Source organism: Diabrotica virgifera, chromosome 2, assembly GCF_917563875.1.
Source record: "Diabrotica virgifera virgifera chromosome 2, PGI_DIABVI_V3a".
Classification (NCBI taxonomy): domain Eukaryota; kingdom Metazoa; phylum Arthropoda; class Insecta; order Coleoptera; family Chrysomelidae; genus Diabrotica; species Diabrotica virgifera.
The window spans coordinates 185,820,474-185,964,652 of NC_065444.1; the positions used below are offsets into that span (position 1 = coordinate 185,820,474).

Below are 144,179 nucleotides of genomic sequence, written 5' to 3' on the forward strand. Positions count from 1 at the left end.
CCATATTTTTCAAGATTTAATACACCAGAATTATCTTCATAAATATCGATCGACTTTTCTTCTAATTTCATATCAAACACTTTTAATAACTCTTTTATAAATATTAATTCACTTACTGCTTCTTACAATGGTAGGTACTCTGCAAATGTCGGAACCTTTGTTACTCTTTTGTTTTCCCAACTTCCAATAAACTACATTACAAAATAACCTTATTACATAACCAGTTGTAGATTTCCTATCTAAATGATCAACTGCCCAATCGGCATGCACATAACAATCAATTATGTTTACATCTTCATTTTTCTTATAAAACAATCTTATATCTTTAATTACAATACAAATATTTCAAATTTCGTAAAGCATATTTGACATTATGAGATGCAAGGTGGCCTAACCTACAAAGTACCCCGCACAAACTTTATGGAAATTAGGTCCCAGTGGATTTCGTTCATACTTTCAAAAAATACTCTTTGAAGCATCCTGATAAAAAGTTCTCATGGGCACAACTTAATCGTATGAAGGATTTTCAAGATATAGAGGCAAAACTCGGAAAATTGTAAGATTTGCTGGGTATTCCAATTCCCTGAGTTACTGGTTATCTGGCAACATGTAGAAGTTTGGATCAAGGAAAAGTACTAGTAGTCTAGAATTCTTTCCTGGCTATCCAATGGCGACCTTTACTTTGACCTTGACCTTCAACGGACGTCATCTTCTAGAGTTTCGTGGGTTTTCGGCATTAAATTGATATAAACAGATTACTTATGGGTTTTTGGGATCGCTAAACACGAATGTGCCATCAGAATTTACCTCCGGAAAACGTGGTGGCCAGTGCCACTGCAAGGAACGTCATCTTCTAGAGTTTCGATGGTTTTCAGCATTTAATAAATGCAAATGAATTACTGGAGGGTTTTTTGAGGTCTCTAAACACGAATATGCCACCAGAACCGACCCCCGGAGCACCTGGTTTCCAAAGGCGCTCGAGGGTCTTTCTTTGGTACTACATTAATGCAAACGGATTAGTTATAGGTTTTTGGGGTTGCTGAACACGAATACGTGATCAGCACAGACACAGGAGCACCTGGTGCCTGAGATAGGTTATCTTCTGGAGTTTCTGAGTAATGAAATTGATTACTCTTAGGTTTTTAACTCCATAATATAACCTGTCTTAGGCACCAGATGCTCCTGTGTCTGTGCTGATCACGTATTCGTGTTCAGCAACCCCAAAAACCTAGAACTAATCCATTTGCATTAATGTAGTACCAAAGACTCTCGAAACTCCAGGAGCCCCTTTCATTGACATTGGAAACCAGGTGCTCCGTGAATCGATACTGGTGGCATATTTGTGTTTAGCGACCTCAAAAAACCCTTCAGTAATTCATTTGCATCAATTAAATGCCGAAAACCATCGAAAATCTAGATGACGTCCGTTGAAGGTCAAGGTCAAAGTAAAGGTCTCCATTGGATAGCCAGGCCAGGAAAAAATCCTAGACTTCTAGTACTTTTCCTTGATCCAAACTTCTACATGTTGTCAGATAACCAGTAAGTCAGGGAATTGAAATACCCAGTAAATCTTATAATTTTCCCAGTTTGTGCCTCTATATCTTGAAAATCCTTCATACGATTGAGTTGTACCCATGAGAACTTTTTATCAGGATGCTTCAAGAGTATTTTACCAAAGTATGAACGAAATCCAATAGGACCTAATTTCCATAAGGTTTGTGCGGGGTACTTTACCGAAACGAGTTTACAAGTTTACAACGAAATACAAGTTATCCCTTTTTGTAAAAAAATGTAAGATTTTCCATATTATAATTAACTCCTCAAAAAAATTAGAATACAACCTCTAACATTAACAGTGTTATTCAACTTTGAAAACTGTTTTTCTCATTTGTTTCATTTTGGGCTTAGGCCACTTTACATCCACTCATGTAGAATCCGTTCCATTAAAACAATTTTGAAATCTACCGGGAGATATTAAAAAAACTGATTACAAAGCGCCATCTTCAAAGAGGTCTAACTCCTCTCCGGAATCTTAGGTCTCCGTTTGTCAGAAAAGCTTCTGGAAACCCTGTATACATAATAATCATCAAATTTCTTTGGGAGGATTTTTTGCTCTTTGAGATCTTCGTAACTCACGATTCATTTTGAGATTCATTTTCATTTATAACGGTTGCAACTCGTCGACGAGAGAATAGTTGAGTACCCAATATAATAGTCTAAGAGTTAGTGAACGCTCCGACTAACGGTCGTCCTGTGAGGCTAGAAATTTGTCTAGTGATAATTCATAGCCCACCAAAGCTAAAAACCATGACCTGGCAGGCATTAGCCGTGCACGTGTATCTACCAGGTGAATCGAAAAGTGCAAATTTAGGGGGTAAAATAAACTTTCTCCTGTAAAGTTTAAATTTATGTATGTGTTTGAGTAAGTCATTTAGAAGAAATGTGTACAATGACAGGCGATTCTGAAGAGCATAAGACCTTGCCAGGTGAGGGAAAAGATTATGGGTTTTTCCTAAAATTATTTTTTTGCATCGAACAAAGTTTTTTTTTAAGTTTTTGGAATCATTCCAAACAGAAAAGGTCTTTGGTGATTTTTCTCTTAGGTTAATAGTTTTTGTTATATAAGCGATTAAAAATTGCGAAATCGGCCATTTTTAACCCTAAATCGGACATTTAACTAAAAATTTCAATGTTGCCAAGGTAGGTAGATATTCTTTAAACATTGATTGATGAAATCCCGAAGAGTTTTTGCAATACAATTACGAAAACCCCTTTGTTTTTTAATTGCTAATCAAGCGGGCGCGACACTGTAGTATAAGTGAGGACGTTTGAGTTTGTATAAATTCATTATCTCGAGAAAGGGCAAATTTAAAGAGAAATCCTCAGACAGGTCGATTTTTATTCTTAAATTAGGACTTTTTGGCATATATATAATACTAGTGACGTCATCCGTCTGGGCGTGATGACGTAATCGATGACTTTTTTAAATGAGAGTAGGAGTTGTGTGATATTCAGTAATATAGACCTTAACATAATTATTTATACAGGGTGTACAAAAAATTTTTTTGATTAAATTAATTTAGACAAAAAGGAAAAAAATTGTTTGTACACCCTGTATAAATAATTATCTTAAGGTTTATATTACTGAATAGAGAATTAAATAACCTTTCAAATGAGCAATCACACAACCCCTACCTACTCCCATTTAAAAAAATCATCGATTACGTCATCACGCCCAGACGAATGACGTCACTAGTATTATACATATGCCTAAAAGTCCTAATTTAAAAATAAAAATCGACTTGTCTGAGGATTTCTCTTCAAATTTGCCCATTCTCGAGATAATGAATTTATGCAAACTCAAACGTCCTCATTTATACTACAGTGTCGCGCCCGCTTGATTAACAATTAAAAAACAAAGGGGTTTTCGATATTGTATTACAAAAAACTCTTCGGGATTTCATCAATCAATGTTTAAAGAATATCTACCTACCTTGGCAACATTGAAATTTTTAGTTAAATGTCCGATTTAGGGTTAAAAATGACCGATTTCGCAATTTTCAAAATTTTTAATCGCTTATATAACAAAAACTATTTACCTAAAAGAAAAGTTACTAAAGACCTTTTTTGTTTGGAATGACTCAAAAAATCTAAAAAAAACATTGTTCGATGCAAAAAAGATAATTTTAGGAAAAACCCCTAATCTTTCCCCTCGCCTGGCAAGGTCTTATGCTCTTCAGAATCGCCTGTCATTGTACACATTTCTTCTAAAAGACTTACTCAAACACGTACTTAAATTTAAACTTTACAGGAGAAAGTTTATTTTACCCCCTAAATTTGCACTTTTCGATTCACCTGGTAGATACACGTGCACGGCTGATGTCTGCCAGGTCATGGTTTTTAGCCTTGGTGTGCTATGAATTATCACTAGACAAATTTCTAGCCTTACAGGACGACCTTTAGTCGGGGGGGTTCACTTGCTCTTAGACTATAATGCATTCATGAATCACTACACCTTGTTTTTAAACTAGGAGTATACAATTTCAATTTTTAGTCGCACCGCAATGCTAGTTTGTAATTGGTCCAACCGCAGGCAAGTTTACTTCACTAAATTACGAAATTTTGACGCTACTAACATTGACATGAAATTTTGACACTATTGACTTTTAAATTTCTTGGGTTTATTAATTATATCGACGATTTTTGTGTTTTCTGGGTTATTTCTTTAATTTTTAGATTTTTGTCCCGCTATTTTTCTATAGCATTATTTGGTATGAATCTGTCTTCTGAGTTTATTCCTCCTAGTTTAAAAACAGGGTATAGTTGAAGCAGAATGCATTGATATATTTATGTTTCAGATTCATAGAACTCCAACCCCTAGGTATACTAAGCTTTGTTTTTAAACCAAGAGGAGTAAACTAAAAAGACCGATTTACACCCAAGAAAGTCACTAGAAATATCATCAAATACATCTTCTTTTTTGGTTGATTATATCGGCCTTTGACGGTAATCCATAAATATTATATTATACTAATACGTCACTAAAGAGTTCTAAAAACATCTGGTTTTATTTAAAAACAGACTAAAAATCAAAAAATTAAAGGAGTAACGTAGAAAATACAAAAAATCGCTGATATAACTTAATTAACCAATGAAATGCCAATAGTGTCAAAATTTTATAAATGTCATTAGTGTTAAAATTTGATAACAGCGGAGTAAACTTGCCTGAGGTTGGACTAGCGATGTAAAATTCCCGGGAATTTATTCTCAAGGGAATATTCCCAAAATTCATATTTTCCCGGGAATTTTTGGGAATTTATAATTTACACCGAAACTGATTTAAAAATAGTTATTTGTTACATTAAATGGAAACTTATTGTTGGATTCATATTCTAATATGATGAAAATTATTCAAAAACTAATTCAACAACTTCTCAAGTCTAAAAATACAAATGTAATTAGTGAAAAAAACTTATACATGAATAAAAATTACTGATAAAAAACGAATAGGCCTATAAGTAGTGACATAAAAAATATCAGATTTTATTCACTCTCACTGTCATTTACATGGATTTGATATCCATCGCCGTCGTCATCATCTTCCTCTTCTTTTTCTTCGTCACAATCCTCGTCCTCATCCTCATGGCTTTCATCTAGCTCAACCTCGTCGTCGACCTTCTCTTCGTCAGGTCCATCCTTATTAAGCCTACCATCGGTTGACGTCGTTCGGCTTAAAGAACCTTCCTTTGGAGTGCTGTTCATTAGTTTCCAATTGTAAGCAAGGTAGGTAAGCTTGGCTGCTCGCTCTGATGATAAACGATTTCTCTTGTTAGAGTGCAACCAGCAGGATCCTTATTGCCAGATCGGCTAAACCGCAGCTCTGAGTCTCCTCCACCACAAAAGAGGCCTAATAGTTGCCTCCACTTCAGATATAGTCCTCCTAATAGTTCAGATGCCATTACTTTAAACATAATGTACATTTAAGGAAAATTTATAAAGACTCGGACTCGAGACTTGCTTTAAAAACAAACCTAATAACCATTGACAATGCTGTAGTACATCCCTGTCATTATTTTCTGATAAAAAAGTACAACTTTGTTGAAACAGATCACACTGAGACACATACATCCTAAACACAGCAAATTTTAAAGATAAGCAGGATTTTTAATAAATTTCCACTTTTTGGAAAGATATAATGACCCAGGAAATATTCCCATTTTTAAATTCCTTCCCACTGGGAATATTCCCAGTCCACATCAATAGGTTGGACCAATTACTCCTCTTGGTTTAAAAACAGACATTAGTACCACCAAATATACACCCTTATATGGATTTATATTCGTTGGTAGTACTCTTGTGGTTTACTTACCACTTGGATTGGTTTCTTTTTCTTTAAACGACGAAAGTTTATGTTCCTCTTGTTCTATTTCCTCATGCGGTTCCTCCTTAATTATAATTTGACAAATATCCACAGGACCATCATCAACAGCATTATATATAGGTTTTTCTCCACTCTTATGAGGTTTTTCTCTAGTGTGTGTTCTCAAATGACTTTTCACAAAATCTGTTCGAGCAAACTGTTTAAAACAAATTTCACACTTGTATGGTTTTTCTCCAGTATGCACTCTCAAATGTACTTTCAAAGCACCTGCTTGGCTAAACTGTTTTGAACAAATTTTACATTTGTGAGGTTTCTCTCCAGTGTGCAGTTTCAAATGTGTTTTTAAAGTGCTTGCTTTGCTAAACTGCTTAAAACAAATTTCACACTTGTACGGTGTTTCTCCAGTGTGAACGTATGCGTGTGTTTTTAAAGAATCATTTCGAGCAAACTGTTTAAAACAAACTTCGCACTTATAAGGCATTTCTCCATTGTGCAATCTCAAATGATCTTTCAAACCTGATCTTTGACTAAAGTGCTTAAAACAAATTTCACACTGGTAAGGTTTTTCTCCAGAGTGGACTCTAAAATGAAGTTTTAAATTACTTTTTGCTGCGAATTGCTTAAAACAAATTTCACACTTGTAAGGTTTTTCCCCACTGTGCACTCTTAAATGTGTTTTCAAAGAACCTGCTTGGCTAAACTCTTTAAAACAAATTTCACACTTGTGAAGTTTTTCCTTAGTGTGCACTACTAAATGTGTTTTCAAATTACTTGGTGTAGAAAACTGCTTTAAACAAATTTCACAATTGTAAGATCCGTGTGTGGTCTGAACTTCTACAGTTTCATTTACAGTTTTTCCTTCGGTATGTAGACTCATGCAGGGTTCTTTATAGGATGAATGTTCAAAAAATGTCTCAATACTTTTCATTTGGTTCTCGTTTAGCGTGAAACCTAAAATAAAAACAATTTTTTACTAGAGAAAATTGAATGTATATAAAAAGTTAAGCATAATACATAAAACTATTTTACAAACAGAACAAGTCTACCCAAAAATATACTAAATATGTTTTAGGTACCTGTGCTGTCTTGTAGATGTGTAAGTTGCACCTTTTTTTAAGCAAGCCGTTGAAAATAGTAAAATACCAATCACAGCTATCAAATGACACGATAATATACCATCTTTACCATTAATCATCACATCACCATAATTGTTGCTACAGTAGAAGTTGTAAGTGGACATTTTTAAGCTTATTCCTCTATTCCATCCTATTGCTTATAGCGTGATAACAACAGGTAAAACATTATTTATAGCATTCTCATTATCAGATTTCATTAATAGAGGTACAATTTAAATAAATCTAACCAAATATTGTTATGACTTAGTTATGACAAAGTCAAAACTACCAGACTAACAAGGAAATTATGTGAATACCAACCATATGAACAGGCAGTTTTTAGAAAAGGCTATTCAACTTCCGATTACCTGTTAACCACAAAAATATTAATAGAAAAATGTAACAAATACAAGTTTCCAGTTTTTATAGCATTTGTAGACTACGAAAAAGCTTTCGACACCATAGAACACACGTCCATAATAAACGCAATGCAAAATTGTAGAATAGACATCAGATATATTAACTTAATAAATAAAAGAAACTATTAACCAAGCTACATCTACATACTACCTAAATGAAAATGAATACACGAACCTTGAACCATTAAACAGGGGAGTCAAACAGGAAGACACTCTATCACCCAAGCTGTTCACCTTAGTTTTGGAGGACGTTTTTAAAAATCTAAATTGGAAATATAAGGGAATAAACATCAACGGCCGCTACCTAAGTAATCTACGATTTGCTGATGACATAATCCTGATAGCTACTGACCTACAAGAACTGCAAAACATGCTTTCAGAACTACACACCGAATCTTCTAAAATAGGACTCAAGATGAATTTAAACAAAACAAAAGTCATGCACTTCGAAGAAACCGTGACAATAATAATAAACGACAATGTTATAGAAAAAGTTGAAGAATTACCTAGGACAAAAAATAATACTAAACAGGGAAATTCAAACGGAAGAAATAAAAAGAAGAAGATAGTTGTTAGCATGGTCAGCATTCGGCAAACTGAACTATATACTCAGAAATCAGCAAATTCAACTACCTCTTACATTTAAAGTTTTTGATGCATGCATTATTCCTATATTAACATATGGGGCACAAACATGGACAATCACAAAAAGAATATGAACATACTCAGAGTCACTCAACACGCGATAGAAAGAGCAATGCTAGGCATATCACTTAAGGACAGGAAAACAAACACATGGATAAGACAGAAAACCAAAGTCACTGATGTAGTACAAAAATCATTAAAATTGAAATGGGAATACGCTGGACATGTAGCTAGGAGCGATCTAAACAAATGGCACAGAACAATTCTAACCTGGAGACCATACCAGCATAAAAGACCCAGAGGGAGACCTCCTATGAGATGGACAGATGATCTGAAACGGACTGCCGGCAAAAATTGGTTACAAGTAGCGTACAATAAAAAACAATGGAAAGGAAGACTTGAAGAGGCTTATGTTCAGATGTGGACGTGAATGGCTAGACGAAGAAGAATACGAACCAAATATTAGCATATCTGATAAAAGAATAGTAAAGCCAGATTTATCTTAGGACGGGGCGAGTAATACACGTGTTTTAACGAGGATGTTATCGCTTACTCTGGTTGATCATTAAGGGCAAAATCGAAGGAAAACGCTGGGTAGGAAGAAAACAACTGTCCTGGCTACGTAACATTAGACAATAGACAGATCAAACGGTAGAGGAATTGTTTCATATAGTTGCCGACTGAGAAACATTTCATCAGCCTGTTAATACGACTACAGCCAACGCTTGAAAACAAGCATGGCACACAAAGAAGAAGAAGACGCTCTTTTTCAACTGAATATCTGGGGAAAGTTAACAAAAAAGACATACCATATCGCGCGTATCGAAATTTTTAGTGCGTTATAAAGAAAATGTAGTTAATAATAAAAGAGTAATAGAGAAATAAAGTTAGAAAATAAATAAAAATAATACGGTTTTTTATTAACCACTTTTCTTATTCATTTCAATATTCATTTTCATTATACATGAAAACATTCCACAGACGACTGACATTCTTGAAAATATTTGCTTTTTAAAATGAGACTTTCTACATTAAAAAATGTTTATAAATAAAAAAGTTATATGAAATATATAACTGAATATTAAAATACACAATAAAAATATTTAAAGCATGTTTCACAATGTGAGTTTTTATGTATCTAGGTATTAAATGTACAAAAGATGGGGCCGATCGGTTTAGAAGGTTTTAAACAATTCTATTTGTTTATTCCATTTTAGAGAAAAGAGGTCATTTTCAAAGGGCCTTAAATTTGAAATTTTCAAGATTTTAAACAACTACATTAATTTTTAATAAACGTTGTGTACATAGCCATTCAAGGATAAATTTTTGACAATGAGGAGAAAAACAAGTTCCAAGACCTTTTTAGACATCCGCTTATTTAAGTGTGTTTAATTACGTAAATATTCTTTTTTATTCTAGAAAAAGTTGTTTTCATTGTAAACCCTTCAAATCATTCTGTAACAATCTTTTTGGTATGATATACACTAAAATTCAGACTTGTTACTCTTTGGAACTGGTGTATCGAAGTGATCGTGAAAATCAAATTCCTTAACAATGGCCCAGTTATTGTAATGCTCTCCGATCTTTTCAATGATTTCAATGCGGATATGTTTTTGAAAGAATCAGACTAAGATATACAATTTTGTAGATTCATCTTGTATTTATTGATACGCATATTGTTTGCTCATGGGGAGGCCTTTGTCCAGGAGTGGATGCAAACAGGCTGAAGAAGAAGAAGATATTGTTTGCTTACCAGCTTCATAGATTCCTGATATTTGATGCGACACATTCACCCTTTTCACTTCTATTTAAATTCGTTATCTTTTGTTCAATCGTTAAAATAATTCTTTTTAATAATATAGCCGAGTAACATCTTCAGCGTCAGCAGCAAATGATTTCCTCGAGCACTGTTGCTATCGATATTGCATTAGCGTCTCTGTCCCAGTGTATAGTTTCGATTGAGTGACTTACAATGACACTATTTCTCTAAAACCTCAAAAATGCAATTTGAATAATGGAAAATAATAGCACAGATAATCCACAGCATGTTTAATCTACTCACAGATAATCCGGGTTCTGCTGTATTTGAAAAGTTAAAGTTCAGACGTTTGTCAAGGCTATACAGGGTGTCCCAGACTAATTTATCCAGGCTATATCTCTTAAACAAATAGAGATTTTCGAATGGGACAAAAACTGATCTATTCCATTTTTGGAAAAGCACCTGTACTGCCATTTGAAAATGGCATTTTTTCTCTAAAATAGGATAAACACTTAGAATAGTTTAAAAATTACTCAACAGATCGGAGTCATCGTTGCACATTTGGTAACTGCATAAAAACTCATAGAATGAGATCAAAAATACCCTTGCAAGTTTTGAAAAAGCACCGTATGGCAATTTGAAAATGACATTTTTTTCTTTAAAATAGGATAAATACCTAGAATTGTTTAAAAACTACTTGACCGATCAGGGTCATCTTTTGTACATTTTGGTAACTACATAAAAACTCACATTGTGTAATGTACTTTAAATATTTTTATTGTTTATTTTAATTATTATAAAGAATTTAAAAATGCTTATTTTCGGGTTTAATTTGCAATAACTTTTTTGTTTATAAACATTTTTTAATTTAGAAAGTCTCATTTTAACACATTGCGTGACACGCTTAATCAGGATATAGCCCAGTCGGGATACCATTTGACCTTGCATTAGAAGCTGCCCCAAATTTTATTTTTCTAATCTTAAGGGGGGTTCAATATTAGTATAAATTTAAAACCTCGACTGAATTCCACTGTTGCGTTAGCCGCCATCTTGATATTAAACGTGAACCGTTTTTGGACAATATCTCCGCCATTTTCAACTTTTCGAAAAAAATTGTAGAAACTGAAATTGTTGTAAATGCGATTTTCTATAATTTCGTTAATTACAATTTTTTCGTGCGGTCGATATTTTCAGAGTTATGGGGTGAAAAAAGTGACAGTTAGAGCATAATTATTGAATTATCTCGTTTATTGTCAGTTTTACAACAAATATGTACCCATACAAAAATGAGAAGAATTAAACTTTGTACAATTTTGATATCTTTCATTTTTTTCATAAAATCAATAATTAAGGTAGCAGGTAGGCGGTAAAAGAGCGAGCGTAAGACCTGATTGATTTGATAGCAATTGTTTTTATTCAATATCTCCGCCATTTTCAACTTTTCGATAAAAAGTGTAAGGATTGAAATTGTTGCAATTACGATTTACTACAAGTTTTCGAGAGAACCAGTGGCGGGTCTAAGAGGGGGGATGGGGAAATTTCCCTCAATAGAGTCCAAAATTAAAAAAAAAAATGTTGAAATATTAAAATATATTAGCTGACATGAAGCTTAAAATATAGACAGACAAATTCAACCAATAAAACCCGCTAGTTAATAAAATTAAGTGAACTTAATGCATATAAGTTATTATTTATGCCTTTTATGTACATACTTAGTTTGGTTGGTGTTTCATTAAAAGTTTCAAAAATTGTATAAAATTTAATTTTCTTTATGTACAATTATGTCGAAAAGTTAATAATAAATGAGACAATTCAATAATTATGCTTCCCCTCCGCTTCCACTATTTTCCCCCTTAATTCGGAGAATATTGATCGCATTTAAAAATTATGCAAAAGAAATTGTAGGAAATTGTATTTCCAACAATTTTAGTTCCAACCGTTTTGTCGAAAAGTTGAAAATGGCGGAGATATTAAGCAACAACGGTTCTCCTTTAAAATCAATATGGCGGCTAATGCAACCGGGAATTCAGTCGAGATTTTAAATTTACACTACTATTGATCTCCCCTAAAGGATATAATTATAAAATTTGAGGCAGCTCGGAAATAAAATTCAATTCAATAATTATGCTCCCCCCACCACTTTTTACTATTTTCCCACTTAACTTGGAAAATATCAACTGCATGAAAAAAATTGTTAAAAAGAGATTGTAGGAAATAATATTTGGAACAATTTTAGTTGAAAATGGCGTAGATATTGAACAAAAACAATTGCTATAAAATAAATCAGGTCTTACGCTCGGACCATTTCCACATACATACTACCTTAAATATTAATTTTAGCAAAAAAATGAAAGGGATCAAAATTGTGTAGAATTTAATTCTCTCTATTTTTGTACAGAAACATTTTTGTCGTAAAACTAATAATAAACGAGAATAAAATTATAGAAAATCACATTTCCAACAATTTTGCTTCTTATACTTTTTGTCGAAAAGTTGAAAATTACGGAGATATTGAGCAAAAACGGTTCTCGTTTAAAATCAAGATGACGGCTAACGCAACGGCGGAATTCGGTCGAGATTTTAAATTTACACTACTATTGACCCCCCCCCTAAAGACTAGAAAAATAAAATTTGGGGCAGCTCCTAATGCAAGGTTAGGCCTGTTATTCGGCTACCCGACTGGACTAATACTACTCTCAGGGGCCACTGATATCCATGGCCACGAAAGTTAGGCCTCTGGCAAAACATCTGTGTCTCTCATATATGAGCGACGTGGCACGCAATGTGTTAAAAAGTAAGTATTTTCAAGAAAGTTGTTAATTAAAGTAAGAAAATAAAACTAATTTCATCAGGGATAGAGTTACAAAATGGGACATAATTTTAACGTCAGTTAGTATTTAATTTTGAAATTGTTCAAGAATTCTCCCTACGAAGCATGGTAAAAATCAACAATACAATATTGGAAGGGATAAACCATAGGATAACACTTGCAAATAGAAGTAACTTTGGACTAATCAAACACTTTAGATGCCACTATCTAACACAACAAAGATCATGATATATAGAACCTTAATACTTCCAGTTCTAATGTACAGTTGTGAGGCATGGGTGAACTATAAAGTGTAAAATACCACTATAAAATGTGGGCAATAACTTTTATAATACCTGTCTGTGCGAAGACAGCACAAACACCACATGGCACGAAATTCATGGGCTGGGTAGGCTTAGCGCACATTGTCACAAAATTAACACAGTAGATGTGCTGTTTACGTTTACGCTCATGGAGAATTTATTGTTAGATTTATTTAAGTTAAAGGTAAAAGGCTGACGGAGAAACGTTGGCAAATCTCGTTAAGATGGTGTTGATCCCTCTTGACTTGAACATTAAGAACTTACGTGCTCAATGTTACGATAAAGCCTCAAATATGAGAGGTCCTTACAAGGGAGTTGCCGCTAGAATTCTCGAAGAGAGTCCAACAGTAATGTACATTCATTGTAACGCTCATATATTCAATTTGTGCATAATCAGCTGTTGTTCAATCATAACCTCCATAAGGAACACATTTTTTGTACTTCAAAGTATTTACAACTTTATTGGAAGATCAACAAAACGTCACGCTATTTTCGAAAAAATTCAAGCCAGCGCAAAAGGTTTTGCTGGAGGGACAATGACTTTAAAGTGGTTAAGTGACACGAGATGGGCCTGCTGAGTCGAAGCTGTACGTTCATTGCTGGACTACTTCGAAGCTACAATTTCGACTCTACAAGAAATCGAAAACACTTTCCCAGACACTGGTGGTCAAGCCAGCGCTTTGCTAAAAAGCATGGAAGACTTCAACTTCGTCTTCAATCTTCTTCTCTTGAAACAGGGCCCGGATTACGTACACTCGATACGCATCGTATCCGCCATGTTTACCGTAGGGAGTGATTACAAAACCTCTTTCCCTACGTTGTCGATGCGAGTCAACTCGAAGGCACTGCTCGATACCTACGACCCTGTCGAGTTGCCAACTCGAACTATCTATCTCTCTCTGATAGATCGCTGATCTCCTATAACGCTTTCTCTCTTGCCGGTCCAAGTATAAAAATTAAGAAAAGTGAATACATAATGACATAACCTACTTACTTCATACTTTGATTTTTTCAATTTAGAAATAATGTAAATCGTTAATCAAACGATATTTAGATTATACGGTTTTGATGATAATTCTCATGTTTTGAACATTAAAAAAAATATATTGTTTAAATCTCCCAGTGAGGTGTTATTACACTCATTACACGGACAGAAGTTCTCTAATACTTATTCCTACTTTAAAAATATGTGAAGGAAAGCTCTGAGACATAATTCGATGAAGTGAATAGGTAGTTAGCAGTGACCATTACGACCTTTAGTAATATTTTATATAACGTATCCCATCTTTCCCTGGCCATTTAATCTTTAATAACGGTAAAAAATCATAATTAATCTCAAATTCTACTCAAGTTCGAAAATCATATATTTTTATATCTAGGTACACGTTATCACTGTACCATCCTTAGAATATAAAATAAACGTTTATAACAATTAAATATGTAATAAAAACTTTATTTTATATTCTATTGTAATAATTATTGAGGTTAATGAGAGAAATTCCTTGGCATATAACGTGCACATCATTCCATTTGTTCGAAATATTATCCCGTAGGTTCAAAAATACGAAAATTGCCGATGATTTTCTGACAGTCTACTCGAACCCAGTTCGTAATCACTTTTTGGCTTCGATGCGTATTCGCATCGAGTTTGCCTACGGTTCGTTTTGCGATCTCGCATCGAGTGTTCGTAATCCCGCTGCAGGTCTTATCACAATGTGACATACTGTCAAAAACACTATCATCAGTCAGCCTGACCTTTGACGTTCTGAAATCAGTCAAGAACAGCACAATTGAGATACTACAAAGTTTTAGGACAGGCCAATACTTCGACAAGCTGTTTGATTACTGTTCTAAAATTACGGAAAAATTTGGGTTTCGTCCGGCGCAGCTCACCAGGAGAGAAAAAATCCCAGCTAAACTTGGCGGAGGCTCTAAAGCTTCATTTGAAAGGGTTAAAGAGCACCTAAAAGCTACCGTTTCTTCCCACTCCTTGACACTTTGGAACAGGAAATTGAAAATAGGCTGCAGGAAAACAACTTGGATGTACTTAACCACCTGGGCCAATTGTTGGGAAGACATTGTTTATGCAGGTATTAAAACAATTAAATGCTGTATCTGGTTTTACTTGTACAGTTATAGTAGTTGGTGGCTACAATTATTTTTACTAGCCTTTCTTCTTCATGTATTGCTTCAAATATTTCTTCACCTATATTACATTCTATCTAATAATATGAGCTTATTAAATAAAATACGTCTCAAATTAAATTTTTTGATGCACTGCGTTATGTCACTATCCTGAGAAAATATCTGTGGCTTGGTTCTAAAAGGGCCAATGTCAAAATCTTTACATCAAATTTTACTTTTAATTTACGTCAAATTTGAGACAACTGCAATTGAAGTTTTTGTCAAAAATACTTTTATTTATAGTTTCATTGTAACGCAGACTGTACTTACCAAATTTTGCCCAGAGGATAATATACAGTGCGTCCATAAAGTAACGCATAAATTAATTATTTCGTAAACCAACGACTTTAACAAAAAATCCCGAAACAGGTCGATTTTTATTTTTAAATTACATTTTTTTGGCATATATGTCACACTAGTGACGTCATTCATCTGGGCTTGATGACGTAATGGGTGATTTTTTTAAATGAGAATAGGGGTCATGTGATAGCTCATTTGAAAGGGTATTCAATTCTCTATTTAATAATATAAACATTAACATAATTATTTATACAGGGTGTTCAAAAAAAATTTTAATTAAATTAATTGAGACAAAAAGGAGTAAATGTATGTAATTCATTTAATTAAAAATACATTTTACTGTTGTCAGAAAACAGGAAAAACGTGTTTATTCGACAAATAAATAATACTTTTCGCTTAAATTCAATATTAAAGATGACAGCCATTTGCCTCTTGGAAATTTGAACATTTCGTTTAAGCGAAAATCAATGCTTATTTTTTAAATAAAACATTTTTATGTTTTCAGACAAATTATATACATTCATCTTTTTGTCAATTAATTACATTTAAAAAACATTTTTTTGGACACCCTCTATAAATAATTATATTGATGTTGATATTACTGAAGAGAGAATTAAAAACCCTTTAAAATGAGCTATTACATGACCCCTATTCTTATTTAAAAAAATCATCGATTACGTCATCACGTCCAGATGGATGACGTCACTAGTATGGTATATATGCCAAAAAATCGTAATTTAAAAATAAAAATCGACCTGTTTCGGTATTTTTCGTTAAAGTCGCCGGTTTACGAAATAATGAATTTATGCGTTACTTTTTGGACGCACTGTATTTGAACAGAATAAGGCTGTTTTTATTTTTTTTCTGGATTGAAAAATTTCGAAAAGAAAGACGACATTGGCCCTTATTGTCTAAAATTTTTTCTTTGTATTTATTTTCTTTTGCGACATTGGCCATTATAACTAGAACAATAGTAAACATAGTGGCTTTATACTAATAGTTTATTATGCAACAACATAGTTAATTGTAGACAAAAATTACAGATATACAAATTAATAATAGGAAGACGCAAGTGGTAGTAAGAGAGACATAAAAATAAAATTATTATTATTAAATTAATGGGACAAACTGTTTTAAGAAACTTTCCTTATTCTGAAAAATCATTTTTTTCCTATGGAGCTTCATCTGGAAATTATTCCAGTATATTATTAATTGCAATTATTTGCTGGTCTGCTTTAGTTTCCTTCATTATGTCTCAACCGTTGAAACTTCCTTTCCTGTTCTTCTTTAGAATTTGCTATCAACTGTTTTTGTCCAGAACTAGATGACTGATAAAACTCTGTAAAAAGTTTTTTCGCTTCTCTTGAGTACCTAAATTTTTGAAAGCACTTGTTCCAACATGTGCAAGGTACCTTTAGTTGCTTAGCTGATATTGTTTTTCTCAAAACCGATTTATACCTTCTGATTTTAGTTATTTTCTCACGTTCCGTGTCCAATTGGGAGGATTGCGCTTTCATTTTCTTGTAATTTCTTCTTTGTCCTGTTTTCTTCTTCCTCTGTTACTATCTACTAAAGTTGTAGTGCCAATACCTTCAAACTGCTCGACTACATACTGGTCGTCTGTTGGTACATAATATTCATCACCACTATCTTCAAACGGTTGTGGATCGCTAGAATCTGTATTTTCTGTGAGTCCATTATTTCTGACTGATGCTGATTCTGTATGTCTTACCATTACTGTAACCTACCTAATACCTAATCTTTCTTGTCCTTAAATTAATATCTATTTTACTAATTCCAAAATTTACTAACGATGCCGATACTGCTGATGTCACAGGTGTAGATATGTGTCAATTGATGCTAAATAAAAGCACCAATGTATACATTGGTCCACTGAATATTCCACTAAATAATAAAGTCAGTCATTGGTAAAAGGGCCAAGGTATATAGGGTGAGGCAGATAACTGGCCTATTAGAAATATTTAGAGAACTAAAGGCAACATAATCATGAAAATTGGAATGAAGGGGTTTTGAAGGGTGATCTATTTAATGAAAATATTTTCATCAATTTGCCACTTCCGGTTGTACCGGAAGTTGCTTAAAACTTCGTTTTTTTAAATGGGACACCCTGTATATTTTTACATTTTTGGATTCTCCTCGATGTCTTCTTTCTTAAAATATGCGGTTTTGTAATTTTATACAGGGTAGTTTAAAAGCTAATTACGTTTTTTTATTAATTTCGTAGCAACTTTCACACCCTGTAGAATTGTAGTAGTTGGATATCAAAAACTCTATTTATGTTAAAATGATTTTTAATATAGTCTACTATTATTAAAAATTATTAATATAGCAAAATATTAAATTTTAGTATACAGGGTTGGTCGAAACTCAGAATGGGGATTTTCTGAATTTTCTTAAATGGAACACCCTGTATTTTAGTATTGCAGTGAAAAGACATTTTATGGTACTTTTTTATTTCTTAAGCATTCCCTATACCTAAATGCTTTAATTTGTGCTTAATTGTTAATCGCGCCAAGAATGTTAACTACGTAGGAATTTTGATAGCTCAACCATTATTGGCAATTTTAAAGATCAGTCTAGATTAATATGTATTTATTTCCGAAAAATTATTTGTGATTGAATATTTTCACGGCCAACCTAATAAAATTTCACGTATTTTTTGTTGAAATTAATGTTTAGCTTGAATCACCAATAACTCACAAATTAAAGTAGTTAGGTATAGGGAATGCTTAAGAAATAAAAAAGTAGCATAAAATATCATTTCATTACAATAATAAAATATAGGGTGTTCCATTTAAGAAAATTCAGAAAATCCCCATTCCGAGTTTCGACCAACCCTGTATACTAAAATTTAATATTTTGCTATATTAATAATTTTTAATAATAGTAGACTATATTAAAAATCATTTTAACATAAATATAGTTTTTAATATCCAACTACTACAATTCTACAGGGTGTGAAAGTTGCTACGAAATTAATAAAAAAACGTAATTAGCTTTTAAACTACCCTGTATAAAATTACAAAACCGCATATTTTAAGAAAGAAGACATCCAGGAGAATCCAAAAATGTAAAAATATACAGGGTGTCCCATTTAAGAAAACGAAGTTATAAGCCACTTCCGGTATAACCGGAAGTAGCAAATCGATGAAAAATATTTTCATTAAAGAGATCACTCTTCAAAACCCTTTCATTCCAATTTTCATGATTCTGTTTCCTTTAGTTCACGAGATATTTCTAATAGGACTTTTATCTGCCTCACCCTGTATATTTGGCCCACTGAATATTCCGCTAAATAACAATATCACTAATCAATAAAAGGGCCAATGTCAAGTTTGGCCCTTTTAACCGAAACTGATGTGAATTATTTCATTACGACATTCCATTACACTAATATTACGGCTTTCTGGTTGAATTTGACATAGGCCGTTTTAGCATATGAAAGTATGTATCAAACGATGTTTAATGCACTGGTTTACTAAAACAGCAAAAAATTGACATTGGCCCTTTTAGCTCCAAGCCACAGATATATGGGTGAACAATTTAATTTTATACAAGGGCCTTACTTTTTGGATTTTTGACTCATCAGCTATAATAAAGGTGTGCAGTGTGGTAGTAGGAAGATAGTTTGGATATTCCTATTGCTCATTCTAAGTTCTTGTTCATTTGGATGGTGTTAATCAATGTCAAATACAAGTAAACCTTTTATAGGATAGGCAAGTTGGCTCCTTTTATAAACATGTTCAGGTTCAGAAATTTTTCGTTTATTATAAATTAATAAATGAAACTAGTTTCTGTTCTTATGGGATAGGTACTCACCGGAGGGACCGTAGACGTTCGGATACAATTAGCATCTCTTTGCAAAGACAATGACGTCGACTTTGCAAAGTAACAAGACACTTACTCAACACACACACTACACATGACACTAGGTACCTAACTGCAAAAATTTACCGTACCTACCATGCCCAGGGCTGTGCCGTGCTATGATGCAGCGAGGCAGTCGCATCAGGCGGCATCACAAGGGGGGCGGCATAATCAGTAAAATAAAAAAAAAATTGTCAGATTATGTAAAAATGTTGTCAAAAACTGTAGAAAAAATGAAAAATTACAGACAATATGGCTAATGACCGAATGAAAATTTAATGAAATTGCAGAAAATTTTGATATAAGTTCCGAATTTCCAGCTGAAAATGAAATTCGAGCCAGGAGAAAAAAGCGTTTATTTGACTACGAAAAATCTGTGGATGAGTCTGAACAGATGCATCTAAATTTAAAATAAATTTGTTCATCTATATTTTAGACATTGCCGTTAATTCTTTGATTGATCGATTGATCTACTAGAAACTCATTCATATTAAAAATTTAAAATTTTTATATATTTTTAAATTGAGGGAAATATATGATGAAACACTAGAAAAATATTGTATGAATCCTCATTCAATACTTTCAATAGAAAAAGAAAAAAATCTGATGATATAATGATCTAGAACAGTGGTTCCCAACCTTTTATGTCTGGCGACCCACCTTATGATGTTTTTTCATATTCGCGACCCATCCCTCACCCATGATGATATATATGTACGTTATTCAGCTACTGTAAGAGCCACGTCGCGACCCACCTGAAGTCTGCCCGCGACCCACTAGTGGGTCGCGACCCACCGGTTGGGAAACGCTGATCTAGAAGAATTGCGTGATATGTATATTTCAAATGATACCATACTCCATGAAACCTTTATAGGTTTTGAACTAATTGTGCCAAAATAACCTAATTTCTTTATACCCAAATGTAGTTGTAAACTAAGAATTTTATTAAAACTCCCTGACTCGGTAGCTAGTGGGGAAAGAAGTTTTTGAAAATTAAAAACTATTTACAAAGCTCCTTAAGACGAACAAATCTAAAAAATTTATCACTTATTTCAATAGAGTTCTAACTAATAGTTGTTACACATATCTATCCCCACTAGACTACATCAATCTGATTGACGAGCTTGCCAAAATTAAAGTCAGAAGGGTAAAGTTATAATTTCTGTAAATGTTAACTTAAGATCATAGGCGCAAAATTTGCTTGCAATTCTTTTTAAATGCATTCACTTTTTTTCGAATCCTGAAAAACTAATAAATATTTTTGAAAAATTTAAACGCAGGCCGAAAGATTACATTATTACCGAGGGCCGAAAGTCCCTTAGAATAAACAAAAAGTTTCTTTTGAATAAAATATTTGATATTAAAAAGTAGACTCAATTTTTTCTTTTTTTTTTCACCCTGTAACTTTTTTGAATAAACATTATAGAGATAATCTTTTATTCTACATTTAAATTTTTCAAAAATACTAATTAGTTTTCTCAGGATTCGAAAAAAAAAATTAATGCATTTAAAAAGCCTTGTAGCAAATTTCGCGCCTACCCATTTAGTGTAGTGTTAATACATATTTTTTCATTTAATTTAAAATATGTTTTGTTTTTAAAATAAAAGTTTTCGTTCATTTTGTATAGTTTCTTTTAATAAAAATAAAAGTTAAGTTTCAATAATATTTAACAAACCAGACGGACCACACTGCAGCGCTACTCTGTGGATTCACAGAGTGGCTGAAACAGGTGATTTTCTAGCGCCGGCAACTACGCTGCAAAGTGGATCGTTTGGAAGGGTGAGGCGTTTAATGTAATGAGTGAGAAAAAAAAGTAAGCTTGTTCAAATGATTAAAAACTTGGCAGCTAATATTTTTTTAAAAAAGTGTGTTCGTCAAAATCAGTGTTTGTAATGTCCATAGTTTTAAATATTTTATAAAATTTCATACTTAAATAACTTTAATTATCTACATAAATGGAATTAAAAAGAACCAGACAAAAACAACTATATCACAGAAAGAAGCACATAAAAAATCAACCAGTACATCTGGTATTGTACAGGCGTAAAATAGTTTGATACAACCTGACAACCGAGTGAAAGTGAAAAACATGTTAGCTTGCAACCCCCTTTTGATTGATATATTATCGTTTTGTTTTCAACAACAAACAATAAAACCTTTTTTGACCTAGAATGGGACCCTACTATTTAACATAAATAAACAAACAATATTGTGAATACCTATTTGTTTTGTTCAGTTCAAATGCATCCAATGTATAATAAAATGTAGGTAAATATAAATAATAGAGAAAACGTTGCTTATGGGATTTATTATTTTCGATAGGACCTTCTTTAAAATCAGAAACAAATAATTCAAAGATGACATCCCACGGTTTTCCTTTTAATGACCTATAAATATGCACTCGGGTTCTTGTATCACATATATCCAGTCTGTTTTGCACATCAATCAAAAACCGTTCCGAATCAAAATTCATTTTAGGTGCTCACCCTATAACCTCTCGTAAACATCTGAAGCAGCTACAAAAGTGGTCTGTCTGAATTGGGTTTGCCACTAGTGGACGCCACTAGCAGTGACGCTCGGTGACTGTGGCCGGCTACACTCTCTCGTGTGGGGTGCGACAGCCACTCTACATAAGAACCCGCAGTAATTCATTGTCAGCCACTCTGTGGATCCACAGAGTTGCGCTGCAGGGTGGTCCGTTTGGTTTGGCTCTTAAGGGGTGGTATTTCGAAGATTTGCATCATATTAAACAGATGCACCTCACAGCTCTGACCATGCCAATGCCCATTAGTTGCCGAGGCATTAGCTAAATAAAAAAAAGTCTTTGTGGAACCATTCACTAAATACCTTTTTTGTGACCAAACTTTCAAATTGTTTCTTGTAGCAGACTGAGAGAAAAATGTTTTTAAAAGAACTGGGATTTTTAGCTTTCCCAATCACTAAACAATCCAATTTGTGTGTTCCAGTACCATTCAAACACAGTATAAAATGGTGATTCTATCTTTACTGAATTTACGAACTTGGTGCACTCGCTTCTTTACAGGATACAAATGTTTTGTTGGAAAACAGTTAAGTGTAACAAAAAAACAGTGATTTTCGGCTGAAATATTTCCCTACTATTTACTTACCTACGTGTTCTGTGGTATTTTGTTTTTCTTCAAAACAGGTAACTTCATTTCCATCTTGTTCTATTTCAGCCTTTATTGGAAATTCCTTCAAAGCTAAACATTCCAAAGCATAATCTGTACTTTCTGAATTGGATTCTTCCTTAATTTTATATTTTAAGCTATCCAAAACAGCATCATCCACTCCATTATTATCTATTTCTACCCTATGCGTCTCTTCACTGATTTCTTGTTTTATTACTTCCATTTCGTGTATGTAATTTTATAACAATTTTACTAATAACACATCCTAAATTCCCAATACCAAACCAAGCTAGCTAAAGCAAAGAGCAAAGCTACTGAACATGAAAACTGAATCTCCAATCCAACCTCCTTAAAGCTTGAAGCTGAGTTAACCTAAAAAATCAGACTGCTAGTCCTATGTCAAAATATGTCAATAGGGCAGTTCAACATGCTGTCAAAATTAAATCAATATGGCAGCCGGGAGGCAAACATAATTGGCTGCATTCAGCAGAAAACTGCGATGACTAATCGATTACTTAGCGATGTGTAATCGCTAACGATTCTTCTGAATGGTATACTTTCATGTACATACGAAAAAGGTTATGACAACTGTCACATTTTTCAAAATGATTTGCAAATACGTGAAAGACACCCCAAGAACAGAAATGAGAATTATTATGAAATGGTAATTTATAAATAACCCCATTGAATTCATACATAGTTTTCAAATTCTTGAATTTCTTGCGACATAGGTAAACCTAATAGGTACATACGAATAATCCAACAAAGCAGTTCAGATATTTATCAGTGTGATTTATATGCCTTTCGGCCTTCCTTGCCTTCAATTCATGTTTTTTTAAGAAACATAACTTAAAATATACGTGTTAAAAGGCGGCGCCAGATATGCGGTATTTGGCAAATACTGAACAAGTGCTTGCTAAATATCAAATATTTGAGTGCTCATGAAGTGTTCGTTAAACGGCAAGCACCTTGCACCACATATTCGAGATTTTTCGTATATCGAGCCACTGTGGGAACAGCAAATATATTCTAAACGAACAAAAAAAGGTACAGAATGGATAGTGATACAGAGCTTCTTATAAATTCAGCTGCTTTTGTCATTATGTCTGGTGGAAGTTTATTATTAAATAGCAGAAAAAATCAATTTGCATTCCATATTATAGGTTCATTTTCATATGCATCCAAAAATTGTAAAATACGTTCATTGGTCCACTCCATATTTATTATTTTCAATATTTTCTACACTCTGTGACAATAACTAAACTACTTTAATATACGTTATAAACTTTAACCTAACCTAAAAAACTTGCTTGTGCTTGCAAAAATATGTGGATGACACTAAAAATATTCAAACGGCGAATATTTGTTTACTTTGAAGTGTTGAAAAGACCGACAACGTACGGGAACACGACAAATATTCGACAAGCACTAAAATTGGTCAATGCCAAATAGCAAGCAACCCATCCACACTAATAGGCAAATAGCAAGCATTTGCTCGGTATTTGCCAAATACCGCATATCTGGCGCCGCCTTAGACACACGTCATACGTCAATCTTATTTTGATTTGCTAAGTAATCATATTTCAAAACCGATGTTTAAAATGGCGACCGATAAGTCATCGAATGATGACAATTTATGTGGCAATTTATCGACTAATCGACAATTTATGTGGCATTCAGCAGAAAATCACTAAGCGATTAGTCATCGATTGAGTCTGCTGAATGCACCCAATGTTATTCTATGTTCTTAATGTGTTTTAGATAATGTGTTTTAGTTGCGTTTCTTTGTAATTTTGTTTGGTACAAGGATTCATTTAACATTTTCACTAGACAAATTAATTAAAAAAAAACATGCTTCTCTGTTGTGTTTTGAAGTGTGCAATGCGAAGTATTCATTATAAAGTTCAGTTTTTTTTATCGGTTACCATCAGTGCTACATTTCAAGCATAAAACAACTAAAAATAAGTTATCATCTGAGACACAAAAACATAAAACATCTATGTAAATAAGTTATTATCTGAGAGACAAAAACAATGGTTAAATGCTAGAAAACTTCCTATAAAAATGCTAAATAACTATGTTTATGTTACATACGCTTGGAAAACTGTCTAATGCTATTTAAATGGGATTCATTTTTTTCGAATCCTGAGAAAACTAATAATAAATATTTTTGAAAAATTTAAACGCAGAATGAAAGATTATGTTATTACCGAGGACCGAAAGTCCCTGAAAACTTCTATAATCTTTATTTTAATAAGTTACAGGGGTGAAAAACTAAGAGAAAATTAAGTGTGATTTTTAATTTCAAATATCTCATTCAAAAGAAACTTTTTATTCATTCTAAGGGACTTTCCTCCCTCGGTAATAAAGTAATCTTTCATTCTGCGTTTAAAATTTTCAAAAATACTTATATTTCTCAGTTATCTCAGATTGGAAATAATTATTAAGTACCAAGGGTATGAAGGATAATAACGCTTGAGGTCAATGGTGTATATACCGAGGGCCGTTGGCCCGAGGGATATACGTTGACCGAAAGCGTTATTATCTATAATACCCGTGGTGCCTTCAACGTTTAATGTCCGACTAAATTATTCTTTATATGCAAAAAATTTGAATGAATTTTGAATTAATTAGTTTTCAAATAAGTACCGGGTGTCCCAATAAGAATGGCTCTCGGCCATATCTCAGGAACCGTTAATAGTAGAGCTTTGAAATAAAAAAATTTATAACAAAAGTTGCCTCAGGAAAAGCCTGGAAATTATTTTCATAATTGTGGGTCCACCGCTAGAGGGCGTAATTGAATATCAAAAATAAAAAAATCTAAATTTTACAAAATTTTCCTAATGAAGGGGCACTGGAATTCCGATTATTGTATTCTTCATAAAATTCTGCGCATATTTGATTTAACCAGTTTAACTCTACCTTTGCAAATAAGAGGTGGGGGTAAGTGGGAACCTTGTTATGAAAAAATGGCTGTAAGTCCGGTTCTGCTAAATCAAATTTTGAAAACTGGGTCTTGTTGAAGACAGATCTTTTTCTTCAATGTAAGCGTGGTAATTTTGAACCATCCTAATAAGTGATAAGCCAGCTGGGAGGCGTTATTTAATTTTTTTCAGAAATCTAGTTTTCTTTGGAAAATATTAAATACAAGTATGCATTTTTAATCATACTTTATAAAATTAGATTAAATTATCAATAGAATATAGCGAAAACCGCATGTAGATACCTTTTTTATATCTCAAGATATCTCGAGAAACGTGTAAATTTTATACATAACTGTTACTATCACCGGTAAACTAAGTTAATGAAAAGTAGTGTGCTGTGGAAAAAAAACAAAATAACATTTTCCAGATGTCAACGTATAAAAACATAATTAATTAAAACAACAATATAAAGAGAAACAATACTATTAAAATTAAATATAACACAGAACAAAAAGAACTACTTAGTGACGACTTAGTGACCTAAATATTCAAATTGTTGCCCATCATACACTACTCTAGAATACATTATCCAGAGAATACTAAACGCCATTCAAAGCATATCGAGAGCAGAAATTGAGACTGCTGTTCAATCTACTCTTGAAAGAGTAAATGTTTGCAACGAAAATGATGGGCAAAAATTTGAACGTTTATGTCATCACTAAATAATTGTTTTTATTTCTTTGTAATAGGGCTTTTCAACGCTTCTCATTTGTTTCGAGCCTCTGTCATATGCCGTATAATCCGTGTATAATATTAATATACGAGATATGAACGAGGCTCGAAACAAATGAGAAGCGTTGAAAAGACCTAATATACGTTGACAGCTGGAAAATGTTCCTTTGTTGTTTCCATAGCACACTACTTTTAATGAATTTCGTTTACCGGTGACAGTAACAGTTATGTTTTTAAATTTACACGTTTTGTAAGATATCTCGAGATAGAAAAAAGGTATTAACATGCGGTTTTTGCTATTCTGTTGCTAATTTTGTCTAATTTTGTAATATGGTATTAAGAATGCATGTTTGTATTTAATATTTTCCAAGGAAAACTAGATTTCTGAAAAAAATTAAATAACGCCTTCTAGCTGGTATATTACTCAGTAAGTTGGTTCGAAATCATAACTTTTACATTGACGAAAAAGATCTGTCTTCAACAAGACCAAGTTTGCAAAATTTGATTAAGCAGAACCGGACTCACAGCCAGTTTTTCATAACAAGATTCCCACTCATCCCCACCTCTTATTTCCAAAGGTAGACCTAAACTTGTCAAATCAAATATGCGTAGAATTTTACGAAGAATACGAAGATCGGATTTCCAGTGCCCCTTCATTAGGAAAATTTTGTAAAATTTAGATTTTTTAATTTTTGATATTCAATTATGCCCTCTAGCGGTGGTCCCACAATTATGAAAATAATTTCCAGGCTTTTCCTGAGGCAACTTTTGTTATAAATTTTTTTATTTCAAAGCTCTACTATAAACGGTTCCTGAGATATGGCCGAGAGCCATTCTTATTGGGACACCCGGTACATTCACCAGCAATACCTAGTCGTAACGTAATTGAAGAGTACAGGGGAAAAACCAGGAAAGTCACTTTCTCATGAATTTTGGATTTTCTCGTCATGTGGTAGCAAAAACTGAGTACTATCGACTAGGATATCGATTTAGAACAATAACCAGAAAAATCAGTCTATATAAATTTTAAGAATTTATATCCAGGCGAAGGACCATGATTGTCCACACGCCACTGGACAAAAATAAGGAATGTTATACTGAATTCGCTCTATCGAGATTCACTTTGACACTGACGTTAGTAATTTTTTTTTTGAAAAGTTCAGTTGTCAGAAGTGACTGGAAATTACTACAAAACCAACACACCTGCTCATGTCCAATATTATTAATAGTAAACCAGTGATGTGTGAGGGAGGGGATGTGACATGAGGTGAAGTAGATGGGATCGCTTTCACGGGCTAAATGGGAAAGGCAATATGGCGGAACAACTCTTTAGCAGTATATTCTGTTCTATATAAAGTATATAATTATAAAATTGTATTATATTATATAAATATATATATATATATATATATATATATATATATATATATATATATATATTAATAATTTTAATAATTAATTAACAACATATATTCCACGTATAACATAAAAAACCTGCCCGGCGCCATATTGCCTTTCCCAAAAGTGTCAAATCAAGTGGTCCCATTTAGTAAACACGAGAGCATCTCTTATGTCATATCCCCTCTCTCCCACATCACTGTAGTAAACAGATATAAAAATACCTAAACCTTACGCCAATCAATAATTATTTATTTACACCATTATAATGTATTGATAACAAATGAGAAAATTATTTATTGTACAAAATAAAAATATTTTGTAGAAATAAACTTCACAAAATTGTATGAGATTAGTAGACACTCCCACTATTTTTAATAATTCTTCTTTTTTTAATGAAAGATTATGTCGATTTGAGTTGATTTTAGCAGTTAATAGGGATGTTCACTAATTTTTAAATATAGTTAAATTCAATAGATTACAAGGTATATAAAAACGTAACAATCATAGAACTGTTTAAAAATGTATATTTTTTAAGATAAATGAGTTCATAATGTTGATTTTCTTGGAGGCTAGAAAAACGGTACCCTGCAGCGAGGCTACGGTCTGTGACGTCAGCAGTCGTAACGTCTTTGATCGACGACTAGTTTTGTATACTTATTTACTCAGTGTATTTGAATGTGCGCAGTTTTTTACGTATTTAATTATTAAAAATAAAGCCAAATAAGTGGTGTTTTGTTCCTGGGTGTGTAAATACATCAAAAAACAGTTCTGACAAGATTTTTATTACCGTTCCAGCCAATTTAAAACAGAAAAAGAAATGGTTTGTTGCAGCTAGAACTTAAAATAACTAACTTAATAAAATAAACATTATAGAAGTTTTCCAGAGACTTTCGGCCCTTGGTAATAATGTAATTGTTCTTTCTGCATTTACATTTTTCAAAAATACTTATTAGTTTTCTCAGGATTCGAAAAAAATGAATGAATTTAAATAGCATTGGACCAAGATTTTGCACCTACCCCCTTAAAGAATAAATGAAAAAGTTTCGGGACCTCAAATTTGTATTCCTTAAACTGGGATATTCCTAAAAACGGGATTCTAATAATACATACAGTAAAAGTAAACCTTGAAATAACTACATGTGGATGTAGGTATGACTTTATATTATATTAAAATCATTAATAATTTAGTGAAAAGATTGGTTGAAATGAAAATGTACAATTCCCAAGTTCCAAAATATTTTTTACCTTGGAACAGTTGTCAACTCGAAATACGAAACAACCGAAATAAGATCTAGAGTTGAAAAGGACATAGCAACATTTAACAACATGCATGAGAAATATTTTCACCCATTGCGACATAATATCTCTCCCACTAAAAATGCGGCTGCTAAAATGTTATTATTTCCGGTCTTGCTATATGGCGCAGAGGCCTGGACAATATTGGAAACATTAATGAAAAAGCTAGAGGCATTCGAGATGTGGGTGTACCCACGTATCCTCAAAATATCCTGGGCGACCCACACCAACGTACAGGTATTGCGTCTAATGGGAAAACAAAAAGAAATCTCTTTTACAATTAAGAAACGAAATCTTAAATATTTCGGTCATATCATGAGGCATGATAAATATCGTATACTCCAACTGATAACGCAAGATAAAATAGAGAGCAAACGCGGACCCGGAAGAAAAGACACTCATGACTTAAAAACTTACGCCAATGATTTGGACAAAAATCGATTGAGTTATTCAGAAACGCCTCAAATGAAATTAAAATTGCCATGATGATAGCCAACGTCCACAACGGACAAGCCACATGAAGAAAAATAAACATATTTTTAATACACCTAACCAAGGTAAAGTAATAACCAGCCAATGTATGTATACAATATGCATGCGTACAATGCATGCATACAACGTTCTCTATTTTTTTTGTGGAGTATTAAGCATTTATTTTTTTAGCTTAAACAAGACATGGAAAATTATATGGAATATGCACTCAGTAAAGCTGTGGTAGATTTATTTTTTACAAGATGCCAATAAATCATACACCATTGTTACATCTACACTACAGTCGGTAGTTTATACGAATCGGCTTTCTGAAAACCTTCTTCCATTTTATTTGTTTATTTTTGTAAAACCCAAAATATGTCCTTACAAACAGTTTATCCACTTTAAACTAAACAAATTCACTATAAAACTCCACTTTAACCCTGATAAAACAAGAAGAGAACAAAATAAAATGACCTGAAACGTCAAACAGGTAAACAGTAACACTATGAGAATGGCGCGCGCTTGGGGTATGCAACTAGTGACGTCAGGCCAATAGAGAAGCGTTCTTGAAATTTAAAATAATGCTAGATTTCTAATAAAGATTTTTTATAGAAAGGCTTTTTCAATTTTGTTGAAATTTTGGACAATTATTCCTAGGGTGTTTCTTAATCGTTTTAGATGTTTGAAATGACTTTTTAATTTTTTGTGAACATCCCTATTGTGTGAGGTAGGAATTTTTGTGTTGTATGTTTCCTATTCCGAATGTGTCAAAAAAAATTCTCGCGAGAGCGAATGTAGTATAGCAGTTTTTGGGTGCATTATTAAATTAGTTATTAAGTTAATATAGATTAATATTATATTAAGATTACAGACTAATAATTGCTAGAAATCTGCTAAGAATCTCCTAAGTAGTTTTTAGATATCATTGTCCTAAGTATTAAACATCTCCTAAGTATTAAACCTTTATTGGTGTTTATCTCAATATCTATAAAATGTGACATTCCTTGTTTTCCCCTGTACTCTTCAGTGGTAACCATAGTTTTACTTAGGTTGCTATTTGCCAACTTGACAGTATTTAACTAATTAATTAAATTTAATGCCCTAGGGCGTTATTTTTCAAAATAACGTCCAAGAGCATTATATCATGCTTAATTGACTTCGAAATCATGTCATTATTTGTCAAATAATATACCAGTCGGACATTAAAAATGGTTACATTTAAAATACATTGAAAATTTTGACATGCGTCAAAATTTTGCTTTATGTTCCTTTCCCCTTAGAGGCAACAATAGCGATCAAAAGGTAGCAACAAACGCGGTCCAAGATTATTGCGGCTGTAATTTTGAATATTTTGTCGAGATATTTGGCAATGATTTGGCACACATATTCGGAATATAATAAAGAATGGCGGTACAGAGCCCAATTTGAGAACTAATTTAGTATATGGAACTTACTCTATAACTAAATAAAATATTGCAAAAAGAAGCCTGTACTGCCATTAAGAACATAAAAATAAACTTTTTTTTATCCCCATGCCTAGATTTTGTGTCATATTGGACCTAGTAAAATTTTTTATCTCTAACAAGAAATTATAACTAAATAACTGATTAGTCAACATAGAGATAGTGTCACTGTCATTTTGACAAACATGCGTCAGATTTCTGTTCTGTTATCTGCATAGAGATTACGAACCAAAGCTTAGAAACTTAGCTTTCTCTCTCTAGCATACGATGGCTGCCGCCTCTGTGTCACTGTCGTTCCATTACTCCCACCCCTTGGTAGATACGCTCACACTCGTACGACAGACAAAGATAGCTAGACCACCGTATTTGATATTGGTGTTACACCCCGATGCATTGAGTGGCATATAACTAGCCTAGTCTATTGTTAAAATGTCTCTGTTACGAACACTCTACGGCGCTACGGTAAAACATGGCGGATACGATTTGTATCGACTGTTCGTAATAGGGCTTTTCATCGATTGTCATTTGTTTCGAGCTTCTGTCATGTGTCACATAATATTAATATATCTACGTCATACGTCTTTGGTTTTTATTATTGTATATACAAATAACGTATGTCGTAGATATATTAATATTATGTGACACATGACAGAAGCTCGAAACAAATGACTGTGAATGAAAAGCCCTATCCCTGTAATCCCTACGCAGATAACAGAACAGAAACCTGAAGACCGCGTCCCACCATCAAATAATTTGATCAAACTTGACAGTTAGTGACACAAAGTGACAGTTAGTGACGTCACATCCTGAGTGTTCATTGTGGATAATAATGAAAAATTTTAATTTTAAATAAAGTACAAACAAGTTAGACAACACAATACAAAAAAATTGATCAAACTAGACTGATAGTAGGTTTGTTCCAACACGACCGAGAACCGTCAGGAAACGGTAACGATCCTGCGCAGTAAAGAAAATCCGTTCCAACAAAAATATGATCGTCATCGGATCGTCCTTCCCACTGTTCCAACAAGAATTGTGATCTTTCGGTGACGGTTTCGTGATGATCATTTCAGTAATCGGGCAAATGCATAATGTGCTGGTTGGACTGACTTGAGCACTAGGATTTAATTCTTTAAATTTTTTGAGCCTTTGATCGACTAAAAGCACACAAGCTGTCACCAACAAAAATGACAAATATATGATTACCGTCATGGGACGATAACTGGGCGATACAATTACGAACATGCGCACAACAAACGGTACAAGCAGTTTCGTGACGGTTTTTGGGCCGTCCAAAAGTTCATGTTGGAACAAACCTAGTGAGAGCACAGATTTTTAGAATTTCAAAAAAACTGCAATTGTGACGTCACTTTGACGTACTTCCGCAGTTTGCTCAAACTGTTTGATCAAATTATTTGATGGTGAGACGCGGCCTTGACGCAGGTTTGTCAAAATGACAGTGACACTTTCTCTATTTTGTCTAATCAGTTATTTAATTATATGTTCGATTTCTTGTTAGAGATAAAAAAAAATTTACTAGGTCCAATATGACACAAAATCTAGGCATGGGATAAAAAAGTTTATTTGAAGAAAGTTTATTTTTTTGTTCTTCTTAATAGCGGTACAGGCTCCTTTTTGCAATATTTTTTAGTTATAGAGTAATTTCCACATACTAACATATTTCTCAAATTGGGCTCTGTACCGCCATTCTTTATTATATTACGAATATGTGTGCCAAATATCTCGACAAACATTCAAAATTACAGCTGCAATCTTGGAGCGCGTTTGTTGCTAACTGTTGATCGCTACTGTTATCTCTTATAGGCGAGCGGGAGATACCCCTAAAATGACCAGGTACTGACCACGGAAGAGGTGAATGGCCAATTTTAGACATACTGTATGTTTTTGAAGGTGCTGAAAACGAAAATGAGATTTATTTTAAATTTCATGTGGGGGAACATTGCCAAAATCGCAATTTTACCCTAAAAATAAAATCATGTTTTTTTGCGTTTACCTCGCGACAACTCTGTTCCATTTTAATATTTTTTTCTGAAATTTTTACAATATACAGGGTGTCCCGAAAAGATTGGTCATACATTATACCACAGATTCTGGGGTCAAAAATAGATTGATTGAACCTCACTTACGTATACACAATTGTGCACACAAAAAAAGTTACAGCCCTTTGAAGGTACAAAATGAAAATCGATTTTTTTTCATACATCAAAAACTCTTAAGAGATTTTTTATTGAAAATGGACATGTGGCATTCTTATTGCAGCAACATCTTAAAAAAAATTAAAGTGTAATTTGTGCACCCCATACATTTTATGGGGGTTTTGTTCCTTTAACCCCCCCCCCCCCAAACTTTTGTGTACGTTCCAATTAAATTATTATTGTGGCACCATTAGTTAAACACAATGTTTTTAAAACTTTTTTGCCTCTTAGTACTTTTTCGATAAGCCAGTGTTTATGAACATATTTTGAATATTTGTCGAATACACCACATATTTCTATATGGTTAAGTATTATTATAGAGACCTGTTAATAATCCGAACATTTATTGATAATTTACATTTTTAGGTACATTTTGACAAATAAGTCATATCTCGATAAAAGGTGACTTGTCAAAAAAAAAGACTAACAGGCAAAAAAGTTTTAAAAACTCTGTGTTTAACTAACGGTACAACAATAATTGTTTAATTGGAACGTTCACAAACATTTGGGGGGTTTAAAGGAACAAAGCCCCCATCAAATTTTTATGTAAATATATTAAAAAAGAAGCCGCATCTCGATAAAAACTGGCTTATCGAAAAAATACTAAGAGGCAAAAAAGTTTTAAAAACGTTGTGTTTAACTAACGGTACCACAATGATGAATTAACTGGAACGTACACAAAAGTTTGGGGGGTTTAAGGGAACCAAACCCCCATAAAATTTTTATGGGATGGACAAACTTCACTATAATTTCGTTGTAAGATGTTCCTGCCATGAAAATGATACGTGTCCATTTTCAATAAAAAATCTCTAATAGTTTTCGATATATTGAAAAAAATCGATTTTCATTTTGTAACTTCAAAGGGCTATAACTTTTTTTATGAGCACATTTGTACTAAGGTAAGTTAGGTTCAATCGAACTATTTTTGACCCCAGAATGTGTGGTATAATTTATGACCAATCTTTTCGGGACACCCTGTATAGCTCTAATATTTCTGAAGACAACGGTACCTGTTTTAAGCTTTAGTTCTTATTCTGATAAAGGTTACGAATTTTTCAAAGTAAAAGGTGCGGATTTCTGCATTGCAAAGTTTAATCGCAAAAGTTGAGTGATGAAATTTAAAATTTAGTCTTTTAATCACGTTTATGTTAAAATAGAGAGTACAAAGAAGTTTTTGGTAAGTTTTAAAACAAAATGTTTTATAGAAAAAAAAAATAGTGCAACTTTTAATGTCGACATTAGAAATCCCCAATATAACGGTTATTTTTTGAGATACTGACCATGGGTGGTGAATGGCTAATTTTGGTCTTAGATTATGTTTTGACGGTGCTGAAAACGAAAATGAAATTTATTTTAAATTTTATGTGGGGGAATATTGTCAAAATCGCAATTTTACCATAAAAATAAAAAAAGTGAAATCACGTTTTTTGCGTTTAACTCGCTACAACTCTGGTCGATTGTAATATTTTTTCTAAGGTTTGTACACTATATGTTGCTCACTTTTCTGAAGACAATGGTACCTATCTGCTTTAAGATTTTAGTCTTATTCTAGTAAAAGTTATGATCTTTTTAAAGTACAAGTTGCAGATTCGTGAATTGCAAAGTTTAATCGCAAGAGTTGAGAGAAAAAGCTTAAAATTTATCTTAGTAATCACATTTATGTTAAAACATAGAGTACAAAAGAAGTTTTCTGGAAAGTTTTAGTTACAAATGTTTAATAGAAAAAAAAATTGCGCAACTTTTAATATAGAAGTTATACATCCCCAAAATAACGCTTATTTTTCGAGATACTGACCATGGGAGGTGAATGGCTAATTTCGGTCTTATTTTATGTTTTCGATGGTGCTGACAATGAAAACGAGGTTTATTTTGAATTTTATGTGAGGGAACGTTGTCAAAATCGCAATTTTAACCTAAAAATGAAAAAAAAAAGTCACGAATTTTTACGTTTAACTCGCTACAACTCTGTTCCATTTTAATATCTTTTTCTAAAATTTTTACAGCATATATTTCTCACCTTTGTGAAGACTATAAAAGTAACTGTAGTCTTTCAGTCTTTTGTTTATAAAAGTTATGAATTTTTAAAAATAAAAGGTGCAGATTCGTGAATTGCAGAGTTAAATCGCAAAAATTAAGTGACAAAATTCAACATTTATCTATTTGATTACGTTTATGTTAAACCATCGAGTTCAAAGAAGTTTTATGGGGAGTTTTAGGTCTAGATGTGTTATAGAAAAAATATGGTGCAACTTTTAATTTTAAGAAAAACGTGTTTTAACTTTTTTTTATTTTTAGGGCAAAATTTCGATTTTGACAATTTTCTCCCACCTAAAATTCAAAATAAACTTGATTTTCGTTTTCAGCACCATCAAAAACATAAAGTAAGACCAAAATTAGCCATTCACCACCAATAATCAGTATCTCTAAAAATTAGCGTTATTTTGGGGATTTATAACGTAAATGTTAAACGTTGCACCATTTGTTTTCTATAAAACATTTTAATCCAAAACTTTCCAGAAAACTTCTTTGTACTCATGTTTTATTTTTGAATTTGATTTAAAATCTATATTTCAAATTGTGTCAGTCAAATTTTGCGATTAAACTTTGCAATTCAAGAATCTGCAACGTGTACTTTACAAGATTCATAACTTTTACTAGAATAAGACTAAAAGCTTAAAGCAGAAACTATTGTCTTCAGAAAAGTGAGCGATATATAGTGTACAGTCTTTAGAAAAAAATATTAAAACGGACCAGAGTTGTAGGGAGCTAAAAGCAAAAAAACGTGATTTCATTTTTTTTATTTTTAGGGTACAATTGCAATTTTGACAATATTCCCCCACCTAAAATATAAAATAAATGTCATTTTCGTTTTCATCACGGTCAAAAACATAATCTAAGACCAAAATTAGCCATACACCACCCATAGTCAGTATCTCGAAAAATAAGCGTTATATTGGGGATTTCTAATGTCGACATTAAAAGTTGCACTATTTTTTTTTCTATAAAACATTTTGTTTTAGAACTTAGCAGAAAACTTCTTTGTACTCTCTTCTTTAACATAAACGTGATTAAGAAGCTAAATTTGAAACTTCGTCACACAACTTTTGCGATTAAACTGTGCAATGCACAAATCCGCACCTTTTTATTTGAAAAATTCAAAACATTTAACATGATAAGAATAAAAGCTTGAGACAGGCACCGTTGTCTTCAGAAATGTTAGAGCTATGTACTGTAAAAATTTCAGAAAAAAATATTAAAATGGAACAGAGTTGTAGCGAGGTAAACGCAAAAAAAGTGATTTCCTTTTTTTTTAATTTAGGTTAAAATTGCGATTTTGACAATGTTCCCCCACATAAAATTCAAGAGAAACTTCATTTTCGTTTTCAGCACCCTCGAAAATATAAAGTATGAATAAAATTAGCCATTCACCCCTCCGTGGTCAGTATCTCTAAAACTAAGCGCTTTTTTGAGGGTGTCCCGCTCGTGTATTAAGGTGTGGATTGAAAATTAATTAGAACATTTAACAAATTTTATTTCCTCTAAAATACATGCTATATACTTTACTACTTGCTATATACTATTGTGCGATGCTTTCACCTTGGAATCTTACACAGAACTAACGCTCCCCGCTTACATTACTATGCACTAAATATTATTATTATTATTATTATTAGAAATAAGGGCTGGGGTCATGGAGACCCATAAGCCCATTTACAAGAAAAATGAAATAGTACCTACATTACAAAAATTAGCTTCGCAAATAAACTATAGACTAATAGATTGTGCACAACACTGATCAGTTTACAAACAAATAACTGTCTAGTTGGTTTTTGAAAACATTAATAGATGGAGAATTTATAATTTCCGTTGGGAGACTGTTCCATATACTAAAAATGCGATTACACAGAAAATGTTGGCGCTTTATCGACGAAAAGGGTTCCTTCTTCACTTTCAAACTATGTCCACGTAGTCTGCTGTGATCGTCTAAAATAAACAAGTGTTGCAAATCTCCATATCCATACTTTAAAATTCGGAAGGTGATAATTAAGTCACCACGGAGTCGACGAGCTTCAAAAGTTGATAACCCGGCTAAAGAAAGTCTTTGTTGGTAATCTGGCCTTCTTCGTTTGAAACATAGTCTGGTGGCCTTCTTTTGAATATTTTCGAGGAGAGTTCTATCGCGCACTAATTCTGGGCACCAAACCGTTCCACAGTACTCCAGTAGGGGTCGGACATAAGTTTTATACAAACGAATAGAACCCGAAAATGATATTTTTGTAAAAGTCTTACTAAATAGGTATAACTTACTATTCGCTTTTTTAGTAACGTTTGAAATATGCTCCGACCAACTCAAATTTTCAGTAATTGTTACACCAAGGTCACTATATGATTCCACAGTATCCAGTAAATGCCCGTCTATCGAGTAAGACAAACGAGGGTTATTTTTTCCCAAATGTAAAACCACACACTTATCTCTATTTAGAGGTAACATCCAATCCGAACACCACTTGAAGATCGAATCTAAGTCACTTTGTAAGTCTTGCCCATTCAAGAGTGGGTCAGCAAATATTTTTGTATCGTCTGCGTAGAAAGCTTTCCTAGATTTGATATGAGATTCAAGATCACTAGCATACAACACAAATAGAAGTGGACCCAAAACAGATCCTTGTGGAACACCACTTAAAACCGTTTTTTTAGATGACAGCGACTTGCCAACTCTAACACAAAACTCCCGATTTGTTAAAAAATCATTAATCCACTCAAGAAGTTGTCCGCGAATGCCAAAATGTTCTAGTTTATACATCAATTTTCTTCTTGGTACTCGATCAAATGCTTTTGCAAAGTCTAAATATATTATATCCACAGGTCGTTTTTTATCTAATGCTGCTGTCCACTCATTAACACACCACAGTAAATTAGTCATGGTTGATCGACTTTTCACAAAGCCATGTTGTAGAGGAATAATTTTTTCTCGAAGTAAAAATTCTGAAAGACACTCTGTAATAATTGATTCCATAACTTTACAAATAACAGGTGTAAGGCTTATTGGTCTGTAATTATTAGGATCTAACTTATTCCCTTTTTTAAATATAGGTGTCACCGAAGCACTTTTTAAAATTAAAGGCAAAGAGTGTGCATTAAAAGATGAACGCATCATTAGTGATAGTGGAACAGAGAGGACATCTGAACATTTTTTCAAAAATAATGTAGAAATTTTATCGGGCCCTGGAGATGAGTTGTTTTTTAATTTGTCAATATGGCGCTGAATGATTTCAGGTGAAAAATCAAATAATCAATTTTGGGAATAACTCGTGGATTACTGATTATAGGAAACTGATTTTGAGACGGTTCAATAGCAAAAACTTTAGAAAATGTATCTGCGAGAATGTTAGCGATCTCACACGTGTTCTGACAAATCGTTTCATCATGCTTTTTTAACAGTGGAATGGACACTTTAGAAGACATAGCAGACCTAACATATTTATACAGTTTTTTAGAGTCGTTGCAGCTTACAATAGATTCTTCATATGCCATTCTGGCTTCGTTGATATACTTTTTTAGTATTCCTGTGTAGTTTTTGTGAGTTTGCAAGTCACGTGTATCACCTGTACGTTTGTATTTTCGCCATAATTTTCTTTTGTGTCTTATAAGTGATATCAATTCACCGCTAATCCATGGCTTAAGTTTGTTCCTATAGTAAGTTTTTTTTGTAGTGTTGAGTCTTTTGTAGTTGTCAATGATGTTTATGAAATTATTCCAAACTTCTTCCGGATGTTCTAGACTTCCCAGTAGTAACGGCCAATCAACATCACGCAATTGAAGAGAGAGGTTTTCAAAATTTGTTATTTCATGTATAACTGTATTTTCAGAAAGATGATTATATTCCATAAGAAACTGTATGTTTGTCGTGATAACTACATGATCAGAATTGCCCACTGGAGTGCGAATCACCGGTTCTGTAAGCAACTGGTCATCATTTGTAAAAATCAAATCTAACGTTGATGGCAAATTGTTTATTCTGAAACGAGTTGGATTGGTAATCAATTGGTGTAGATTAGAACTTTGAACAAAATTTGTAAAAATGTTTTTCGAATTTGTTAGTTCATTGCTTACAATAGTCAAAGGCCAAGAGATATCGGCAAAATTAAAATCACCAAATAAGACAAGGTTTTCAAGGTTTGAAAGGAGTTCCATTTTTTCAATCAAGATTAGGTCATCTTCTAGGACAGTACTACCCGGACGATATATGCACGCCAAGTGAATAACAAGTGAATTAAGAGAAATTTTTAAACATAAAAGTTCAATGTTAGGTACAACAACATCCAGATTAGCAACAGAAAAAGTCTCAGAAATATCTAATGACAAGTATATGCACACTCCTCCCCCTCTTCGATTGCTGCGATCAAATCTATAAAGAGAGTATCCATCTAATCTATAGTATATAAATTGTCAGAATCTTTTTGTGTTAGCCAAGTCTCGGTGATTAATATTATTTTAGGTTTTAAATCCGGAATATAACATAAAAGTTCATTAAATTTAGAATGCAATGTCGCTAAATTGGTATAAAAGCAGAGCCAGTCGTAAAAGCAGGTTTTCATAATATTATTGTCGAAAATTAGTGATTTTTGGTATACCACGTATGTATTTTATTGTTAAATTTTGCTCTCCGTTTTCTTTTCTAGTCTCTAACTCAGATCGCAATTCTTTTAAAAAGTTAACTTGCATAGGTGTCTTATCGTCAACAATGGATACATTTTTTGTTTTTGTTTTTTCTAAGAGTTTCCTTTTATTTCGTAGAATTTGCTTAGCTTCATACTCATTATTCATTACCATTTTAATCATTCTAGGAAATCTATCACCAACTTTGCCTACTCTAAAGAAAGTAACCGGGGTAGCATTACATTCTACAGCCGACAAAATTTCCTCCAAAAATTTTTTGTCTTCATCTTTTTTAGTTTGAATATCACCTGTAGATTCTGGTACGCCTCTGACAATAACATTTTTGGCACGATTAATACGATCGACGGCTTCATTGGCGATATTTTCAGCAAATTGTGGTGACGAATGTTGGTCAGCAGATGATAATTTAATTTCTAGATCATTGAATTTCGTTGTAATTTCAGCGATCTTTGCATCTATTTGACTAATTTTTAATTGTAGATCATCATTATATTCCTTAAGAATGGATTTTAAATTTGAAAACGCTTCAATATTGCTTGAGCAGCTGTTACAAATAATTTTAATGCCTCGCACCTTACATCTGGTTATGCGATCATCTTGGAGAAGCTCGGTACATGCCAGGTGAATTCCTCTTTTGCAGGCATCACATTGTAGGGCCGAACGTTCACGGTCGTCGATCGCTTTTAAACAATTAGCGCAGGTTTGACTAGTTGGCATGGTGGGAGTGATAGATAGTAATTAATGTAAATAATGTAAATAAAGCTGACCTTGCAATACGATGAACTTATCTACACACAGGCCTGGATGCACTTTTCTGGAGCCAAATTCACCAAACAGACTGGATAACACTTTAACTTATGTGCACTACTTTTAAAAATTTAATTTCAGATAGTTTACCACTGCTAATTCCAAAACTAAACGGACTATCAAAATAACGTGTGTACCTTTCAACAGCTCGCTATACTCTCTCGCTCCAATACATTTCATATAGGTATATCTATAAATAAAAATGAATGTTTGTCTCATTTGTCTGTATGTACCTTATAGAATCGTAAACTATGCATTTCGCACCCTTCGTAACATAGAAGTACAATTCAAAAAAGTAGATTTTTCGGAAATCGCGTTTAAAGATTCTGGTTTCCATCATTATGAAAAAATAATGTATATCCATAAATGTGAAATTTAGTAGATTTGTTATTTGATAATTGCACTATAAATAGCAATGAGAAAAAATGATAATATAAATAAATTCATAAAATCCTTTATAAAAGGTATATTTGTTAAAATCCCTATACAGGGCTACATCAAAGACATAACTAGTTTTCAATCGGTTGACTGATCATCATTAGTGTAATCTAAGAATCTAACATGATAACCACCAAAGTAAAAAATATTTGGGTATAAACCCTTTATTATTAATCCGTCATAGGAACATATGAAAAAGATGTGATTTTGAATATGGATGTATAAAATATCCAATGTTTACGCCCGAGGTACCAATGAGCTCAATTTGACTAGTTCACATCATGGCTGTATGGAAGCAAGATTTGCTTCCTTATGTTTTTGTAATGGTATACAGCCAACTACAGGAAATTTTTCCTCGTGGATTTATAAATAAATTCCATTAATTACATGTAATGGAAAAAATGCTTTTAAGTTAGTCGCTTATAGTAAAAAAAAAACAACAGAAATAAGGAACTGTTTAAAGTTTGATCCCTTATATTATTAAGGCCCTGTCACTGTTTATGCAAAATAGCGATCTATTATTAATTAGACTCATTTATTTATTATATTTTGCATAATATAACGGCCCACCTTAAAACTGTTCTATATAATACCAAATGTTAAAACAAGTTCACCAGGGTTTTCGTCATTAGATTAGATTAGATTATGTGAGGTCGTTAAGGCTATGGAGCCTCTCAGCACTTCGACCTATAAAGATCTTTTGTGCATACGTTAATCTAGTTAAACTCTAGGATTAGGATGTCAATACTTCTGATGAAATTAATTAGCATCCTAGGTGACTTTTTTCCTATGTCAGAGAGCGTTAGAGTGACCTCTTCTAGGAATTTTAAGAACAGTGCTACGCAATTGCATATAATGTGTTCCGCCGTTTCTTTTTTGTTATCACAGAAACGACAGCTCTCACTATCTGATTTGCCCACTTTTTTGAGATGATACCACTTGTTAAAGGTAATATTGGAAAGAAAATTTTTCAGAAATTTAAAGCAACTATAGAGAAAAACGGTGGTTACCAGGTTATTTCTGAAGTGGTTCAAGTACTAGCTGGGACATTTTCCGAATCACTTAATTTAGAACCAACTATTATTGTAAATTTGAAAAATGCAGTTACATCAGTTGGTGATGCCAAAAGAAGTTTTTCTATTTACAAATATATGTAGGTGCCTACTTAGATAAACTCTATAAGTTTGAACAGCATTTGATAATTTATTGTTACCACAATTCAAAATAATATTATTTATTTGTTAAAATACTTAAATATTTTAATTACATAAACTTTTTTTACTGGCTTTAGGATAAGACTATGCGGCCAGAAACAAAGTAAGTAGTACATAATATAAACATAATACAAGCAAAACAATTATACATAATATAAACAAAACATAAATAAACATAATATATCTTATCTAAATTATCTAAATAGTAATCTAAGTAAAGGCTATCTAAGTCTGACCGACCTTTTTGTTAAGAATAGATAAATTAATCTTAATAAACATTTTGGGATAAGGGTTACACTTTTCTCATCCAAGGGTTTTTCTTATCATTTTTATTAATTATTTTATTACCTACATACCCACCCCACACGGTAAGGCAGCATGTAGGAAATCAAAAGGAAAGACATTTAAGGTTACAAGCCTAATCTAGTCTTCTATAACTTAATTTTACAGTCATATAGGAAAAACTAAATAAAATCAAAAATACGTTTATCACTCAGAGCCAAAAGATACATAACATTATAGGGACCGTAAACGTTTAAACTTCTTAAATTTTTTGTAAGAATGTCCGACTGATGTGTGTACTTTTTACAATTAAAAAATATATGATCTAAGTCTGCCGTTTCATTGCAAATATCACAAAAATTGTTATCAATTATTTTTATTTTGTATAAATGTGCCGGATAGCAAGCATGTCCAAACTTCATCCGAGATATGGTTGTTATGGAACTTGGATAGTCGTAATTTTTAAACCAGTAATTTTTTCGAATATCGGGTTCTAGCAATGTATATCTTGTGCCTTTTGTCAAAATGAAATGTTTGTATTATTTAGACCATTTTTTATATAAATTATCCTTAGCAATATTTATTCTGTCATCTAATGTTAATAAGGGTGTAACATCTTCTCCCAACTGTATGCTTTCTTTAGCCGCTTTATCAACTTGTTCATTGAATGTGATACCTGAGTGTGCTTTTACCCACACAAAAATAAGTTTTCTAGTTTTTTGCATTTGAGAGAGCAAAGTTTTTATTTTGGCTATGTAAGGATGACTATATGCGGAGTTGATTTGTAAATGTGATTGTAAACTATTTAAAACCGAAAGTGAATCAGAAAAAATTATGGAGTATGAAATGTTATTTTCCATTATAAATTCTATAGTTTTCAAAATAGCAAACGTTTCTGCTGTAAAAATGCATGTTTTTCTACTTAATTTAAATCTGCGTTGCACTTGCAGTGGGACAATAAACGCCGCACCTGTACCATAAGGATCTTTTGGTGCATCTGTGTAAATAGCAGTATACATTTGATACTTGTTTAATATCTGATTGATTATTTCATTATTAAGATATCTTAATTCAGAATATCCAGGTATAATTACCTGAATGTTCAACAATAAAACATATAAGCTGACTTTAACTGTTGTAGGGGTGAAGTCTATTGTGTTTCTAAATCCTTTAACGGTTCAATTGGAGTTGATTTCATTGCGCCAATGCAGAGTCGCAAAGCTTTGTTTTGTAAAGTATCTAATTTTTTTAATAAGTTATTATTAGCACTGCCATATAGGAAGCTGCCATAATCTATAATGGACCTTATATATGATATATAAAAAGTCAAGGCTGTTTGGGGATCCGCCCCCCACCATGTCCTCATAATACATTTCAAGAAGTTTAATCCCTTACTACATTTTTGTAAAATTTCTTCAATGTGTGCTTTAAGGGTTAATTTTTTATCTAGAGTAATTCCAAGATATTTTATTTGGTTGGCTAAAGAAAAATTAATATCATTCAGCTGTATGGTCGTATAATTTGGAATATTGTGTCGGGTAAAAATGACCACTTTTGCTTTGTGCGGAGATAAATCAAAACCTAGATTACTTATATTCTGGATGAAAGGTGTAACTGCTGTATTCAAACTTTGTAAACTTTTATCATAACTTCTTGCATGTGTGTAAAAGACGAAATCATCAGCATACTGAATAATATTTGTATTAAGCGAAATATCGTGTAAATCATAGGTGTATATATTAAAAAGTAATGGTGATAAAACCGATCCTTGAGGTAAACCTTTTGTTACCAAACGATATTCAGAAATGAGGCCGTTATCTTTTCTGATTGCTACTGATCTATTTATATAGATTTTAAGTATGGTGTCCGCTACTTCTTCCTGGAATTTGTAAGTTGATCATTTTATTTCGTAGTATAGTCCAGTCTACACTATCATAAGCTCCTTTCATATCAAGAAATAATGAAGCTTGGTAGTCGTTTCGAGAAAGACACAGCTGTATATCTGTAACCAGTTGACCAACAGCATCACCAGTGCCATATTTATTTTAAAACCGCACTGACTTTGACGAAAAGCATTTGTGTTCTTGAACCACCATTCTAATCTGTTTTTGACAATCCTTTCAAACATTTTTAATATACATGGTAGCAAAGAAATGGGTCTGTACGATTCGCTTTCATCTGGGTTTTTATCGAGTTTCAGAATAGGCACAACAATAACTTTTTTCCACTCTTCGATACATTCACCGCGTATTCAAATGTCGTTCATTATTTGGGTTAAAAATATTTTAGCATTAATTGGTAAATGATAAAGCATAGGATATCGAATTTCATCATATCCAGGAGAGGTATTTTTTCTATTATCTAATGCAAAGTCAAATTCATTTAAACCTATAGGCTCTAAAAATATACTATGATTTTTCTTGTTTTGTTCTCGCTTGGTCATTACATGGTTTATATTGTTATACACCATTGGCGGAGCTATTATATCGAAAAAATGATTTTGATAGTTAGAGTTACCAGATTTCTTAGTGGTTTTAGAATGTCTTTGCATTTTTTTTTGCTTGGGTCCAGAGCTCCGAAGCTGGAGTATTTTTGTTTAAATTTGCACACCACATACGCCAGTTATATTTAGCTTTTTCTTTGAGATACTTCTTAACTCTGGCTATAACTTCTTTGCACATTATGTAATTTTCCAGAGTGCTATTTGTTTTATAAATATGCAGTTTGTGTTTTCTTTCTTTTATAGCTGTCTCACATTCGTTGTCCTACCAAGGTGGTAAAACTTTTGTGAATTTATTTCTAGGAGCTTTGTTTATAGGTATTGCTATTGAAGCCGCAGCATTAATTCCTTCTATTAAAAAATCGTATTTAGATTGCGTTGTATTATCTTCAGGATGATCTTCTGTAAAAAATGTACAGCTGTATCTTCGTATATATCTAGGTTGGTTTGCGTAGATTCCATTTAGTCTTAGGGTTGAAAATTGTATCATTTGGATGTAAATGTTTGTCTATTTCGATAATAACTGGAAAATGATCTGATCCCATCACATCTTTAAGTGTATACTACTCACAATCAATAGCAAGATCTGATGACGAAAATGTTAAGTCAACCACAGATCTAATGTTATTTCTTGTAAATCTGGTAGGTTCTCCAGTATTCAAAAGCACTAGATCAGTATTCTCAAGAACGTCTAATACCTAAGTTACTTTGGAATTTATTTTATATGAGCCCACATCTCATGGTGTGCATTGAAGTCGCCTCCTATAATACCTGTACCATTTAGTGTGTTTAATACATTTTCCCAATCTGAGCGGCTTGTCCTTATGTTGGGTGGGCAGTAGACGAAAAAACATTTAAAATTTTCCTTATTATTAGTTATGATCTGGATACCACACATTAATATTTCATTAGAAAAATTTTGACGAACATTAGCTAGAGTATAGTTAAAAGATTTTTTTATTAGGATTGCAACACCGGCGTAACCGTCATCCCTATCTTTGCGTACAATATTGCAACCACGAAAAGAAATCTGTCGGTCAGACCTAAACCAAGTTTCGGATAATAAAGCTATATCAATTTGATGTTCTTCTAAACATTTCACTAAACTTATCTTATTAGAAACTGCTGATTGAGCATTCCATTGCAAAATTTTTAATTTATTATTTCCTTTATTAGCCATTTCCATAAAAGTGGCCTATTTTGTTGCGTATAAGATCAGTATCAATGTTTTTAAGATCATCAAAAGAATTAATATCATCTAAAACACTTTGGAAAATGTTAAAAATGGTAAGAAACATGGACACAAAATCATTAGAATTAATTTCAAGGTTAGATTTATCAATTGAAGGTAAAGGTTTACTGGGCCTTAATTTTAATTTTAAATTACATAAACTTAGTTTTTAAAATACGTACTATATACGTATTTTTTATTACATGCATATTATAACGTAAAACACTGCATATTTATGCGCATATTTTACACCTTTTTATTTGCATATTTGCGTAAGTCTAGTCATTAGTATCATAATTTCATAACTGTGGAGTAAACTTGCTTGAGGTTGGACCAATTACAAACAAGCATTACGGCGCGGTAAATTTGAATTACTCCTGGTTTAAACACAGATCATAGTACAACCGAATATACACCCCTATATGGGTCTATATTCGTTGCTAGTACTCTTGTGGTTTACTTACCACTTGGATTGGTTTCTCTTTCTATAAATGGCGAAAGTTTTTGTTCCTCTTATTCTATTTCAGTCTTTATGGGGATTTTCTTTAAGGCTACATACTCAAATGTATCTTGGGCTTCCTCCTTAATTATAACTTGACAAATATCCATAGGACCATCATCAACATGAGGATTTTCTCTAGTGTGTGTTCTCAAATGATTTTTAAAAAGATCTGTTCGAGTAAACTGTTCAAAACAAATTTCACACTTATGAGGTGTTTCTTCTCCATGCGATTTCATATGGTGTTTCAGCAAATTGGACTTAGAAAACAGCTTAGAACAAATTTCGCACTTTGCTGGGTTTTCTCTAGTGTGAACATTTATGTGTTCATTTAATCTACATTTCCGAGCGAACTGTTTAAAACAAATTTCACACTTGTATGGTTTTTCTCCAGTGTGCATTCTCAAATGTCTTTTCAAAGTACTTGCTTCCCTAAATGGTCTTAAACAAATTTCACACCCATAAGGTTTTTCTCCAGTATGTACCCTCAAATGGTTTTTCAAATGACTTGTGTTACTAAACTGCTTAAAACAAATTCCACATTTGTGTGGTTGTTCTCCAGTATGCACTCTAAAATGGTGTTTCAAATGACTTGCGCTAGTAAAGTGCTTTAAACAAATTTCACACTTCTGTCGGTTTTCTCCAGTATGCAACCTCATATGTTGTTTTAAACTATATGGTTGCGAAAATTGCTTAAAACAAATTTCACACTTGTGAGGTTTTTCTCCAGTGTGCACCAGCAAATGTTTTTTCAAATGAGTTGTGCTAGTAAACTGCTTTAAACAAATTTCACACTCGTGTGGTTTTTCTCCGGTGTGCAACCTCATATGTGATTTCAAACTGTATGATTGCGAAAACTGCTTTAAACAAATTTCGCACTTGGCTGGTTTTTCTCTAGTGTGAACGTTTATGTGTTCATTTAATTTACCTTTCCGAGCAAACTGTTTAAAACAAATTTCACACTTGTGTGGTTTTTCTCCAGTGTGTATTCTTAAATGTCTGTTCAAAGTACTTGCTTCACTAAATTGTTTTAAACAAATTTCACACCCATAAGGTTTTTCTCCGGTATGTACTCTCAAATGGTTTTTCAAATGACTTGTGTTAGTAAAGTGCTTAAAACAAATTTCACACTTGTATGGTTTTTCTCCAGTGTGCACTCTCAAATGTTTTTTCAAATGACTTGTGCTACTAAACGGCTTTAAACAAATTTCACACTTATAAGGCTTATCTCCAGTGTGTACCCTTAAATGATTTTTTAAAATTTCAACTCGACTAAACTGCTTAAAACAAATTTCACACTTGTGTGGTTTTTCACCAATGTGAATTTTTATGTGTCTATTTAATGACTTTCTAGTGGCAAACTCCTTGACACAAATTTCACATTTTAATGTATTTTCTTCAACAGGTTGACTAGTATGTTGTTCTTTATTAGATGTATCCGCGGGAATTGTTTTCATACTCTCCAATGCGTTCTTCTCTTGGGGAAAGCCTAAAATAAAAAACTAACATATATGTTTCAGTCAAAACGGCAACTGTCAGCAGATCCAAATACCATCATCAGAGGTTCCTATAAAAACAGTAAGTTACGAGACTTATTCATAGAAAGTACAAAAATAGAAAAATTACGTCTTATAGGTATAAACACCTCAATAGAAGAGTAATTGGAGACCAACATATTACATTTAAAATTTATTCAGGGCTAAGCCTCTGATCACGGGTAAAAACCCCTTAAAATATATACAGGGTGTAACAAAAAAACACGAGGCATTCGAGATGTGGTGTTACAGGCGCATTTTAAGAATTTCGTGGGTGGGTCGTGTGACTAATGTTGAGGTTCTACGTAGAATAGGCAAGAAATGCGAGATTAACAATCATGTTATGAGGAATGAACAGAGATAAGGCTTGTTGCAACTCATTTTTCAAGGCAAGGTATGTGGAAAGAGAGGACCAGGGAGAAGAAGAATATCTTGGCTTCAAAACCTGAGAAAGTGGTTTAATACATCGACAACCGGACTATTCAGAATAGCAGCAAGCAAAGTTAGGATAGCCATGCTGATCGCCACCATCCGGAACGGATAGACACCTTAGAAGAAGAAGAAGTTAGGTTCAATCGAACTATTTTTGATCCCAGAATATGTGATTTAATTTATGACCTGCATTTTTGTTACACCCTATATAATATCACATCGATGTGAGTACTTCACAATATGGCTACCATATATTACATTGAACAGCTGTTACTGACAGTTGATGAAGAAGGAAGCGATTAAATGGAAACAGAGTCCGATGCGACCTCTGTATCATTAAGTAATAAAAAAATTTGAAAACGACTAAGTTGTCATATATATATATATATATATATATATATATATATATATATATATATATATATATATATATATATATATATATATATATATATATATATATACAGTGCTAGTCAAAAGTCCGTACCCCCCCTCTTATCTTTTGAACGGTTTTACCTATAATAGTGAAATTTGGATGGAGGAAATTAACTGACGTAAGCTTCCTAACTAGTTATGACAGGTGACGTAATAGTGACAGATGACGTTACAGAGCCACTGTGACCGATAATTTTAAATGGGACCTTATGGCAAGTGATACCTCATTTGAAAGGTATTCAAAATACCTACTCAGCCATACTAATTTTTTTGTGTTTTAGTTGATTTTGATTTTGGTGAATAAATTAAATAAATATAATATTGTAGCTTCGCATTTAATTAATAAAAATTCAAATGTACGCCTATGGTTTTTTTGTCAAAAAAGTTGACGTTTTTCGATTCTCTAGTAGTTTTTACGTCAACGTCAACCTTTTTGACAAGTAATCATAGGCGGAATTTTGAATTTTGAATTAATTAAATGAAACTACAATTTTATATTTATTTCATTAATTCGTCAAAATTAGCTTAAACTTAAACAATATTAGTATGACTGAATAGGTATTTTCAATACCTTTCAAACGAGGTGTCACTTGCCATAAGGTCCCATTTAAAATTATCTGTCACAGTGGCGCTGTAAAGTCATCTGTCACTATTACGTCACCTGTCATGACTAGTTAAGAAGCTTACGTCCGTTTATTTCCTATCTCCAAATTTCACTATTATAGGTATAACCGTTCAAAAGATACGAGGGGGGGTACGGACTTTTGACTAGCACTGTATATAGGTTAAATGAAGTCAAGTGAAGTTATATAAATTCTTGAAAGCTAAATTTTTTTAAATTACAATTGTTAATGGTAAAGTGAAAACTTAAAATGTATATAAATTATCAAAGTATTTTTAAAAACAAAATCGTTAATGCTTGACCAAATATTGCTTTAATAGTTTTTAGTATTCAGCATGCCCAACAATTGCTAAAGTTTTTTGAACATTACTTTTTAATATTGTTATGACAGTTCCGTAGATTGATCCTACATAGAAAGAGTCCCACGACGTGAAAAAAAGGAGTAGTCACGTACGAGAATGTTCTGGGTGTCATGGAATAACCCAGAATGTCTGGTGACATCTAGAACGTCAGAAATCTATATAAACATACATATGTGTTTGACATTTTATAGTTCAGTTCAGTTGTAATTCAGATTTTGAAGTTTGCAGTTATCAGTTTGTTAAAGTATTGTAATTTCTGTTGAGTTGAATAAAAGTATTTGAAAGAAGTTGTAACATTGGCGACAGCGGTGGGCTGGAAGAAGTATTTAATTATTTTTGAATGGTTAATACGAGATCTACAGCATTTAGTAAGGAAATGGATACGTCAGGACCCCTGCATGGTTTATAAAAATGAAAGAAGATGAAGAAAAGCGTAGACAAGAAGAGAAAGAGGAAAAGGAGCAGCGTAGGGAGGTGAAGGAAAAGCGTAGGCAAGAAGTCGAAGAGATGCGTAGACAAGAAGAGAAAGAAAAAGAAAAGAGGCGTAGACAAGCAGAGGTAGAAATTATAAATAGTTTATCTCAAATTCACGAAAATTTTTAGTTAGAGGTATAAGTCAAATTACTAGTAGAATAGATAAATTAGAGGAACAACATAAAGATATAAAAACTTATTTAAAAAACAAAATTGACGAACAACAAAACTATTTAGAAAATAAACTAATACTACAACAAAACGATTTAACAAACAAAATAGACGAACAACAAAACTATTTAGACCATAAACTAGTACAACAGCAAAACGATTTTGAAAGTAAAATAAAACAGCAACAAAGCGATCTGAAATTTAATTTGGAAAGACAAATAGTTGATTTAGAAAGAAAAATTAAAAACCAATCTTCTTTATCCAATATTGTTTCAGCAACAAATATCGAATCAGAACATATAGCTTCGTCAAATTCCGTAGTTGAACCTGGTGCAATTAGGACAACCAAAATTTTGAAACCACCTACGTTCGATGGCATGGGAAACGTATCAGCCAGAGCAAATGGATGGACCGAGAAAGAAATGGCTGCTTCCTTGGTAGTGTCACTTAGAGGACAAGCAGCAACCGTTCTACAATTTCTTCCCCAGGATGCAGTTAGTTATATGTCGCTCGTACAAGCTTTCTTCTTCTTCTTCAGGTGCCATCTCCGCTGCGGAGGTTGGCCATCATCATAGCTATTTTAATTTTTGAGGCAGTAGCTCTAAATAGTTGTTTTGAGCTGCATCCAAACCACTCTCTCAGGTTCCTCAACCATGAAATTCGTCTTCTTCCGATGCTTCTTCTGCCATCTATCTTTCCCTGCATTATGAGTCGTAGGATGCCATACTTCTCGCCCCGCATCACATGTCCGAGATACTGTAGCTTCTTTTCTTTAACTGTAAGTTCAACTTCTTTTTCTTTACCTATTCTTCTCAGTACTTCATTGTTTGTAACTCTATCTACCCAGGAAACCCTCATAATTTTTCTATAGGTCCACATTTCAAAGGCGTTAAGTCGTCTCATTGTCTCTACATTTAACGTCCATGATTCCACTCCATAGTATAGAACACTGTAGACGTAACATTTTGTTAGGCGTACTTTAAGAGCTAATGTTAAATCTTTGCTACATAGGACCTTTTTCATTTTTATAAAATTGGAACGTGCTTTTTCGATTCTGACTTTTATTTCTGCAGTGTAATCATTATTTTCTGTTATAAGTGTTCCTAGGTAAGTGTACTTTTTTACTCTTTCGATCTGCTGGCCCTCTACTATCAAGATTTCGTTAGTATTATGGTTGTTTTTACTAATTTTCATAAACTTCGTCTTTTTGATATTGAGAGAGAGTCCGTACTCCCTACTACACCTTACTATTTTACTCACGAGTCTTTGCAGGTCTTGTAAACTATCGGCTATTATTACTGTATCATCTGCATATCTGATGTTGTTAACGAAGACTCCATTTACTCTTATGCCGACTGTTTCATCTTCCAGAGTTTCTCGCATTACCTCTTCAGAATAAGCGTTAAATAATAGAGGTGATACTATGCAGCCTTGCCTGACTCCTCTCTTTATTTCCATTTCTTCAGATGTTTCTTTTTCACAAGCTTTAGAGACAAGATATGGCCAGCAGCACCTAAAGCAGGTTTTCCAGAGTCAACTGAAAGTTAGATATCAAAAACCTAACGAAAGCTTACAAGAGTTCGAAGCCGATATAAAAAGATTATTGCATTTAGCATACCCTCAGGCACCTAATGATTTTCTAAAACAAATCGGGATACAGGCATTCATAGATGGATTACAGGATGTTGAATGCAACTAGCTCTGCGATTACAACACCACAAATCGCTAGATAAAGCACTAATCCCAGCCCAGGAGTACGAAGTGGCGAAAAGTATTTCCAAATATCTTCCAAAGTTAAAAGAAATAACAGTTAAAGAAAATGAGCAAGTCACTACCGTAGATAATCAACAATTAATTTTATCCCAGATGTTAAGTATACTACAAAATATTCAACAAAAGTCACATAATCAAAGTAGAAGATGTTTTAATTGCTGAAAAATGGGACATAAGCAAAATAATTTCAGAAGCCGTTTCCAGGCAATAAATGAAGAATCAAAGAATGAGGTCAGAAGATCGCCTAGATCGACACTTAGAAGCCTGTCACAAAGTCCCACTAGAGATGATAGGAGATACAGGTCTCAAAGAAATTAATAAAAAAAAATGCTTTGGCATCTGAAGTTGTTTATTTGAAAGAGCAACTAGCGATTAGTAAAAATGAAACAGAAAAGTTAAGAGAACTGGGGCTAGATTCCGTGCACTGTAGATATCTACACGTAACTTTCTATCGATGTCAATTGTCGTGAAAATATTTGAATTTTTAGCTTTAATTGAATTATTTTCTAGTTTTGCTAGGTTATACTCTAATTGATGCTGAAGTGACACTTAGTAAAACAAGAAAATATTTGAATTAAAACTAAAAATTCAAATATATTGACATCGATAGAAAGCGATCGGCGTTAGCGATTGTACACAGAATCCCACCCCAGGTGTCAATATTCCAAGAAGAGTGTAAGGTAATTCAAAATAATGCAAAAACTACACAGTCCAATCTAGAAAACAAATGTCAGAAACTGATGAAAGAGAAGAATGTGTTAAATAAACAATTTTACAAGAATTACAAGTTCAAAGCCAATGTCAGTTGGAACAAAAAGAGAATGTAACCGAAGAAGGGGTCTAGGACGTTTCATCGCCGCCGTTTCGATGCCGCCAGTTCATCGCCGGCCGATTCATCGCGTCAGTTAATCGCTATCTGATATATTTCCGAATTTTCGACAGTTAAGGCCGCGTCTCACCATCAAATAATTTGATCAAACAGTTTGAGCAAACTCCGGAAGTACGTCAAAGTGACGTCACAATTGAAGTTTTTTTGAAATTCTAAAAATCTGTGCTCTCACTATCAGTCTAGTTTGATCAAATTTTTTGTATTGAGTTGTCTAACTTGTTTGTACTTTATTTAAAATTAAAATTTTTCATTATTATCCACAATGTACACTCAGGATGTGACGTCACTAACTGTCACTTTCAGTTTGCTCAAACCAGTTTGATCAAATTATTTGATGGTGGGACGCCGTCTTTAACATTTTTATTATTTATTTTTAGTATTAATTAGGAATTCTAGGAAATGCGAGATATGACAATTCCGGTTGCCATACTTAATCTTTTAATAAACTTTTATAATATAAAATAATATTATAAGGTAATATTTTAAATTTTACGGTCAACATTTCCAACCAAGAGAAACTGTTTCTTAAATTCGAAAAGAACCCAAAATGTCTGTACAAAAATTTAGGGGAAGTAGAACAGTAAATATAATAATATTTTTTATCTGTTTAATTGTCATAAGTTCTGAACTGAATTTAACGTCGTGTCGTGTCATCTTCCATAATATAAAATCAACTGACTAACTGGCGATGAAACGGACGACGATGAAATGGACTGGCGGTGAACCGGCGGCATCGAAACGACGGCGATGAACCGGCGGCGATGAAACGTCCCATTCCGCGAAGAAGTAAGTCTGCGGATGACCACAGTTGAACAGCAAGAAGATAATGACCAGACTTCTCTGGAAAAGAGTCAAAAGAAAGATAACGACTTAAGAGTTATACGAGATTGGCTTAAAAATGGAGTAAGACCTCTTTGGCAGGAAATATCTAAATACAGTCGAACTATAAAGGAGTACTGGGCTCAGTGGGAATCTTTGCATCTTTCGAATGGTCTGTTATATCGGAAGTGGGAAAGTCCCGATGGAGTACGTATAGTTCAAAAAGGGGAACTGCCAAAATCACACATTAAAAGTGTGTTGCAAGAACTTCATAGCAGCCTATATGGAGGGCATATTGGAGTAAAAAGAACACTGGCCAGAGTTCGAGACAGATTTTATTGGATAAATTGTCGCCGAGATGTAGAAGATTGGTGTAAGAAATGTGATTTATGTAACGGTAGAAAAGGCCCTAGAACAAGAAGTCGTGGTAAAATGGCACAATATCTTTCCGGAGAGCCTTTTAAACGACTTGCCGTTGATATTCTCGGTCCACTTCGAACGACAGAGAGGTAACAAGTACTTAATGGTTGCAATGGATTATTTTTCAAAATGGCCTGAAATTGCACCCCTTCCTAATCAAGAAGCGACTACAGTAGCCGAAGCATTTATAACACACGTCGTATAAGACATGGAGTTCCTTTAGAATTGCATTCTGATCAAGGACGAAATTTTGAATCAGAATTATGGCAAGAATTAATGAAAATCTTGGGTATTAAGAAAACTCGCACTACGCCTCTCCACCCACAATCAGACGGAATGATCGAAATACATAATAGAACTATTTGTCAATACCTCTCAATTTTTGTTGCTGATAATCAAAAAGATTGGGATACCCTAATTCCTCCATTCCTGTTAGCCTACAGAAGTTCTGAACATGAAGCAACCGGTTATTCTCCATCAATGATGATCACCGGAAGAGAAATGAAGCTTCCTCAAGATCTTAGTTTCGGAAAATTGCCTACCTGCGAAGAAGAACCTTCATCCCTGATGTACCCATAAAACTTAAGAGAAAAACTGGAAAAAGTCCACGAATTTGCCCGTAAAAGTTTGAAGCTTCAAAGTGATAAAGCCAAGTTCAGGTTCGATGTGCAAGCTACTGGGACAACTTTCAAAAGAGGTGACTCAGTATGGCTATACAATCCCACACGCAAGAAAGGACTTTGCTCGAAACTTCAACGAAACTGGGAAGGCCCGTACACCGTCTTAAAAAAATAAATGATCTAGTCTACCGCATCTTGTTTTCAGCTAGAAGTAAAACCAAGGTAGTTCATATTTAGAGATTAGCCCCATATCATGGAACTGATCCACCCTGTTGGCTTCAACCAGGCACTGATAAACCAGTTATTCGAGGCGAATAACTATAAAGGAAGGAGCAGTGTTATGACAGTTCCGTAGATTGATCCTACATAGAAAGAAGAAGTAGTCACGTACGAGAATGTTCTGGATGTCATGGAATAACCCAGAAATGTCTGGTGACGTCTAGAACGTCAGAAATCTATATAAACATACATATAGTCGGAAAAATGAAAGAATACAGATGAACGAACATATAAAACACGCTGTATTTTCCGGTCACCTTGTCACAAAAAAAATTGTCCAGTGCAAATACATGTAACAATAATTATTACATGTACTTGCGCCGGCGAATTTTTTGTGTGACACGGTGACAAGAAAATATAGCGTGTTTTATATGTTCGTTCATGGGTATTCTTTCATTTTTCTTATTGTTACATGTACTTGCACTGGACAAACAGCGTGTTTTATATGTTCGTTCATGGGTATTCTTTCATTTTTCCGACTGTACGTGTTTGATATTTTATAGTTCAGTTCAGTTGTAATTCAGACTTTGAGGTTTGCAGTTATCAGTTTTTAAAGTATTGTAATTTCTGTTGAGTTGAATAAAAGTATTTCAAAGAAGTTGTAACAACATTCTTGAATTTTCTTTCATTGACTACAAATAAGTAAATATTTTAGATTTGGCTTAATTTAAAGAGACAGCTTTTGAACTCTGAACTTGACAAATGGGACTTCTCCTTGGTTTGTTTTAATATATCTTACTTCTTTATTTAGTCAAGCATTAACGGTTTTGTCTTTAAAAATACTTGATAATTTATATACATTTTAACTTTTCACTTTAACATTAACAATTGTAATTAAAAAAATTAGCTTTCAAGACCTTATATTAACTCCACTTGGCTTCATTTAACCTATATGACAACAGTCATTTTCAAATTTTTTGATTATTATTTATAACATAGAGGTCGCATCGGACTCTGTTTCTGTTTAATTGCTTCCTTCTTAATTAATTCAAAACCGTCAGTAACAGCTGTTCAATGTAATATAAATATGGTAGCCATATTGTGAAGTACTGACATCGATGTGACATTATATATATTTTAAAGGGTTTTCACCCATGATCAGAGACTGAATCAATTTTAAATGTAATATGTTTATGAATAAGTCTCTTAACTTAGTGTTTTTATAGGAAGCTCTGACGATGGCATTTTGATATGCTGAAAGTACTTAGCTGATTTTTAATAAATGTTTTACACACTATCAGTTTTTTGAAAATATACACCTGTTGCCGTTTTGACTTATATAGAAGTGTGTACAAGTCTTACAGTCTTTTATATTTTTCTATATATTTTTTCGCCAAAACACATAGCTGAAATATACTAAATTTGGCATATATTCCGCGTACCAAAAACCCACCCATAAAAACCGTTATCTCAATGCCCAGTCACATCATCACCCCTCCAAACTCATTTCAGTGATAAACACTTTTGTTTTCCCTTCCATAAGACTTAGTGATGGCAATCACAGATTATTCGAAATTAGTTCAATAAAGCAAAACTCTTACAAAATGGCTACCACAAAACCCAAATCAATAGGAGCATTCAAAAACCTCTAAACCCCATTCGTCCAAAAAAGAAACCTTGCCGCCCGATCAAACCAAAATCTTTCTACCTTTTATCTAAGGTGTCACTGACAAGATCAGTAGAACTTTCAACCCTCTATACATCAAAACCATCTTCACTGCTCACTCCAAGTTGTCCAATCTCGTCAGATCCGTAAAAGACCAAATCCCCAATGAAGACCATGATGTCTATGAGATATTGTTCCAGTTGCCCATGAACATACCATAAGACAGACAAACCGACGAATCCACAACCGTATTTACGAATATTCTGTATCTGTAAAACATTCCGATACTACTTCAGCCCTAGCCCAACATCATATTAAGACAGGTCACAAAATAGATTTCGAAAAAGCAAAAACCATCGCTCCTACCCTGTCCATAAAATCGAGAATTATCCGTGAAGGCAAAAAACGAAATTGAAAAACGCCCTGACAGTCAGTTTATAAACACGCACGATGACGCTAAAATACTGCCGGCAACATGGCGACCGCTGCTTCAGCGACCTCCCGCGCCAATCGATCCCGTTCAAACAGTTCGCACGCATTCTGAATACATTCTAAATATAAATTAATTAATAATAAAAAATTGACGTATCTATAAATTTTAAAGAAAATTTTTCGACCCGGGCAGATATTATTTTAGATTTTTTGGATCATTCAAAACAAAAACGGTCTTCGGTAATTTTTCTCTTGTACGCTGAAGTTCAACCAAAGAATATATAGCTTAGAGTTTAGAGTATATTTGTTCGTTGAACGTTGTCAAGTAAACAATTTTTTTTTTAAAACAGATGACGATTTTGTAATTTTAAATTGTTTAGATATAACTCGAAAGCGATCAACCTAAGAGAACAATTACAAAAGGCCTTTTTTGTCTAAAACTTCTTCTTGTTCTTCTTTTTGTATAGACATTACTCTGTCTGTTTTTTCAATGTGCCTCTAGTAAGTTGTAGTTCCATAGTTTTCGTGGTCTTGTTTAAAACAATTCAAAAAATATAAAATAATATCTGCGCGGAACGAAATTTTTTTAAATATATAAAAAAAGACATTTTTTAGTTAATTAATTATAGTCAGCATAAACTTATAGGTATCGGGCATCCATAGTTTTTTATAATAATTGTTAACATACTAAATTACATATCAAATAATTTTTATCTATTAAATTCATCGGTGCAGTTCGACCTTATACCGGATCCTCCACTATTATTAAAGCGTAATTTTCTCTAAATCTGTAGGAATTCTCGTAAAAAAGAAAGACATTTATGCTAGAGTGTATTGTAATATATTTTGAATTATTCTGATAAACTTTACAAAAACTTTAAAAACATTCTATTTTTTTCTGAAAAACCAACAATTACAAAAGAAAAATTTTTTATCGTTATGGTATATTTGAAAAATAAGAAATTCTCAAAACCGAATTTCCGTTACCCAGAATTACATCAGCGTGCACAAATAAATTATATTAACAAAAATTTACACACAGTTAGTGTTGTTCAATTTTTATATTAGCAAAATCAATGTAGTCCAGGAACAGAAGCTTTTCACCTCGCAATTTTTACAGAATGGATTGATTTGCTTGAAAATTTGAGAAAAAGTAGTTTTCTGCTAATAACTCAAAATGTTTTCATTTTATCCAAACAACTTTACTTAACAAAAATGTACCTTTTGAAAAAATAAACAAAACGGTTTTTTTTTATTTCTATAAGACCAATAGTAATCAAGCTATACTTTATTATTATGTTAGTTATTCTTCGTCAAATGCTAAATATTGTAGTTTCAAAGTCAAAAGTCGGGAAAACTATGCATTTTTCGAGGATAACTTATAGAAACTAATTTAAAGTATTTAAAGTCTATCTCCAAAAATAAAAACAAATCTCTAGCTCAAAAATTAAGTGACTTATAATAAAAAGTAAAAGGTCTATATTAAAAGAATTTAATATTAATAGCCTTATAGAACTTAAGAAACTGTTTTACCAAATTTTCTAAGATAAAAAATAAAAAAGTTATGGTTAAAAAACCAATATATTTAAAAAAATGGACAAATCCAATTGGAAGCATAATGATGTAACTTAGCGGTGTTTTTAGTCATTGACCTTATTCAGTCTCCTTTATTTTATTATTAATAGATTCTAGAAGTTTGACTTTCTTAGAATGATTGGTTTTTAAAAAAACTGGAGTTAAAAGCGAATAACGAATTTTTGTAGTTTGGTAAAAAATGCCCTTTTCTTCAGAATAGAAAGATTAGCATCAGATATACGAACAAATGTTTAAATATGAAATTATAGGTTATTTAATTCCCAAGAACTTGGTGTGCAAAAAATTTTTCTACCGCAATAATTGAGTGAGCTATTGACAATTAAAACTTGTACTAACATGCAAAAACCACTTTAACCAACCCTTTCAAAGTCGCATCTTTTTGCGACTGAGGGTTTTAAAAGAATTTGATATTAAGAGCCTTATAGATCTTGTAAACACCTACAAAATTAATTTTTTACCAAATTTTCTAAGATTAAAAATAAAAAAGTTACGGTTAAAAAACGGAGAAATCCAATTGGAAGCATATTAATGTAATGATAGGGAAGCCAAAGCGGGTATTTTTGCAGTTGCTCGGATTTTTGAGTCAGATTATTACATGGGGAGAAACCTTGAACCACTGTACAGGAGTGTACCCTGAAAATGTACCTCTAATGGCTCTTAATGCAGGGAAGTTCGTTAAAAAAATCTATCCTTAGAAAAACTCAAAATCGTCAGATTAAGATAAGGTAAGTTAAGTACATGCAAAACAGTGTACATTTCAAAAATCTGACGATTTGAGCGAGGTGTAAGGAAATGGGCGAGTCCCAAAGTTTCACAAGAAAAAAGCGAATATTTCGCGAAATGAATGACAGATCGAAAAACTAAAAAATATGTACTCAATATTTTTTAAAAATCTATCAAATTATACCAAACACGACTTCCCACGGAGAGGAGTGGGGGTAAATTTAATGAAAATGAAATGAACATCAGATCGAAAAATACACTTATTCAATATTTTTGAAAAATCTATCGAATGGCACCAAACACGACCCCCACGGGGGTGGGGTGGGGGGTTACTTTAAAATCATAAATGGGAACCCCCATTTTTTATTGCAGATTTGGATTTCTTACGTAAAAATAAGTAACTTTCATTCGAGACATGTTTTCGAATTATGGATATATGGCGCTATAATCTAAAAAGAACGATTGTGTATCCGTAAGGCGAGACGAATATAAATGAATATAAATATTATGGGTAGTTTTCACTCTTAAAAATAAACTTTTAAAGGGTTGAAATAGTCAATAAATATAGTTAGAGTATTAGGCACTCATTACGTAATGACACCCTCCAATAATACATTTTAAGGGTTGAAATACTCAGAAATTATATTAGAATCTCAAACCATTATTACATAAATCATCCGAATCAAATTTTATCCTCCTTAAGCATTTTTGAGCAATTTTCAGCAAATTTGAGCAATTAGGGGTAGTTTTCATCTTAAAAATAAACTTTTAAAGGGCCAAAATAGTCAATAACTATAGTTAGAGTATTAGATAATCATTATGTAATGCATCTGAACAAATTTCACCATTTTTAAGCTTTTTTACACGTTTAAGCAATAAGGGGTAGTTTTCACCCTTAAAAAATAAAAAGCGCCCATCAGTACAATATACACTGCGGTGCAAAAAAATAGATCCACTAAAAATTTGGTCATTTTTGATGTTTCCAATTTCCTAAACCTGTTGTCCGATTTAAGTGATTTTTTACCACGTTATAGCCTTATTCATTGACAATATCCCTGTAATAATATTGTTGCTAGACAGTCACACTATCATTGTATACCGGGTGTATGAATCAAACTGTGTTTTTTCTCAAAGTTCGCATCACCCTGTGGACTATTCTGGCATTTATAAAATACTGAAATTAAAACCCAACTATAGCCTCAGGTTTTCTTAACATTTTGTCTTCCGATTCATTCGCTTATGTTGGATAATAAAAAATTAGGTACTTTAACAACTGGCCATGTTCGTCATCAGTACAGGGTGTTTCTAAAATATTTGCGCAAAACTTTAAGGGGTTATTGTACATGAGAAAATAATGACAATTTGATTTATAATCATATGCCTGCAAACGCTTCGTTTCCGAGATACGGGATGTTCAATTTATTTTTACAAACTGATGATTTACTTAATGCTTTAAAACCAGTTGAGATATGCAAATCAAATTTGATGGGTTTTAAGACGTAGTTATTGCACATTTTTGACATACAATTAAGAATTTTATATTCACCATTGGCGTGCGTACACGGGTAATATTATCGGTCATAATACCCGTTTGCGCGCCACTGGTGAATATTAAATTTTTAATTGTATCTCAAAAAATGTGCAATAACTACGTTTTAAAACCCACCGAATTTGATCTGCACATTTCAACTGGTTTTAAAGCAATAAATAAATCGTCAGTTTGTAAAAAAAAATTGAACATCCCGTATCTCAGAAAAGAAACGTTTGCGGACATATGATTATAAAGCAAATTGTCATTATTTTCTCATGTAAAATTACCCCTTAAAGTTTGTCGCACTTATTTAGAAACACCCTGTACTGATGACGAACATGGCCAGTTGTTAAAGTACCTAACTTTTCTATTATTCAACATAACCGAATAAATCGAAAGACATAATGTTAAGAAAACCTGAGGATATAGTTGGGTTTTAATTTCAGTATTTTATAAATGTTAGAATAGTCCACAGGGTGATGCGAACTTTGAGAAAAAACACAGTTTGATTCGTACACCCGGTATACAATGACAGTTTAACTGTCTAGCAACAATATTATTACATCGATATCGTCAATGGATAAGGCTATAACGTGGTAAAAAATCACTTAAATCGGACAACAGGTTTAGGAAATTCAAAACATCAAAAATGACCAAAATGACCAAATTTTTAGTAGATCGATTTTTTTGCACCGCAGTGTAGGTTTTGAAGTAGAGGGTAAAGTGAACTTAATTCCAAATTTTCATGCAAATCGATCCATTCGAACGTTTTGATCTGATTCAGATCGAAAACGTTTTGCAATCCATTTGGATGACATTTTAATAGTTTTTAATAAACTTTTTATACCACTATACAAATCAAAATTTTTTACTTCTGTATGAGTTTTTATATTAGCATGTAATATTGTAATATATTTTTAATTTTTTTCTAACAGTACTTTACAACAGCCTTTAAAAACATTCTGAAAAACCGAAAACTACTATACGCTGTGAGCTCGTATGTAGAGGGGATATTAGAGAGTTATTGCCAACGTCTTTTAAGTCGACCTGTAATAAAAGATCCTTTATTTTGACATATAAGCATGCGCAGTATTGCGTCTTTTATTTTTGGCCGCCTGTATTTAAGGAAAATTAGAGGACACCTTTATTTTAATAAAAGTTCCTTTATTTTGACATAACGTGTCAAAAATGTGAAGAAAGGTCTAACTTCACTTGTATTTTGAATTTATCTTGTCGCTTCTTTGGATTGATAATTTATGTATTGTGGGATTGATATTTGATTAAATTTTCATCATTAAAGTTGTATGTTGGGTTTTATTTATTAAAAACAACTCTCAGTAATATTCTGAGATATAGATTATTTATGTTTTGACCCAAACGAATATAGAAAAGAACATTTTATTGAAGCTTGAGTTATTACAAGAAGTTGTAAAAAGGAATATTATGTAAATAATTTTAAATTGTTACTAATTACAATGATCAGACTTAAAATATCAGTAACTCATTTATTAAACTCAATATATTTTACATTTTTCTATAGAAATAAATATTTATTGCAGATATAAGAGATTGAAGATATAAGATCAATAAATTTTAATGAAAGTTAGGATTTGTTAAAATTCTAGATTCAAAATAGAATTCTATTCAACAGATATATAACAACAGGTTAACAAAATAAAACAAAGGTTCAAGTATTTATTTTTGAAAATTTAATCTTTTATAGATTAGAATCTATAAAGTTTTTAATCAAAAGTATTAATACACTAACATTTTCATGCCATCTTCTTCTTTTGGTTCTTATCCGTTTCGAATGTTGGAAATCATATAGCAATCGTAACATTGCTAGCTGCGATTCGAAACAGTTCCATTGATATTCTCCCTCTACCAGGTCTTCGCTTACCTTTGACTGTACCTTGCAATATGTACTGCAGCAGGGAGTAACGGTGCTGATTTATCATATGTGTCCCAGATACTGCAGTTTTATGCGTTTAATGGTAAACACAATCTCCAATTCCTTCTTCATTCCTCCTTGTTCGTGATCCATTTCATGCCATCAGTATTTGTTTATTTAAACATTGCCAAAAAAATTAATAAAAACCAGCATAAAGCTTAATTCTTCTATTATCTTTTTGTATATCGGGAAGTTTATCTGACAGATTAGAGGTCTTTTCATTTTCAGATAACTAATTATTGGGAAGTTTATATAACAGTATCCTTAGTATCTGTCTTTTCAGCTCCGGATAACTAGTTAACGGGAAGTTTTTCTCTGTCAGATATCTATTAGTATCTAATATGTCAGATAAACTTCCTGATAACTAGTTATCCAGAGGTGAAAAGAAAGAAAGAGAGAGCCATAATGGATAAAAGATCAACGCCAATAGCATGTATGTATATAGTTATAAATTTATTATTTAAAACCTGCTAATGATCATAAAATACTTAAAATCAGTCACCAATATAATATTTATATTTATTTATAAATTTATTAACAAACTGCAGTCCAATAAAAATAAAATTAGTTTAAGCGCTAGCTTTAAATGTCGAACAATAATTTTAAACAAACACACACACAATTTAGTCGCATTAGATTAGCTCCTGGTTGAAAATGTACTGCCACAGCTTCTATATCAATATCAACAGCACACTCATTTGCCAGTATTTCAACGTTTTCTCTATTATGTACTACTGCAATATGTAAAACTGAACAAGCTGATATTATTCTTTGAATAAAAGGTAACTTGCATCTCATTACATATGGTAAAATGGGAAATCTCTTCACAATACCAAATGTTCTTTCAATAACAATTCTTGAAGGGATTTGTGATGGATTATAAAAACACAACTTCTGTCTGAAAATTCTGGAATGGTGTCATTCGGTAGTTGTAGTTGAGGAATGGATATCCACTATTCCCTAATAATATATTCTCCAGAAATTCCCCATTACATATACCCATAATGCAAAAGTATTTAAAAACTCCTAAAATATTATTTCCAATTTATTGCACTTCCATATTATTGAACGATGAGTATTATGGGATATAATAGAGAGATATCGAAACCGTCGTTTGGTAATAAAATATCCTTTATTTTGACACTTTTGACATATAAGCATGGTTATTTATGTCAAAATAAAGGATCTTTTATTAAAGGACGATGTTAAATAGGGTTTCGATATCTCTCTATTATGTTGTTCTCAAAACATCTTTAAATGACAAAATAATTAAATTTAACGTTTTACTCTTCAATTATCTTATTTTAATTTATATCGACAAATGGAATTTTATAGGTTATTTTTATATTTACAAAAATATTTCATGTCATTTGTCAAAATAAAAGATTCTTTAACTGCGTTTGCAATACCACTCTTTTAGACCCGTCCTGTATTTGTCCTTTATTAAAGTATCCTGTAATAAAGGATCCTTTATTTGGCGGTGGCAATAACTCTCTATTTACAAATTCACGAGCGCCAGTAGTGACAAGTCTGTAAACGTTTACCGGAAATTTGACATAAATGTCAAAGTGATTAATTTAAAATTAAAATTAAAAACATTAATTATAAAAAATATTAGTTGGTCAAAGCTGTGGTATATATTTTTACCTTAAATATAATTACGTTTTAAATACTGAATTTAAGTTTTTTTAATGTTCCGTAATATGTAATTATAAATTAATCTATTAATCTTAGCGCCATCTACACGATAATTGTGAAAGTATTCGAAGTAAGAAATTCATATTTTATCAATAGAACGTCAAAATGATTAGCAAAATCTTAAAAAATCGATTACAATTTAATTACTTTTTTGCGTTGTAAATATTAAGCGATAACAATTAAATAATAAATTTAAAATTTCCGGTGAAAGTTGAATTAGTAATCCGCTAGGAGCGCCACCAGCGAAGCTCAGAGCGTATACGCTGTGAGCTCGTACGTAGAGGGGATATTTATAAATTCGTGAGCGCCAGTAGTGGCAAGTCTGTAAACGTTTACCGGAAATTTGACATAAATGTCAAAGTGATTAATTTAAAATTAAAATTAAAAACATTAATTATACACAATATTAGTTGGTCAAAGCTGTGGTATATATTTTTACCTTAAATATACTTACGTTTTAAATACTGAATTTACGTTTTTTTAATGTTCCGTAATATGTAATTATAAATTAATCAGCGCCATCTACACGATAATTGTGAAAGTATCCGAAGTAAGAAATTAATATTTCATCAATAGAACGTCGAAATGATTAGCGAAATCTTAAAAAAATCTGTTACAATTTAATTACTTTTTAGCGTTGTAAATATTAAGCGATAACAATTAAATAATAAATTTAAAAATTACCAGTGAAAGTTGAATTAGTAATCCGCCAGGAGCGACACCAGCGAAGCTCAGAGCGTATAGAAAAATATTTTATCGTTATGGTATATTTGAAAAATAGGAAATTCTTAAAACTCAATTTCTGTTACCCAGAAATACATCAGCGTTCACAAATAAATTACGTTAACAAAAATTTACATACACAGTTAGTGTTTTCAATTTTTATGTTAGCATGTAATATTGTAATATATTTTTAATTTTATTCTGAGCACTTAATAAAAACTTTTAAAACATTTTATTCTTTTTTTCTGAAAAACCGAAAACTTCTATAGAAAAATCTTTTATCGATAATCGATATGGTATATTTGAAAAATAGGAAATTCTCAAAACAGAATTTCCGTTACCCAGAAATACATCAGCGTTCACAAATAAATTACATTATCAAAAATTTACATACACAGGTAGTGTGTTAAATTTTTATATTAGCATGCAATATTGTAATATATTTTTAATTTTATTCTGATAGCACTTAATAAAAACTTTTAAAACATTCTATTTTTTTCTGAAAACCCAAAAACTACAATAGAAAAATCATTTACAGTTATGTTATATTTGAAAAATAATAAATTCTCAAAACTCTAATTTCCATTACCCAGAAACATTTAATTAAGGGGTATTTATGACAAAATTCTGACTTTACTGTGTGGTTTACTGAAAACATTTTTTGTCGCGGAGGTTTCTAGTTTTGCAGAGATCCACTTAGCTGTATAAAAAATTTTAATTTTAATTAGCTGATCAATAACACGCGTATTGTGCTCTTTGCAATTATCCAGCCATTTTTTATTAGAGTTCATAATATTGTTTTATTTTTATGGTAATTCCATATTCGGTTTTTACTTTAAGAAAAATTGTATTAAATTCTTTTAGTAAAAATATAATGCTTCAACTGTTCGACTTCACATTTTGTCCCATAATCCCGGTTGAAAATTAATAATTCGTCTTTGCTAATTGCTGAACCACCAGAGCTAACATTTTGTGAACAAATTTCGCAATTGAATTTTTTTAATATATAATATAATAGATATCCCGCTACGTAGATTCCCGAACAGGTCTCTAGGGTGGGCCGTACATAAATAATTTTTGTGTCACCAGATTTAGTATCAACCACATCCGTTGCCACATCAGTATTTGCCGCTTGTTTATCAAGACCTAGGCTATCTATTGCTTCATCACTATATCCTGGATTTATTTCAAGCTCTGTTTCATCGGAATTTGAATCCAGTTGTAAGGCATCAGACTGTTTCGTCATCTTCACAATTTGCTCCTTCGGTGTGGTTAATAAGTTTAATATGCATATTATGCTGCAGAGCTATACGGAAACCCTTGACCTTGAAAAAAAGAAAATTACTCAAAATAATAAGTATCTACAAAATATCCATTAGCACCTATTAGGAGTCCATTATTGCTAATGGACCTAATCCATTAGCAATACATCGTAGTGGTGATGACGCTTTTATTGTAGTCTACCGATTTAAATTTAAATTGACAAAGTAAATTAGCAAAAAAGAATCGTGACGCTATATTTCATATGCTTGAGGAAGTATGCTATTAAACGTATTATAATGCAGAAAAAGTCTATTAGCAATACAACAAAAAAATCTTTTAAAGGTCTAATTTTGGTTTTGCCAGGAATTCAGTTAACTAACAGGTTATAGACTGATTTGTCAGATAAAGCAATTAAAAAGGATAAATTGACTGGGCCTGAGACGTTTAGGCCGATGCCACATTATGCGTTTTGACCGGATGCGGTTAAAACGCATCCGTTTCCAACGCAACCGAACCGACTTGTCACACTATGCGTTTAGTCTGGTGCAGTTTGTAAGCGCGTACCGATGACTCAAAACGCATCCGTTTTCCAACGCAACCGGATCGATCTGTCACACTATGCGTTTTCACCGGATGCGGCGGAAACGCATCCGGTCAAAACGCATAATGTGGCATCGGCCTTAGATTGCTTATAAAACTTTGATAATCGTAATTTTATTTACGTTGGATTGTTTTTTGAGATAGTAACACTTTACAGACTTTTATTTATTTCATAATTGTGTTATTATATATCAAACCGTCGATTGAATACCCAATTGGGTTTAACTCAATTTTATAAATTAGTTATAAAAGTATTACTTACTTTTGGTTGAGGATTGTAGCCTCCACGGTTTCTTATTACAGAAAAAAGATTTTTGAATGGATCTTGATTAAGCCTGGATGTAAAAAAAATTATTCCTTCCATTTCTAAGTCCTCCCAAAGCTTTAATATGGAAGTAATAGTCCATTGGAATCCATCCAAGCAGTAAATATTTTTTCTTTCTTTGTCTTCTTCCATAATCCTCAATTCTTTAAAAAGATCAATTCCGCTTTTTAGTGTGTCATACGGTATGCTGTTATATGTTGACAAACCCTTTCGGTAAACATTTGGATCTGCTAAAGTTTTGCTGTTCAGGGAATCAAACAAACAATTTATTTGTTTAAAAAAAGCCGCCGTATTTTTTGCCGACTGGCTCTTTATTTGACCCAAATCATGAGCCGTACGGATAGCTTCCGCCACAGAAGAACTAAAAACCTGGGTTGCAAATTTTACCCTCATCTTTTGAAACGTATTTGGGTATACTTGCTTGGTGGTTATGTTGACCATAGACCTAGATATAATACTTTTTTGATCTGCCTCGAAAGTTTGGACAAAGTCATTCCAGTCTATTTTATTATTATTTAAAAAAAATTGCAGTTTTTTACTCATCAAATTATTTCTTAATGATTTAATTAAATGGGGTACGTCGTAAAGCCTATTTCGTTGACTGCTCTTAATACTTCAGATAATGGGGGCTATGCTGTATCCTTTACGTAAAGTGATTACGTACATGTGTAAAGTTCAGAATTACGTACATCAGATTACAGTCGTCAAAACATAAGTGTATAAAGTGGTATGATGTATCAAAAAAATTACGTATCATGTTATTTAGGGTTCTGTCAAATCCTGACTGTCAGTTAATTCATGTTAACCCAACTTTTTGCTTGTTTTTAAGTTTAATGTTTATATTTTGAAAAGATGAATTTTGTAAATCGGTTATTTATGTACTTAAATGCTGTGGCAGAAAGACATAATTTAAATCTAGAGTGACTTCAGTTACGAGATGGATTACGAGACAACCAGTAATCCGTTTTTATGAGATATTTCAGTGCCAAAAACTATTACTGTGATATAAAATTAAATAAAACATTGTAATTATTACTAGATTAACAATCTTATATTTTTTATGTTTAAAATTTAATGGACTAAGCTCATGTTGTAAGTTTTTATGCTTCTTTAATACAATGCTTTTTTGTCTTAATTTCATTGTATTTACTGAGAAAAGAATTATAAATTTATTTTAGACTTGATGAAACAAATAAATTTTGCGAAAGCTTGATATTGTCACGGTCCCAGGGCGGCCCTGTCAACGCCAGAACTTTCTGGCGCCGAAGTGTCTGAAACCCTGTTCGTCGGCGAGACAGCTGTTTACGAACGTATCGGCATATCTAGAAGGTCACCGAATACACCTTTCTTTTATTGCTTTGTAAATAATACATATCTTTCGATTTTTTCTGGAAATCAGTAGATTAATTTTTATAACTATATAAAGAGAGACATTTTTGAAATTAGAGTCAGTGATAAATTTGTAGTCGTCGGTCGAGAAAGATTTTCGATGTTCGGACGCGAAATAAATGTAAATGTAAATTGTACATATTAGACATTTAGATAAATTGTTGTTTTAGTTTAATCTTTAATAAAGCCGTAGTTATTTTGCAACGTATACAAATAATGCAGTATTTTAATGTTAAGTGTGTAAATTAGTGTTATTAAAGGATATAAATTCAGTGTTCTTTATTTCTTTAAGTGTAAGTTATTAAAAATAAATAACGTCAATTAAATTAAACTTAGTGCCTAAAAACAGAAATAAATAAAATAGTAGAGTCAATCGCGTAACAAAATGGTGCAGAAGTGAGGATACTTGAAATAAATATCAACGTAAATTTTCGGTTTAAATACAGTGTGGAACCTTTAAAAATAAATTAATATAAATCGTAATAAATAAAGTGTGTGATCATGTCTACCTTGTGTAAGCTAAAAATTGCAGACCTGAGACTTGAATTGGAAGAAAGGGATCTGAGTTCTACTGGTAAAAAGGCTGATCTGGTCGAACGTCTAAAGAACGCTCTTCAGGAAGAGGGTCAAGATCCAGAAACCTATTTGTTTGAAGACAAGCATGCTGCTGTGATCTCGTCGATTTCGAAAGTTTCCTCCGATGTTTCTAAAGTTTCGACAGACATTACATCGTTAGAGAGCAAAGTTTCTAGTGAAATCTCCCAAGTTTCGACAGACATTACATTGTTAGAGAACAAAGTTTCCGGAGACATTACATCATTAGAAAAAAAGTTTCTAGCGACATTTCGAAAGTTTCGGGTGATATTTCATCCCTTGAAAGCAAGATGACTAACGAGATCTCTGCTAGCATCTCTAAAGTTACCTCCGATTTTGATGACAAAATATCATCCCTAAAATCTACTTTTGAAGAAAAGATCAAGGAAATAGAAAAAAAAATGCAGGAAACGGAAAAAGTAGACAAAGGTATGGAACCCATCTTAACAGACATTAAAAATGATGAAACCAAATACAAATTGGAGCCACAGTCGATAGTTGAAGGGAGTGTGAGTCTTGCTCGTGTTAAGGTGCCAAATTTCGACGGAAAGTTTTCCTGGAACAGTTATGTGAAACAGTTCGAAGCAGGTGCAAGAGCGAACGGATGGTCTGAAAAAGACAAAGCTGTAAACCTGGTTATTGCTCTTCGAGGAGAGGCTTTAGATGTACTTGAGACCATAGCAGTAGAGGAAACTAATGATTATGAACAACTTATGAAGAGACTAAACATGCGCTATGGGCAGGAACATTTGGAGTATGTCTATCAGGCGCGGCTTAAAAATCGACGACAAAAGAAAGATGAAGCTCTTCAAGAATACGAGGTCGATATTGCCAGGTTAGTACGGTATGCATATCCAACAGCTCCCGAAGACATGATGGAAAAGTTGGCTGTTCAAACATTCATTGATGGCCTTCGTGATCATGCGGACAAGAACACTGCGGTTAGCTCGTCACAAGACGCTGGTCGATGTCTTGTCTGCCGCCCTCGAATACGAATCAGCTACCCAGGCCTCTGGCGGGTACAGTAAAGTTAGGACCGTGAAAGAGGAAGAGGATGAAGACAAACTTGACCAGCTGGTAAATATGGTGAAAGGCTTTACATCGAAGAAAACGAAGACCATGAATTGCTGCAATTGTGGTGAAAAGGGGTACGCACGGAGTTTAAGGAAGAACGCAAATCAAGAAACTCACCAGCAGGAAATAAGAGAACGCACAGACCCTAGGAGGGCAGCCTCGACTCAGAACTCCTCTAAAGACCATCTAATACTAATAGCTTCTTTGAAATGTCGTGAAGATAATGTATATGTAGATGGAGAAATAAATGGTAAAAAGTATACATTGTTGGTGGATACCGGAGCGACCAGGACCATTATACGACCGTCAGTTATAAACAGTCGTAAGAAACTCTTACCAACGAGGTTGCGTCTGCGGACTGCCACAGGTGAAAATGCCAACATCCATGGAGAAATCCAGATACAATTGGGGATTGGAGCAGAAAAGTTCGTCCATACTGTCATAGTTGCAGACATCGAAGAAGATGTTATATTAGGAATGGACGTAATGAATTTGCGTGGATTTCAATTGGATTTTAAGAACAGGGTAATCAAAGTTGGCAACGAGGAGGTATTTCTTCATCCACATGATGACAGCACTATGCTAGCAGCTATTAGAGAAGATACAGTTGTGCCTGCGAGGAGTGAAACGATCATCGTAGCGCGGCTACAGGGAATTGTAGAAGAAGGAACACCTGTTATGATGGAGCCATGGAACCACGACGAGGAGGTTGGCCGAGGAATCATAATTGGAAAGGAATTGGTTACTTCTGCTAAAGAAATTCCCGTCAGATTGATTAATGTCAATGACTACCCAGTGACCACCAAGAAGGAGACAAAAGTAGGAACTTGTGTACCCGTGACGTCCATAATCCGGCAGACGACAACATCAGATAATTCCAACGACAAGTTCGACCAAATGGTTGCAGTTGCAGGCCAATCTCTAAATCAAATGGAAAAAAGGAAATTAAGGGAATTTCTTAGGCAATATCGTGACATATTCGTACCAAAAGGAGGAAAGACAGGAAGAACGACAGTTGTCAAACATAAAATTGACACTGGTACCGCTAGGCCAATTCGTCAAACAGCTCGACGATTACCACAGGCGAAGAGAGAGGAAGCTGAAAGGATTGTTCAAGAAATGAAGAAAGACGGGGTGATAGAAACTTCTACGAGCCCATGGGTCTCTCCGGTGGTCCTGGTCAAGAAGAAAGATGGAACTACGAGGTTCTGTGTGGACTACCGTTTGTTGAACAATGTTACCAAGAAAGATAGTTATCCTCTGCCCCGGATCGACGACACGTTGGACACATTGGCTGGAAGTAAATTGTTTTCTACGTTGGACTTGAAGTCTGGATATTGGCAGGTAGAAATGGATCCAGTGGACAAGGAGAAGACGGCCTTTACGACAGGATCTGGATTATGGGAATTCAACGTTATGCCGTTCGGACTCTGTAATGCTCCTGCGACATTTGAGAGGCTTATGGAAAATGTGTTGAGAGGGTTATCTTGGAAGACGTGCCTGGTGTATTTAGACGACATAATCGTTTTGGGGGAGACGTTTGAAGACCACCTGAAGAATTTAGAAGACGTTTTTAATCGACTTAAAGCTGCCCGGTTAATGTTAAACCCCAAGAAATGCCAGCTATTTCAAAGTAAAGTCAATTATCTAGGCCATATAGTCAGCAAAGAAGGAGTGGCCGTGGACAAAGGAAAAATCGATTCCATTAAGGAATGGCCGGAACCAACTGATAAACATCAAGTAAGAAGTTTTCTGGGACTATGTACTTACTACCGGAGATTCATTAAGAAGTTTGCAGATATCGCTAAGCCATTAACGCGACTTACAGAGGAAGCAAGGGATTATTGCTGGGATGGAGACTGCCAAACGGCCTTTGAAACTTTGAAGAGGCATTTAATTACAGCGCCAATATTAGGGTATCCACTGCCAGAAGGAGAGTTCATCTTAGATACGGATGCAAGCAATGTGGGAATTGGAGGAGTGCTGTCGCAGATCCAAGGAGGACAGGAACGAGTCCTTGGATATTTTAGTAAAGTGCTTTCAAAACCTGAACGAAATTATTGTGTCACGAGAAGAGAACTTCTAGCAGTAGTAAAATCAGTGGAACACTTCTATCAATACCTCTACGGAAGGAAGTTTCTAATCCGAACCGACCATGCCGCCCTTAAATGGTTAATGCAGTTTAAGAATCCAGAGGGTCAGATAGCCAGATGGATTGAACGACTTCAAGAATATGATTTCAAGATCGAGCATCAGGCCGGAGTTAGCCACAGGAACGCTGATTCTCTATCTAGAAGACCGTGTCCAGCAGAATGTTCCCATTGCAACAAAATAGAGTCAAAGGAAGCAGCAGTACTAAGAACAACAGTGGTCAACGACGAGTGGACGCCTACCAAGATCAAGGAAGAACAAGAAAAAGATCCAGTTTTACAGAAGATTCGAAAATGGAAAGAAGAAAATCGTCGACCATCTTGGCAAGAAATATCAAGCCTAGGCTCAGTAGTTAAGACGTATTGGGCCCAGTGGGACTCATTTATCTTGGAAGACAGCTTGCTTAAACGAGTAATAGAAAATGATGATGGTTCGGTGAGGAGAACACAGTTGGTGATTCCAAAGAGCAGAGTAGCCGAAGTACTTCGTCAGTTACACGACAGTCCATCAGGAGGGCATTTTGGTGTAAAGAAGACCCTTCAGAGAATTCGGGAACGATTTTATTGGATGAATAGTTCCGACGATGTGAAGGACTGGTGTAAGAAATGTACTACCTGTGCTACAAGTAACGGGCCCTACCGGAAAAGAAAGGCTCCTATGAGACAGTACAATGTTGGAAGTCCGTTTGAAAGAATAGCTTTGGATATTGCCGGGCCATTTCCAGAAAGTGACAATGGATGCAAATACATGTTGGTGGTAATGGATTACTTCACGAAGTGGGTGGAGATCTACGCAATTCCAGACCAGAAGGCCGCCACTATTGCAGATGTGTTAATCAAAGACTGCATCAGCCGATTTGGAGTACCTCTGGAGATCCATAGTGACCAAGGAAGGAACTTTGGGAGCGATCTATTTCAAGGAATCTGTGATAAACTAGGCATGAAGAAGACAAGAACCACGGCCTATCACCCGCAATCGGATGGAATGGTGGAGCGTATGAATAGGACAGTCGGCAAGTATTTGACAAAGATGGTGTCCAATCATCAACGAGACTGGGACCAGTACCTTCCGTTCTTCGCAATGGCCTATAGATCTGCTGTTAATGAATCAACTGGGCAAACACCAACAAAAGTCCTATTTGGACGTGAGATGCGTCTACCCTGTGATCTAGAGTTTGGATGTCGACCTGGAGAAGATGTTGCTGGTGAGGATTACGTGAATGAATTACGAAGAAGAATGGACGATATACATGAGTTGGTCCGTTCTAATCTTCAGATAGCTAGCGACCGAATGAAGAAACGATACGATACCCAAGCCGAGAAGGGATGTTTCAAGAAGCACGACAAAATCTGGCTTTATAATCCAAAGAAGCGAACAGGTTGCTCTCCCAAGTTGCAGCAGTTCTGGGAAGGTCCGTACCTCATTGTCAAGAAAATCAATGACGTTATCTACCGAATAAGCAAGATTCCTAGGGGAAAGCCGATGATAGTCCACCATAACCGGTTGGCGCCGTACGAGGGAGACCACGACGTAGATGAAGAAGTGGAAGTCAACCAAATTCGAGGAATACCTGACCTCACGTTTGAGGAGTTCATGGGGGCCTATGGAGGTACCGGTAAAGCAAGACATGGTGTTACCACTGAAGAAAAGCGAGATTTACTCGCACTTCCCGATGACTATTCACTGGCCCATACCATCCCGGCCAGTATCAAAGACGCACGAGGGTTGGCATCCGCTTTCCGAATGAAGTTTGGTCGAGTTGCAGAACTTCAATGCCAACTGCCAGCTCCTGGCAAAGCATTGAAACTCCAAGATGCATCACGTTACCTATTCTATCTGGTAACAAAAGACACTGTCCATGACCAACCTACCTACCAAGATGTATGGGATGCATTAATTGAATTGAGAGAGCACGTGTTGGAGTCTGACGTGCAAAAGTTAGCCATGCCAAAGTTAGAATGCAGCCAATTAGACTGGAGAGTTATCCGAAATATGGTAGAAGAAATTTTCCAAGACACCGAGGTCCAGGTGTTAGTCTGTTGCAATCCGTATAGTTACTGGTGCGGAGAGAAGACCATCCCCTGTCACTTTTATACAACTGGGAGTTGTAAAAGAGGGTCCAGTTGCAGATACCAGCATCCAGTTCCAGTCCCGACAAGGTTCCAGGAGGAACCATCTTTTGAGGAGGGGGCAATGTCACGGTCCCAGGGCGGCCCTGTCAACGCCAGAACTTTCTGGCGCCGAAGTGTCTGAAACCCTGTTCGTCGGCGAGACAGCTGTTTACGAACGTATCGGCATATCTAGAAGGTCACCGAATACACCTTTCTTTTATTGCTTTGTAAATAATACATATCTTTCGATTTTTTCTGGAAATCAGTAGATTAATTTTTATAACTATATAAAGAGACATTTTTTGAAATTAGGGTCAGTGATATATTTGTAGTCGTCGGTCGAGAAAGATTTTCGATGTTCGGACGCGAAATAAATGTAAATGTAAATTGTACATATTAGACATTTAGATAAATTGTTGTTTTAGTGTAATCTTTAATAAAGCCGTAGTTATTTTGCAACGTATACAAATAATGCAGTATTTTAATGTTAAGTTTGTAAATTAGTGTTATTAAAGGATATAAATTCAGTGTTCTTTATTTCTTTAAGTGTAAGTTGTTAAAAATAAATAACGTCAATTAAATTAAACTTAGTGCCTAAAAACAGAAATAAATAAAATAGTAGAGTCAATCGCGTAACAATATTAATACATTCACTGACACAACTGCATATGAAGTCACTCCTTAAGAAGATGTGACTACATGTGAAGTGTGTCCGTTAATGTGTCTACAGAGTTTTTTTTTATTCTGCCCCTTAACTTAATGACTGCAACATCAAAATACAGATAACAGACACTAAGAATTCAGCTTTTTCACCCATTTAGTGAAGATGTTTTGTTTACAAATCAACATTATCAGTTTATCTACATTTCTCTATGCTATACCGCTATATTTACTAGAGGTGTATGCTAGCTTGGGAAAAGATCATTACAGAAGCAATGCAACCAATTTGTGACAATAATGTTAGAAGATCCTAACGATTCCAGAGCAACAACTAACACATCCAAGGAGGAAGCTACAGCTACCCGAGGAAAGGAATGCGGAATGTTTCAAACAATCAATGTTTAGAGTTTTTCAAACAAGGAAAGGTTAACGCAGACCTATTCTAACTTGGCTATACTGTACTGATGATAGCTAATGAGTCAGAGACATGTGTCTGTCTTCACATAGTATATCTTAAACATACTGTATTTTTCCATCCTTGTTGCGAGACGTGCTGATATATACTTCCTACTTGATTTTACTGTCAACTCACACTGACCATGAGGAAGTGGTTCAAGCACTTCAAAAAATAAAGGAATCAGAGGATATTCCTGGGGAAATGTGGAAGCCATTAGGAGAGGCAGGAATAAGTTGGCTAATACGTTTATTTAATAGAATTATGGAAGTTGGACAAATGCTAAACGAATGGAGCAGTATATTTGTACCCGTTTATAAAAACAAAAAAAAAATACAATAATGAACAAACTACAGAGTCATAAAACGACTTAGACACTTCATGAAAATATGGGAGAGGCACAGTAAGTACTCAGTTCTTATTTATACTCATTAGTTTTGGATCAGTAAACAAGGGAACTGCATAGACCTGGATAATGCGTACCAAAAAAAAGTTGATTAATAGCTAGCTGAAAATTATTTGTTAATAGATTAACAGTGTCTAGTCAGACAAACTTTGATGTATGGGAACAGGGGAAGTATTAATTGTGGAATAAGTTAAAAATTTGGAACGTCAGACTTTGAAAACGTTCCATGTATTTTGTCGGACAGAACTTCCAATTGAGTTATTTCCATTTCATTACTCTCATGCAAAAATCAGGCTGGTGTTTATCACCAACTGGGCATTTTAATGAGTGGAACAAGAAGAACATGTCAAATGACAGGAATCATGTTGGTTAGTAATATCAGTCTGATTTTTGCATGAGAGTTTAATGAAAGGGTAACAAATCAATTGGATGTTCTGTCTGACAAAATACACAGGAGTTTTAGTAATCTACGTTCCAAATTTTTAAACTGTTCCACAATTAAAACTTCCAGTGTTTGCGTACATCAAAGTTTGTTAAGCTATAGGGCTTTTCATTCACAGTCATTTGTTTCGAGCTTCTGTCATATGCCGTATAATCCGTGTATAGGGCTTTTCATCGATTGTCATTTGTTTCGAGCTTCTGTCATGTGTCATATTATATTAATATATCTACGTCTTTGTATCATTGGTATATGCCAATAACGTATGACATAGATATATTAATATTATGTGACACATGACAGAAGCTCGAAACAAATGACTGAATGAAAAGCCCTATATTAATATTATATAACATATGACAGGAACTCGAAACAAATGACAATTGATGAAAAGCCCTATTAGCAAATTTTCAGCTTGCTATTAATCAACTTTTTTTTGGTACGTGGGATCCAGGCCTAGCAGGGTAAGGGTGCACTCACTAAGGAGACCAAAGGATGGTATCCTCGCCTAGAACAGAGTATTCTACTACTCTTCATTTTCGTGAACGATCTCATCGCATTTAACATAATGCATGATATGGTACGAGGGATACCAGGGAGCGAGGGTCGGCGCCTCGTTGTGAGCACAAGTTTACATTCCCTGGTACTTACTGTATCCTGATGATGTAGTGTTAGTAGGAAATAGTCAAAGCTACTTAGAACAAAAACAAAAATTCATTTTATGATATAATATATTGAAGTACTAAACAACTATAAAATCACTTAAAAATTAAACACTTAAACAACCAATTAAACTAAATATCAAATACAAGTCTATCACACAAACAACTTTGTTTCACAAATAAAAATAACAATATTTATTAATATAACATAAACATTTTCACATAACCAAACTAAACGGCAAGTAATTACATACGAAGGTAGGCAACCCTTTGGATATCATTGATACAGCATACCGATTTTACACACAAGATTACAGCCTGTAATTCGAGTTTACCGTACGTAATCGGTTTACGTAAATGATACAGCATAGCCCCCAATAAGGCCGATGCCACATTATGCGTTTTGACCGGATGCGTTTCCGCCGCATCCGGTGAAAACGCATAGTGTGACAGATCGGTCCGGTTGCGTTGGAAACGGATGCGTTTTGAGTCATCGGTACGCGCTTACAAACTGCACCAGACTAAACGCATAGTGTGACAGGTCGGTCCGGTTGCGTTGGAAACGGATGCGTTTTCAACGCATCCGGTCAAAACGCATAATGTGGCATCGGCCTAATAAGTCTTTTAAAATTTCTCCTTTTACAGGGGCTTTAGAAATGTAGTAGCAGAATGGTATTTTCCATGAATTAATAATACCCCTAATCCCTAATCATAAATACATTGGCGTGGTCTGCCAATTTATCATTTCTTCCTAAAACTGCAAAATCTTCGAAACCTTCCAAACAATCATAAAATTTGTTGTACTCCAACGACTCCAACCCTACTTCTAACTTAATTTCGTCGAACAATATGACACAATGTTTTTCAACGTCAGTCATGGTTAAAACTTATTTTTTTAATTTTGAAATTAATGTTGTTTTCACGCCGGTCTGCAAATTATATATTTTCAACTAAGACTGAATGGTTGATTCTGATGGTAGTTTAAATTTTAATTTATTTCTTAAAAATTTATACAATCCAGGGGATTTATAATAAATGGAAAGGGACAATTTTTTTTCAGCTTGATTCCATTTTTGCCCTTTTACGTAGCAAAGTTGAATTTCGATAAGAATTTTTGCTTCTTCTGAGCAACGATTTAAAAGGGTTTTCAGTATAGTCCTGGGATTGTTTTTTTCATATGTTTTCTGTAAATTCTTTTTTAAGCGTAAATTTTGGGAATTTTTGTACCGAATTATTTTTTTCAATTTATTTATTTTAATTGAAACTGATGTAGGAGTACTTGCGTTAGTAAGAGTATGTTTTGCAGTTTCGCTATTATTCACTTGGAGCGAGTCAGGTTGGAGCGTCTCATTAGCATTTCTCCAAAGTGGTGTGTATGGAATCTTAAGACCTTCTACAAAAAAAACATCCTGATCTGGAGACATATCAAAAAATTCCAATTTTCTTTGGCCAAAATAGGTTTTTACATTTTGACTGCGATTAACTGTCAAAGTACGGTCAGTTGTCTCGACAGTGACTAAAAATAAACACATTTTTTGAATTAAACACCAAAAATTAAAAAATCGAGTTATTTACACAAGCATAACGTGTTACCGCGAGTCATTAATTATTATACTTGTTAAAGAAACAATAATATATCGATGATTCTTACAAACAATACTATCGGTGCAGTGTTAATACAATAGTCCATTCACTGAGGGTAAAATGTTGCAAAACCTCCAAATTTTAAAGAACCGCTTGGATTGATATTAAATTTACCATACACATAAAAACATGTAGAAGAAAAAAGTGATAATGTGCCAATGCGTGCTATTGCCCTGGGGGTGAGTTTCACCACTTCTCGTAAGTTAAAAAAGATACATTCAAAAACATTCCGGAAATGGATAAACTGACTAATTCTAAGCAACTTTTGTTAATACTTTTTGAGTTATTTAAGAATGAAGATAATCATTTTTCAACAAAAAGTCACGTTTCAGACGGTTTTTCGCAAATAACTCAAAAAGTTTTTTTAAATTTAATTTTTAAATGTACCTAAGTATTTATAAAAGTAAGTAAAATTAATCGTTACCGCTTCACAACTTGCTTTACTCGTGTGTGTATTGTTATTATACTTTTGATTTGTAAGCTACATCGGTTCAAAGTGCTTATTTTTGAAAGGACTGTACTTGAAAGGGCTTGAACGAGTCACTAATCCCGACTGTGTGCAAATTTTGAACAGCCATATCTTAACCAATGTTTGTCTTACAGAAAAACAAAAAATCTAAAATATTCAGAAAAGCAAAACCTACATTTTTTACTGTTTGAGATTTTTGGTATCGCTAATAGTTTTTAAGTTATTTCGAAACAAAGTAGGTTTTCAAAATTAAAAATTAAAAAAGTTTTCCTTAAACAATTTTTTTTCAAAAATAAGCACTTTGGACCGATGAAACTTACAGATCATATAAATAATACATACCTAAGTAAAGCAACTTGTGAAGCAGTAATGATTATTTTAATTTGAGATGCTAATTGGGTGCGATTTTCCCAATTTTTTTATTAAAAAAAAAGGGACACAAGTTTATTTTGAGCGTAACTCAGTGGCGGCTCGTGACCTCAGTATGCGGGTAGGCTACACATATACTTCGGGTAGGCGACAAAAAATATCCTACAGTTTGTAATACATTTTGAGCCGTCTTGCAATACTAAATGTAATCTATGAGCGCAACAATGTGTAAAAATTGCTTTTGGAGCATCTACTTTAATTTTTTATTGTAATCCGTTTAAAGAGCCAGTCATTACACTTGCACCATCGTAAAATTGAGCAATTAATTTATTTTTGTAATCATATGGCTCAAGCACGTTTGAAATTAAACTATATAGAGCGTCTGCAGATCTATTATCGCTAACATCAAAAAACCCTAAAAATCTTTCTGTTACCTGACCAACTTTGTTAACAAAACGGATTGTTAAAGTACACTGTGATTTTTCGGTTATATCAGTAGTATCGTCAGCTAGTATAGAAAAAAATTGACTTTCATTAATTTCTGTTGAAATTTCATTTTTTACGTAATCGGCAAGACAATCTATTAAATCATTTTGTATTGTTTTTGACAAACCCGTGAACACCCCTTCATTTTTTAACATGATCCTGGATTTCCTGATCGCGTTTAACTACTAAATTAAAAATTTCTTTAAAATTACCCATGTTTGAAGAATTCTTGTTTTGCTAAAAGAATTGTAACATCAATTTCTTCAACTTCTTCAATCTTTTTCAACTTCTTCATTATATATCTTATTAGATAGAGAAATATGTCCAGCGAAAGCACTGTCAGTAGTTTGTTTATTTTTTTCTAACCGTTTTAAATCTAAGCAATTGTTTAAATGTTCTTTCGAAGATTCATGTTTTTTTACACTAGCTGATAAATTTTTCAAATCTGAATATCCCTGACTCACCCAAACATTTTGCTTCAAATTTGAGAGCAACAGACAAGGCCAACAGAAAAGTGAATTTTTAAAATAACTTCCGCTTAACCATTTATGATTTTCATACCATATTGTTTTAAACGATCTCGAAAATGGTTGATTGTCTTTTGTCTTATCTGTGGATAAAATTGTTAAATTTTGTAAAGGCCGGCCCATTGAAATAATTACTAATCTTTCTTGATTTTGGCGCCTTGAAAAAGGCGTCTCGATCAAACTGCATATTACATCGTTTAAAATATTCATATTCGATGACTAAAGTTTTTCCACCAATAAAACTAACACACCTACGTTTCAACAACGTCAAATATTACTTATTTTATTTATGTATCAAATAATAATTTACTATTCGAATAAATTGATAAGTTAACAATTAACCTCGCTTTAAATTTTTAATTATCTATATAATCTAATAACACATTATTCAGTTTTCATAAACAAATTTAAATTGTCCTACCTAGTTTTATTCAATACTTAACCTACTAATAACAGCCAAAATCAAAAAACAATTATTTTAAAACAGTTTCACAAGACACAAGAGAAGCAACTGATAAAATTTTGTAGGTCCGGCTATAAGACTCTGTGCCTATCCGCCGGTTAAAAATCGTAGAATACGGTCGCTACGAGCAGACCTGCAGCAGGCCTGCTCGCGTAAACAGAGAGAGATCGCACGTCAATTCGGTGTTGGCGTCGTTCTATTTCAGGCTATGTTCCCGAGTGCCTGACCAAGGAGAATATAGAATCTATACAGTACTACTGATACTACAAGGAGCGTACAATAATTATAACTACGGAGAAATTTTTTTGGATATTTTTAAAAATAATTTGGATAATTTTTGCTATTTTATTGTAGATATTGTGTCAAAATTTATAAATTATAATTTTGAAATAAGTAATTTATATTAATAATTTATATTATTGTACTACATTTGAAGAGGGTAGGCGGCGCCTATCTTGCCTACCCCGACGGGCCGCCCCTGGCGTAACTTGCTTACTTTTAACCCTAGAAACATTAAAAAAAACAAACAAAAATTTAAATATATTTAACACTTAAAACAAATTTAACACTTTAAAAAAGTTGCAATGAGTTTTCCCCAAAAAGTGTTTCATTTTTTGTTTATTTCACGTTGAAATATTTGATTTGATATGAACCTATTTTTCATTAGCTACAACTGTGATTCTACTGGGTCTAGAGACCTCATACATACACTTTTTCGATAAAATACTTTTTGAGTTATTTGCGTTTGTTTTGTGGAACATGTTCACTCGGAAATAACTCGAAAAGTATTAACTTACGGAAAACCGTATGCCTATATTTATGCCAAATTTTATCTCAATCCAAGCGATTCTTTAAAATTTGGAGGAAAAACCGTGAGGAAATGGTCTATAAATAATAATTCAATAAACACAAGCTGACAAACTGGGCATATGCCAAAAATTAATGAAATAGTATATTGTACAGGTGAGAAAAAAGACACATTTTTCACGAGTGCAGAAGTTTGTTGACTTCCCCGCAAATCAAGCGAGGGAAAAATATGTCATTTTCTCCCGTGTTGTACACTGTAATTTTTCTATGGATGCGTTTTTGTCAAAGAGTTCAAATTTCAAAATTAAAGCATTTAGGTGCTTTTAGGTATATTATATGCCTAAATTAAAATACATATACACATATATGTAGATATTTAATATTCTTAATATTTATATGCTTTATTTATTTAAAATTATAATTAACAGTTATATTTGAACAGTTTTGAAACTGAATTCCTGGTAAGTTTTGCTTCAACACATTTTGTTTAACAACAATAATTGTGTTTGTATTGTGCATGTTACCATGGAAACGGCGATCACATATATGGAAAACCAGCAGAGAACCCGTGAGAAAAAATATTTCTCACTGCAATGGCCGACTTTTCTCACTGCGTGAAAAATTATTCGTTTTGTATGTATTCTTTTTTTCATGATCATCTTTCAGTGCGTCACAGTTTTTCGATTTCTCTCTAACGCATTAAATTGTATGTGACAGAAAAAAAGGCACGTCTTTGAATACTTTGGTAATTATTCTAGTTCGGTGATTATTCTAGTTGTCGATAGATGGCGCCATAACCAAAAAAGAATTATTTATTAAATCAAATAATAATATTATTAATATAATCTGTACAATTTATAAGACTATACAAATGAAAGAAAATACCATTTTATAAATGCAATAGACACAATTGATTTGGTTTTATTCCAAATTGAAAATAAAATTTGACAACTGTCAGATTTAACAAAAATGTCACGTTAGAATAAATGTCATAAATGTGTATTATCACGGACTTACCTTTTTTTCTATAATTTGTGACGCACTGAAAAATGTTCATGAAAAGGAGAATACCATCCAAATTTTATAGCATCCATAGAAAAATTATGTTTCTATGGATGCTTTACCATGTGCAACTTCTCTCACTACTTACATACATTCAAAACGAACAATTTCTCACGCAGTGAGAAAAGTCGACCATTGCAGTGAGAAATATTTTTTCTTACGGGTTCTCCGCCAGTTATGCATACATATGATCGCCGTTTCCATGGTAACATGCACAATACAAACACAATTATTGTTGTTAAACAAAATGTGTTAAAGCAAAAATTACCAGAAATTACCTTTCAAAACTGTTCAAATATAAATTTTAATTATAATTTTAAATAAATAAAGCATACCAATATTAAGAATATTAAATACCTACATGTATATGTATTTTATTTCAATTTATGCATATAATATACCTAAAAGCACCTAAATTATTTAATTTTGAAGTTTGAACTCTTGACAAAACCTCATCCATAGAAAAAGCACAGTGTACAACACATGAGAAAGTGACATATTTCTCCCTCGCTTGATTTGCGGCACTAGCCTAGTACCTCGGCTCGTGCCAACAATAAACTTCTGCGCTCGTGAGAAATATATCTTTTTTCTCACTTTCTTCTTGCAAATATTACTTAATTTATTATACAATATTGTGCGATGTAAAATAAAAAAAAGTACAAAATCTATTTATAACATGCCACTATGTATTATTAAAATCGCCTTCTTGTGGTGAAGTAATAATTTTTAGATATTATTTTATATTGGGTTAATATATCGTTACATATCGAAAAAAGTAGATGTTATGGAATTTTTTTATTACACGCTTTTTAAAATTTCATTCCACTCTATCCAGAATAAAGAAATATAGTAGGTTTAGTAGCATTGATTTTGTGGTAGTATGTCCCTTTCAAGATATTTTATAAAACCGTATCTTAATCCTTTTACAAAGTTATTGGTATTTGAGTATTATCGTTAAATTTCAAGAGGTGGACATACTGAATACCAGCAACGATACCAGGTATAATAATTAAAAGTACAATAGATTAAAATGTATTAATTGCTACCAGGGCCGAAGACTTAACCACGCCATTAAAATACAAATGACTTGGTAATAAGCTTAAGATTAAGGTTTTATAAAATATTTTGTTATGTACTGTACTGTTAAACACCTTCTGTAAAATGTGTGATTTTAAGAATAATATCAAAACAACGAGGAATTACTGAAACCGGAACAAGAGATTAACGGTAAACCGTGGTAAACTCAAACTACCTGCTGATATTAGGGGACACTACTGACCTGAAGAATCCTAAGATCTTTGTCAGAATATAATAAGGTAGATAAATATGAAACAATTATTTGCAATTTGTTTTGTTGTCGTTTTCACAACAAATATTAAAATAGAATTTATTAATTGCGTTAGAAATCATTATTTTACAAAAAAGCGATTTTGCCAAAATCAAAAATTCCCTTTCCACAGTATACATAAACTAAATACTTACCACTCGATAGATATTTAAACAGAACTGCACTTTTTATGAGTTTTTTAGATTTTACTGTTGCATCACAAAAAGATGTAGATTGGAAATTATTTTCACAAATATGATATGGTTTTAAGTCTTCTAAATTAGTTAAACAGGTTTGCACATTTTCATTTCCACCCACTTTTTACACCTACAGTGGAACCTCGATTATCCGTCTCTCTATTAACCGTTACCTCTGTTAACCGTCAGGGTCCATACATAAGTTATATTGACTACGTAAGTAAAAATTTAGTCATCAATTCATTTTGTTTAAGCATTGCGATAAGCGATAAGCCAAACGAAATTCGCTGAAATGTACACGTGCAGTTATGCCACCCCCGCATTTTTTTATGTGACTAATTTTTGTCCTTATTCAGGGCTCTGGATTAAATTTCAATTTAAATAGGTAAAATGATAAATGATATCTACCGTGCTTTTTGAGAGATATATTTTTAGAATCGTAAGCCGAAAATAAAAAGCACAGCAAAATAATAAAATTATTACAGTCAATATCTGTGTGTCACCATAATTCAGTTGATTCAAATTCGAACATTGATTGTGTCACTTAGTCGTTTGATCAATTAAGTTTTTTTTTAATGTTCTGTTGACCGTCTTTTCGATTATCCGTTATACCCTTGGTCCGGTGCCCTGACGGATAATCGAGGTTCCACTGTATCTTGATTTTTTACCGGAAATTTAAATACCTAACACTTTACCGTCTTTTCTCGAGACATTACAATTTTTATAAACACAACGTGTGTAATTTTAGAGGAATTCATTTTTCACCAAAAAATTAAATCGACTAGGATACAAATTACAAAACAACGCAAACCAAATTCAAAATTGATTCAAAATGCAGATTTTGAATGTCTAAGCGGTCTAAGTGATAAGGAGTGGGAGAACCGTATTTACGTTGAGAATCTAGGGGAGGCATTGAGAAGGGAAGAAACCTACTTTGCTCGATTTGTTTCGGCTGCCGCGTAATCATCATGCTCAACTATAGATGGCTATAGATAGTGTTTTGAGAGGAGAAAAGTTGGCACGGTTTTTTTGTACAGGGCTGGGGATCTATCCGTATATTCAATCAACGGTATAATCAATATTGTTATTGATGTAATTAATTAATATACATAAATTATTAATTAAATGAACATATCCGACAAGTTTTCAAATAACGTTCAAACATAGGTTAACGGATGATTTGTTTATTTTTTCGTTCCAATTCCTCTAGTTCCAAATAAGCGGCAGCACCCTCGCTTGAGCTCGCGAATACAGCATCTTGGGGAGCATCCATAAACTACGTCGTTGAACAGGGGGAGGGGGACTTTGCTTATTACGACGGTATACGACAGGGGGGAGGGGTCAATGGGTCTATTGAATAAAAAGAAGTATTTGCTTTTACTTACAAGTATTTAAGTATTTACTTAATACTAATTGAATAAAGTCATTTCTTTAATGCTTTCTTCAATTACTATTAAGTAAATACTTAAATACGAGCAAGTAAAAGCAAAGGCTTCTTTTTATTCAATAGAGCCCTTAAGTGCACATCTGACATCGTTTGAAGTGCAAGAATATAAAAAATATACCCTATTTTAGAATGAAAAAGAATTTGTATATTACTTTTATCGCATACTTTTCATTTCGTTTTTATCACTCACAGCCTTAATAATATTGCTATCAGTTTTATACAAAATAACAAACAATAAAACATTGTCCTATGACTTTAAACAAACGCTTCTTTTCAGAACAACATCTGGAAGCAATAAATATTACTGTTCACTTATTTAGTGAATACTCTGTGTGAAAAAATTCTAAAAGAATGAATGGAAATAAAATATTCTATTCTATTTAGTTAGTACATTATCTATTTATATTTAATAAAAGAAATGGCATTGAAATCAAAACAAAATAAGTATCAAGATTTATATGATGCATTTAAGGAAGCATAGGAACTCCGATAAAAGTGTTGTCTTTTGTAACTATATAGCTAATTATTAGTTGTACAGTGAATTGAGAGAGTACGAGGATATTAATGAGCTACATAGTAATACTGATTTGGATACATTCGTAAATAAACTTTGAGAGCTAACTTTTAAAAATCTGGGAATAACATGGAATTAAAAAAAAATCAATAAAAAGGGGGCTCATGAGTTGCAATTGCGACGTCGGTATGAGGGGGGGGGTCAACTGCAAACGACGCTTTACGATGGGAGGGGGGAGGGTATTAAAAACTCTAAAATTTTTACGACGTAGTTTACGGATGTTCCCTTGTTTGATTTTATTTATTATTGTTACTTATTATTTTGTTAATTCTTTTTATTTTTGATTAAAGTTCTATGTTAAAGGTTTTGACTGATTTTTTATGTTTTATAATGGCTGTCGAAATGGCGCATGAAAGCTAACGAACTAAAATCTACACATGTAACATTTACCCTCCGTAAAGAAACTTGCCCACCAGTACAACTTAACAACAACAAGTTACCTCAAGCCGAAGATGTAAAATACTTGGGAATCCACCTAGACAGAAGACTAACATGGCGAAAACATATTTTCACTAAACGCAAACAGTTAGGACTAAAACTAAGCTGTCTATATTGGATTATCAGCAGAAACTCGAAGTTGTCTCTAGAAAACAAACTACTGGTCTACAAAGCCATTATAAAGCCCATTTGGACCTACGGTATCCAGCTCTGGGGAGCAGCTTCTAATAGCAACCTAAATATAATACAGAGGTTCCAAAACAAGACGATAAGGCTGATTCTGGATGCTCCGTACTATGTACCCAACTACGTGATCCAACAAGACTTAGCAGTTCCAACAGTGCAAGAGGTGATAAGTGAATATAGTGCAACATATCGCGAAAGAGTGTCTGAACATCCTAACGAGTTAGCCAAGCGGTTGTTTGAAGACTTACATGAACATGAAGAAAGAAGATTAAAAAAATTCAAACCAAGAGACTTAATTAATAGGTTTAAGTAATTAGTAATGTACATATCTTTGTAAATAATAACATATTGTAAATATTAGAGGTAATGCCACAAAGTTAGCGATAGCTACATTATAAAACAGGGTGCTTAATGGAGCATCCTGTACATGTCATAATTATTTATCAACAAAGACGCTTATTGTCATTACTGATAGATTGCAGAATAAAGGAGTAAAAAAAATGTTTTATAATGTTAATCAAAATTAATTGATAAACCAATGATATAAATTCAGATTAAAACAATACATACATAATTTTTTGCACGGCTAGCTTTGATCCCAATAATAATTGTGGATCGCTTGTTATTAAATTAAAAATATGTATAATACCTAATTGAGAATGTCCACAACGTGAATTATCAACTCAATGAAAGATGTAAGGTAATAATCTGGGAAAATTAGTATAAAACAAGGAAACTTATTTAGTAGCTATTTTATTGCTAGACATGCTGGAATCAAATCTTCAGATTGCATAAAGCTATGCAAAGTCCGCAGAAATTGTGCTATTTTGTTTGTAAACAAATTAGCGCTCTGAAATATTTTTTAAATGATTGATCTGTAACTCCGAAGATTTAAACTTAATTAACTAATTTAACTTAATTTAATTCTGCACATTGATATTTTTTCCAATTTCCTTGGACGGAAGTTTTCCTCAGAAAATTCGAGTTTTCCAATAATTAAATAACTTAATAACAAAATCTTTTTTTGTAGTAGATTATATTATATCTGGAAGCTGCTGACAAACTAATAGTTTAGCAACAATTTAATTGTTAATTAAAAATTTCAGTCGCAATAATAACAAGAATAATTATGATACACCAGAATAACAAACTATGATTTTCATATAAAAAGGCACTATACCTATCAAAGGTACTTTACAGAATTGAAATTGGACTATGTATTTGAGCAGTGTGAGGAATGTTTAAAACAAACAATTTCTGGACTTATAAACAAACAGAATATCTGGGCAACTATAGTTTACCAGGCAATATATTAGTAAATGAAATTAAGATAACAGTGTTGGAAAAAAAATTGGTTGGAATTGCGAGGACTGGTTCCTGAGATACAACCGGTCAAAGTTATAAACAATAGGATTGTAATCTTTGAACCATTACACTTTTTATTTCGGCCCTCTTTCCACATACAAATTTTCATATTATCAAGAGACTCATAGTCATTAGTTCATAGTCATTAGTGATGTTGAAAAAGTAGCTATTCATTACAAAGTACTCGTTACTTACGAATACCAAAAGTAACGATTACTATACAGAGAGGCAAATCGTTACTTTGATTACTCTGATTACTTCGTACCAATTGTATCAGAGTGAGTAACGATTATTGTATCTACTTTGATTACTCTGATTACTTCGTTACTTCATACCAATCATATTAGAGTGAGTAACAACTATTGTACCTACTTTTATTACTTTGATTACTCTGATTACTTCGTACCAATCATATCAGAGCGAGTAACGAGTATTGTAACTACTTTGATTACTCTGGTATTAGGGCGAGTAACAACTATTGTATCTACTACTCTGATTACTTCGTACTTCGTGAAGGTCGTTATTATATCTACTGAGAAATACTATTCTCGATATGATTACCGGTACTCAAATAAAAAGTAACAAAAGTAATCATGGTAATCAAATCATTTTTATCAGTTAAACAGATCGGTTAAGGTCGTTGTTATATCGGAATACCTATACAAAATACCTATCTACTGAGAAATATGATTTTTGATATATGATTACCGGCACTCAAATACAAAAGTAATCATAGTAATCAAAGTAACGAATACTGTAAATGATTACTTTATACAAAAGTAACGATTTGTAACAAATACTGAAAAGTAACTATAATCAACATCACTAATAGTCATAACATATAATAATAAAAACAATAGGTACCTATTATGGGTGAAAAATACCAAAATCCTATCAAAAACTAGGTTGAAGAAAATAGACTTTCAAATTCAAAATCGGTATATGTTAAAAAAATGTATTTTCTCGGCTTCCCATATTAGAGAGATTTTCTTCATTTTTTTTTAATTAGACGTAACTTCAGTATAGCGACCTAACTAATGCATGACTAAATGCCCAAAATTCTTTAGTTTTGGGCATTTTGTCCATTAGTTCACAATGGACGTAAAACATAATTTACGTGCAATGTATCCGTAATTCATAAAGTTGGACATGTAGAAATTAAATGTAAGTATTCACAATGGGTAAACGTAAAATTTATGGTTATGGTTGTCTTAGGTGTAAACGTAAGGATTACATAAAGTTGAGGTTGTTTCAACTTTATGTTCGAATTATGTGAATTTTAAGCACAACTGTAGTATTTTTTGTATTTTAATGTTGGTGATCAATTGATTTTGACCATTCAGACAGGTGGATTCTGTCAATTTACTTATGGTATGTTTTTGTTTACCGAATTACTCAAATCTATGTTTATTTCACGTTTTGGTAATAAATTAAATTGCTAAATTAAATGAAACGGAGAACTTTTAATTCAGCTTGTGCGTTTAAAGCCCTACTTATAATATAGTAAGGGTGATAAACATTTTAAAAATGTATGTAAAAATCCTTGTACAAAATAAAAAATCACTCTGCATCATACAACCTCATTTCATTCATAAGCCTCCTACCTATCCTTTTTTCTTTATTTGTTTTTTAAATTTTCCTTAACAATAAAATGGTAAGCAAGTCAAACCAGCTATATTCATATTTTTGTTAAATGCACACAAATTCAAAAACAAACATGTAGGTATTATTTATTTATTTACATCAACTCATAACCCATAAATAACGTTTTGGCATTTGACAATCAAAATACCTGTTTTGTTACGTAAAATTTAAGTCTATTGTGAACACTTCATAAAATTATCTACAAATTACGGTTTACGACATGATAACGGTTTATGTTCATCTTATGGTTTACGTCCATTGTGAACAAACACTTACAAAATTTTTTTTAAATTCTTTAAACAAATCCTTTTTATTATTACAATATATGAATATCTTGAAGATATAAAAATTTGTAGGTACACTTCGCGTCATATAAAACTGGTACACTTTTTTTCCCAATGTAAACCTGTGTTCAGGCTGACAATTATTGTTCGTGAATCACTTCGTCGTTGCCATCACAAATAACGGAATTGCACTAAATCTAAATACAAAAAAATAACATTTAAAATGTATATTTCGAATTGTAAAAGTTATTCATTTTTTATTAATTTCAAATTGAATTTTTAATTTTTCCAGTATGTTTTATTTATTCTACACAACTTAATGCAGTTTTGTCATTGTCATTTGACATTAAACATAATAATTTAAAGTCATGTCAAGATTTATTATCTATCATTATTTTTGAATTGAAATATTTTCATAAATTATAATAAAACACGAATCAATGATATGGATACTTAATTAAGATGACGGAAAATTACAATTGTTTTAGTTTTTAGTATATTAAAAAATGGGGTCTGTCGCACAGCCCCGTTTTTACCTAGTTTGATATAATATTTTCGTTGAACTGGCAACGTTGCCCTAGAAATTGGAATGACACTTGTGACAAGATCAACTTACACAACTTGAAAAACACGATTTTCAGTTATAAGAGTTGTACCAGTTTTTTTTGACGCGAAGTGTACCTATGTACAAAGAGGACCGGAATAAAAAGTTAATGGTTCAAAGATTGCGACGAAGTAATAAACAACAGGATCCCCACCAACTTTGACCTGTTATATCTGAAACCACTCCTCTCAATTCAATTTTTTTTCTTTTCATAGAAGCCGTGCCCTTTTCAACAGCTAGGTAGGTATTTGTTTATAAGCCAAAAAATTGTTTCTTTATAACATTCCTGAGACGGCTCAAATAATCCAATTTAAATTTTACCAAAATTGGCAAAATTACTAACTATTTAGTTATTTTTTTTTGCCAATTTTACCAAATTGGCAAAATTACTAAAATCACTAGCCAGTTGTGTCCGAGTTTAGCAAACCGACTATATAGTGCTTTTTTACATGAAAATCATCCTTATTCTGGTGTATCATAATCTTTCTGGTTATTATTGAGACCAAAATTTTTTAATTAACATTTTAATTATTGCTAAACTATTGATTAGTTTTTCGCTGACTCCCTGATATATTATTATAATCTACTATAAAAAATCTTTTATATCATATATCACCTTTACAGGATACAAATGTTTTGTTGAAAAACAGTTAAGTCAAACAAAAAAAAAATAGTGATTTTCCCCTGAAATATTCCCCTACTACTTACTTACCTTCTGTGGTATTTTGTTTTTCTTCAAAACAGGTAACTTCATATCCATCTTGTTCTATTTCAGTCTTTATTGGAAATTCCTTCAAAGCTAAACATTCCAAAGCATAATCTGTACTTTCTGAATTGGATTCTTCCTTAATTTCATATTTAAAGTTATCCAAAACAGCATCATCCACTCCATTATTATCTATTTCTACCCTACCAGTCTCCTCACCGATTTCTTGTTTTATTACTTCCATTTCGTGTATGTAATTTTATAACAATTTTACTAATACCACATTCTAAATTACCAAAACCAAACCAAATACATTAGATGGTATTATAGTCCATTAGATACAGTCCATAGTATTTGACCAAACCAAGCTAGCTGCTAGTGCTAGCCATAGCCAAAGTTACTGAAAACCCTCACCCCTTATCTATGCTGAAAACTACTGAAAATGAAAACTGAAAACAGTGAAAAGTGAAAACTCGTGAAAACTCAAACTCCTTGAAGCCTTGAACTTGAAGCTGAAGGCTGTGAACTTGTGAACAGCTGTGAATGTGAAGGAAGTGAAAAGATGGTTACTGTGAAAAGATGGTGAAAGAAAAGTGAATTAGTGAAGTGAAGCTAGTTGCTAGTTAACCTAAAAAATCAGAAATCAGACTGCTAGTCTCAGAGACATGTTAAGGATAGACTTGGCTAGGGCACAGAATAGGAAACAAGCCCCCTTGAAAGCTCATTTTCTCTCCTATGTGAACACCATACTCTCTTCTTTCTTTTTTTTTCAGCATGTCCTGCAATAACTATAAAATTGGCAGCGCTAATGATTACAGCTTCATCTGTATCTGACATTGCGGATGGATTATCAACGAATGCGTTCGTTCGCTACAATGTAAATGGTGTTACTTTGTACCGAACGAATAACCAAGCGAACACCTACGAATTCGTTCCTTCGTTCGTGTTCACTTTGATTTAAAAGCACCTTAAGGTGCCTTTAAACTACTGCAGTGTGAGCCAAGCACACTCAGTGAAGCTGGTCAGTGTACTAGTGGGACTGATTCTAATGTGCTCATTTTATCTTATGTATACCATTCTTTTCAATATGTGGTTCCTTTCACGTACCAAGATGTGGTCTGGGGTAAATTGATTAAGACAAAGTAGCTGGAACCTGGGGTTTAGTTTTTATTTCGCCAAAACTAATTTCCTCAGCCACAATTTATATGTTTACGAAAGGTCTCGGGGGCCCCAGCTTGGCCCCTGGCCCCCCTCTTCCAATGGCATTTTAGGTTTTATTACGCCGAAACAACTAATTTCTTAAGTAATAATTTATATTTTTATGTTAAGGTCTCGGGGGCCCCAGCTTAACTCAGGCCTCAGGGGCCCAGTTCCAATTGCATTTTAGTCTAAAAGACTAATTTCCCCAGTGAAAAATTAAAACTATGTTACGGTCTTTTTAAAAATGTGTCAGTTGAAAATATTTCGTTGGGATCGGCTTTTAAATACATATTTTTATTTTCCTCGTTAAAATATATGCACGGAGCCCCCCTTGGCCGGGGCCCCGGGGCACTGCCCCGGTTGCCCCAATGGTAGTTACGGCCCTGTCTATCTCTCTCTACTGTCGCTCAGCAGTAGATAGACAACCTGCGTTCTGGCACATCCCCTAAATCGCAACCCTTAAATATTAATAAATGCCAAACGGCTTAACGTAGGATGACGTGTGACGTATCGTTGGAAAGGGGATGAAAAAGGGGGTTGAATGCAGTATGTGGCGTGCGCATCGGAATATGCCAAAAGGGCATTACGTCATATCTTCGTTTCTATTGGTCCGATTTTGACGTAAGAGGGCTCGTCGGAACGGGGAGGGGGTAACGAATAAGTTGAGACAAAAAAACAAAGATGGCGCCAGTGCCAAAAGGGCATTAGGTCATATCTTCTTTTCTATTGGTCCGATTTTGACGTAAGAGGGCTCGTCGGAACGTGGAGGGGGTAACGAATAAGTTAAGACAAAAAACAAAGATGGCGGCAGTGCCAAAACGGCATTACAGCATATCTTTGTTGCTATTGGTCCGATTGTGACGTATGGAGTGTCAAATGAAAGCGGCGGTGACACAGAAGCCAACTGTCAATTCTTCTTCTTCTTTTCGTTTGTCAATTATTCTTCATTGTGTTGAGCTATTGTCACTTCTTCTTCTTTTCGTTTGTCAATTCTTCTTCTTTTCCGTATAGTGCCTAACAGAACGTGACATTCGACATCTTTGTTGTAATTGGTCCGATTTTGACGTATGGGGTGTCAAATGAAAGCGGTAACGACACAGAAGCCAACTGTCAATTCTTCTTCTGTCAACGTTCAATATTAACTGTCAATTCTTCTTCTTTTCCGTATAGTGCCTAACAGAACGTGACATTTGACGTATGACGTGACATTTATATGACATTGTTCAGTTTTCCGTCCGACATTTGACGCAGAACGTGACATTTGACGTAGGACGTGAATGACGTGAAATTCGACGCAGAACGTGACATTTGACGTAGATATGTGACATTGTTCAGTTTTCCGTCCGACATTTGACGCAGAACGTGGCATTTATGAGACATTGTGACACTGAACATGTTCAGTATTGATATGAATCCCACCGAGTACATACATAGGGTTATGGAATTTCAAACTAAACTTAATCAGTTAAATAAAGATATTAAATCATATGAGGATATAAAACAAATTAAAAGACATTTCGATAGTCTGCATATTGAGGACAAAACGTGGAAGCCTGAAGAGTTGAATTTACAGCAGCAGCAGCAAGGTCTTTACGCTTTTAGAAAACTACCACAAGCTACATATCCATTGAGACGTATTCAGCCTACACCATGGGTGCCAGCAACAACACCAGCGAGTATGTGAAAAGTGAAATAGACAATGTCTTTGCAATGTCTTGTGTAATATTAGCATCTATATTTATCTTAATTATAAAAATTATGTTTGAAATTGTAAAGAGAAAATTTGAATCTTCATGTAATATAAGACTTGATCAGTAAATAAGGTGTTTAAATAAAAAAGCAAAAATCTCTCTCTAAAAATATTTATTTATACATAGAAAAATTACAATGGTAATATTGTATAAGAAAACCAGTGACGTAGACGATCCACATTTCTTTCTGTACACGAAAATAGTCCAACGGCGTGACAGGGGTTTGTAGCAGGACCAACGTTTCCAGTAGCAAGAGGCGTGCCATCAAACTTGCAAACATCAATAATAAGGGGAAAAACTCCAAAAATGTGACATTTTGTAACAACTAGCTGATGATTTTCTGTTGGAGTGAATGAAAAGGGAGTGGTAAACTCCAACAGAAGTAGTAAAAAGAAGAAGATCTACTTAATGTAGCCAAAGGACAAAAATGTGTGGCTTCTCCGTTGAAGAAGCTGGAGTAACTAAAATACAACTTTGTAGTAGTATTTGTATGGAAGGATGCCAAGACAAAGAATATCGAATTGATACAGGACTAGAGATGAGAAATCATTAATAGATAGATATAACTTGAATGGCTAGCTAAATATGTATGAGAAGGGCCACTTGACACTCAAGGAAGGATTCGGCCAATTTGCACGGCTATTTTTGGCCAGACAATAGATTAAAGGAAGTGACAATGATGGCTCGAAAAGAAGATATGAAGATAATGTTCAGAAAATAGATAGAGTAAATATAATAATATACTGAAAATAGAATGAATTTTTGGGCGCCAGAAGAAGGATAACTAGGTTAACGCTCTTCCAGGTATTCTACGCTGCTATAGAGTATGTTAAATTTGTAGTACAAGTATGTGAAAAGTTATTAAAGATTATTAAATTATAAAATGTACTACTAAAAATAAAGGAGTAATAAGAAAAAAAAATCACAATAAATGTGTATTTATTGAATGTAACTACTAGATCTTTTTAACAATCTCTGAGTTAGGACAAGTAACTAGTGTGTAACTCTAACATGACAGGAAAAAGTGATACTAGTGAAAGTCAATTACAAAATCATCATACAACTATGATCTAAGAATACTCTTTATAAGGTTAGAAAAACTGACTACGGGTACCTCTAATACAGGAAGTACAACTTACAACTAGGTTAGTAGAACCCTCACCAAATAATAATTGTACGTTTATAATACGTACACCTTAATTAAATACTACCTGATACTATATATAACATATAAATACCTCACTGTGAGTGGGACAGGCACAAGCCTTATTGAATAAATAAACCTACGAGTGGATACACAGATCCTTTTCCTAACTCGTGGTTTATAATAGTAATAATAACAAGTGAAACCAAAAACTAATCTGAGAGATTAGAATCCAGAAGTTCATATGAATTTAATAAATTAAAGTTAAAGTTAAATAAAGTTAATAAGTTAAAGTTAAGTAAAGTTAATAAGTTCAAGTTAAATAAAGTTAATAATTACAATTTTGACTAATATGTGAAGTTAATTTTTAAAAATTTAATTAAACATATACTAAAATAATGGAATGAGTTTAAATAATTATACAAAAGTGGAACACAGCCTAAAAATAATCAAGATAAGAGTACCGACTACTATTATCAGGGAAAATATCTGAGCTCAGAAATTTATACCTTTATAGATTGCAGAGTGTTGGGGAACGCTATCAATTAAATATTATGTTGTAAAGAAAAAAAACCTATAAAAAATATAAAGCAGGAAAAATGTGTGTGCAATTGAACTATAAAAAAAAATGTACTAAATATCACAAAACCAGTCTGTCTTTAATAAGAGCACAGTAAATGTTCCCAAACAAACCACTCTTTCCTAATCTTGAAGTTGATGTAATGAGCACCCAAGGGTGCTAACTCTCGCTAGCAGCTGTCCTGCTGGAGGTACAGGAGAGGAAGACTGGTAGAAAGCAGCTGAAGGTACTCAAAACTGTTGGAAAGCAGCTGGAGGTACTCAAAAAAAGAAAATGTGGAAATAATCCAGGCTGGTCGCCTATTGATTGTTTCTCTCTGTGTGGTCTGGCCTTGGTGTTGTTGTAGGGTGGCTTTAAGATTTCATGGTAGGTGCTAAAAAAAACACAGTGTGGTGTTACTACCAATCTACCAATGTCAAAAAAAAGAAGCAAGAGATACGAGGAGGTGTTTTTATTCCTATGGGAATAAGAAGAAATAGGTCATTAAGTCCAAAAACTTGAATGACTAGACAGCTTGACCTTTTATCAGGTTGCTATCAGATGACCTTGGTCAAATAACACAAGTAATTTCCAATTGAAATACAAAATATAATTACTGTGAAAGAATATTTTATTATAATATATACACCGGTATATAGATATATTATACAAGGATGAAATATAGTAAGACTAAGCGATGGATACTTATTTGATCATCGTTCAAAAGATAGGAGTTCTGTAGACTTGAAAGGAATATAAAAAATGGAGTTTAAATTAGCTCTATTTTCCAACTGGAAGCACAAATTAACAACGAATATTGAATTATCTCTAGATGAGTTTGATCCATGAAAATAAAACATAAAAACCATGAAAATAGACTATGTGAAACTTAGTTAGCAAATGTCAAGGACTTCCAAAATGGCTGAATAAAATACTTAATAAAATGTGTATTTACCGGGGTAGAACTCATTGGATATAGTATGCTCTAAAATTCTTCAAATCCACTGCTGCTGGATAACTTCACTATACTTTTATTGTAATATTTAATCAATTTGGAACTGAGAATTAGAGGTGAATAATTGAGTCTAATGACCCCGCACACTACGATTCAGACCGAACACTCGAGAAACAATGGCAATCCAAGGCTCACGTTCACAGCTGAATCCTTCGTACCCCTCTACTAAGCATTGGCTGTCAAAGTGGGGAAACCAATGTTGCCACGTTTTAAATGTGACGTCATCAAGCATTTAAAAATTCTGAGATGGGTTTAAGTTCTATTTGAATAAACATTGAAAGAAAATAATTCTGAAAATAATTAAATAATATTTTGGATAGTTAAATAATATCTTCCCATCAATAATCGATTCTATAAGGGGCGGAACGTCACATTCCCTTTCAACCACCAGAAAAAAAAATTTTATTTAAAAAAAATTTTTTTTTTTTTTTTTTTTTCAAAATATTAAACTAGAGTAGTAGTGCTTAGTGTATCATTCCCCGTTGATTCGCAAGATTACAAATAATCACCACTAATAATCAAGGGAAAGTAGGATGGTCACTGCAGCAAATAACGGAAATTGCAAAATATGACCCGAAGTCCTAGTAAAAGTGCTAAAGATGAGACATAATTTATAATGACAAATAAGTGTCGAAGTGGCAGTAAATCCAAAGTTGAACTATCCATGGACATCAGATTTATAAGGAGTATATCCAAGGACGAACAACCAGGCAAAGGTGAGAGCCAATTCATACCATAACGCAAGTACATATACTAAAGTCACCAATGAAATCAATAACTATAATAAGTGAAGAATCAAACACTCAATCCTAAATTGGACTAGCAATGGACACCAGATTCGTAATAGCATATCCAGAGAAGAACAACTAGGAATATTTATAGAATAATTTTCACCAATACCAACTAATATAAATAGTGAACATACCAAAGGAATGCAAACACATTAACCAAAATAAATGTGGAATCAGACACTCAATCCAAAGTCAGACTATCAATGGACAACAGATTCACAAAAGCATATCCAATGAAGAACGACCAGGAAGATTTATGGACCAATTCACATCCATACTAAATCATATAAATAAATTAGGTCTACGTACACCCACATCCGGTAATACGAACCTATACAACCAAATAAACAAAATAAGTGAAGAATCGGACACTTAATCCAAAATCGGACTAGCAATGGACACCAGATTTATAGGAGCATATCCAAAGAAGAACGATCAGGAAGATTTATGGACCAATTCTCACTAATACTAAATAACTAACTAAATTAGCTCTAGATCTACCCTCATCCGGTAATATGAGCCTATCGAAACTAAATAGTAAAAATAAAGGATGAACTTATAAGTTCTATGACTCCATGGTAAATACAAAATATGACGGGAACGAGCTCCCAATCTTTCATAAGACTGTATATTCATGTGAACATACATAGGATTATCCAGGAGATATTCCTGAATCTAAGCAACAATTAATGCCTAAGGAAAGAAGAGGGAATCTACTAAAAAGAAAATCAATAATTTGTCCCAGTGGGTTAATCACTAACATTACGACTCTACGTCTATGGAAAGTCAAGCATCTATATACTATGAACTAAGAGACATAAAATAAGCAAACTAGACTTCCCTATTATCGTGTGAAAATGTGCCTGGAATATTTGGAACAATTGCACAAGAATGGTTAGGAAGTGTTGTACACCATTTCCCAACCAGAAATATTATCATGGATAAACATCTGCCTACTCTGACAAGAAAGACATGGATTACGAAATCGGATAGCAGTGATCAGTTGCTGAACTTCGAACCCACGTATTCACCAACTTTGAGCATTAACAGACTAGTTCATAAGAAGAAATATGAAGGACTCAAGAATTCATTTATAAATCAAAATTCCAAATTCATTCCAGAATCATCCTGTGGAGGAAGTAAGAATCCGAATTAATATAAAGTATTTAAGGTACCTGTGACAAATATCAATAAAGTAACCCAATAACAAATTAACAACCACAACTTCTTTCCAATATGGCAAATCCAATGACATGATATAAAAACAATAAAAAAAAATAATAGGTATGTAATCAAATATCCAAGATATAACACATAATCTAAGATATGGTAGTGTAACATAGCTCCATCTATATTAAGCAAGAATACTTGTATGAGCCCACACATCCAAATATCTTAATATATAATAATCAACAGCCCTTTTATTCTGAGAGGTTGAGTACAAAACTAAGAGTACAAGTGGAGGTTATTAACTTGGTAATACTACTGGCTGGATTAGTATTTGAGAATATTTGTCGATAATGACTCAAATGCAATCTATAATACAAAAAAATAATAATAAACTCATACAAGCGGTATTACACAAGAATTCGGTACCTAATAACTAATACGTGAGAAATCATCAAGCCATGCCGAAGGATAAAAATTGCTATGGTCAGGCATTATCTGGTGATTAACAATTTAAACTAAAATACTATACCATAATAAAACTAATTAAAGGCAAACACAGGAAGATATTAGCTTAAACAACCCTGTTAAGCTAATCTTCTTCCGATGAAGTTGAAGAATCCACATCGTCCATGGTGTTGTCAGGCAGTAAATCCTTTACATGAAATTGACCAATTCGCTTATTAGTCGAATTGTCCTTTAATTCATAAATCAAAGGAGATATTACCCTTGAGACAGTACATGGGACATATTTCTGGCAAAACTTTGCAGAAATGGCATCACCCTTATTGGATTTGACAAAATTGCGCTTTAAGACTCGATCACCAACAAAGAATCGCAGATCTCGTTTCCTCAAATTATAGTGCTGCTGGTTCCTTAGGTAAGAAGTTTTTAACTTCTTCCTAATGTCTGCGAAAATATGAGGTAACGTCTGGAGATCATCTAAGCGATGAAGTTTCTCAGATATTTGAGGAAGATTTTCGGAATTGTCTGAAATTACACCAAAATAATCACCTGATAAAGCCACATTCCTACCAAAATTCAAATATGCTGGAGAGCACTGGGTAACTTCATGGACAGAAGTCCTTATGGCTTGAGCTATGGAATGAATATATTGATCCCAAGCTCTGTGATCAGGGTAAGTATAGGACCTTAGAGCTGTGACAATACTGCGATTTACTCTCTCAGTATGATTTGCTTGTGGATGGTAGGCAGCATTATAAAAGGTCTTTTGAACCTTATATTTAGCTAGAAGATCTTTAAAGGCCTTCGATACAAACTGAGGACCGTTGTCACATGACACAATTTGAGGAACACCATACACCAAAAAGACTTGTTCCTCCAAATATTTTAAAATTGCTGGAGTTGTGGCCTGGCGAAGGGGACAAACTAAAGGAAATTTAGTGAAATAATCCACAACTACCAGGCAATAGGTATTACCCTTGTAACTCCGAGGATAAGGTCCAATGAGATCCATTGAGATCATCTGCCAAGGAAAATTTATGTTCCTGAAGGAACCCATAAGTCCAGCCTGTGGTAGGTTACTTGGTTTACAAGTAGCACAAACCATGCATTTAGAAATGTACCTTTTTATAGACTTCCGCATACCAGGCCAATAATATAATTCGGCAATACGGTGATAAGTCTTATAAAAACCAAAATGACCCGCCGTAACTTCATCATGAAACATATGCAGAATATTTTCCCTATTTGGCGTAGGTACAACTATTTTCCACTCCGACATATTGGATAAGGACTCTATCGGACTTAAGATGTGTTTGTACAGAATATTATTCTCTACCTTAAAATCAGGATATTTTTGTGGGTCTTGAGTGACCCTATCAATCATATTCTGATACCACATATCAGGACTTAAAGAGGACAGATCTAGGACATTAATATCATGGACACGTGAAAGAGCATCTGCGACCACTACCCCGTTTGCCTTTCTATGGACAATCTTATATGAATAGGCAGCCAGTTTGCATATCCATCGAGAAAGCCTCTGTGAAGGGTTTTTCATACTATGAAGCCATACTAAGGAACTATGATCAGTAATTATAGTGAAATTACGACCTTCCAGATAATAACGAAAAGCTTCTAACCCATGGATGATAGCTAAGAGTTCTTTCTCCGTAGTTGAATAGTTTTTCTGGGCCTTGTTCAACTTCTTACTAGTGTACGCTATGGGGTGTTCGGAGCCATCTTTCAACTGAAATAATACGCCTCCAGAAGCTGTATTAGAGCAATCTGTCATTAGATAAAAATGCTCATCAAAATTAGGTGACATCATAACCGGAGCGCTCGTTAAAGCATCTTTAACGCGCCTAAAAGCTTCGTCAGCCTCAGGAGTCCAAGTAATGGTCTGTCCCTTTTTCCTGTTCTTCAAAAGATCAGTAAGAGGTGACAACAAAGTAGAGTAGGACGGTACAAATCGCCGATAATAGCCACACATTCCCAATATCCTACGGACTTGGGTGGTGGTCTTTGGTATAGGAAAATTTTTGATAGCAACTATTTTCTCAGGATCAGTCCTCAGCCCCTGGTTATCCACAACATAACCCAAGAACTTAAGACTAGGGCGACAAAACTGACATTTATCCAGATTGACCGTTAGATTAGCTTCCTTAAGACGTAAAAATAACTTATCTAAAATTTCCATATGAAGGGAAAAATCAGGAGTGACAACCAAAATATCGTCTAAATAATAGAAAACATAGGGCTCTAACGGTGGACCAATGACTAAATCCATCAGACGACACATTGTCTGAGGAGCAGAAACAAGACCGAAAGGCATGGTGACAAACTGGAATAATCCTTTACCACTGACAGCAAAAGCAGTATACTTCTTGCTCTCTTCACTCAGTGGGATCTGTAGGAAGGCCTTAGACAAATCAATAGAAGAGATGTATTTGGCATTCTGAAGTTTGCTCAAAATCACATCTATTCTGGGGATAGGATAAGCATCCCTGTTAGTTGTGATACTGTTTAGTTTTCGACCGTCAAAGCAGATCCTGAAGGATCCATCCTTCTTCTTCGTTAACCAGAGCGGAGAACAGTAGGACGATGTTGAAGGTTCTATGATATTTAAAGCAAGCATCGAATCTACTTCCTTTTCTAAATCTGCCTGCCAGGCTTGAGGTATGGGGTACTGATATAATCTGAAAGGAGTGGGATTTCCCACTTCGATAGTGTGAGAGATTAACGACGTACGACCTAGTTTGTCTTTTGAAGAAAGAGTAGTAAATTTAGAGATCATACTCTCTAATTGCCTTTGTTCAGAGCTTGATAAACTAGCAAAATCGTGAATAGCACTAAGGGTAGACAAATTAAATTCAGATATGGAAAAAGAAAAATCAGAACAACTTAAGGTACTATTGAAAGCATTGAAAAAGTCCATACCTAAAATTATAGAATTCTGCACGGAAGGAATAACATAAAATGTAATTTCCCTACATAAATCTGCCACTGTGATTTTAATTTGGAGTTTGCCCGTAATGGACTGAACTGTACCATCTGCAGTAGATACTTGCAAAGATGAAATGGGCATAATGGGAATACTAGAATTTTTCAATAAATTTAACGAATGTGCCCCTATCAATGAAATATTAGAGCCACTATCTAACAAAGCTAAACACGATTGTCCTAAAATTTGAATAGGAAGATATGGCCTATTATCATTTTGTTTCCTAACTAATAACGAATTAATATCTAGATCTAAAGTATTTGGTTGTCTACAACCGTTATATGGAACTAACCCAGACGTATCATCATCATTAACAAAACTAGAATCTAATATAGATAATGGAACCACATTACTATCACAATTATTATTGTTACGTTGAACACTACCAATCAAAGAAGCGTTTGTAAATGACCATCTGTGATCATTTGAATCAAGCGAATCTAACGTATTATCTATAGAAATAAATTTCTGGTTTAATTTTGTTTTGTGGTGTGTGCTGCTTTCTTGAACGACACCCCTTTCCCTTTTCGTGAAGATGGGTTTGGGTTGCTGGATGTGCTTGGTCCAGCAGTTTCGTTTGACGATGGGGTTTGATTCCCTGATTGGATGTTGGACGGAGAAACGTTCAGGGGACGGACCTCCGACGTGTCGTTTCCCGAACACTTAGAACAGTTTCTTTTAAGGGTGTTCTCTCGGCCACAACCATGGCAGAAAATACGATTTTGAGGAATCCCACAATTGTAAAATGGGTGACCAGGCTGATCACAATTCCAGCAGACAAGAGAACTAACAACCGAAACATTATGTTCATGACCCTTATTTAGCCAAGAACGTTGCCTAAAGGAAGTTGGCTGAGAAGAAGAGTTAGAAGAGGATCGAGATGTGGATGGAGGTTGAGAAGACCAGGATAACGTTTCCTCCAAACGTTTGCATTTTATAGTAAGGTCATCAATGTTCTGAATGTCCATAAGAGCTAATTGTTGATGATAAAAGGGCAATAGACATTTAAGGATGATTTTAATTTTAGCTAAATCTGACAAAGGAGTGTCTAAACGACTACACATACCTAATATAGTATTAATAAACATAGTAACAGATTCCCCAGGTTTCTGCTTATGATTCTTAATTTGATCTAATAAATCATCCTGGAATGAATACGGAAGAAAATCCGACTTCAACTTTTTAATCAGATCAGACCAACAAGAAAAATTACCCCTGTTATTCATAAACCATGTAAAAGCGGTCCCGGTGAACAACTCAGCAGAAGCAGCAAACAAATCCTCTTCAGAAACACCTCTAGATATTCGAAGACATTCAACCCTTTCTAAAAATGACATCACATCAGTGTGCTGTTTTTCACCTGAAAATGAAATACCCCATTTGTGTACTTGAACAGGTTTGGAGTACGTAAAGCTAGGTACATTGACTGAAGCATTAGGAGTAGAGGTAGCAATGGGGTTAACTCTAGAATCAAGTTCACCCTCTAGTGTTAATATTTTAAGAGAAACAGACCTCTTGAACGGTTCCTGTTCTTCAGAAGGACAGTGTAGCAAGTGTACACGGGCAGAAATATGGCCTAGACGAGATGTTAATCGCGCATACTCTGTATCCTTTACAGTTCCCCTAAACTTTTCGATTTTTTTAGACAAGCTGTCCAATGTTTCAGTGATTCCTTTTTGTTGTTCCTCAAAAGGAAGGGATACAGCTGAAATTTGGAGAAAACTTCTATTGCCAGCTTCTTGTTTCAAAGCACCTCTCAAAAGATTGCGTTTTTTATCGACAGTTGTCGACTCCTCTGGCATTATGTCCCGAATCTTTAATTCATAATCCAATTCATCCACCAGAAGATGTTCAGCTTTAAAAGCACACATGATGAGAGCAAAGTTATTGACAAATAGTCCAAAGAACAGAAATATGAAAAATATGAAAATATGAAAGTTTGCACGCAAAATATATATAATATAAACCGAGAAAATATCAGCAACACACCAACAAAATCAAAATAGCCAGCAAAAAAAAAAATATATATATAATGCAGTATATAATCTAATAAATAAGATCAAATAAATATATAAGATCAAATAAATGGATAAATAATCCAATAAATATTGTATACTCAAGTAAACCTACTACCTAAATACTGGAAGTAAATTTTTTTATTTATATGTAACTTACCACCACTCTAGAAAAAATATATATCTATAATAATAATAATAATAATCAACACTTAGTTGTACCTCCAACTATACCACTATTGACTGAAGAAATAAAATTGTTATATGAATTATATTATTAATAGCAATATTAAATATAAGTTCCCAATAAAAATTCAAAATCTAACCCAGAATGTAAGCTGCACAAACATATACTATAATGAGGTCCCAAAATATAAACAAAAATCAAAACAGCGTTTAAGAATACCTGATATGTATCAGAAATTAAAAATAAAATAAATAAGTAACAATATGTGTATAGGATACCAAACGGAAATAACAAAGAGATTTCAGATAAAAGAGAAGAATTGACCTAAATGAATACTGTCTCAGACCAAAAATAAAGCCACCACGTTGGAAAGCCGATGTAACAACTAGCTGATGATTTTCTGTTGGAGTGAATGAAAAGGGAGTGGTAAACTCCAACAGAAGTAGTAAAAAGAAGAAGATCTACTTAATGTAGCCAAAGGACAAAAATGTGTGGCTTCTCCGTTGAAGAAGCTGGAGTAACTAAAATACAACTTTGTAGTAGTATTTGTATGGAAGGATGCCAAGACAAAGAATATCGAATTGATACAGGACTAGAGATGAGAAATCATTAATAGATAGATATAACTTGAATGGCTAGCTAAATATGTATGAGAAGGGCCACTTGACACTCAAGGAAGGATTCGGCCAATTTGCACGGCTATTTTTGGCCAGACAATAGATTAAAGGAAGTGACAATGATGGCTCGAAAAGAAGATATGAAGATAATGTTCAGAAAATAGATAGAGTAAATATAATAATATACTGAAAATAGAATGAATTTTTGGGCGCCAGAAGAAGGATAACTAGGTTAACGCTCTTCCAGGTATTCTACGCTGCTATAGAGTATGTTAAATTTGTAGTACAAGTATGTGAAAAGTTATTAAAGATTATTAAATTATAAAATGTACTACTAAAAATAAAGGAGTAATAAGAAAAAAAAATCACAATAAATGTGTATTTATTGAATGTAACTACTAGATCTTTTTAACAATCTCTGAGTTAGGACAAGTAACTAGTGTGTAACTCTAACATGACAGGAAAAAGTGATACTAGTGAAAGTCAATTACAAAATCATCATACAACTATGATCTAAGAATACTCTTTATAAGGTTAGAAAAACTGACTACGGGTACCTCTAATACAGGAAGTACAACTTACAACTAGGTTAGTAGAACCCTCACCAAATAATAATTGTACGTTTATAATACGTACACCTTAATTAAATACTACCTGATACTATATATAACATATAAATACCTCACTGTGAGTGGGACAGGCACAAGCCTTATTGAATAAATAAACCTACGAGTGGATACACAGATCCTTTTCCTAACTCGTGGTTTATAATAGTAATAATAACAAGTGAAACCAAAAACTAATCTGAGAGATTAGAATCCAGAAGTTCATATGAATTTAATAAATTAAAGTTAAAGTTAAATAAAGTTAATAAGTTAAAGTTAAGTAAAGTTAATAAGTTCAAGTTAAATAAAGTTAATAATTACAATTTTGACTAATATGTGAAGTTAATTTTTAAAAATTTAATTAAACATATACTAAAATAATGGAATGAGTTTAAATAATTATACAAAAGTGGAACACAGCCTAAAAATAATCAAGATAAGAGTACCGACTACTATTATCAGGGAAAATATCTGAGCTCAGAAATTTATACCTTTATAGATTGCAGAGTGTTGGGGAACGCTATCAATTAAATATTATGTTGTAAAGAAAAAAAACCTATAAAAAATATAAAGCAGGAAAAATGTGTGTGCAATTGAACTATAAAAAAAAATGTACTAAATATCACAAAACCAGTCTGTCTTTAATAAGAGCACAGTAAATGTTCCCAAACAAACCACTCTTTCCTAATCTTGAAGTTGATGTAATGAGCACCCAAGGGTGCTAACTCTCGCTAGCAGCTGTCCTGCTGGAGGTACAGGAGAGGAAGACTGGTAGAAAGCAGCTGAAGGTACTCAAAACTGTTGGAAAGCAGCTGGAGGTACTCAAAAAAAGAAAATGTGGAAATAATCCAGGCTGGTCGCCTATTGATTGTTTCTCTCTGTGTGGTCTGGCCTTGGTGTTGTTGTAGGGTGGCTTTAAGATTTCATGGTAGGTGCTAAAAAAAACACAGTGTGGTGTTACTACCAATCTACCAATGTCAAAAAAAAAGAAGCAAGAGATACGAGGAGGTGTTTTTATTCCTATGGGAATAAGAAGAAATAGGTCATTAAGTCCAAAAACTTGAATGACTAGACAGCTTGACCTTTTATCAGGTTGCTATCAGATGACCTTGGTCAAATAACACAAGTAATTTCCAATTGAAATACAAAATATAATTACTGTGAAAGAATATTTTATTATAATATATACACCGGTATATAGATATATTATACAAGGATGAAATATAGTAAGACTAAGCGATGGATACTTATTTGATCATCGTTCAAAAGATAGGAGTTCTGTAGACTTGAAAGTAATATAAAAAATGGAGTTTAAATTAGCTCTATTTTCCAACTGGAAGCACAAATTAACAACGAATATTGAATTATCTCTAGATGAGTTTGATCCATGAAAATAAAACATAAAAACCATGAAAATAGACTATGTGAAACTTAGTTAGCAAATGTCAAGGACTTCCAAAATGGCTGAATAAAATACTTAATAAAATGTGTATTTACCGGGGTAGAACTCATTGGATATAGTATGCTCTAAAATTCTTCAAATCCACTGCTGCTGGATAACTTCACTATACTTTTATTGTAATATTTAATCAATTTGGAACTGAGAATTAGAGGTGAATAATTGAGTCTAATGACCCCGCACACTACGATTCAGACCGAACACTCGAGAAACAATGGCAATCCAAGGCTCACGTTCACAGCTGAATCCTTCGTACCCCTCTACTAAGCATTGGCTGTCAAAGTGGGGAAACCAATGTTGCCACGTTTTAAATGTGACGTCATCAAGCATTTAAAAATTCTGAGATGGGTTTAAGTTCTATTTGAATAAACATTGAAAGAAAATAATTCTGAAAATAATTAAATAATATTTTGGATAGTTAAATAATATCTTCCCATCAATAATCGATTCTATAAGGGGCGGAACGTCACAATTTCTTGCTTAAAAATTCTGCTTTTTGTTCTTCTCGAACGTATATGTAATCGGCTGCATACAACAACTTGGTTTCTAGTATTTCATTTATTTTGGACAATTCTACTGCTCCATCAGAATATCGAATGCCAAGCAGTTTTTTCTCCACGTATGATGCTGTCTTCTTATCATCATTACTTAGCGCATCGAATGGTTTCGGAGGTAAAAAGATATAATGACTTCGTTTAAAACCTATTTCGATGGTAAGTTCTTTGGGAACAAACCACCCGTCCACAGCGAATCCCTGAATATCTACGAATGCTACTCTCATGATGACTGCTCTTGTACTACTGACACTTTATGCGTCTAATTTAGACTTTTTACAATTTCGGTAAGTGGGTAGTACTCCATTACGCAGTCGTGAATTATAATGCAGTAGGCCTTGGTATTTTCGGGAAAACCATTATGTGCTTCAATATCGAGTTTTACGTCAACAGTGGATGCTTTCATGCTTTCTTCTTGTTTTGAACAGTCGATGACGAACAATGCACGATTCTTAAAAGCTGAGAAATCGAGTAGAGGTCGCTTTTGTTGGGAATGTACGTAGCTGGGATAAAATTCGGTATAGTTGAAATAGGCCTCGTTGTAGTCAGTTTTGCTGAAATCCAACTGCATTCTCTCGTTTGGCCAATATTCTCCATTTAAGGATAATCTAATACTTTGGATGCTAACATTGTCAAATAAGGTAGGATCAGCTGTAATCGTGTTACGTTTGCCTGTTTGAAAGAAAACAATGACATAACGTGGTCTTTCAACTGATGTGCTAGTTTTAACGGCCCAAACTTCACGCCTAGCCCCTTTGGTAATGGTAGGCAATTCGTGCAATTCCCACTTTCTAAATGGAATAACTATAGGTTGATCTTGTTGAATGGACTTCATTAGTTCTAGTTTAATTTCGTCATTTGGAAATATGTGCTTCACTCTGAGTTCAATGTTGGTGATGTTAATCTTTGCTTTTGTAGTTTCATCAGTAATAATTAAACAATCGTTGTCGTTTCGAGCTCGAACTAGTCTTATTGTTTGACGACCACACGTAATCATTGGATAATCGTTGAAAATGTTAAAAATATGCTTAAGAGGTATCTGTATGTTGAATGAATTATCTGCATCGTGTAGAATGGGATCATTAGGGTAATTCCAACCCGCCATAACCATATAATGGGAATCTTCTTGATTGTAACACGTCATGGCACGTACAGCACTTACGATACCAGGATCCCGCACTGTTTCCATCTCCCGTGCGCTTTCGCTGTACGTACACGAATCGAAAAGAAAAGCACCCACATTGTTGGCTAGTTTGACTACGCCAGATCCTTCTTTATCGACGAGTGATCCTTTAATGCACAACAAGGTTTCGCTCATTGCAAAAAACGAGTCAACTTGATTAATGCTAAATTCTACAATATCATTACAGTTGAATGATTTGATGAATGGTGCATAAGTTCGGTATTCGGCCTTTCGAATCGACTCATCAAACATTGGCTTACGATAAATATCAAATATTGGAGGCATTACGATGTTGTCTGAACATTCTTGTTTTTCATACATTGTTGTAATTTTTTAGTTTAAAACCAAGTGATTGTAAAAACAATTTTTTTGCGAACGTAAGAGGTTTCCGCTTCGACACAACTAATGGTGTTCTTTTAATATGATGTTGTCGCTTGGACGGCTGCACAACTAATGGTGTCCTTTGAGCAGTAGATGACCTTATTACTAGTCCCATTTCCCTCTTGATCTAAGTTCCAGCACCAATGTGCTCTCTTCTCCTCTAAAGTTTACAGGTCGTCCTTCTTGATCGAGAGCCAAGACAGTGATATTGGTAAGTTGACGCTGCGACACAACGGGTAAATACAACAAATTGTGAGGAGTTTCGTCAATTGCGTACCCAGGATTTGATTGTATGACAAATTCGTAGATCGTATGAGCAGGTCTGTTACCGTCGAAGGCTCCAGTACTAATGTTACATTCAAAGCGTATGCTAGATACTTTAATAATCCTAACAGGTAGATTCGAAGTATGTATCCGTCCAGGATTGAGTATTGCCGGAGAAAATCCCAATACTGTACCAAGGCTATCAGGTTGCTTAAACGAAATCCTATATTTGCTAAATATTTGACACTGCAACGTGTTGTGGTTAGGTTTTAGACTAAATATCGATTCTGGTTTAAGCTCATTGTCAGCACCCAGTTTCTTTTGTATGTATTCTTCAATATCGGCAATTTCATAACATCCATCGGGAAAAGCAAAGTTTTGCCATTTGTTTTTGTCATTGCAGTAATAAAACTTGTTATTTTCAATGTTTGGTATACTGTTGTAGGAATGGAAGGCACGAAGAGCTATTTCGTAATCTTTTTTCGGATCCAACACGAATGGTGTGGGTGGTTGAAATGAAAATGTATAAGTGGTACTAACTACTCTCAACAACTGCGACATGATGACTGATTCAAGTCGATAGATTAATAGATTTATATATATATAGGTGAATAAACACCATTTTTTTTCACATATTTTTTATTTGTTCTAAAGCAAGTTTACATAAATGACAAGATGCTTGAGAATCGGGTGGTCCATCCCAGTGAGTCCTCCAATCTGGTCTGTTGTAATGTACGAAGCACGGAAGTAGTATCTGCAAGTTAAATTCTCCTCGATATTCCCCAGGCAATTTATGCCATACACTTAACAATTCTGAAGGTCTAACAGTCCGTATAATATACTCTAGCGGTATGTGTTTTAGTTCTTCTTCACTATATTCTGTAAAACATTTTTCGCGAAACATATGGGACATAAGCAATCTACTACTGTCCATTATATAAAAACTTTAAGCATAAATGCCCACAAACGATTTGATTGTAAGTTTGATACTGGTGATTATTGTAGAAAATTCTGGCACGTGCACCCAGATATTTCACAAGTTCTTTGGTCGGCTTCAAATTACCAAATGAATCGAAATATTCCACGTCGTTGTTTATCTTTCTATATGCTACCCAATGTGTTCCGTTATGCGCGGACACATCCAAGTTAACTATTGCACATTCTCGTTGTCGAGGACCGTCTCTAGGCAGAGCGTCATTCATGAAAACTCCTCGAAAATGTGGTATGTTAAGTATTTTCGCGTAATGTGCAATGTCCAAGTCATACAGCGGACGATTGGGCAGCTTTATTGGAAGTTTTTTTTCAAATACAAGCCGAATCCGCCTCTGGGTTTCTTACGTAGGTACAGGCCTGAACCGATATGTTCCATTGCCTTATTATGACGTATATCCTCTTCCAATTTCTTTTGGGCATTTTTTGCGTCGACCACAGTTTTTGCCACCCCCGCAGCACCACCCGCTAAAGCCCCCAATGCCGAAAGACCAGCAAAGAGAGGTATGAGTGGTAGGAAACCTCCAGATTTTAGTGGTAATACGCGAGGAACGTCAATTTCTTTTCGGCCGCCAAGTCTTTTGATTATGGATTTTGCAATTCGTACAGCAGTCAAAGCAGTATTGTGTAACGATGCTCCTCTCTTCATGGACTTTGCAATTTTTGAGACAACATCGCGATTGAAAGAGTAACGCCCCTTTCTTCCACGACGTAACTGACATCCAATTCCCAATTTTCTTTTCGTCTTCATTCCACCGGTTACAAGTAAGGCAGCAGTTTTTTCACCAAAGCTAGCGTCTTTCGACTTGAATCGCTCCCAGGCTCTATTTTCCAATTCCTTATCGGCCTTGTGACGTTCTTCGAGAGATGAATGTTGCGAGTAAGCGATATCGTGTTGTTTACAAGCTGCGTCTAATGGATTAATGCCTGGATCTCCACGTGCAAGACGTTTTTGTAGTTTTGTTCCAGCTATAAAGAACGTATTTTTTTACTTATAAAACACAACAAAATTGTCGCAAAGTTACTTACGTCCACAGTACTGATAACCGCCAGGAATATGTAGCTCAAATGGCAGTTTATTAATTAAAGAGTTCACGAGACCTCCTCCTTCGACGACCAACATTGGACTGATGCCATGCAAGTGATGACATCTATAATATATTGCCGTACTTATGTACTACACTTGCCACACGATGAAGATCGTTCAACAAGAGCAGACGTTGCCAATTGATAATCTGGACATTGTCCAGAAAGTGACAGTCAGTAAACATGGTAAATTGCTACCAAACTCATTTAGAGCCATTATTTGCGGTCCAAGTGGGTGCGGAAAAACGAATGTCATGCTATCACTTTTATTTAATCCGAATGGCGCCAAATTCAAAAATGTCTATGTTTATTCGAAATCCCTCTTTCAACCGAAATACCAACTACTGCAAGATGTAATAGCCCAAGTCAAAGGTGTTGGGTACTTTCCATACAAAGACAATGAAGAAATTATCAGTCCAGATGAAGCACAACCAAACTCAATTTTTCTATTTGACGATGTTGCATGTGATGGCCAACAGAAGATTCGCGAGTATTATTCCATGTGCAGACATAAAGATATTGATGCCGCTTATTTATGTCAAACATATTCAAAAATACCGAAGCAGCTAATAAGAGACAATTGTAACATGATTGTATTATTCAAGCAGGACGAGATAAATTTGAAGCATATATTTGATGAACACGTATCGCCAGACATGTCGTTTGATGAATTTAAAAAACTCTGTTCAGAATGTTGGACGACAGACCGCTATGGTACTTTGGTCATTATGAAAGATTTTCCCCTTAACAATGGCCGATACCGCAAAGGATTTGATAAATATATAAAATTGTAAGTTGATGTATTGTTTAGTCGTCAACAAGATGTCTTATGATGCGGTCGCCATTGCCATTCGCAAGAAGAAAATTGCCGAATTGGCTAGATCAATTCGCAAAAAATATTTGGCATTGAAATTAGGCAAGACAGAACAAGATGAGTCACTAAATAAACTTTTTAAACCAATCTCGAAACCTCTCAAGGATATTGCGCAATCATCAAAAACGTTGCATCATGCTATCGATAACAAGTTTAGACAAGTTAAAAAAGAAGAAGATGTGAAAAAGGAAGAAGTAGGACTAAAAAAAGAGCCGAATATAGCAGAAAATCGTACACCAACACCACCAGTATCATTTATTAGTGATGGAGATGTGTTTGAAAACAACGATGAAGAAGATGAAGAATATGAAGATAGCATAGAAACACACCAATCGCACGATAACGAAACCGAACAAGTAATGTTTGATCCTGATAATATTTCTGAAGATGCTTTCAACGAATATATGGAGCAATATCCTCCGATGAGTCATGAGTATATAAAAGAATTTTGGATGAAGTCTGATAAAATCGATAAAAACTATGGACCTATTTACAATGATTTGTTGGGCTGGACGTGGGGTAAACGACGAATAAAGTTTAACAAAGACGGTGCCATAGAGGTTATGGATGACGCCAAAAATGGTCAAGGAGGATCGGTGCAGGAGACGCCTGGACTATATCACCTTATTTTCTATGATAATCCTGATCCTGAATACTACAATGAAGAAGATAAAAATTTATACAAAACGTTATTAGAGAAAACCGAAGTTCATCTGAATTCAATAGGCCGCCTTAAAGGTTCAAGTGGAGACAAATATCATTATATTATTAAGCCATTGTTTAGACCTGCATCTACATCAACGGTAGCAAAGAAACCGTCACAGTCTACATCAACGATAGTTCAGAATCTGTCACAGTCTACATTAACGGTATCACAGAATCCGTCACAGATAAATACTCGATCTACTACATCATCAGCACTAAAGCAACCACCACATAGTCGTTTACCAACTCGTTCAACATCATCTCAATCAGCGTCTCCACAGCTACCTTCGCCAGCTGCATCCTCCAAAGGATCAGGGCTTATCGATGACTCTCGTTTGATTTACAGTGAAACACCTAGGGAATATATTTACTGGGACGACCCAAATGAATTGGTGGAGCGTCTTCAACTCTTGGTGGCTTCGAAAGACGCCGGCAACACATCTCTCGACAACGAAATTGTAGCCATCATCAATGAACTAAAAGAAGCTAATATAATAGAGTAACTGGGAATGACAATATCATTTCCATTATGAGTGTCGACAAATTCGGTCATCATTCTCGTGGTGGTGGTGGTAGCGCTCAAAAGGTGACGCGAGTTACATTTCCACATACAATATTAATGCTGAAAATGTGAAAATTTGCAATGTCAAGGACCCATCAGAAAATGGTGATGCTGCAACGAAAAAATACGTCGATGCACAAATAAATGAGTTGCGTAACATACAGTCACCATTAATTCAAACACATGGTGAGTTGTTGATGAAAAAAACTGGGGAGATAGAAGGCTTAGCCATCGGACTAAATGAAGTAAGAGAAGAGCTCCATAAAACCACAGTTCCACTTCTCGAGCAAAAGTTGCAGAAAATAATGAAAAATGATTTGAATACACTAAAAAAGGATACGGAGAATAATGTAAATAAGTTGTTGCAGCAAAAAACTCGTGATATAAAGAATTTAACCATGGAACTAAACGAAGTAAGAAAAGAGCTTCATAAAACCACAGTTCCACTTCTCGAGCAAAAGTTGCAAAAAATATTCAAAGATGATTTGAATACACTAAAAAAGGATACGGATAAGAATATAAAATCGGCTGCAGAAACCATTGCACATCATGCGATATACGATATGAAGATGGAAAAGAAGATAAAAGAAATGAACGCGGCATTGCAGGATGTAGTAGACAACCTTCATTCGATGAATATAGATACCCGCCTAACAGCAATTGAAAGTCGTTTATAAAAATGTCTAAAGAAAAGGAACAGGTGGTGTATGAGTTGCATAAACCAGCACGAAAAAATTATCCTCGTCGACGAACAATAATCAAAGGAATCGATGACTTGTGGCAGATGGATTTGGCTGAAATGCGTCCTTATGCGCACCAAAATAAAAATTACAAACTAATACTAGTTGTAATTGATTGTTTTTCAAAATTTGTTTGGACACGCCCTCTAAAGAACAAAACAGGTGAGGAAATTACTCGGGCATTTTCGGATATTCTCGCCCATACTCAACGAGTTCCGAAAAACCTACAATCTGATCAGGGAACCGAATTTTACAACAGAAAATTTCAAAATTTAATGAAAAAACACGAAATTAATCATTACAGTACCTACACGGTTAAGAAGGCTGCCATTTGTGAAAGAGTTATTAGAACGTTGAAAGCAAAGTTGTACAAGTATTTCAGTTTACATGGATCATACAAATGGCTAGATGCACTACCTACAGTCACTGAGGAATACAACAATACAAAGCACAGTAAAACAGGATACAAGCCATCTCATGTCAACAAATCCAACGAAAAAGCCATTTTAAACAAAAGTTATAGTCATTTAAAGATTGCTGGTCCACGAAGATTTAAAGTTGGCGACATTGTACGTATATCAAAGGCAAAACATTTCTTTGAAAAGGCCTACACGCCCAATTGGACTACAGAATTATTTAGAATTGTACAAGTTAAGATAACGAATCCTATAACGTATTTGCTCGAAGACATGCAAGGTACACCGATTAGCGGCGGGTTTTACGAAGAAGAATTACAGAAAACAAAAAATCCCGACATTTACTTGGTTGAAAAAGTACTTAGACGAAAAGGCAATAAGATGTATGTTAAATGGTTAGGATTGGATAGCAAACACAACAGCTGGATTACTAGTTCAGATGTAGTTTAAGGATCTATATTTCGATACGCCACGTAGACATACATTTTTTAGAAAATGCTGACAATTACACGCAAAGAGTGGGGGATTGAAAAAGTATAAATTCTCTCAGCAACCATCCGTCACATTCAGTTTGAGTTTCTCCAACCGACTTGTGTATTCAGTTGCAACAGCAGTAATATGGCTTCTCAAGATAGCGGATACGAAAGTGAAGAGACAATTATCTACGACGCTGAATTAGATCGAGTACTGGAAAAATATGAAGAAGCTGCCAAAGATGAGCCATATTATCTATTGGAAACTACATATCCAATAGGATGTTTTCACATAAAAATTGGTCTATCTCCAGCTCGACAGTTTTCTCCATCCATTATTCTGTACCAACATGGTAAATGTACAAGAATCAGTTTAAACACATTCGAGTGGACTACCCTAATTGAGATGTTTATACAAATTATGGAAGAATTTTTCATACCACCTTTGCCCGCCTGTTCCGATGAGTATGATCCAATCGAATTTGAGTGTGGTGATTTCTGCAAACTAAGACAATTGGTAATGGAAAATGTAAAGTTCCTGACTATCGAGAAACATGGAATCGAATATTATTTATGTGATGATGATGTAAGCCAGATCCTGAGAGCAAACATTGATTTAGTGTCTCAACGAGTGTCGTTATTGGACAATTTACAGTTTTTTTCGTATTATAGAAATGTTGTATACTTTATTCAGCAAAATTGTCATAAGAGTAACAGTTTATATAGTCGACTTCACGCTTTAACTGCGTTTTGTGGAATTTTTCCAGATACTTTGTTAAGTCAAGCTTTGAATGAATATGTATGGTATTATAGCAATAAAGTTGTAAATGATTTGGATAATTGTTAATAAATAATATTAATAAAATGTTGTCTTTTATTTTTTGACTTTAGAGAGTGTAACAGAGGTTATCAGAGGTCAGCAGAGGGTAGCAGAGCGCAGCAGAGGGTAACAGAGGGTAGCAGAGGGTCACAGAGGATAACAGAGGCTAGCAGAGGGTCACAGAGGATAACAGAGGCTAGCAGAGGGTACCAGAGACGTACAGACGTCATCAGAGACAAGCTAACAGAAGGCACAGACGATCACAGAGCGGTATAAGGGGTCAGCAGAGTGTAGCAGAGCGGAGCAGAAGGTAATAGAGATTAGCAGACGGTAGCAGAGCGCAGCAGAGGATAGCAAGTCGAATGTCACGTCATTCACGTTCAAATGTCACGTTCTGCTTCGAACTTAACGTCATTCACGTCACGTCATTTACGTCCTACGTCACATGTCACGTCATTCACGTCACGTCATTCACGTTCTGCGTCGAATTTCACGTCATTCACGTCCTACGTCGAATGTCACATATCTACGTCAAATGTCACGTTCTGCGTCGAATTTCACGTCATTCACGTCCTACGTCACGTTCTGCGTCAAATGTCGGACGGAAAACTGAACAATGTCATATAAATGTCACGTCATACGTCAAATGTCACGTTCTGTTAGGCACTATACGGAAAAGAAGAAGAATTGATAGTTAATATTGAACGTTGACAGAAGAAGAATTGACAGTTGGCTTCTGTGTCATTACCGCTTTCATTTGACACCCCATACGTCAAAATCGGACCAATGACAACAAAGATGTCGAATGTCACATATCTACGTCAAATGTCACGTTCTGCGTCGAATGTCAGCGCTTTGCCACGTCACACATAAATGTCACGTCATACGTCAAATGTCACGTTCTGTTAGGCACTATACGGAAAAGAAGAATTGACAGTTAATATTGAACGTTGACAGAAGAAGAATTGACAGTTGGCTTCTGTGTCGCCGCCGCTTTCACAGAAGAAGAATTGACAGTTGGCTTCTGTGTCGTTACCGCTTTCATTTGACACCCCATACGTCAAAATCGGACCAATGACAACAAAGATGTCGAATGTCACGTTCTGTTAGGCACTATACGGAAAAGAAGAAGAATTGACAAACGAAAAGAAGAAGAAGAATTGACAGTTGGCTGCTGTGTCACCACCGCTTTTATTTGACACCCCATACGTCAAAATCGGACCAATAGCAACAAAGATATGCTGTAATGCCGTTTTGGCACTGCCGCCATCTTTGTTTTTTGTCTCAACTTATTCGTTACTCCCTCCCCGTTCTGACGAGCCCTCCTACGTCAAAATCGGACCAATAGCAACGAAGATATGCTGTAATGCCGTTTTGGCAATGCCGCCATCTTTGTTTTTTGTCTCAACTTATTCATTACCCCCTCCCCGTTCCGACGAGCCCTCTTACGTCAAAATCGGACCAATAGAAAAGAAGATATGACGTAATGCCCTTTTGGCATATTCCGATGCGCACGCCACATACTGCATTCAACCCCCTTTTTCATCCCCTTTCCAACGATACGTCACACGTCATCCTACGTTAAGCCGTTTGGCATTTATTAATATTTAAGGGTTGCGATTTAGGGGATGTGCCAGAACGCAGGTTGTCTATCTACTCTCAGCTTTCTCTCTCTAGCATATTATGGCTGCCGCCTCTGTGTAACTGTCGTTCCATTACTCCCACCTCTTGGTAGATACGCTCACACTCGCACGACAGACAAAGATAGCTAGACCACCGTACTTGATATCGACGTTACACCCTGATGCATTGTTTAGCATATCCCTAGCCAGATCTATTCTTGACATATCTCTGGGTGTAACGCCCCAGGCCCAGTAACGCCAATATTAAAAGTACAGTCACAGAATTCGCTCCATAGAAGAGTGGGGAAACAAGCAGAAGGCCCACTCTCGGATGCCGCCTTTGATGTTTGCGAGTACGCGCCCGCCATTTGTATTGAGGAAAAGCACAGGTTCGGATTGAGAAATTTGTGACAAGCTACGACAGAACCGTAATTTAAATATTCAGACGGTAATTTAGTAAATTTAAAATAATTTCATGTGTATTCTTCAAGTAAAAGTAGGACATGAAATATTGTATATTATTATGTCTTTGGTTGCCGTAAATAAATTTAATTTGAATCAATTTTGGTTAATTTTTCTATTCCTGGATAAATATATAATTGAAATGAACTGAATTAAAATATAATAAATAATACAATAAAACATTTTGATATCCCATTAATAAACAACTGATAATTGAATTTATTAATTGAGTGGAAAATTAGTATAAATAAAAAACAAATGACATTCATAAATTGTTTATTTTAATTTTAAATTTTCACATAATTAGGTAATAAATAAATATAAACGGATTATACGACACTTGACACAAGCTCGAAACAAATGAGAATCGTTGAAAAGCCATATTGCAAGTTTTTTTGACTAGTTTAGAAGTAAAGTAAATATAAATGAAAAAAAGGGGTGGACGCATATTATGTGCTGTTTGTAAAAATACCCGTTTGAAATGTACTGAAAGTTTTTTACTTTTCCGATGGATCCAGAAAGGTGAGAAAATTAACAATTATACTAAAATCACAATAAAAATGAACTAGAAATAAACAAACCAAGACACGTTGAATGTTACGAGGACCACTCCCGAATCATTATTTGGGATTTACAATGTATGTATATTGTAAATCATGTTTTGGGAGTGCTCCTTGTAACATTCAATGTATTTTGGTTTGTTTATTTCTAATGCATCTTTATTGTGATTTTAGTATAGTATTTATGTATTCAGATCTTCGACGTTGAAATATACATTTAAAACAAATTTAAGAATTACAGCGAAGTTGTACATGTAGAGACTATTTGTTAAAACACTGCTGTATAAAAAGGAAATTTTGTTCTGGTAAAAGCAGTAAAAATAATTGAAACTTTACAAAAATTGTTATAAAAATGGAGTATAAATAATTAATAAATGTTAAAAAATTTGAAATATGTGGTATTTTACTAGTAAAATGTTTAAAATCACTAGTTAGTTTTATTCCCAGATATATGTATCCCTATTACAGCTTGTAATTATCTTCTGTTCCAGGTTCAGGTTCTTTCCTTCTTCTTCCCTTCCTACGCATAGATATTGTGTTTTTTAACATTCACCTCCAGACCCCATTTTATATATTCCTTGTCCTTTGCAATTAAAATTTGGTTATATGCATAGTGCAGCGTGTAGAGTATCTTATCAACTATCGGTAGTCCTATTCTAAGGGCTACCATCATATTGATGATAAAATATTGAACTCATTTCCAAGTGCCAACAGCGAAACAAACTCTACACAATATCGCAAACATTAACACGGCGATCATGAGACTTTTATGGGCCCTTGTATTCTACTCCTCTGGATTCTCTATACATACAGTACACTATCAGTAAAAAGGAATTAACTTCGGTATAAACGCTTTATTTTCTCATTTTAATATGGTCACAATTCAAAACTTACGTTTTAGAATTCATGAAGCTACTTTATATAAAAATAATCTGTCTCTGTAGACAGGCAAGTAAAATATTTTATTAAGAAACTTAGTCTGCAGGCTTCGGTGCTGTCCTAGGTTATTTACACCCCAAGCTCTTTCGAAGGTGTCAAATGGTCAGTGTCAGTTCCAAATGAGATAGAATAGAAATATGCTTTATTCTCACTGAAAATTATACAATTTTATGGACAAAGCTTAACATAGAGTCACAAAGAAAAAAATATATAACAATAAAAAATACAATTTTCTGAAATTAGATAAATCGTCAATAAAAAAATATAAACAAGTTAAAAAAGTGAAGAAAAAGACAAAACCAATATATTGCAAAAATTACTATAAATTGCAAAATTGAACATACGACATATAATAAAACACAGACAAAGGAACTAATAAGTTTAAGCTGCTGTATGTGATACCCAAATATAGATAAATATACTTTAGTTACTTGTACATTACTGTAATTTCTTAGTTAGTCATTAAGAAACTCTTGTACTGAATAATATGAACTTTTTGGAGAAATGAGCTTTTGTCATTTTACGGAACTTGAGGAAAGATGTTGCAGATTTAAGTTGTAAAGGGAGATGGCAGATGGTTGTATAGTTCTTTTGCAGAATATAATATAGATTTCTTTACTAACTTAGAAGACGGGATCGGTAAATAGACGTCAAAAGTTGAATTTCTGGTGGAGTAGTCATGATGAGGCCTTGCTGGAAAGACATGCAGGTGTTTACGAATTAAGCAAACAGTTTCCAAAATATACGAAGATGGAAGGGTTAAAATTTCGTGATCTTTAAAGTAACTTCTGCAATGGGTTGTTCTTCTGAGGCCAAACAGTTATCTTATTGCTCTTTTTTGTAATTTGAAAATAACATCAAATTGGGCAGCTGTACTAGACCCCCAAGAAGGAAGACCATATCGAAGATGAGACTCGAACAAAGAAAAATATGTTATTTTAGAAGATGCTAAATTGAGTTCCTTCGAAACAGATCTTATGGCATAGCAGGCTGAGGCGAGTTTCTTACTTAACAAATCGATATGAAGGGACCATTTGAGGTTGCTGTCTAAAAGAATACCAAGAAATTTTACCGAATCAAAGGTAGAGATCTGGCTGTTATTCACAAGCAGGGGTTGAAGAGCAGCTTTATATGATAATGCTACCGTTTTATCTACGTTAAAGGAGACTAAATTAGAGTCAGACCAGGTTTTTATCGTAAGAATATCAGAAGTTATAGTTTCATGAAGAGTTGCAATAGTTGAGTTGCTCCAAGTGATACTGGTATCATCAGCAAAAAGAAAAAATTTTCCATCGATTTTTAAATTAGTGATGTCATTTATAAAGATAAGGAAAAGTAGAGGACCCAATACTGAACCTTGCAGTTGCAGGCATTAGATTTTTCGCCCCCTTTACGAAGAGGAATAATAATGGCTGTCTTTAGGCACTCTGGAAATTTACCATTTTCAAAGGAATCATTAATTAGTGAGACTAGGTTTTAACACATTATCTGTGAAGATCATATAGTCACCTGGTGAACTGCAACAATTGACTACTCTTGTGGTTGCCTTGGGAACTGTTAATTTTTTATAAAACTTATCGGGTGGTTGTCTTTATTTACCTAAAACCTACTTACCAACTATGTGAGTCACCATACTGTATTCATTTGCATCATACTGTATATGACGTCAAATTTTAATCATAGTGTGTGTAAAAAACTTAAGTACTTACTTAATGAACTCTTAGCATAATTATGCTCCTTTTGGCTCTCTTTCGATGACACCAGCTTGGACCTTCTAAAGATGGAAATACTGTTGGTGTTGCATGCGGATACAAACGGTTTTTCAAATCATTTTTAAAACACTTGTCCTCAAAATGAGCCCCACATAATCTATAACTATCCACCAGCTTATTAATTTTACATTGCAGGTCTTTCCGACCACTTTCCAGCAGCCATACTAGAGCTCTGCAAGTACATAAACACAACTAAAATATGAAAAAATCTATTACATGATATTTAAATAGTAAACTTCAATCTAATACTAATTATTTGATAATTCAACTGCCATCTGTATTATATTCAGTATTTTTTACCTTTCCTTTTCTTTCGGAAAACCGAAAAAAGACAAATTGCAATTATGTATATATGCTTTGCAGTTGTAATTTATTGCTGCACATACTAGATGTGACTTGCCCATCTTGCCTAAAATTAGATAAACAATTTACAATAATTATTAAAAATATAAATATTATTAATAATAATTATATTAGATTATTAATAATATATGTATATAATATAATATTTATTTATGTATAGCACACGATAACTCCACAATAACAACACAACGTGACACAACACAAATTAATGACAGTGAATACACAATACACGCTACCACTGAACTTTCTAATGCACACGAGGTGAAATTCCATTGAACAGCACTGCTTCCTCTCGACAAATGGCCGATTCCTCGAAGCTAGGACAAATAATCCCCGGACAAATAATCCCGGACAAAAAATCCCCACAAATTATCCCCGGACAAAAAATCCCCACAAAAAATCCCCGCAAATAGTCCCCACAAATAATCGCCGGACAAATAATCCCCGGACAAAAAATCCCGGACAGATAATCCCCACAAATTTTTTTGGACAAAATATCCCCACAAAAAATCACGGACCAAAAATCCCCAAGAAATAATTTTGCCGAATAAAGTTGTCAAATGAATGCTTATAATCCAAGGATGGTACTAAAGATGAGAAATTTAGACTGTCTGTCCATCGGTACGTCCGACCGCGAATATAACTACTCCGTCATTATGCCAGGTAGAATAACAAATGAGGTGTCGAATGAACGGTTATAATCCAACGATGGTACTAAAGATGAGCAATTTGGTAAGTCGGTCTGCCTGACCGCGAATATAACTCCTCCGTCACTGTACCAGGTAGAATGACCAATAAGGTGTCGAATGAAAGCTTATAACCAAGGATGGTACTAAAGATGAGAAATTTGACCAGGGTTGTCTGTCCATCTGTCCGTCCGACCGCGAATGTAACTACTCCGTCATTATGCCAGGTAGAATGACAAATGAGATGTCGAATCAACGGTTATAATCCAACGATGGTATTAAAGATGAGCAATTTGCTAAGTCGGTCTTCCTGACCGCGAATATAACTTCTCCGTCACTGTACCAGGTAGAATGACCAATAAGGTGTCGAATGAAAGCTTATAACCAAGGATGGTACTAAAGATGATAAATTTGACCAAGGCTGTCTGTCCACCTGTCCGTCCGACCGCGAATTGAACTACTCCGTCATTATGCCAGGTAGAATGACAAATGAGGTATCGAATAAACGGTTATAATCCAACGATGGTACTAAAGATGAGCAATTTGGTCCGTCGGTCTGCCTGACCGCGAATATAACTCCTCCGTCATTATACCAGGTAGAATGACAAATAAGGTGTCGAATGAAAGCTTATAACCAAGGATGGTACTAAAAATGATATGATAAATTTGACCAAGGCTGTCTGTCCATCTGTCCGTCCGACCGCGAATGTAACTACTCCGTCATTACACCAGGTAGAATGACAAATGAGGTGTCGAATGAACGGTTATAATCCAACGATGGTACTAAAGATGAGCAATTTGGTCCGCCGGCCTGCCTGACCGCGAATGTAACTCCTCCGTCATTATACCAGGTAGAATGACAAATATGGTGTCGAATAAAAGTTTATAACCAAGGATGGTACTAAAGATGATAAATTTGACTAAGGCTGTCTGTCTATCTGTCCGTCCGACCGCGAATGTAACTACTCCGTCATTATGCCAGGTAGAATGACAAATGAGGTGTGGAATGAACGGTTATAATCCAACGATGGTACTAAAGATGAGCAATTTGGTAAATCGGTCTACCTGACCGCGAATATAACTCCTCCGTCACTGTACCAGGTAGAATGAACAATAAGGTGTCGAATGAAAGCTAATAACCAAGGATGATAAATTTGATTAAGGCTGTCTGTCCGTCTGTCCGTCCGACCGCGAATGTAACTATTCCGTCATTATGCCAGGTAGAATGACAAATGAGGTGTCGAATGAACGGTTATAATCCAACGATGGTACTAAAGATGAGCAATTTGCTAAGTTGGTCTGCCTGACCGCGAATATAACTCCTCCGTCACTGTACCAGGTGGAATGACAAATGAGGTGTCGAATGAAAGCTTATAATCCAAGGATGGTACTAACGATAAGCAATTTGACCAAGGCAATTTGACCAAAGCAAAGTTAATTCTATCTACTAAGTTCTATTTTTGTATAGGTACCTACATTTTTGTCGTAAAACTCATAATTAACGAGACAATTCAATAGTTATGCTCTAACTCTGTCACTATTTTCCCCCATAACTCGGAAAATATCGACATCAGAAAATAGTTATTTTCCTAACTAGTGCGGAAAGTGAATACTTTCACGCACGAGACTTCCGTTGACCCAAACGACGCGATAGCGGAGTTCGGGCAAGCATTCGAGTGCAGGGAAGACACTTTCCACACGAGTTAGGAATAATATTTTTTCTAGGGCCGTACGTTTGAAAAAAAAAGCCACAAAAAATAGATTTACATATATCAATATTTATTTAGAAGTGAAAATCCACAAATCAATTCTTTGTCAAGGTTGTCAAAACCAAACTTTCAATATAATGGGTTACCACGACGACGATATTGGTTTCCATGACGATTCAAAACCATTGTAATTGTCTACTGATCTGACTTTTAAATATTATGTCAAAATAATTTTATTTCATCGAATTATCAGTAGTAATTGCACAAGAGCTCTAAAATTATTGAATTTTTCCCGAGTGACACTTTGACAGTTTTAATTTCACGAGCCGAAGGCGAGTGAAATTATGTCAAAAAGTCACGAAGGCAAAAATTCTATATTATAAGGGGATGAGGGTTTAGGGTGTGAGAGTTAGGATATATTATAGGGTTTTTGCTCGTACTCGAACTTCAGCTGTAAATAATGGGAAGCACCTTGCACATCGGGGTTGAATAATAATAAGCACAAACTTTACTGTGAGCGGTATAATCACCGAAAGAAATAGAAACAAACTACATTATTAAAACTAATAGTTCAATGGCTTGGAGTACAATCAGGCACTCTTGAAGCAGTCTCCGCCGTGTCAGCCGTCAGCCGTTGGGAGAACCTCTGTCACTCGGTCGGCAGGGTTGCCAAGTATAATTCTTGTTACATCCTCCCCCTTTGGATCAGACGTAGAGTATGGCTGATACAAAACGGAATAACTGGTTATTAGCGAGGGCTTGGAACAGACCTCGGCATCATACATGAGCATCTTGATAGCGCTTAGGAGGGCGCTTGGAACGTCTGGGTCTCTGTATGGAACAATCAATCTGCGTAGGCAACGAGGTACTACTGGAGTCGCTGGTTGTGGTTACAGGTACACCAGAACCTGTAGATTGCTGCGTTGTCTTAGGATGTCGTTTAGGGATAGCCCCTTTGCTTTTGGCTGCGACATCTTTCTGCAACGTGGTTGAAGGTCGACCTCTACTACGTAACTCATGTAGAGGAGTTACAGGCGAATCGGAATCATCTTCCAAAAAGGGATGGAGAGCAGACACGTGGTATTTTCCGATCGATACATCTGGGTGCGTTAGAGTTGCTAACTCGTACGAGGTGGGAGAAAGTTGGTTAAGGATAAGGTATGGGCCATCGCGACGAGGCGCAAATTTAGAAGACAGTCCTGCATCACTTTTACTAAGGATGTGAGTCTTTACTAGAACTTTCTGTCCCTTGTTAAACACAACGGTTTCGCGAAAATGTTTATCTGCATACAATTTCGAAGAGTCTTGGCGTAACTCATTATTTTCTCGCGCACTTAATAAAATGTCAGTATGCCTGCGCAAGTAAGGTGTTATCTCGGGAATAACCGTTTCACTCGCGATAATAGCTCGTAAGTCTTTATGCACATCTGTGGGCGTACGTAGCTCACGCGCAAAGTTCAAATAGGCCGGGGAATAACCGGTAGCTAAATTTGGTACGGTATTCATAGAAAAACGTATACTGGGTAGCACTTCATCCCATTTAGTATGGTCTCTTTGAACTAAAATGGAAATCTGAATCTTAAGATCTCGATTTTTACGTTCCTCCGGATTTGAGGCAGGGTGATAAACAGGAATGAGTGATTGCTGAATACCTAGGCAGTATGTAAACTGCTGCATTATTTTACTAACGAATTGAGGTCCGTTGTCACTTATTATTCTACGAGGGGTGCCGTATCGTAAACAAATTTCACTTATTAGTACTTTTGTGCACTCCTCCGCAGTAGCTTGTTTTAACGGGAATATTTCTATCCATTTCGTGGAAGTATCTTCCACTGCAAAAATCCATCTGTTTCCCTTTTCAGTCACAGGTAGTGGACCCACTAAATCAATTGCAACGCATTCAAAGCGTTGTGCCAACACAGGAGTTTGAATTAGACCTGCTGGTTTTAGATTCAAAGGTTTATACCTTTGGCAGTCGATGCATTTCTTTATATGCTTTACAACATCTCGCCTAATGGTAGGCCAGTAATAACGAAGAGCAATTCTTTGGATTGTCTTTTCGACACCATAATGTCCTGCAATGGGCATGTCATGGCACTCTTTCAAAACCTCAGCTACTTTATTTTGAGGCACTACTAACTGAGCATCCTCACATTCAAGGTCCTGATTATACCGATACAAGACTCCTTGATTCATGACATATCCGCGATCAGTATATCGGTTGATGTCTACTAATTCAGGTTCTTCAGATTCAAGGCAATCAATAATTATTTTAAGCTGTGAATCAGTCAACTGTTCCTCTCTAAGTTTTTTATTGCTTATCGTTGGTACATCCATTGCGATAGTACAGAGGTCACAAATATCTTTCGTGTCTGGACCACAGATAGGCCTTGATAACATATCGGCGATTCGATTCGTCCGTCCAGGAACATATTCGATTCGTAAGTCGTAACTTTGCACTTCTAATGCCCATCTAGCAAGTCGGCCAGTAGGAGATTTTAGTGACATCAACCATTTTAGCGGTTGATGATTTGTTTTGACAATAATAGGCGAACTTTCTATGTAACCCTTGAATTTATTAATTGCATATACTATAGCTAAAGCTTCTCGCTCTGTCGTACTATAGTTACGTTCAGCCGCTGTGAGTAAGCGACTTGCATACTCTATCGGCTTTTCATTTTCTTCCTCCCCCTGGAGGAGACATGCGCCAAGTGCATATGAACTTGCGTCTGTTTTAATTACAAAAGTATCTGTAAAAGTTGCTTGCTGCAGAATGGGAGCTTGCGTAAGCAATCTCTTAAGAGTTTCATAGGCCTGGTTTTGTGCCGGTCCCCAAACAAATGCTACATTCTTCTTAGTTAGATCCGAAAGAGGTTTGGATATACCTGCGAAGTTTGGCACAAAACGTCGAAACCAACTACAAGTTTGCAAAAATGACAAAACATGTTTAGCATTGCGTGGAATAGGCATTTCAGCAATTGCTGATATCTTCCCTGGATCAGGAGCGATCCCATTGGGCGTAAGAAGGTGCCCTAAATACTTTACTGAAGAGCGCACAAAAGTACATTTTGCTCTATTTACACACAGTTTGAATACTTGTAATCTTTGAAACACACTAGCTAGATCATTGATATGATTTTCAAATGAGCTAGATAAAATAATAATATCATCTAAATATGCCAAAATAGTAATACCTGGTAATCCGCTACGAAAACGGTCAATAAGCCTTTGAAAAGTAGCAGGCGCGTTTCGTAGACCAAAAGGCATACGATTAAATCTAAAAATACCAAAAGGGGTAATAAAAGAAGTTTTATCTCGATCTGATGGACGAACACTTATTTGATGGTAGCCGCTTTTCAGATCTAGTGTTGTCATAAATAGTGTCTGTGTGGTGGCATGCAACAGATCGTCCATCCTCGGTAGAGGATATCTATCTGGTACAGTTATTTCGTTGAGGCGTCTGTAATCAACGCACATGCGAAAGGTACCGTCTTTTTTAGGAACGAGTACAGTTGGTGCAGCATAAGCTGAGTCGCTTTCATCAATGATTTCCATTTCCAATAAATAATGGATTTCATTTTTGAGTACCTCTGCTTTCTGAGGTGTTGTCCTATAAGGGGGCACAGCGATTGGAATATCACTGGTTAAATTAATACAATGCTCAGCAAATGGTGTAGGTTCATTATGTTCCATAAAAACGTCACCGTACTGATTTATCAAGCATTGTAAAGTACTACGCTCAGAAGTATTTAACTGTGAAGCTTCGTCCTGTCGTAAAGTAAGTTCAAGAAGATTAATTGAAGCATTGCAGGAGTTAGGTTCCCGTAATAGTTTATGTTGAATATCAGGAGAATCAGCAAATGAGAATTTCATTTGAGAGATATTAATAATAATATCAGCATTTTTTAAGAAGTCTATGCCAAGAAGAGTTTTAGCTGATGTGTGTTCAGGAAATGCCACAAAAGTTGTAGGTATGGATCTATCTAATAGGAGAACCAAACACTCAAAAATATGAGCTGTTACCGTGCGGCTTATACCGTCAGCGAGCACTAAACTCATTTCCTTGGAAATATAGTGTAGACCTTTGTTTAAAAAATGATTGTAAAGTCTAATTCCAGCTATAGTACATTTAGCTCCAGTATCAACATATGCGCAACCACTCAAACCTAAGACATTTATTGGTAAGAGGGGACGATTATTCAAATTGTTAGTTTCTGCTAAAAGAAGCTCTACAGAAGAAGCTGCTTCTGTGGTAACAGGATTAACAGAAATTTTACAGTTAGGACAATTTGTGCGAACATAACCAGGAGTATTGCAACCGTAACAAACTACACTGGAAGAACGTTGAGAAGGTACATTTGAAGTGCTAGGATTTGTATTTGGACGACTAGGAGGTACAGAGGTGCTAACTGAATCATTAGAATTAGATTGCTTAAATTTTCTGCATTCTGGCTGAGTATGGCCAAAAATTTTACAAAATGTACACTTTGGTCTGAATTTTGGTTTGACAGAATCCTTTTCTTCATTCGATTGAGGTTTTTGTCGTTGATTAGAGTCGGTAGCAACTAAACCTTCCTTTAAGGATGCTTCGATTTCTCGAGATTCCCTTAAAAGTTCCTTAAAGTCTCGAAATTTATTCCTTGGTAACCTTTTTCGTATTTTACGCGCCATTAAGCCATAAACCATATCCAACTGAACCTCTTCGGTTAGGGTATAAGGTAATTGTGCGAGCAAAGCTCGAATACGAGAAACAAACAGTTCGGTAGGTTCCTTAGAATTTTGTTCACGCGAGAATAATTCTCGAAATATCAAATGAGGAGGAAGTTTTCTCGAATAGGCATCTCTCAAGGCTTGTACAGCGTCTTCCCATGTGAGAATGGTATTTTTGACACCTTGCCACCATGTAGCAGCACTGCCATTAAGAAGCATGGATAAACCACGAAGAGCATTTTCATCACTTATTTGGGAACAGTCCTTAAAAGTGATCACATTGTCGAGAAAAGCTTCAACATCAGCGTTAACAGTACCATCAAAGCGAGCAGTACACTTAACGAAGTTTCCTCCTGACGTATGTGTAGGAGTTCTATTAAGGTCTCTGATTTGTACCAGAATATCTTCAGATACTTGTTTGTTAGAATTAGCAAGTACCGAAAGCAATGAATCGAATTGATCTTGTGACATTGTTACCATAGCGGGAGCAGAACATTCTCCTGCTCTAGGATTTTTTGAATTACCTTTTGACATTGTACAAAGTATAGCAGATAACCAAATATTACTAAATATGTAACAGACACAGGCAATAAAAGTGATTTTATTGAAAAAGGTAAGTATATAATTATATGCAATAAAGTTATTTTATTGAAGTTATATAATTATATGCAATAAAGTTATTTTATTGAAAAGGTTTTATAATTATATGCAATAAAGTTATTTTATTGAAAAGGTTTTATAATTATATGCAATAAAGTTATTTTATTGAAAAGGTTTTATAATTAAATGCAATAAAGTTATTTTATTGAAAAGTTATATAATTATATGCAATAAAGTTATTTTATTGAAAAGTTATACAATTATATGCAATAAAGTTATTTTATTGAAAAGAGTTATATAATTATATTTTAATTTAAAATCCGAGCAAATTCGGTAAAATTTTAAATTTGGCAACAAAATGTTGAAAAAGTTTGAAGAGCTACGAAACAGTGTTAGACATAGGCAACACCGCGCAGAACGACAAGCAAGCGAACATCAATTCGAATAATCGAAATACGAAATCGATTCCCCGTACTCAGATCGTGCATGCAAAATCGATATATACCGGTGAAACATGAAAATCGGCGCAAAATACATGCCACGCCACGATATGAAAAAGTAGGGTTATTGATTTTAAAATACTACTTACAGCGAAATTCTGGTATTAAAAAGCACTTTAACACTTACGAAACAATGTCTATAATTCCTAGCCACAAAGTTGGGACGCCAATATAAGGGGATGAGGGTTTAGGGTGTGAGAGTTAGGATATATTATAGGGTTTTTGCTCGTACTCGAACTTCAGCTGTAAATAATGGGAAGCACCTTGCACATCGGGGTTGAATAATAATAAGCACAAACTTTACTGTGAGCGGTATAATCACCGAAAGAAATAGAAACAAACTACATTATTAAAACTAATAGTTCAATGGCTTGGAGTACAATCAGGCACTCTTGAAGCAGTCTCCGCCGTGTCAGCCGTCAGCCGTTGGGAGAACCTCTGTCACTCGGTCGGCAGGGTTGCCAAGTATAATTCTTGTTACAATATTAATTTTAGAGATCGAGTGCAATTTGTTGCGATTATTTCATAAATAAAACTGTTCAAAACCAAAATTTTATTGTAATTTATTTATGTAAGTATAAATTAGTACAATTAAACACACAGTTGTTATAAATATTTGCGGTTGAAAGTCATCACTTTTATCATTTTTACAACATTAATTGTCATTAATGTCACTGAATGTATTTTTTCATAGCAACGAAGGGCATCTGACGTAATATACTTGACGACGGGATATTATCAAAAATTATCAGTTTCATTTAGATTTCTGTAGCTTTCTATTGGTCAGAATCTCCTATGAATGAAATAATCGCGCTAATTTCATTAAAACATGAACACAATAAGATAAATTTGAAATAAATTAGTAAATATTATCTAAATATTAGTTTATTGCATGTATTATAATATATTATAATGCCATATTACAAGGTATTTTACTTTCCCGCACGCCGTGCGGGGAAATTTACTTTCACGCACGCCGTGCAGGAAAGTGCAACTTTCGGAAACGAAATGCGTGCGTGAATCTTTAGTACTATCGTTGGATTATAACCGTTCATTCGTAACCTCATCTGTCATTCTGCCTGGCGTAATGACGGAGTAGTTACATTCACGGTCGGACGGACCGATGGACAGACAGCTTTGGTCAAATTTCTCACCTTTAGTACCATCCTTGGTTATAAGCTTTCATTCGACACCTTATTTGTCATTCTACCTGGTACAGTGACGGAGGAGTTATATTCGCGGTCAGGTAGACCGACGGGCCAAATTACTCATCTTTAGTACCATCGTTGGATTATTACCGTTCATTCGACACCTCATTTGTCATTCTACCTGGCATAATGACGGATTAGTTATATGCGCGGTCGGACGTACCGACGGACAGACAGTCTAAATTTCTCATCTTTAGTACCATCCTTGGATTATAAGCATTCATTCGACAACTTTATTCAACAAAAATATTTTTTGGGGATTTTTTGTCCGGGATTTTTTGTGGGGATATTTTGTCCAAAAAAATGTGTGGGGATTATCTGTCTGGGATTTTTTGTGGGGATTTTTTGTCCGGGGATAATTTGTGGGGATTTTTTGTCGGAGGATAATTTTGTGGGGATTTTTTGTCCGGGGATTATTTGTCCGGACCCCGATTCCTCAGACGCAAACGAGTTGCGCGTACTTCTCCCGCCAAAGAGAGTGGGCCTTCTGCTTGTTCCTTATTCTGTGGTACAGTGGTCTAGCTATCTTTGTCTGTCGTGTGAGTGTGAGCGTATCTACCAAGAGGTGGGGAGTAATGGAACGACAGTGACACAGAAAGCCGAGCGCCGGTAGAGAGAGAGATAGATAGACCACTACCGACCCGAACTGCTCCGCCTGACGCTATTTTTCGGACCTTGCCTAAGCGTGAAAGTATCCGAAGCAAGAAATTATCAATAAAACGTCAAAATGATTATAGCCCAGTCAGGATACCATTTGACCTTGCATTAGGAGCTGCCCCAAATTTTATTTTTCTTATCTTTAGGGGGAGTCAATAGTAGTATAAATTTAAAATCTCGACTGAATTTGACCGTTGCGTTAGCCGCCATCTTGAGTTTAAACTAGAACCGTTTTTGTTCAATATCTCCGCCATTTTCAACTTTTCGACAAAAAATATACAAACTTAAATTGTTGAAAATGCGATTTTCTATAATTTCGTTTATTATAATTTTTTTCGTGCGGTCCATATTTTCCGAGTTATGGGGAAAAACAGTGACAGTTAAAGCATAAGTATTGATTTATTGATCAAAATAAATATATAAAATATATATAAAAAAAATATATAAATCAATATATAAGATAGTACTATGCGGTAAAGGCGCGAGCGTAACCCGATTGATTTTAAAGCAATTGTTTTTTTCACTATCTTCCCCATTTTCAACTTTTCGACAAAAAGTGTAAGGACTGAAATTGTTGCAATTACGATTTACTACAATTTTTCGAGAGAACCAGTGGCGGGTCTAAGAGGGGGGAATGGAAAAATTCCCCCCAACGGGGTTCAAAATTAAAAAAAAATTGTTGAAATATTAAAATATGTTAGCTGACATGAAACTTAATTATCGACAGACAAATTCAACCAATAAAACACGCTAGTTAATAAAATTAAGTGAACTTAATGCATATTAAGTTATTATTTATGTCTTTTGTGTACTTAGTTTGGTTGGTGTTTCATTGGAAGTTTAAAAAAAAATTGTATAAAATATAATTCTCTTTATTTTTGTTTATGTACAATTATGTCGTAAAGTTAATAATAAATGAGACAATTCAATAATTATGCTTCCCCTCCGCTTCCACTATTTTCCTCCTTAACTCGGAGAATATTGATCACATAAAAAATTATGGAAAAAAATTGTAGGAAATTGCGTTTCCAACAATTTTAGTTCCTACCGTTTTTGTCGAAAAGTTGAAAATGGCGGAGATATTAAGCAACAACGGTTCTCCTTTAAAATCAATTTGGCGGCTAATTCAACCGCGGAATTCAGTCGAGATTTTAAATATACACTACTATTGATCTCCCCTAAAGGATATAATTATAAAATTTGGGGAAGCTCGGAAAAAAGATTCAATTCAGTAATTATGCTCCCCCCACCACTTTTTACTATTTTCCCACTTAACTCGGAAAATATCAACTGCATGAAAAAAATTGTTAAAAAGAAATTGTAGGAAATCATATTTGGAACAATTTAAGTTGAAAATGGCGTAGATATTGAACAAAAACAATTGCTACAAAATCAATCAGGTCTTACGCTCGCACCATTATCTCATACATACTACCTTAAATATTAACTTTAGCAAAAAAATATGAAAGAGACTAAAATTGTGTGGAATTCAATTCTCTCTATTTTTGTATAGGAACATTTTTGTCGTAAAACTAACAATAAACGAGATAATTCAATAATTATGCTCTATTTGTATATAAATGTCACTATTTTCCGCTAGAACTCGGAAAATATCGATGGCACGAAAAAATTGTAAAAAGAGAAATGATAGAAAATTACATTTTCAACAATTTTGGTTGTTATACTTTTTGTCGAAAAGTTGAAAATGGCGGAGATATTGAGCAAAAAAGGTTCTCGTTTCAAATCAAGATGGCGGCTAACGCAATGGCGGAATTCAGTCGAGATTTTAAATTTACACTACTCTTGACCCCCCTAAAGATTAAAAAAATAAAATTTGGGGCAGCTTATAATGCAAGGTTAGGCCTGTTATTCGTCTAACCCGACTGGACTATTAGCAAAATCTTGAAAAAATCGATTACAATATTGTGTAATCAAATATTTGATTACTTTTTACCAGCGAAGCTCAGAGCGTATACAGAGAATATATTTAAAATAAATATCAACAGTATTGTGATAAAACTAGTGGTGTACATAATTTTTGTATACATGAAATTGAAAATGAAAATATGTACAGGGTGCGCCAAACCTCTGGTTTTCTTTGATTACGGCTAAACTATGGGATATATAAAAAAATGTTTTTAACAAAACTAATGTATTTTAAAACCGTCTATAATTTAAAATTATTTTCGATTATACAGGGTGAGTCAGAACGACGTTACTAACCAAAGTTTTGTTTTTTTAAATGGAACACCCTATATATTAAATCATTTTTAAATATAGTTTTTAAAAATATGAAAAATTTGTATAAGGTCTTATAGGCCTAAAGTTAATAATTTTCGAAATATTTATATTTTTATTATAATAATATTTATAGGGCTGTGGTAATATTTATAGGGCTGTGGATTATGTTTCAAAGGTAATAAAAATTTAAGTGGTAGGTCAAAGTTTTTATAATATAGTGTCATTTTTAAATAATTTAATATCTTTTAATTATAGCCATAAAATATACAGTGTGATCACTATTTTCAAATACAAAATTTTCTCATTTTTTTTAATGGAATACCCTGTATATTAGTATTGCATTTTGTAGTAAATATTACAACCTTTCTTTTAGTATAAGGTTGTATGTACATAGCATGTTTGGTTTTGTAAATATTTAAAAAAAGAACTATAGATTTTACGTTTCGCTGATATTTTACATCCGCGATAATTTTAATTAATTTTTTTTGCAAAAAAATATAATTTGATTTTAGAAACATACACTAAAATATCAAAGATGAAAATAAAAACGTAATTAAAGATTAAAATAAAACGTATGCAAGTGCAACTTAATTGAATTTAATAACTTTAAAATTATGTTACAAACAATATTTTACCATACTAATAAGGAATTAATATGGATAAATTAATTATTAAAAATTAAGCAACCAATTTTAAAATTTACCCTAGAAATTTTTCTACCCTAGTAACTTTATTGTAGGTATCTACTTTTGTTATTTAAATTGTATTTACGAGTAAGATCAGTTAATAACAGCTGGTAAATGGCAAAATCTGGATATGGGACGAGGAGAGAGAACAGCTGATAGAAAATTCAAAAAACTAAGAAACGAAGAACAGCGGCTGAAATATGGTATTGACATGGCAAAAAAAGGAATAACGACTTTGGAAAATGAGGGAAAAAACGATACAAATAAAGAAAAACATGAGGAAATAATAAAAATTGGAACCTGGAATGTACGAAGTACGTACGAAGAGGGTGCCTTAAAAAATTTAGATAATATTATGGAGAATTACAAAGTAGACATCCTGGCCTTACAAGAAACAAAACAGTTGGGAACTGAAATAGTCAAAATAGGAAAAAGAACCTTTTTTAAGAGTGGCGGGACAAACAGATATTTTGGAGTTGGATTTATGGTGACAGAAAAAATAAGTAAATTAGTTATAGACTTCCAAGCAATATCAGATAGAATATGTTATTTAAGAATAAGAGGAAAGTACAGAAAAATTAGCATCATTAATGCACATGCCCCCACTGAAGAAAAAGACCTAGAAACCAAGACAGAGTTCTATGAGAAGCTAAGTAATTTGATGGATAAAATTCAGAAATATGACATAAAGATAATCGTAGGAGATATGAATGCCAAAATAGGAAGAGAAGAGATTTACAGAAGTATAACGGGTGGAAAAAGTTTGCATAAGGAATCAAATGAAAATGGGAAAAAATTAATTGAATTTGCAACAGAAAATAAAATGAAAATTGTAAGCACAAGATTTGACCATAAGGATATTCATAAGATAACTTGGATATCTCCAGATGGAAGGACAAAAAACCAGATAGACCACGTATTAATAGAAAGTAAACATATCAGAGCAATTACCGATTCCAGAAGCTACAGAGGGGCAGATACCAATAGCGATCATATTCTAACGATAGCCAAACTTAAACAAGAGCTGCCAAGAAACCCAAGAACAGCAAAAGAAAGATTAACATACAAGATAGAATTACTTAAAGAAGAAAAAACGGCAAACAAATTTGTGGCAGAGATAAATAAAAGACTTCGTTACCCCACCGCAGAAGATATTGATGAAGAATGGAGGAATATACAGATAGCGATGACAGAAGCAACGGAACTATGTCTAGGAAAAGCACAAGCAGAGAAACGAAGAGACTGGTTTGACGAGGATTGTAAAATAGCATTGATACGTAGAAATAAAGCAAAAATAGAAAAAGACAAAAATAATACACAGGATACTACAGAAAAATATAAAATGGCAAGAAGAGAAGTAAAACAAATCTGCAGAAAAAAGAAAAGAGAACATCTTGACAAACAGTTGAAAACAATAGAAGAATCATACGTAAACAAGGAAATAAGAAATTTCTACCAAGAAGTAAAAAAATCTCGAGGAACTGCAAAGAGTAAAACAAGTTATTGTAGAGGTAAAGACGGTGTGCTTTTAGGAGAAACAACAGAAAAATTGAACAGATGGGCGGAGTATTTTGAAGAACTATTAAATGAAAATAAACAAGCAGAACCCCAGGAAATAAAACAACATGAACAGGATAACACAGAACAACAACGTGAAGAAGAACCTACACTACAAGAAGTAAAAGAAGCAATATTGAAGCAAAAAAATAACAAAAGCGCAGGAGAAAGCGGAATTCCGGCAGAGATTTTTAAAGTAGGAGGAGAAAAGCTGCAAGAAAAAATTTTCCGACTAATATTAACAGTCTGGCAAAAAGAGGAAATGCCGCAACAATGGAACAATGCACTCATCTGTCCAATCTACAAAAAAGGTGATGAAACAAGTTGCGAAAATTATAGAGGAATATCGCTATTAGAAGTGGCCTATAAAATACTTGCAAAAATCATCCGAAATAGATTGCAAAAGGAGGTAAATAAGATCATTGGAGAATACCAAGGAGGTTTTAGACCAGGAAGATCAACAACAGATCAAATATGTTTATTAAAACTAATACAGAACAACAGCTACGAACAAAATTTGGGACTACACATGTTGTTCATTGACTTTAAACAGGCTTACGACTCAGTAGACCGAGATATGCTATATGAAGCAATGAGATCCTTGGGTATTTCAGGAAAGCTGGTTAAATTAGTGAGAATGACGCTCAACAATACAAAAAACAGGATAACACTGGAAGGAAATTTTTCAAAACAATTCACAGTGAATAAAGGACTGAAACAGGGTGACCCTCTATCTACAGACTTATTTAACTTGGTACTAGAACACATAGTAAGAAGGATAAAAATTAATACAAGCGGTACCATATTTAACAACAGACAGCAGTTTATAGCTTACGCTGATGATCTAGTCATCCTAACAAGAACAAAGGAACATCTCCAAAAAATATTCCAAAAGTTCGAAGCGGAAGCAAAAAGGTATGGATTAAGAATCAACCAAGGAAAAACACAATACATGGTAATGAAAGGAGATATAAATAAAGAGGATAACTATATAAAAATGAAAGGAGAAGGAGATGAATATAAATTTAAGGAAGTAGCAGAATTCGAATACCTGGGAGTGACTGTAACCAGTACTGGAAGGGAAGAAAAAGAAATAGATAAAAGATTATTGAAGGGAAGTCGAGTTGTGGGTGCCTTAAACACGATATTAAAAGCAAAAAATGTATCAATAAACGCGAAAATCAGAATGTATGAAACGATAATACGGCCCACAGTGTTGTATGCGAGCGAAACGTGGGTAATGAATCAACAAGAGGAGAAGAAGATACAGATATGGGAAAGGAAGATCCTGAGAAAAATTTTTGGAGGTATACAGATAGCGGAGAAAACCTGGAGGAGACGAACAAATGAAGAAGTAATGAGGATGTATGGGAGACCAAAAATAACGACAAAAATACGAGCCCAAAGAGTTAGATGGCTGGGACATATTACTCGAATGCCAGAAACTAGAAACGTCAAACGAATATTGAATGACAGAGCATTGGGAAAAAGGAGACGAGGTCGACCAAGGAAGAGATGGTTAGAGGCTGCAGAGAGGGATTTGGAAGAAATCGGGGTGAAGGACTGGAGAAAGAGTGCAGAGGACCGAACAGAATGGAGAAATATTATCCAGAATTTAGAAGCCGTAGGCCTATAAGGCCTGTTAGCGCTGTTATATATATATATATATTTTCCGCTAGAACTCGGAAAATATCGATGGCACGAAAAAATTGTAAAAAGAGAAATGATAGAAAATTACATTTTCAACAATTTTGGTTGTTATACTTTTTGTCGAAAAGTTGAAAATGGCGGAGATATTGAGCAAAAAAGGTTCTCGTTTCAAATCAAGATGGCGGCTAACGCAATGGCGGAATTCAGTCGAGATTTTAAATTTACACTACTCTTGACCCCCCTAAAGATTAAAAAAATAAAATTTGGGGCAGCTTATAATGCAAGGTTAGGCCTGTTATTCGTCTAACCCGACTGGACTATTAGCAAAATCTTGAAAAAATCGATTACAATATTGTGTAATCAAATATTTGATTACTTTTTACCAGCGAAGCTCAGAGCGTATACAGAGAATATATTTAAAATAAATATCAACAGTATTGTGATAAAACTAGTGGTGTACATAATTTTTGTATACATGAAATTGAAAATGAAAATATGTACAGGGTGCGCCAAACCTCTGGTTTTCTTTGATTACGGCTAAACTATGGGATATATAAAAAAATGTTTTTAACAAAACTAATGTATTTTAAAACCGTCTATAATTTAAAATTATTTTCGATTATACAGGGTGAGTCAGAACGACGTTACTAACCAAAGTTTTGTTTTTTTAAATGGAACACCCTATATATTAAATCATTTTTAAATATAGTTTTTAAAAATATGAAAAATTTGTATAAGGTCTTATAGGCCTAAAGTTAATAATTTTCGAAATATTTATATTTTTATTATAATAATATTTATAGGGCTGTGGTAATATTTATAGGGCTGTGGATTATGTTTCAAAGGTAATAAAAATTTAAGTGGTAGGTCAAAGTTTTTATAATATAGTGTCATTTTTAAATAATTTAATATCTTTTAATTATAGCCATAAAATATACAGTGTGATCACTATTTTCAAATACAAAATTTTCTCATTTTTTTTAATGGAATACCCTGTATATTAGTATTGCATTTTGTAGTAAATATTACAACCTTTCTTTTAGTATAAGGTTGTATGTACATAGCATGTTTGGTTTTGTAAATATTTAAAAAAAGAACTATAGATTTTACGTTTCGCTGATATTTTACATCCGCGATAATTTTAATTAATTTTTTTTGCAAAAAAATATAATTTGATTTTAGAAACATACACTAAAATATCAAAGATGAAAATAAAAACGTAATTAAAGATTAAAATAAAACGTATGCAAGTGCAACTTAATTGAATTTAATAACTTTAAAATTATGTTACAAACAATATTTTACCATACTAATAAGGAATTAATATGGATAAATTAATTATTAAAAATTAAGCAACCAATTTTAAAATTTACCCTAGAAATTTTTCTACCCTAGTAACTTTATTGTAGGTATCTACTTTTGTTATTTAAATTGTATTTACGAGTAAGATCAGTTAATAACTTTTTAATTTACCTACATCTTGAGAACATATAAAGTATGCTTTGAAACAAATGAACGTTATAGAAGTATATTATGAAGTAAATAGTATCTATGTACAGTCGTGTCACAAAAAAGCTGGTAATAATTTCTAATGGTTTCGCCCAAAACAAAAATGTCATATCCACCAATTGTTCGGTTGAAAAATTAAAATTTAAAATATAAAAAAATTGTTACAAAAATATCAACTACAAAAGTATTACCAGCTATTGTTCACCTTTTAATACTATTTATTTTAATAAATAATTTGGCTGATACATTTAACATTCATTGGTTTCAAAGCATACTTTATAATTATTATGTTCTCAAGATGTAAGTAAAAAAAGGTAAATTAAAAGTTTAACTGAGCTTACTCGTAAATACAATATAACTTACACTTAATTTGGTACAGGAAAGTTGCTGTGGTAGAAAAATTACTAGGGTAGATATCAAATTTGGTTGTTTATTTAATTTCGTAACTAATTTATGCATTCATTAGTATGGTAAAATATTTTTTGTAAAATAATTTTAAGTTATTAAATTCAATTGAATTGTACTAGTAGGTATACGATTTATTTTAATCTTTAATTACGTTTTTATTTTCATATTTGATATTTTAATGTATGTTTCTAAAACCAGATTATAATTATTTTTTTTGCAAAAAAATTTTTTAATAAAAAATCCGCAAAAACGTAAAATCTATAGTTTTTTTTAAATATCTACAAAACGAAACATACTAGGTATATACAACCTTATACCAAAAGAAAGGTTGCAATATTTACTACAAAAGGCAATACTAATATACAGGGTATCCCATTTAAAAAAAATGAGAAAATTTTGTATTTGCAAATAGTGATCACACTATATATTTTATGGCTATATGTCAAATATGTTAATTTATTTAAAAATAACAGTATACTAAAAAAACTTTGACATGTCACTTAAATTTTTATTACCTTAAAAGCCTAGTTCACAGCCCCTTGAATATTACCATTTTTCTCAATAAAAGTGTACATATTTCGAAAATTGTTAATTTTAGGCCTATAATACCGTATATAAATTCTTAATATTTTTAAAAAATATATTTAAAAATGATTTAATATACAGGGTGTTCCATTTAAAAAAACACAACTTTGGTTTGTACCGTCATTCTGACTAACCCTGTATAATCGAAAATAATTTTAAATTATAGACGGCTTCGATATACATTAATTTTGTAAAAAACATTTTTTTGTATATCCCATAATTTAGCCGTAATCAAAGAAAACCAGAGGTTTGGCGCACCCTATGGTATGTAGTGTTCAGATCAACCAAATGGATTTATGCAGAAAAGACCAGGGATCAACAGAATAATTTAGAAGAATGTTGCAAAAAGGTCCTATATTCTGTTTCTGAGATATTTTATATATTTTTCTTCTTCTGGCAATGCTGTAAGGTCAGGTGTTATCACATTAGAGGACTAAGGGGTCAAAAAAGCACCAGGGCCGTAGTACGGCTATTCCGTTGGAGATAGAAATTCAATTAGTAGACTGACTCACAACCATGGAAAAGTGGGGTTGGACTTTAAGTCGGATGGAAGTCTTAAGCATCGTAGGTAATTATGTCGCACGCAATAAACTTGAAACTCCCTTTTAAAATGGTGTGCCCGGCGAAGACTGGTTCCTAGGATTTACAAAGCGGCATGGTTTATCTATTAAAAAACCCCAGTCGGTTGAATTTTCCCGCAAAAAGTGTATGGACCCGTTTATTATTGGCGAATATTTTCAGTTATTAGAGAAGACTCTAAATGACTTAGATTTAAAAGATAAACCACAATTTATTTGGAATTTGGATGAAGCAGAATTTTGTCTTGACCCCTAAGGTAAAAATTGTGGAAAAGAAGGGAACTGCTTCTTCCAGAACGACAGCAGGAGGTAGAAGAGATAATATAACCGTTCTAATGGCCGCAAATGCAGCAGGACATAAGGCGCCCCCATTAATAGTTTTTAAAGGTAAAAATATTTGGGATGGATGGGTTGCGCCTGAAGGAAAAGATTTTCGAGGAACTACATATGCCGCCACAGCTAACGGATGGATGGCATTTGAAATTTTTTTGAACTATTTTAAGAAAAGCTTCATGAATGAAATCGGTGATGCTAGACCTGTCCTTGTAATATATAGATGGGTCATGTATCCCATATAGATGAACGTCTAATAGAATGCGCATTGAAAAACAATGTAACAATACTATAAAGCTCCATCCACATTCTAGTAATTTTCTTCAACCACTCGATATGAGTGTTTTTCGTTCGCTTAAATTACGATGGGATTCACAACTTGTCGAGTGGCAAAGGCATAGCCAGGGTCAACGAATTACCAAAAAACATTTTAGTACGTTGATTGGAAAGATATGGTCTGAAACAGATACTGACATTATAATCAACGGATTTAGAAAAGGTGGAGTATATCCTTTTAATTCGAATGTTATCTCAACAGACCATTATGACCCGCTGGCGTTAAAGCGATGGGAACCATACAAAAAGAGCCCTAATATGCCTCACTTAGAAGAAGAAAACAATGGACACATAGAGGAATCATCAGTTTCTGGCATCTCGAATGAGCATACTGTATCATTTCAAGAACTCTTATTAGACATGGTAAAACAACACCAACTTTTAGATCGAATAAAGCCGAAGAGAAAAATTGCAACTGGTGCTGAAATAATAACTACTCCAGAGGTACTTAATCGTCTACAAGAAAAATAAACTAAGAAGCTCCCAAAGAAAAAAAAATGAATGTGTGTGTACTTTGTACACACGTAAGAAGTTATACTTCTATTATTATGATTTCAACGAAATTAATATACTTAACAGGTTATTTGCATTTATTTTAATATTAAACTAACTTTCTTTACCTACCACTTTAAAAAAAAATTATTAAAACGATACCAAAAATATATATAAAAAAAGAATATGAATCGTCCGGGATTTGAACCAGGGACCTCTTGATCTCCGGTCACACGCTCTACCACTGAGCTATATTCCTTTTGCTTTGACAGGTTACAAGATTTCTCATACATACTGACAAATTTAATAGACCAAGTGAAGTATACAAAATACTTTTAATATACTTATATTATACTATTATTATAAAATATCTTATTCCCGAAAAAGACAAATCCAAAGACACAAAAATTATAATAAATAATACATTTACTAAAAACACTAATATATCCTGTTATATGATATAACATGACTTATTTGCGCTGACAGCGCTGATACATACATATCTTGAAAGATTAGCAACGAAATACATACTGTCTGTGTGCG

General features: G+C 33.9%; 2 protein-coding genes across 2 annotated transcripts; one reads left to right on the forward strand and one right to left on the reverse strand.

Annotated features, from left to right (window-relative positions):
• Positions 1-5,853: 5,853 nt before the first annotated feature.
• On the reverse strand, positions 5,854-92,549 carry LOC126880319 (zinc finger protein 678-like). The gene is made up of 3 exons (XM_050644125.1): positions 92,456-92,549; positions 22,453-22,845; positions 5,854-6,832 (listed from the first exon to the last, which is right to left on the reverse strand). The coding sequence occupies exons 2-3, from the start codon at positions 22,694-22,696 to the stop codon at positions 5,862-5,864; spliced, it is 1,215 nt and encodes a 404-aa protein (XP_050500082.1). The 5' UTR covers positions 22,697-22,845; positions 92,456-92,549; the 3' UTR covers positions 5,854-5,861.
• Positions 50,429-69,481, forward strand: LOC126880880 (golgin subfamily A member 6-like protein 22). The gene is made up of 3 exons (XM_050644952.1): positions 50,429-50,561; positions 50,621-51,156; positions 69,470-69,481. The coding sequence occupies exons 1-3, from the start codon at positions 50,429-50,431 to the stop codon at positions 69,479-69,481; spliced, it is 681 nt and encodes a 226-aa protein (XP_050500909.1).
• Positions 92,550-144,179: the final 51,630 nt, after the last annotated feature.

Excerpts from the sequence above, each read along its gene's own strand:
- LOC126880319 (XM_050644125.1), bottom strand. The coding sequence starts at position 22,696 with ATGGAAGTAATAAAACAAGAAATCAGTGAAGAGACGCATAGGGTAGAA. Across the intron at positions 6,833-22,452 it reads AAATACCACAGAACACGTAG|GTTTCACGCTAAACGAGAAC; the intron begins GTAAGTAAATAG and ends TTTTTATTTTAG.
- LOC126880880 (XM_050644952.1), top strand. The coding sequence starts at position 50,429 with ATGAAAGAAGATGAAGAAAAGCGTAGACAAGAAGAGAAAGAGGAAAAG. Across the intron at positions 50,562-50,620 it reads GAAAGAAAAAGAAAAGAGGC|TTAGAGGTATAAGTCAAATT; the intron begins GTAGACAAGCAG and ends GAAAATTTTTAG.